The sequence below is a fragment of the Monodelphis domestica genome, chromosome 6 (genome assembly GCF_027887165.1).
Source record: "Monodelphis domestica isolate mMonDom1 chromosome 6, mMonDom1.pri, whole genome shotgun sequence".
In the NCBI taxonomy this organism is placed as follows: domain Eukaryota; kingdom Metazoa; phylum Chordata; class Mammalia; order Didelphimorphia; family Didelphidae; genus Monodelphis; species Monodelphis domestica.
Window position 1 is genome coordinate 231,732,101 of NC_077232.1, and position 144,179 is coordinate 231,876,279.

Below are 144,179 nucleotides of genomic sequence, written 5' to 3' on the forward strand. Positions count from 1 at the left end.
GTAGGATAAAAGATAGAATTTGACAAGAGCAAAAAAAAATGCCTTGATAAAAATGTTTAAGAAATTAGAGGAAGAAAAGCTAATTTGGCAGAAGGGGATATCCCTATGGAAGTCTTCATGGAAAAGGTGTTTCCTTTGGTATGGGTTTTGTTGTGTTGGATGGATAATGAAAAAGATGATAGATAGTGATACCTACTAGCTAGATGTGAGAGAGGGGGAAAGGAAGAGAGAGAGAGAGAGAGAGAAAGAGAGAGAGAGAGAGAGAGAGACAGAGAGAGAGAGAGGACAGAGACGAGACAGAGAGACATGAGAGACAGAGAGGACAGTGAGAGAGAGAGAGATGATGAGAGAGGAGAGATGAGAGAGAGAGAGAGAGGAGGAGTGAGAGAGAGAGAGGACGAGAGAGAGAGAGAGAGATGAGAGTGAAGAGAGAGAGAGAGGAGAAGAAGAGAGAGAGAGAGAGTAGACGAGAGAGAGAAGAGAGAGAGAGAGAGAGATGAGAGAGAGGAGAGAGAGAGAGAGAGAGAGAGAGAGAGAGGTAGAGAGGAGAGAGGAGGAGTGAGAGAGAGAGACGAGTAGAGAGAAGAGGAGAGAGAGTGAGAGAGAGGTAGAGAGAGAGAGAGAGACGAGTAGGAGAGAGAGGAGAGAGACGAGAGAGAGAGAGAGAGGACGAGAGAGAGAGGTAGGACAGAGACAGAGACAGAGTAGAGACAGAAAGAGAGAGAGAACAGAGAGAGATAGAGAGAGAGATGGGGGGGGGGTAGAAGGAATGCATTCACATTCCAAGGATGGAGAACATCTTGAATAGAAGAAGGGCATGGTTGGAGAGAACAACCCAGAAGTCCTTATTAGGTGTGTATGCCAAGAGTTGTGGGAGCAAAAAGGCAAGATGGAGTGGGGAGACCTTTGAATTCCAGACCTAATGTTAGGAAGGAGAAGAAATATAACCTTCATCTATATGACTTAATTGACCCTCTAAAGTCCCTTCTAGTTTCCAATCTGTGATCCTATGACATGTCTATGTAGGCAGAGCTGTTTAAATTGCTCTGGAACGATGAAAAATAAAGATGACTTACAAAATGAAATATACAGATGTATCCTTGTTATGTCCTAGCAGGGTACTGAAATAACTACAAGCAGTGTCTATTTTTTTCACTTACAGAGTAGTCTGAATCTGATTGTACCATACTTAGAGGGTCAACAAAGTTAAGCAGGAGATAGAGTGCCCTGCATGGAGTCAGGAAGACCTGTCCTCAGAGACCTCCTAACTATGTAACCCTGGGCAAGTTTGCATCAGTGTCCTCATTGGTAAAATGATCTGGAAAATGAAATGGCAAGCCATTCTAGTATCTTTTCCAAGAAAACCCCCAATGGAATCATGAAGAGTCAGCCATGATTGACATAACTGAACAACAACAACCATTACCACCATACTTGGAAAGAAATTAAAGTATAGGGAAGTAAATAGTGTTAAATCTGGAGTCAAGGAAAGGATGGGTTCAAATTCTATCTCTGATATCTTACCAGCTCATGTGATCCTTGACAAGTCCCTAAGCCTCAGTTTTTTCATCTGCAAAATGGATAACCATATATCCCAAGAGCTAATCCTACAAGGTTTTGTGAGGTTTAAATGAGAGGAAAGGTATAAAGTGCTTTGCTAACCTTAAAGTATTATATAAATGTCAGCTATTATTGTTATTATTATTGTTACAGTTGGCTATGTGTTAGAAAAAGAAATAGGGTTTTTGGACTTCTTGAATATATAATAAATACAAATATTTTTATTTGCATTTTTAAATTGTTTTTACTAATATCTTGTTTTTCTTCTTCATTCTCTCTCATTCCCACAATACAATCTTTTCATCAAGAACTATCACTTTTACCTTCATAATACCTTTTGATTATGCCCCTTATCTTCTCTGACACTTCCACTATTTTGATGCTGGCCTTTATCAGCTTTCACTGGGCTAAATAGTACATGGTGGTGTGAAGGGGTAGGGGAGTGTTGTAAGAAGACTGGAAAAGTAACAGAAGGCCATATTTCAAAAGACTTTGAATGCCAAACAGAGGATTTTTATATTTAATCACGGAGGTAATAAGGAGCCAAGATTAAATATAAAAAGCCTCTGTTTGTTTTCCAGTCTTCTTACAACTCTCCCCACCCCTTCACCCCACCATGTACGATTCAGCCTAGTAACACTGTCTTCCTTGCGGTTCCTTTTACAATACATTCTATTTCTAGACCCCTAGCATTTTCACTGGCTCTCCTCTATGCATGGAATGCTCTTCCTCCTTATCTCTGCTTCTTTCTAGTCCTAGCAAAAACCCTACTTTCTATTAGAAATATTTCCTGATTCCTTTTTATTCTAGTGACTTCCCTCTGTTGATTATCTCCAATATATTCTGTAGATAGCTTATTTATACCTAGCTATTTGTATGTTGTCTCTCTCATTAGACTTGAGGGCAGAGATTGTCTTTTAATTTCCTTTGGATCTTCAGCACGTCTTATAGTGTCTGGCTCATAGTAAACGACTTAATAAATCTTATTGACTGACTGATTAGAATTGGGGTCATAAATTTAGACTTAGGAGAGACCTGAGAATTCAGCAAATCCCTCATTTGACAGAAAAGGAAAAGGGAAGAAGGTATGTGACTCAAGGTCTTAGACGAGAGTTGCATAGGGTACTGAGCAAATATGGAGGAATCATGATCTGAATCTTTGGAGAGAGTAAACATGCCACTGAAATCATTGAGTTACTAGCTGGAAGGGACTTTAGGACTGACTTTGTTCATCTTCCTCATTTTATAATATAAAATGGCTCACAACCATTTAGTGAATTTCTCTAGCCTGGGGCCCATAATCCATTTAAAATATTTTGATACATAATCATTTATATAAAATAAAATCATCTTCCTTTGTAATCCTTTGGATTTTATCTTATGAGCAGTTCAGACAGTTTATTCAGTGGCCAAAGAGGGTCTATTACACAAAAGGTTAAAGACATTTACTATTGATTGAAGAGCCCCAAGGATTAAAAAACTGCTTGCCTTCTAGGAACCAGAAATAGAATGGGGGTAGGAGATGGGAAGGAGAATAAGAACATACTCAAGAAACATATTGATAAAAACACACATGTACACATATTACATACATGAAGTAACTTACAGTTTGAATCAGTAAACCTTCAACCACCATACAAAGGTTAGCTATTATTATTTTATACTTGGAGTAAAATAAAAACAAATGTAACAGGGATTCTCCAAATACTTATATCCTGAAGGAAACACAACTGAAGGCTTTGGGAACTTCTGGAAAGACTTGAGAGAAGGCAACAAAGGTGGAAAGCTTTCTGGAGAGTGAAAAGTGAATTCAGAAGTATAAGATACTGGCACTGGTATCAAGAAGGAGGCAAATGAGCATCAGATTCAATTCAACAAATAATTAGTCTAATAATAACTGATATTTATATAGTGTTTACTCTTTATCAGGTACTGTGCTAAGTGCTTTACAATCATTATCTCATTATCTCATAGTAATAGGTGCTATTATTATCCTTATTTTATAGGGAAGGAACAGAGACAAAAAAAGAATAGCTGATTTGCTCAGGATCATACAACCAGTAAAATATCTGAGGCTAGACTTGAACTCAGGTCCTCTTGACTCTTAAGCCCTACCTTCTAACCACAGAGGAGTACTCTGTGTATGGGGCACTATGGCAAGTGCTCTTAAAAGTGCAAAGATGAAAGAAACATTCTCCCTATCTTCAGAGAGCTTACAGACTAGTAGAGGTGGATCCTGTATGCATATTCATAACAAAAATAACAAAAGGCAGATTCTGAGTCAAAAGAAATATACAACATACTCCAAGGGATTCAAAGGATGGAGAGATTGCATCACAGTTCATACTTCTGTATCCTTTGAATTTTACAAAATGTGTTCCTCACAATAAATCCATAGTTATATATGGTCCTTTTGTAGATAAGGAAACTAATCCTCGGTTGAGTGATTTGCCCATGGCCACATGGCTAGTTAGTATCAGAGGATGGATTCAAACTTAGGTCTCTTAGGTTCATATTCCATGGTTTTTCAGGGAATCAGAAGAGGTCATCTTAAGATAAGTAGCTAATGAATGCTTTGGCTTGGTGAGATGGAATATGTGAGGTAAAGTAAGCCATTTCACTTTTCTTTGTCTCAGTATTGTGGCCATACAACTAAAAGAACCCAACTCAATAATAACAAAATACAACCAATACGTTTTTTGCCCATACCTTATAGGAAAAAATAGCTCTCATGCTAATCAGATATGTAGATGATACGGCAATATGATTTAAAAAATTCATTTTATTGATTCATTTTATCTCTAATCAGTCATTTCCCCCTTCTTCCTTTTAGAGGGAACACTTTTATTTCATAGAATAACAATCAAGCAAAACCAACTGATAGACCAATCATGTCCAATAGCATATGCATTATTTTTTCCCAGGAGTTTTTCATTTTTCTGCTGAAAGTGAAAAGGTATATATTTCATCATCAGTTTTTCAAGACTTTCATTGGTTTCCTGTTACTGAGTTCACTTCTTTTTGGTGATTTTTATTTAGATTAATGTAATCATATAGATTGTCTTCTTGGTTCTGTTGATTTTGCCCAGCATCAGTTTATATAAATCTTCCCATGTTCCTCTGAATTCTTCATATATATGATTTTAATGCACAAAAATTCCATTGCATTCACATACCACTGTTTTTCATCCATTATATATTTGGAATGCTCTTTCTTCAGCCTCTGCCTTGACTCATTGTCCTCTGGCAGTACCTATCTATCTATCTATCTGTCTGTCTGTCTGTCTGTCTGTCTGTATAGCTATCATATGCAGATAGTTGGTTCCATGTTTTCTCCTGCTTTTAGAATGTGACTTCCTTGAGGACAGGGCCCATGCTTTTGATTTCTTCATATCCCTGGGAGCTATCACAGTGCCTGTCACAAAGTTTTTAGTAGATGATTATTGATTAACCAACTGAATTGTCTCCTGCACCTTTGTTACTGGTTGACTTCCCTGGGATATATGCCCAGTAGTGAGATCATTCAATCAAAGAGCATGGACAGATAATTTAGTTATTGTGGTATATATTTCCAAACTAAAATCTAGAAGAGCTGAATTTTGTCCCAGGTTTACCAGCAATATACCAGTATGACTGTCTTCCTGTAGCTTCTCCAACATGATTAGTCCCATCATTTGCCATCTTTGCCAGTTTACATGTATGAGGTAAAATCTATGAATTGCTTTAATATATGTCTCTAATTATTGATTATTTGGAGCATTATTCATATGTTCATTTATAGTTTCAATTCTTTTTAAAAAATTATTAATATCTTCTGATTAAGTATCAATTGGGGAATGGCTCTAGGTGAGTTATATGTTTATGCAAATTTCTTCTTCTTGTTTATAGGCAGCTATTGGCACAGTAAATAGAATGTCAGGTATGGAGTCAGGATATTCATCTTCCTGAGTTCAAATCTGGCCTCAGTCAATTATTAGCTGTGTAACCCTGGGGAAGTCATTTAACTTTTCTTGCCTCTGTTTCCTCATCTGTCAAATGGGCAGGAGAAGGAAATGGTAAACCACTCCAGTATCATTGCCAAGAAAACTCCACAAGGGGTCATAAAAATTCAGATACAATTGAAATGACTGAAAACAAAAAGAAACACATAGAATCCTAGTGTTCAGAATAAGGGAGTTGATAGTTGCACCATATTCGGCTCTGTTCGGACAAAAGTGTGGAGTACTGTATGGAATTCTGAGAGCCAGCGTTTAGAAAGTACATTGACAAGCTGGAGCTCATTCAGAGACAGGCAATCAGGATGTTGAAGAAAGCATGACATATTAGAATTGATTGAAGGAAATGGAAGTGTTTAGCCTGGAGAAGAGACTTGGAGCGTGAGGGGAAGGTGTGGGGAGATATGATAGCTATTTCCAAATACTTGAAGGACAGTCATGTGGGAAAGCCATTATAATTATTTTGCTTGGCTCCAAAGAGGAGAATAAGAACAATGGATAGAAAGGCAAAGGCGCTGATTTAGCAATAATTAGCTTATGATTCCCAGCCCTAAATTGGAACAAGCTGCTTTGGAGGTAGTAAATTCCCATCACCAGAGGTCTTCAAGTGAAGGCTGAATGACCCCTTGTCAAAGATATTGCAGAGGAAATGTTTGCTCTGGTGTGGATTGGAATAGATGGTCTTTGAATCTCAAGCTCCAGGCAGCTCCGAGAATCTAGGAATCTCTAATCAGGTGAATTAACAGATCCCTTCCAGCTTTAAAACCTAATTCAATGATGGGTCATATTTAAGATTGGGATGATGGTGAGGGAGGATTGTTGCTCTTCAGTTGTTTCAGTCATGTCCAACTCTTCATGACTCCATTTGAGGTTTTCTTGTCAAAGATATTGCAGTAGTTTGCCATTTCCTTCTTCAGCTCATTTCATCTATGAGGGAACTGAGGCAGACAGGTTCATCTAGCTACTAATTGTCTGAGAACAGATTTGAATTCAGGTTTTCCTGATTCTAGGACTGGCACTCTATCTATTGGGCCACCTGGTTTTCCTGAGGTAGGGTATGGGGTAATATTGAATTTTGGTAACACTTAGGATTGGAATTGAGATGAGAGGCACATACTTGATATTAGAGTAGAATATGGTTAAGATATAGAACCTATATATGTGATGTGGAAGGATACAAAAGTCTCAAGTGATGGATTCAGCCCAGTTGTTACTTTAAAAGCAATTTTCAGTAATATTTTAATGACTCGTGATATATATTTTACAATTCAGCACTCAAATTTACTGGGGCTCAATTTATAGGTGTGCTTTTCTTTAAGAAAACAGAACATACAAAAATCAAACCAAATTTACAAAGAAAATAAATTAGAAAATCAATATTTCCTTAAATAGATCCTTCTCTCTAAGAGGTTGTTTTGTAGAGACAGCCAGGTGGTGCAGTGAAGAGAACTGGGTTTTGAATTAGAAAGACTCATCTACATTAGGTCTAATCCAGCTTTAGACACTCACTATGTGACTGTTGGAAAGTCACTTAACTCTATTTGCCTCAGTTTCCCCATCTATAGAATTAGATGAAAAAGAAAACGGCAAACTTCATGGTATCTTTGCTGAGAAAACTACCAGACACAACTGAAAATGACTGAACAACAAGTTGTGTGACAGTTTTGAAAGAATGCTGGTCTTGGAGCCAGGACAAATTTGGGTTCAAACCTATCCTTTGACATGTACTAGCTGTGTGACAATTGGCAAGTCACTTAACTTTTGTGGGCCTCAGTTTCCTCATATGTAAAATAAGGATAATAATTAACTATGGTGTCTACCTTAAAAGCTGGTGATGAGGATCAAATGTGCTATCTGTCCAGCACTTTGGTAACCTTCAAGTCCTAAGTAGATGCCAGCTAGAAAAAAAAAATATTCAAAATTCCCATCAATGGGGCTTACATTTTCCACAAAGGTTTACATGTACATCTTCAGAAAAAAATCTGAGTGATTTATTCAATAAAATACAGTTTATTATAAGTTGATGTGGCATAATTATAATATAATCAGAATTATGTGAAAATAGTAACAAAAAATAAAGCAAAGATGTGATTAAATTTAGAGACTTTAGGAATACAGGTGAATTATTGATGGCTTAAGTTATCCCAAGTATTATTTTCTTTCATTCCATTCTTTCATTCCCTTGGGCTCAGTGCCTGAGATATAATGTGCACTTAATAATTGAATAGTGACTAGTTGACTTTACTGAACACCAGTAAGTGTGTGAGACACCATTCAGAGTGGTATTTGGTCATTTCAAAGCAAACATCTTTAAACAATGTCAGTCTTGTACCATGGCAAATTCTTTAGACTAGGATCCTGCAGCTCTTTTAAGGTTGCCATTTTTAATTCAATAGGAATTTTGCAGGGTGGTTTTTGTCTCCAGGGTAATAGATTAATTACTCAGAGGTTTATGTGGACAGTGATTAGTATTTAGAAAAATTTAAGATGCTTTCATAGAAGACTCCTAAAATAATTCATTGTCCCTTTTTTGCACAGTGCCCTTGTCTCTATTCATAGCACAATTTAGCATTATGGGTACATAATTCTACAAAGCAGAATTTACTGAGGCAAATAGCCAACTTGCATGAGATCCTATCCCATGTTTCACTGGTACCTTCACTCTCCTAGTTGTGTTTCATTTTGACTCAATTCTAAGTATGTATGTAGGTATAGTTTTGTCCAAAGTGGCTGTGAAATTTTGGGTTAAATCAAAGTCTGCACTGGAAAAATGGCCAGAAAATGGATTGGGTATAAAAGCCCTATGGATTCAGGGCTTTCCAGATTCATTTGAATATTTTAGTCTGCCCTAAGACTTAGCCGATCTCAAAATGACCTAATCTCCTGGAGTCCTTTAAAATTGAAAATACTTTGTGGAACTGAGAGTTACCATCAACCAAAATGGACATTTCCTACTTGACCTGGTCATGATGACCATGTTTGAAGATAATTAGAAGTGCTTTGGGGGAGTAGGGACAAAGGTAGCTAGCTAGGTGGTACAATGGATCTGGAGACAAGAAGACATTGAGTTCAAATCCAGCCTCAGACACTTACTAGCTGTGTGACACTGGACAAGTCACTTTAACCCTATTTACCCATTTCCTTATCTATAAATTGAATTGGAAAAGGAAATGTTAAACCATTCCAGTATCTTTGCCAAGGAAACCTCAAATGGGGTAAAGAAGAGTTGGACATGATTGAAAAATGACTGAACAACCAACAATAAAATAAAGGAAAGGAAACGGTCAGTTATGTTCATAGGTGCATATGTTCATAGTTATTTGTGTTGAATTACCCTTGAATTTAAAATTCAAGTTCTTCTTGTAACTTTGTGATTAGTTCAAGTAGCTTGAAATAGTCAAAATATATGTACAACTAGGCTATCTAGTTCAGCCTATAGATGGCCAAGATTCCCCTCTTACCACATACCTTTAGAGTAGATTTCCAACTTCTGCTGGACACCTCAAATGAGGGAGAACCACTCCCTATGAAGGCTACCCATTCCACATTGGGAGAGCTCTAATTATCAGTGAGTTTTTCCATGTCTCCTCCCACATCAAGACTAAATTAGCCTCTCTTCCATTTCAACCTATTATTATTAGTTCTACCCTCTGGGACCAAGTAGCAAAAGACCATTCCCTTTTTCACACAAATCTCTAAGCTAAATAAACATTTCAGATTCTTCCAGCTGAGCCTTTCATGGCATGACCTGAAAAGCTTTTCACCATTTTGATTTTCCTCTTCTAGACACTTTCCATTTTTTTCAATATCCACCTTAACACATAGCTTTCATAACTGAATACAATCCTCCAGATGTGTTCTGAAGAGGGACATTTTCATTTTCCTAGTTCTGGAAAATCTGCCCCTCCATCGGGAGCCCAAGATCAAATGAGAAGTCTTTGGTTTCCATATCAAAGTGTTGATTCATATTAAATTTATGGTCAACTAACACTCTCAGATATTTTTCAGATGAACTTCTATTGACATTGTCTCCTCTAGATTATATTTGTTATTTTGGATTCTGATTCTGTTTTCCAGTATGCTGTTGTCATTGTTTAGTCATTTCAGTCATGTCTGACTCTTTGTGACTCCATTTGTTTTGTTTTGGTATTTTTTGGCAAAGATATTAGTGGTTTTCCATTTCCTCATTTTATAGATGAAGAAACTGAGACAAAATCGTATCTTGTCCAGGGTTGCACACCTAGCAAGTGTCTGAGGCCAGATTTGAATGTAGGAAGATAAATCTTGACTCAAGCGTGGTGTTCTATCCTCTGTGCCATCTAGCTGCCCCATCCAATATATTAGCAATCCCTAACAGCTTTGAGTCAAAATTCTCCGTTAGGTAGAACTTACAGTGGATAGAGTGCTGGACTTGGTGTGAAGAATACCTGAGTCCAAATATTGCCTCAGATACTTTATAGCAGTATGACCATGGAGAAGTAGCGTATGCTATCAGCTTCAGTTTTCTCTTCTGTAAAATGGATAGCACCTATCTCACAGGTTTATTGTAAGAACCAAATGAGATTGCATCTATAAAGTGCTTTGCAAATTTTAAAGCAATATAAAATGTTAGCTATTATACTCCCCTGTTTCATTAGTGAGGTAACTAAGAGGCACCATGGATTAAGCTCTGGACCTAGAGCCAAGAAGATCTGAGTTCAGATCTGACCTCAGACCCTGGCCAAGTCACTTAACCTCTGTCAACATCAGTTTCCTCAGCAACAAAATGGGAATAAGTACAGGATTATTAGTATTATTGTAAGGATTGAATGAAATAATATTTGTAAAAAGTGATTATCACAGTGCTTGGCACATAGTGGTTGTTCCCTCTCTTGTCTCTTCCCTCTCTTTAAATTACAAATTTGATGAGTGTTCCATCTATGCTTCTTTTTCAAATCACTGATTAAAAATGTTCCATAATATAGATGCCTATGTTTATTCCCTTCATTAAAGGCCTACTCTGGTGTCTCATTACAGTGTTCCAGTGAACTTGGGTTCTCAAAGACTATATCAATGACACAAAAACTCTCTCAAGTCCTTCCACGCTGGAAAAGTCTTTGTGCCTCAAGATGAATTATACATCTATTATGAAATGATTGGCCTGGTTGCTCATCCCCAGGATTTCTGCCATCAGACAATATCTTTTTGGAAGGTCACAGCAACTTGCATAACTATTTAAGAAAGTGTGGAAGAATTGTGTTACACCCTCACCAATGAAATAACAAATTTTAAACTATTAGAGTAATTTAAAAATCAAATACTTTTATATGTTTCAAAGTAAAAATCATCTCTGAATAGATTTCTTCATGGAATGACTGAACTATCAGAAGCATTGCTATTCAATCATTTTCCCCATTGTGTACTTCTAAAATTGATTTTTTGGAACCTGAGTATACATATATCTCTATTAAATTCATTTGGCTAGATATAACCAAATGATCTAACTATCATCTATCTATCTTTTATCTTTCTTTTTATCTATCTTCCTATCATCCACTTTTCTTTCTTTCTATTTATCTTTTTTATTTCTATTTTCCTACATATGTACATATCTATCTATCTGTCTGTCTGTCTGTCTGTCTGTCTGTCTAGATCTGACCCCAACATGCTATCTTGTTGAGACCTTTTTGGATCTTGGCCTTGTCACTTAGTGTATTAACTGTGTCTCCCAATTTTGTGTCATTTGCAACTCTAAAAAAAGTTTTCATTCTCCAAATCAATGACATAAAATGTTAAATAATATAGGGACAAATACATTTTCCCGTGCCTTAATTCTTCAGAAAAAAAATTCCACATGTCCTTCCATTATTCATGCTTTTAAAAAATTCCTCCCTTCCTATTTCATCATCAGAAACTCTGGGTTCCAAGTTTAAGATTCTCTGGCTGAGAGAGGAAGAACTTGGTGAGATGAAACAGAGCTGGAGGTGAAACTGTGTATAGATTTAGATATCTTCATGATCCTGCATCCTGACATTTATTTTGTCTCCATATGGATAGCTCTTTAACTTGGGAAAATGTGTGCTTCACTGAATTCATTAGAACTTTGTCCATTATGGAAGAAAAATGAACTTTAAAAAATAGCTGTTTTCAAAGCATTAAAACGCCCTTTATTCCCAATATCCAGGGAACACAAGAGACAGCATGGTAAAGTGGAGGGAAAGTTAGCCTTTCTATAGAGAAGTTCAGTGTTCAAGTCCCATGTCTGACACACACCCATGTAGGTGTGTGATGTTGGGGGAATCATTGAGCCTTAAAAAAAAAAACCCTTCCCTTCTGTCTTAGAATTAATACTACATATTGGCTCTAAGGCAGAAGATTGGGAAGGGCTGACCAATGGGAGCTGAGTGACTTGCCCAGAGTCACATATCTAGGAAATGTCTGAGGCCAGATTTGAATCTAGGACTTCCCATCTCTAGACCTGGCTCTCAATTCACTGAGCTACCCAGCTGCCCCTGCCTTTGAACCTCTTAATCCTCCAATGATGATACTGACCAGCATTGGTGGAGGGGGTTTCTGCATTGAGAGTAACCTATACCATTAATATCACAGATCTAGTCCCCAAAATAAATAAATCCAGACAACAAAGGTTGATTTGCCTTCATTCCAGTTGATTTGGTGGTTTGCTAGAGCTTTAAAAATATATTACAAAAAACTTTACTGAGATTACAGAAGTCCTTTGTCAAGATTAATTTCATTTTTTTTAAAGCTATGATTCTTTAACCTCATAACTCATGGCATAAAGACAACCCCCAGCCCACTTGATTTGGGAGGAGGAGGAAGATGTGTCTTCCAAGCTGAGTTCTCCTGAGGCATCTTATGGCTGGCCAGTGCCAGATGAAAAGTCTCTTTCTTGGATGGGCTCAGTTTATGGCACAGTCACGTGGCTCTTATACAAGGAGATAGAACCGTGTTGCTGCTGGCATTTGAAAATGCCCAGTGAGGCCCTTTTTTATTCATCTTTAGTTCTCTAGAAGTAAATTGTTAGAAGACAATCAAAGTTTTCCACTCAGGCTCAATGTTATCTGCTCCACTAAGTCTTGGAGTTTGGGGACTCCTGGAATTAGATCTGTTACACAAGAAGAGTGTTCCCTGTTCCATCAAATTTGGGAGATTTGCAAAGAAGTTGGGCCCCAAGTGAGTTTGGCATGTTTTATTGAGTAATTAAGGGATGATTTGGGGAATAGCCAACATGCACTTGTTGTGTCTTCCCCATTCTGGATTGTTACAGGACTTGTATAAACCTGGGTGATTTAAAAAGTAAACTTTTGTCTTCCACAGTTTATCTTCCACAATGCATACTTTGTCTCCCACTATATCCGCAGTGCCTGGCACATAGAAGAGCTAGGGACTGGACCTGGGATTTCACTAAAATGGTGAAGAAATTACCAATAAAGGTTGGCACTTTCTCAGGAACATAGTCTTAGAGTTGCCTTGGGCTCCAAGAGCTAAGTGACTTACTTCCCTGTTAGCCAATATGTGTCATAGACAAGATTTGACCTTAAGTCTTCTTGGCTATAAAGCCAGCTCTTTATCACCTACTCATGCTGCCTCGCACTTGCATACAGTTGGCACTTAATAAATGTTTCTGGATAAAATTATTGATATCTAGTGGAAGCTTAAAAAAAAGAATGCTATTCATGTGAGTTATTCGGTAATACAGTTGTGCATTCGTGACTTGCTATATCATTTCCTACCCTGGAATAACATCATCTCTTACTTAGCAAATCAAATTCTAGGGAGGAACCAGTCTTTTTTTTTATTATTTTTTTAAACTCTTACCTTCTGTCCTAGAATCAATACTGTGTATCAGTTCCAAGGCAGAAGAGTGGTAGGGGCTAGGCAATGGGGGTCAAGTGACTTACACAGGGTCACACAGCTGGGAAGTGTCTGAGGACAGATTTGAATCTAGGATCTCCCATCTCTTGGCTTGGCTCTCAATCCACTGAGCTACCCAGGTGACCCCAGAACCAGTCTTTTAAAAAAATAAGTACCTTCATGGAATTGCCCTCAAACAAGTGCTCAAATACAAACAAGTCTCTATCCAGTGTTTACTCTGAACAAGGATCAGTACTATGGAGGGAGCTGTTATATTTCAATGCTTCATGGGAGCTCAAATTTGACTAAAGGGATTGATACATTCAGTCTCTGGATAGACCTATCACTTGGCTTTGCTTTGGGATTCTCCCTAAATTATGGGCAAAAGGACCCATATAAAGGAGCACCCTGTGTGGAAGGATCTGGTAGGAACAATTTCCCTTTCAGTTGAATTAGGAGCATGAGAAAGTAATTGTCATTGACCTACACCCCATCTGATATTGCATGGAAAAGATTATTATATTATAGATGTGAATACCAGCTATTGGCCTTGCATATGAGCTTGACACAGGTTCAAACTGGCCTGGGAGGTACCACTTTGTAAGAAAACTTGGCAGAGAAGGGCCAAGGAGACAGAAACAGTCAGTCCAGATGTCAAGTCTGGTTGACAAAATGCCAAGACGTTTGCCCAGCTGGTTATAGTCTCCTGAGTTTCTTGGTGTGAAGGGCAAGTGGTTAAGAGTTGAATGACTTAGAGACCACTGAGGTGCTCTCTACTTTCAGGCAAAAAAAAAGTGTCTTAAAAATAATAGAAAATAAATTGTGTGGAAAAGAGTGTGTATATAATAATTTCATAAATGTTCCATGTATTGTTTATCTAGCCTTTTCTGTTAATGAAGCTATTATTCAAATACAAAGGGAGAGAAAGAAAAAACAACTTTCCTCTTTGGAGAAACACTGACTGGCTTTGTTTTGAGACCCAAGACACCAGATCTGTTATACAAACAGGAACAAGAGAAGGAACGCTAGGGCACAGCTGCTTGGCTGAACCAAATGGGCCACACTGGGCTGGCTTTTTAGCATGCACGCCACTCGGGACCAGGAGCCATTGTTGGGCAGTGGTTTGATTCCTGCCACCTTGCACAGAACATTGTAAACATCAACTGCTCTGATTGGAGCCGCTCTGAAGTTGGACTTGAAATCTGAAAGGAAAATAGAAAGAGACTCTCACTTAATGAACAGAGAAGGTTTGAGTTAGCATGGAGAAGGGAGTGGTTATACCTCTTGGGAAGTACAGTCCTTTCAGATAGAAAGAGCAATTCTGTGGACAAAACCCAATGAGCTAGCAGCAAATAAAAGGTTTGCTGGTTTGAATAATACCATTGTGCTGAGATGAATGGTTTTTTCACAATCCACAATCAATAGTACAATGGGATCTTAGATCCTCTACATCTCTGAGTTCATCATGGATGGGTGGAAGAAGGTGAACAAACATTTATTAGGCTTCCACTATTTGCCAGGCATTCAGAGATAATACCTCATTTGATCAATTGTGAGGTGACCAAGCTATGGCCCCATCATTAAATATTGTACCCCCATTTTAGATGCCCTTATTTTGTATATTATAAAAACTGCATAGGCAGCTAAGTGGCTCAGTGGCTAAAGTGTTGGCCTGGAGTTAGGAAGACTCATCTTCCTGAGTTTAAATCTGGTCTCACATACTTAACTAGCTCTGTCTCTGGACAAGTCACTTAACCCTGTTTGTTTCAGTTTCCTCATCTGGAAAATAAGCTGGAGAAGGAAATGGCAAGCCATTCTAGTATCTTTTCCAAGAAAACCCCAAATGGAGTCATGAAGAATTACACGTAACTAAAACACCTTAACAGCAACGACATAGGTTATTAGTTGTTAATCATTTTCCAATTAATATTTTTAATCAATAAAGTCTGAGATTCTTTCTATGCTCTTGGCATCTTATCATCCTTTTACTTGTAAATTGGGTTCTGAATTTGGATTCTTCAATGCTCTCATAATTATGTCTCCTACAGCATGGATAGACTCACTATATCCTTAATCCAATCTGGTCATTTTACCATTTTGTTTCCATTAGCACTATTTATAACTCCTGATTAAGCACTCTTAAGACCTGTAATGTAGGAGTCCAGCTGTGGTAGTTCCACTCTCCTGGATGGAAAAAACAGTTTTCAGTAATAACTTTTACAAATATTTTCCTTTTTGTTTTCTGTTCATAGTCCTCCTTCTGTTTTCATCCTTGAATCCTATTAGGTTGACCTGGCTTAGTTGGATATCTTGCAAGTCTGTGTTTAAATTGGTTTTACCCTCTGCTGCTTCCCTCTACTTTATGAGACAATACTGCTGCTAATCATCCATTATCTTCCTTCGTGAGATATTACAGCCAAGTTTATAGTCTAATCTGGGATTGCCTTTGACAGTCATCACCTCACTCTTTTTAATAAATAAGACAAATATTTGCTGGCGGAGGCATTTTCTAGCTCTTTTGGTTTCCTTTTTTATACCAATTAGTTTTTTTTTAATTTCTAAATGAAATTATTTTAATCAATATTGATATTATTTCTGTTATCTATTTCCTACTTTGGGCTTTAAATGCCAAGTTAAAATAACTTAGGGTTAATTCTTCTCAATTGAAAGCTATATCTTTTTCTCATTACTATTTTCACCTTGATAATTATAAATTCTGATGTTAGCTTTGAAGAGAAGATCTGTGAAGAGATAGATGACTCAGGCATAACTTCCCTGGCCATAATGTCTTTTTCCATCTGTTAAAATGTAGTCAATTTCATTTTTGTAATGTTTGGCACTTACTATATTCAGTGCCTACCAATTCTTTTTTGGGGAAGAAAATGCTTTTGCATAATCTATAAGTCTTAGCTCTCTACCATTACCATCTCCTGAACCAAATTTTCCTATGTGTTTCTCTACATCCTTACCTTTTCCCAACTTTGTATATAAATCACCAAATATCAGAGTGTATGTTAATTTGATGGTCCTACCAAATTCTTCATAGTATTTCTTTACCACTTCATCCTCAGCAACTCATGATGATGTGTAATCTGCAATTATTTTCATAATAGTCTTTTCCCCCAAATATTCATCAATAGTCTACAACATGTGATAACCAAATGTTCCATGAAATGATATTTCTCGTAGCTTTTGGGTGTACAGTTAAGTCTATTTGGTCAACTCCTTTCTTTTTATCTAAGGCATACCTATGAACAAACCTTCCATTTAACTGCAACTCTCTTCTTCAGGTTTAATTTATAGCAAGAATGTCAAATGTAAATGATTCAGCTCCTCCAGCAATGAATCTACTCACTGGAAAAGGATCTTATATTCATAGTACCAACAATCAAATTAGTTTGTTGGTTGTCTGAATACTATGATTCCTTTCTCTTTTTTTCCCTACAGATTCACTATCATCATTGTCAAAATGGAAGGGGGACACACAGTCTTGTGCTCATTTTCAGTTTTTCCCTGTTTCATGGGTTGTTGTGGTCAACAGTTTTATCACCAGGTAAGGAGGCTCCTGGTAATAGATCTCTCCATGATTAGTCAGATTGGTCATCAAAAACCTATTCGGTCTCTGACTAGTGCTTGACTAAAAGCTTTTCTAGCATATAAAAACCTGTTCCAGGTTACCCTCTATTGATGTAGCCTTTGAGAATTCAGGATCACCTCTATGCCATAAGGAAGTATAAGAGGAGACCTTTTTGTGGAATGATTTAAAAAAAATCTAAACCAAGAAAAGTGGTTAGTGCATTGGATAGATCTACTATGGCAGATTTTTGGAAAGATGCGGACAAGAATTTTCCAGTTTTAAGAGAAATTGTGATTTGTATGGATAGAAGGAGTGGTTGCTTTGATAATATCTATACTGTCTAAGTACGATATCTAAGGTTCCTCCTCCATAATTTCTCAGAAGTCAACTTCTCATTCTCCATCATATGAGTAGAAAAAAATTAAGCTACTAAAAAGAATTTTAAAAGATGTCCCCTTGCATTTGGGGATTCATGAAAACTATCATCCTAGTCAGTTAAATAGGAAGATTTTTTTTCCTTTTATTTTTCAACTTTTTTACTAACAAGCTTTTTAAACAAAATCAAACTATTCCTCCCACTACTCCTCACACCCATGAAGCAAATTTTAACAAATCAACACCAAAAAATAAATCCCTCGATACATATCCACATAGTCAGGAAAAAGTGATTACTATGTTAGTCATGTCTGAAGATGTGTCTTTTTCTGTATTTTAAATTCAACATTTCTCTCATCTCAGTCAGTTGATGAGTGACATGTTTCATCTTCATTGTTTTAGACTTCTAGTTTATCATTGCATTGATCAGAGTTGTAAAGTCTTGGGGTTTTTTCTCTATAATACAGTTATATAAATTGCTCTCCTAGTTCTGGTCTATTTGCTCTGAATAAGTTCATAAAGGTCTTGTCAGTTTCTTCTGAAATCATCCATTTCATTGTTTCTTATGGAACAACAATATTCCATTGAATTCATATATCACAACTTGTTTAGTCATCTCCAAATAAGAGGAGATCCATTAGTTTCTCATTTTGGCTACCATGAAACAAGTTACTGAGGATATTTTTGCACATGTAAATCTTTCCCCCCATTTTTGGAATTGTAGTGGTCTAGCTGTGTGAAAGGTTATGCAGAATTTGGTAACTTTCTGGGCATAGTTCCACATTGCTTTCCAGAATTCATAACTGGACTAATTCACAGCTCTCTCTACTAACAATATACTAATTAGTGAACGTGTTGTCCCACAGCTCCTCCAACATTTGTAATTTTCATCTTTTATTTTCTTTGCCAGTCTGATAGGTGTGGGGTAGGACCTTAAAGTAGCTTTAATTTTCATTTCTCTATTAGTGATTTGGAGCATTTTTTTTCATATGATGGCATATAGTTTGGAATTATTCATTTGAGAACTGCTTGCTCCTGTCTGTAAACCAGTTGCTTGTTGGGGAATGGTTACTTGTGTAACAAATTTGAATCCATTGCTTTTACAGGGCATCCTTAAAGTGTTAGTTTGTTTTAAGCATAATATATTCAGACATATCAATTCTATAATCTTACAAAAACAACATTCAAAAGATTATTAAAATTTTTAAATCTTGATAATCTTCCTCTTACAATTTAACATAAACACTTCCATGCTCCAATTCATTTTCTAACTCTGTAAAACAATTTATTGGCTAGTGCTTCATAACTAAATCCGAATCTTAAAATTATCTTAAGGTTTAAGTTTTGATGCATACAATTGTATGCAAAAAAAATAGTTTTGAGGTGACCTCACAGGAAAAAGTCTAGCAGAGGATGATTTAGTGACTGAGATAACCAAGCAAGATAACTTTCTTCTCTCAATCCACTGCTCTGATAAAGTGTCATCCAGAAATTGTTGTATGTTAAGATTAACATTTTAGATTAATTATTAAAAATTCAAAACCTAAATAAATATAAAGTAAATTTAAATAATTAAACTTTCAAATTTGTTTTATAAGTTTGTGGCATTTATTCTTCTGAAGTTATTAAAACTTAAAATAAGCCTAGACTGTGTTTGTTGGTGAAGATGTGGCATGCATACCAGGGCAGCATAGAGAGGGCTGCTCCATTCCCCCTTTCTACAGTGCCTGAGAACATTTTTTGCATGCCCTGCTCCTCTGTACAGCAGATCAATGAAACCATTTCCTTCTTACATTCTCTGGGGATAATGTGTGGGACTCACAGGCAGCTTAAAGGTGTAGTTTAGGCACACAATCTCTAAAAGTTTTGCCAATGCTGCCCTAAACCTTTGCGGTGATTTGCACAAGAAGGCTAATTATTTTTATGAATTTATCTTATAGCCCACATCTTTGCTTTACATACAATATCTTATTTGAGACAACTTATGTAAATCATTTCATAAACTTTAAAGCACTATGTATGTGTTAGCTGTTATTATTATTATTGATAAAACTATTATTTTAATTAATTTCATTATACTCTCTAGGGTTCTCATAGTAATGATGGTAGCTAATATTTACGTAAATATACCAGGCACTGTGATGAATACTTTAAAATTATTATTATACCATCATATCTCCTATGAAAAATTAGAATTTCATTGTTTCTTTGATTATACTTATTCTTTTTCTTTCTATAGCTAGTATTTCTAATGTTATATTAGTACTAGTTATAATTAATTGTCCTCCATGCTTTAGCCTTTAGCTTACTCTAAAAGTCTCTAATTTTTCTCCATTTTATTTTAATATATTTTTGAATATATTTTCATATACTTGAATTCCCCCCCCCAAAAAAAACCCTGAATTCCTAGTCTTATTTATCAATTCAGCATTTTCTTTCTCTTCTTTAATTTCCATAATTTCTACTTTTGAATTTAGTTGGGGGTTTGTGATTTGTTGTTATTCAAGGGGTTTTTTTTTCATTGCATGTCTTTATTTATACTTTCTTGAATGCATTTACTTGTTCTTTCTCTTTTTTATTGATGAAAGCATTTAGAAACATAACATTACCCAGACAACCTAAGTTCCATAAATTTTGGTGTGTTTTGTCTACTGTCATTTCTTTGATGAAAATTTCTATTTCTTTAATTTGTTCTTTTATTTATCAATTCTTTAGAATTATGTTATTTTGTCTCCAATTACTTTTGAATTCTTTCTTTTAGGGCCCTTTGTTAATATAATCTTACAGAATTATGATCAGTAAATGATGTGTTTGGTATTTCTAGTTTTCTACATTTTTTGGTATGGTCTTTATGATCCAATACAATCACTTATTGTAAAGATGCTATGTACAGCAGAGAAATATGTAAAATTCCTTTCTATTCCCATTCAGTAATCATCAGGAAATTATCATCTTTAATTTCTCTAATGTTTTATTCAGTTCTTTAACTTCTTTGTTTTTTGGTTAAATTTGTCTAGGTCAAAAAGGGGTACATTAAGATCCTCCCATTATAGTCTTAGTAGTTCCCTTTCAAATTTGATTAAAATTTTCTATGTATATTTAGAAAATATACTATTAGGTATGTACGTATATATATAATATGTGTATGTGCTGTTATAAGAAAAAGTTAAGTTATGTAGGAAAGTGTATAAGTTTGCAAAGTGGAGTGACATGAGCCCTGCAGGAAAGATTCTGGAACTTTGAAGGAATGGTTGGACTGGTTCTAAGGCTGTTAGCTCTCTCTGGAGGTATCTGGAGAGGGTGGCTGCTTTTCCTTAGTGGCTGATCCTATCCTTATTCCTGTCCTGCTTGCTGTCTGGTGTGCTGTATTTCATTGAAGCAGAAGTAGAACCTGATGATTCTGACCAACTGTCTACAGAGCTTGTGAGACCAGATCTAGGTCCTTTTGGATCTATAATCTTCCTTGAGCCATACTAAGCTTACACAGACCAGTTCCTTATACCATCTAAGGAGGGTTTTCATTGTAGCTTTACCAAGGACAGGGACTGGGTTTTTTTAGGAGTTGAGGAGAGGATTAGAGTAGAAAAACCACTCTATGAAGAATCTCCTTGAGGAGACATTAGACCCTTTGGGGCATTAATCTTTCTTTCCCATTTTACTGAGTGGTCTGTGTATGATCTCAGACCAGTCTCTGCCCTGGTCAGAGTGTCTGTTAGCCTTCTCAGCCCACAGTCAACCTACTGACATTGGCCCAATACAATCCCATCCCCAAAGCCCTCTCCTCTTTTTACAATGCATATATATAATGTGTATATGTAAGCATATATTATATACATATATGAAGTACTTATATTGATTTATTGTCATGATGCCTTTTAATATAATATAATTTCCCTCTTTATCTCATTTTATCTTTTCTATTATTTACCTTATCTTATTATTATTTATCTTATCTGTGATAATTACTGCTATCATTTGATTTTTTAAAAATTGCTACTTTCTTTCTACTTTTTAACATAGACTATTTCCCACATAATAGATTTTATTCCATTCCTTCATTTTAACTCTAAGAGAATCTTTTTTTTAAGTGTTTCTTACAAACCAAATATTGTTGGATTCATTTTCTAATCCACTCTTCTTTCCTTCCACTTTATCAATAAGCTCATTCCATTGACATTGACATTAATGACAATTGACTGTACATTTCGCTCCCTCCTGTCCTCTTATAAGTCTTCCTATATTTACCTTCACTTCCCTGTTTATTAATAAGAAAGTAGTAGATTTGTTTAACATTTGTCATCTTATAAACTCTGCTCCCACTGTTACAGCTCTTCTAGTATCCTTACCACAACCATGATCCCAAGTTTTTACTTTTTCTTTCCTTTAATCCTTCATCATCAATCATGATTGTTTTGTTTGACTATTCCCTTACCTATCCTGCCCTCCCTCTTATACTCTTCCTACCTTTCCCTTTAGCCTGGACCTTCCTACTTCTTTTAAGCTTAATGTATATGTATACTGATATCCATGTGTAGGTGAAGAGAAGAGTTTGTGTGTGTATGTGTGTGTGTGTAATTTTATTCAATATTGCTTTGCACAATTCAGATAAAAGATTAATTTATGATATGCTTGTTCCTCTTACTTCTTCTTTTATGGCTGCATACTCATCTTAGGTACCTCTTTTTTTGTAACAGTAATTTTCCTCTCCTTTTTCTTCCTTTCCTCCTTAGTATAGTCTGCTGTTCCTCCTATTGGTCTTCTCCTGAGACCGTCAAAACAAAACATAATCACCCATATAGTCCCTTTATCATTTTAACTTTTCTCTTTGTCCCTTAAAATATAATTGATTTCTTCTTATTATTATTGTCATTTTGTATAATTACAATTATATAATTATGTTATTGGTTTCTTATTCTCCCTATTAAAATGTGAACAATTCATCTTCATATATTCTCTTTCAATTGTAAAAACATATGTTCCTTTTTATTTTTCTCTTGTTACCTGTATTAAGTATTTCTAGCTCTATCTATTTAACTATTTAGCCATCTTAACCATCTGATCTTTTCACCAGAAATGTCTGGCATTCCCCCTTTCCCGATTTTTCCTCACTGTTGGATAATACTTAGCTTTATCATTTAGGTCATCCTTGGTTATAAACCTTTATCTCTTGCCTTTGGAGCATTATATTTGAGTTCCCCACTCTTTATGAGTAGAAGCTGCTAAGTCTTGTGCAATTCTTTCTTTTAATCTTTGGTATTTGAACTCTTTTTTGTTTCCTTGGAGAATTTTTTTCTTTTATCTGGAAGGTCAGGATTTTGGCTCTGATTTTCCTTGGAGGTTTCATTTTTTAAGTTTCTTTCTAGAAGTGAGCAATGGCTTCCTTCTAATTTTACTTTGTCCCCTGTTTCTAAGAATTATTGACAATTTTTATTCATAATTTCCTAAAATGTGGTGCCCAAATTATCTTTTTTTTAAAGAGACCTAATACTTGGATTGTTTCTCTATGGATTGTGTTCAGGGCATTTATTCAGTTGTTTCTGATATATTTCTTTGACTTTCTTCTCTTTAAAATTTTTTTTGGAGGGATTTGTTTTGATGTTTCCTTTGGATTGTTGAATCATCATTTTCTTTGTATTGTTGAATCATTATTTTCTATCCAGACCATTCTAATTTTGATGACATTCAGTTCTTTCATGGGAATTTCCACCATTTATTCGAAGACGCCACATTTCCTTGGTTATTTTTCCTCTCTCATTTTTCCATTCACTATCTCTTGTGTTACTTCCTAGAAGGACTCTCTGTGGCCAGGGTATTTTTTTTCTTTGAGACTTTACATAGACTTGTTATGGGGTTGCTAACCTCTTCAGGGTTTATTTCCTAGGAATCTCTCACACCAAGATATTTCTTTGTGATAAAGTTTGCCTTGATTTACCCATGGAGGGGCCTCTCCCTGGGTCAAACTCAGAAACTGAATGGTATATAGCAAGGGCCTGCTAGTTGGCCAGTCTAGACTCCTCCCTTAAAGTACTCTTGGCTCTTATATGGCACCAGTTTCTGCAACAGGTACTTTCTGAGGTCCTTCTCTGCTGGTACTGGGCTCAGAGCTTCTTGTCCACCATAGGCTTCAGGGCTGGCTCCAGCTAGATTATACCTATGTCCTTCTTTCAGCCTGGAACGTAGTTGCAGCCCCAAGTCAAAGGACTTGTAAAGTCCAGTAAAGACTGGACTCTACCTGGAAGGCTCTGAGGCTGCTGTTTCTGCTGGGCCAGGGTCCATGAGATGACTGTAAGCTTCTTGAAGGCAGAGAATGTCTTTTACCTCTTTTTGTACGTGATACACAGTAGGCACTTCATGAACTTTTGCTGAATTTCATCGAATTGTTGAGACCAGGCTGTTCTCAGGCTCTGTTTCTGGAAATGATTTCTTGAATCCTCTGCTCCCTCTGCCCTGAGGATGCTCCCTCTGGAGTTGGACTCAAACAAATAGACACAAATTTGAGTTGGGTCCCTGCCCAGCTTAAGCAGAATTCTGGACCCACCCAGAATGCCCCCAAATCTCTCAGCCACAGACCTCAGTCTCAGGCAGGATGCCAGAGCCTTGAACTGGGGCAGGAGACTTAGACCTCCCTGAAGGTTCAGGGCAGCTGCCTATCCCTGCCCTCTGAGGCTTGGCTCTCAGCCTGTCGTGAAGGACTCCTGGATTCCTGTATTGGGTGAACCTAGAGGTGATTCCCTCTATGCCCTCAAAGAGTAGTCCAGCTCTGAGCCCCAGGGGGTACCTTCAGAGGACAGGGCATCCATTGTCTCTTAGCACAGCATCATCTTCCCACAATCCCCTTATTTCCCTTCCTTCCCCATCCATCTGCTTCACAGTTTTCTGTGAACCAGGAAAGGCCAAAAGGAATGCTTGCCCCTGGGCCAGATGGTCTCTAACAATCCTCCTGCCCATCTCTTCAGTACTGGTGGTTCCCAAAGAGTAAATCATATGAATGCTCCCTGGTTAGGAATGGATGAGCCCTTAAGGGGCAGCAAATCCCACGTTGAGCAATTCCTACCCAAACCCAACTCCCAGTAGAGTTTCTGGAAATTCCTTTGGTTTCCTCTTTTCTTGACTCTAGATTTTGGTTACAAAAAGAGAGATAGTCTTGGAGTGAGGGGAGGGAGACTTCAGAACTCTGATTCATAAATAGCCTATCAGAACTAGAAGGGGTGACAGGGGTCATCTAGGCTACGGATGACATGATTCACTTCCCCTAGCCACTGTCCACCTATTGATCACTGGAGGAAAATCTCCTGTTTAGAGTGCTAACAGACAAATGAAAACGTGTCGATGCTCTAAAAACGGTGTGGTTCTTAGCACCTTCTGTCTACTTTTCTTACTGCTCTCCCATATCACTGCCAAGGCAGGAGGGGGTCCCTGAGGACAGGTCCTCATTTTACAGATAAGGAAACTAAGAGCCAAAGTAGCTCATCTCAGAGTACTGAGAAAGCAGTGTGGCTTAATGGAGAGACCACTAGATACAGTGTCAAATTTGAATCTTACTTTGGATATTTAGTCTCAATGCGACTTCAAATGAATCATTTTTACTTCTCTGTGCCTCAGTTAAAATGAGGGGTATTGACTAGATGGACTCTAAGTTTCTGTCCAGTTCAAAATCCTCAAATCCTAATAGGAGAGTTGAGATTAGAACCCAGGTCCCCTGAGAAACATTCTAGTGCTCCAGCATGCGCAGAGTACTGGACCAGGAGTAAGGAAGATCTGAGTCCAATTCCAACCTCAGATATTAACTAACTGTGTAACCCTGGTTAAGTCATTTGGCCTCAGCCTCCCTCAGTGTTCTTGTCTGTAAAATGGGGGCAGTGAGGTAGCTTAGTGGAAAGAAAGCCAGGCCTGGAGATGGGAGATTTGGGTTCAAATCTGGACTCGGGCACTTCCTACAGCTAGCACGATCCTGGACAGGTCCCCTAAGCCCCATTGCCTGGCCCTTACTGCTCTTCTGCTTGAGATCATTACATAGTATTGACTCTAAGAGGGAAAGGAAGGGCTTAAAAATGGCATCTATTTCACAAGATGGTTATGAGGCTCAAATTCTTATAAGCCTCTTTGTGCAGTGTATGTAGGAGCTTAATCAGTGTTTGTTCCCTTCCCTACCTTTCCCTACCTCTTCTCTGATTCACAGTGCATTGGCCTTCTGACTACTTTCTCTTTAATTCCGATTTTGAATACAAGATTGTAAAAAGTTATGTATGAAAACTCAGCCCCTTCCAAAATGAGCAACTTTATAGATTGGGGCTGTCACTGTTCCCTTCATTCGGTTTTCCAAGTGGGGCTTGTTGAATTTGCAGGGAAGCCACTAAATCTGGACCAATTCTCAAATCTGGAATTCTCCTGGGCAAGAGGAGGCCGTACCGATCAGAACCTGGGATTGACCAAAGGAAAGCTGTCTTTGCACACTCCTTTTCCTTTTTTTTCCCTTTTTTTCCTCCCCCCTCCCAAGTAATGCTTGACAGGCTCTGGAAGGCCTCAGACGTCTCAGGCTGTATCTCAGCAACAGCAGGGATGTCAGACTTCTAACCTAAGCAGCAGTCACGTAACAGGATTCCAGCGGGCTGGGCCTTTATCTCGAAGCCCAGTGAGATGGCCACGAAAGGCCAAGCTCTTCCATTTTCTCTGAAAAAGCTAGCCAGGGCATAAAGCTCTTCAGTCTTTCAGGAGAACTGAAGCAAGAACAATTGGAGCCAGAAACTTGGCTTGCAAGAGGTTCCAGAGGCTTGTTCTGCCTGGAAACATTTTTGCAATTAGTCCTTCTGGAGGAGAGTGGGGGAGAGTGAAGGATGGGAGGACTTGCTTCTGGCTGTGACTGATTGAAAGCTTTAAGTCTTGGGGGAAGATGACAGCTCTTCTTTTCCAGGACAAAGCCTCCCCAGTGAATTTAAGTTTAACCTGATTCAGCTTTGGCTATTTTGTTTTAAAAGCTTCTTTGGTTTGAGGCGAAAAGTCGTACTGCTGAAAGTGATGCTTTTAACATCTTCCTTCCCCTTCTCCAACCCTAAATTCCATCCTGTGAAGCATTTAGATGCAGTCTTTTGACCTATAACTATTTTGAATTCAAGATCTCTCTGTCTCTGTCTTTCTCTGTGTCTCTCTTCTCTGTGTCTCTCTTCTCTCTGGCTCTGTCTCTGTCTCTTTCTTTCTCTGTGTCTCTCTTCTCTCTGGCTCTGTTTCTCTGTCTCTGTCTCTGGCTCTCTCTGGCTCTCTTCTCTGGCTCTCTTCTCTCTGGCTCTGTCTCTGTCTGTGTCTGTGAGTGTCTCTGTCTCTGTCTGCCTGTCTATCTGTCTCTATCTCTCTTCCTCCTCTGTCTCCTCTCTGTATCTCCCCCTGTCTCTGACTTTCTCTTTCTCTCTCTGCCTTTCTTTGTCTCTGTCTCTTTCTGTGTCCTCTGGAGAAAGTAATATTCTTGACTAAAATCCCTGGGGTTGCCTAGAGGCGAGAGGGTTTAGATCTGGCCTCAGACACTTCCTAGATGTGTGAACCTGGGCAAGTCACATAACCCCTTTGCCTAGCCCTTACCACTCCTCTGTCTTGGAACCAACATGCACTATTAGCTCTAAGGTGGAAAGTAAGGGTTTTAAAAATAAAAGTCCCTGGGATCCAATGTCCTGTATCCCTAGGAAGTACATAGAGCATAGTAGAAAGAGTCCTGGAATTAGGGCAATCCATCCCCAGCAATAAGTATCTAGTGTCCAGCATGAGCTATGTACCAAGAGTTAAAAGTGGCTCCCTGGAGATGAGCACAGAAAAGACCCAAACCCTTCTCAGGATAATAATAAGAGCTTGTTTTTATGTAGTACTCTAGAATTTACCAAGTACTTCAGATCAGTTATTTTATTTAGTCCCCACAAAAATCCTGTCAAGTAGGTGCAATGATTATTCCCATTTTACAGATGAGGGAACTACCACCAAGGAACAAGCTACACAGACATATCTGTTGGGAAAGAGGCTTCATTTAAAAATGAGTGTTCACATCTGAAAACAAAGGGGTTAAACTGACCTCTGAGGTCTCTTATAGCTGGAAACTACATAATCTGATGGTTCCTGTCGCACTGTACTTCCAGTACAAGTTATGTCTAAAGGATGGTGGGAGAGGCCATACATAGGGCTGAAGCATTTGTTAAAGAAATGAGCAGGATTTAGCTTAGAAAAGGAAGATATGATGGGAAGCTTCAAAGGCAGACTTTAGCCTCTTTTGTTCCAGCATTTGGTAAAGTGTTTGATGTAAGAAGTGTCCTTATTCTCCTCAGGTAAATGGGCTTCTATGGGAGAACTCTTCCAGTTGAGCTTGGATAATCACATGTGAGCATGGATTCCCATTCAAGCATGGTGCAATTCAAGTTCCATTTGCTAATCAAAGCCCTGTATTGGACTTTGATGTTGTTCAGTGGTTTTTCATTCATGTCTAACTTTTCATGGTGGTTGCCATTTCCTTCTCCAGCTCATTTTACAGATGAGGAAACTGAGGCTAACAGGGTGAAATGATTTGCCAAGAGTTACACAACTACTGAGGTACCACCTCACACCTAGCAGATTGGCTAACATGACAGCAAAGGAAAGCAATGAATGCTGGAGGGGATGTGGCAAAGTCGGGACATTAATGCATTGCTGGTAGAGTTGTGAATTGATCCAACCATTCTGGAAGGCAATTTGGAACTATGCCCAAAGGGCGCTAAAAGACTGTCTGCCCTTTGATCCAGCCATAGCACTGCTGGGTTTGTACTCCAAAGAGATAATAAGTAAAAAGACTTGTACAAGAATATTCATAGCTGAACTCTTTGTGGTGGCCAAAAATTGGAAAATAAGGGGATACCCTTCAATTGGGGAATGGCTGAACAAATTGTGGTATATGTTGGTGATGGAATACTATTGTGCAAAAAGGAATAATAAAGGGGAGGAATTCCATGAAGACTGGAACAACCTCCAGGAAGTGATGCAGAGCGAGAGGAGCAGAACCAGAAGAACATTGTACACAGAGACTGATACACTGTGGTACAATTGAACGTAATGGACTTCTCCATTAGTGGCAAAGCAGTGATCCTGAACAACTCAGAGGGATCTATGAGAAAAACCACTATCCACATTCAGAGGAAAAACTGTGGGAGTAGAAACACAGAAGAAAAACAACTGCTTGAATACATGGGTCGAAGGGATATGGTTGGGTTTGTAGACAATAAAGGAACATCCTAGTGCAAACATCAACAACATGGAAATAGGTTGTGAGCAAGGTCACATGTAATACCCAGTGGAATTACATATTGGCTACGGGAATGGTGAAGGGAGGGGAGGGAGGGAAAGAATATGATTCTTGTAACCAAGGAATAATGTTCTAAATTGACTAAATGAAATTAAAAAATTATAAAAATATTTTTAAAAGAGTTATGCAGCTAGGAAATGTCTGAGGTCAGATTTGAACTTGGATCTTCTTGACTCCAGTTCTAGTGTTCTACCCTCTAAATCATTTAGCAGCCTCCTTCTCAACCATTTTTGTACATATTGAGTATTAGAAGTCACTCAATATTTCAATGTAAGTGACCATAGGTAGTAAATAAGAGACAGAATCTGAGCCCAATTCCTCTCATCCCATTCCCAAGGCTTTCCCCCCCTCTAGCACAGTATGTTGCTGTCTCTTTATGTAAAAAGCCAGTCAAGAAGTTGGATTCTGGTCCTTGCTCTATCGTCGGCTGGCTAACATGACCATATTTTCCATTTCTAAAGTGAGGGGATTGAACTAGCTGATCTCTAAGGCTCTGATAATTCCAATTATTTATTTAATCCAGTCATGTCTACAACCAATTTGTCTAGAGCATTGGACCTGGAGTGAGGAAGGGCTGAGTTCATATCCCTCCTCACTCACATATAAGATGTATGACTGCACAAATCACTTACCCTCTCTCATCTTGAGTTCCCTCATTCTTAAAATGGAGATAACAGCAACTCATAAGGTTGTGTGACTCTGGGCAAGTCACTTAGTCCCTATTTGACTCAGTTCCTCATCTGTAAAATGGGGACACAGTGGAGATGGAAATGGCAAACAACTCTAGGATCTTTTCCAAGAAAACTCCATGGACATGGGGTTGCATGGTCGGACAAGACTGAATCAGCAATGACCATCACCACAACACCATCACCACAACAAGGAGAGGTTAAAGACAAGTTGGGAACAACAGTGCCTAGGGCACTTTAAAAAAACCTTGTTTTCTAATTTAGTAACAACTCTAAGTCAGCAGGGCAATGACTAGCTAGGCAAACAGGGTTAAGTGACTTGCCCAAGGTCACACAACTAGGAAGGGTCTGAGACCATATTTGAACCCGGGTTCTCTTGTCTCCAGGCATGGTTCTCAATCCACTGAACTGCTTTGTAAACTTTAAAGCATTCTGCTGCACATGCTAACTACTATTATCGATAAAATCCTTTTTCAGGTAAAACCTGAGTATCCAAGTTATTCTGGCAATCTCTCAGTGGTAGTAGAAATAGTTGCTAACTAAGCCTTACTGAGCTCCCACTCGCTTCATGACATACTGAACTAGGGGCTAAGAGAGAACACTGAGCAGCGGGCTAGGAGGGGTGTTATAATATTTGTGTCTTCCATGTGTTATGCTACCCAAGAATTATGGTATATAATTATTTCCATGGAAGATAGTCCCTCTTCCGTGTATTCTAATACCCCTAACTGACGTTCATCAGACCTCCAGTTTGAGTGTTAATGGGAAGTGTGGCCGCCTGAGGAGTTTTCAAACACTGAACAAGAGCAGCTAATACATCCTTTGGAAGGGGGACATCAGAGCAAGCCTAGGAGGTCTGTGGTTATCGAATGTCAAGGAATTGGGAAAGAAAGAAAAAAGAGCAACTGATGATCCAACCAGCTTTCCTGCAGATGGGAAAGATAATTCCTGATGAACATTTTGTTTGTGTGGGGGGAGATGGAAGCCATTCAGATAAGGTCTGTGCTAACATCTGTTAGATCTTGCAAAATCTGGTTTGACAAAAGCAATCCAATCCAACCCAACCAACTTTCTAAAAAAGGATCTGCTCTGAAGTTGGAAAACATCGTGGTTTCTTCTGGTAAGGAATTCAGAATCTAATGGAGGTGGGAGATGGAGGGGAACGTAAGCAGAGAAGTGAGGCTACAAGGTCAGATTGGGATAAGGGGAAAATTGGGATCCAGTCAAAATACAAGGAATAGAAGATGGGTTGAGTCACCTTTAACGGCAAGGTGCAGCCTTTCAACTACTGAGGAAGCTGGTATCGGAGGTATACCTCAAAGGAAGAGAAGGACATCAATAGGCAGATACGTAGAGAGAAGCCAAACGTTTCAGGTATTGGGGTCTACCCAGAGCAAGGGCACAGAGGTGGGACATGGACAGGGCAACATGGGGGAATGATGAGTAGTCCAGCTTAGTGGAAGATATTGGGGTGAATGGTATCAACAAATGACATTTGTCCATCTCCCATCTAGAAGCTAATTGGGTACTAATTGTCTCTAGAAGCTGGGGTCAGAACTAGAGGGATTCCAGGTGTAGAGATGGGAGGTCCTGGGTTTTAATCTGGCCTTGGACACTTCCTAGATGTGTGATCCTGGCCAAGTCATTTAACCCCCATTGCCTAGCCCTTATTGCTCCTCTGCCTTGGAACTAATACACAGTTTTGATTCTAAGATGGATAGTAAGGGTTTAAAGAAGAAAAAAATTGTCTCATAAATGCAAGCTGCTATATAGTTGGGTTTTTTTAATAAAGAAAAGTAGGGGCACCTGGGTGGCTCAATGGATAGAGTTCCAGGCCTGGAGATGAGAGGTTTGGGGTTCAAACCTAACCTCAGACACTACCTGACTGTGTGACCCTGGGCGAGTCATTTAACCTCTATTGCCTAGCTATTACCTTTCTTCTGCCTTGTTACCAATACATAGTACCATTTCTAATATGGAAGATAAGAGTTTTAAAAAATGGAATTAGAGGGGCTCATGAAATTCTGGCCTGACCCAGCAGGTCTATCTCGGTCCTAGACTAACCAATAATTTGGAAGAGTCTGGTGAAACCAAATGGGTCAGTTGGGTCATTCCAATCTGCTTCAAGAGCACAGTGTTGCTCTTTTTTCTTTCTTGCCCAGTTCCTTGACTTTCAGTAACCTAGAGTTCATGGCCTTTTTTTTTTTAAGAAAAGACATTTTTGACAACTGCATTTCAGCATAATTGGCTTCCTGTACAGTCTTCAGTACTTTATTTCATACATTTAAAAACGTTACTCTGAAAAGGGTTCCATGGGCTTCCCCACACTACCAAAGGGTTCCATGACCCCCAAAAAGTGAAGATCCCTTGTATTAGAGACAGGGTGGTAATAGAGTGCTGGGTCCCTCCCATACTTCTTAGCAGTGTGACAGGGAGGTAAGTGGCTTAAGTTCCTCTCTGAGCATAGATTTCCTCCTTTGTAAAATGAGGCTGTTGGGGCAGTTGATGCCTGAGGTCACTTCCAGCTCCAAATCAACACTCCCATTTTTAATGTGACTGAACTGTCTAGCTGTGTCCAGGGTCATCAGAACATCTGCTCAAGGGCCGAGCCAGGCTTCTCTTTGGCACAAGCTAAGCTGGCCCCACCAGAGAGCTGGGCATTGGGAATAACAGTGGGAGGGGTTCCTCTCTCAGCCCCCTGGAGTGAATGTAGCAGGTTTGAGGCATACAGCTGTCAGCAGCCGTGGCTGATAAGCCTTCCCAGACATCAGATAGCTGTGAAATAACATTTTGATGAATTAAGTGTAAAATGAATCATGGACATGTGGAATACATTTTCCCCCCACCGTACTCGGGATTCAGAATTTACGAGGGAAAATATTTGGCCATACTTGCCAAACCCGAGAAGCATTTGAAAAAATCCAGCCCAAGATGGTGCGTGGAGACCTGCTGGGTTTGCTCAGGCTCCCTCATAAATAGTGGTCATGAAGAAATCCCTCCAGCCATCCTGGGAGAGCTACCCTATTCGTGTAAAGATGCTGCTGTGAGCTGAGTGGCCCGAGGATCTGGACGATCCCATTGGCTTACCAGGGCCATAGGCCAGGAAGATCCCTCTCATGTCCATGAGCTCATTGTCATAGCCATGCCATCCACGTTGCCAGCCTTCCCGCTTCCCTGTTCTGTTCATCCAGAAGGGGAGCTTTTCTCTTTCCTGAGGATCAAGCAAAGAAAACACAGACACATGTATGTCATGTGACCACAACTGGAACTAGTGATTCTCAGAGTGGACAAAAGCCCCAGAGGTCAACTGACCCAAAATTAACTGGAGGAGGGAGGGGGAAGTTAGGTGGCTCAGCAGATGGAGAGCCAAGCCCAGAGAAGGGAGTTCTTGGGTCCAAATCTGGCCCCAGACATTTCCTAGCTGTGTAACCGTAGGCAAGTCACTTCACCCTGTTGGTCTCAGTTTCCTCATCATCTGTAAAATGTGCTGGACAAGGAAATGGCAAATCAATGCAGTGTCTGTGCCCAGAAAACCCCAAATTGGGTTCAGGAGGAATTCAACATGAAAGAAAAGCAACTGAACAATAAAAAGCACTTTCTTTGTGCTAGGCACAAATACTGAGGGTGTCAAAGAAAGACAAAAGTCCCATCCCTGAGCTTAAGGAAGAACTACACTGGAATAAGGGAGACAAATCTACAACCCATGACGGGCATGCAAGATCTGTAGATATACACCCACAAAAATACACATGCATATACACATACATACACGTGTATATATGTAGTATGGATGGAAGGGAATCTCTGCTTATTCAACACCAGTGGCTCCACATTACCCCTCAGATCAAATACAGGATCTTCTAAATCTGGCATTTGAGGCCCTTCGTAGGCACTGAAGAACCTTTGCAGCCTTGCTACACATCACCCTCCCTTGTACACTCTGAGATTCAGCCAAACTGACCTTTTACTCCCATCTAACACTCTTCTCCCATTTATGTGCCCTTGCACAGGCTGTCCCCCTGGAATGGAATGAACCCCCCTTCACCTCTGACTTGGAATCCCGAGTTTCCTCAGCTCAAATACCTCCTCCCTCCCACCTGAGGTGTTTCCTGATTCTCCCCAGCTGCTAGTACTCCTACCACCTCATTACCCTGAATTCATGCTGTGTGTTGTTGTTGTTCAGTCATTTCAGTTGTGTCCGATCCCACTTAGGATTTTCTTGGCAAAGATACTGGAGTGGTTTGCCATTGCCTTCTCTGGCTCATTTGATAGATAAGGAAACTGAGGCAAACAGGGTTAGGTGACTTGCCCAGGGTCATCCAGCTAATAATTGTGTGAGGTCAGATTTGACACAAGATCCTCCTGCCTACCTCCAGATTGGCACTGTGCTACCTCACCTTTATGCTGTATGTATTTTGGATATATTTATATGGGCACATATTTTTCTTCCCTCATAGTATAAATTCCTTATGGACAGAGAACTCTTTTTTAGTTTTGTCTGTGTATTGCCCAGTCCAGGGATACCTCACAGTGTCTGGACACATGGTAGGTATATCATAAATGCTTCTCTGCTTGATTCACTAATTGGGACTATTGAAAAGGCAGCCTTTGTTTGAGTGCTTGAAATGATAGGAAGCTCACTACTTTCCCAGGCAACCTGTTCCATTCTTGAACATCTTTAGTTATAAGGTTTTTTCTTATACAGATCAAAATTCTATCTCCCAGTATCTTGGAATTGAACTTAGAGATCATCTTAGCCTAACCCTTTTAATTTAAAAATGAAGAAACAGAGGCCTGGCTAAGTGGAATGAATTGGCTGGAATCACAATGGTAGGACTGAAATTAGCATGTTCATAAACATCATATCTTGGCTCCCAGGCCAATGTTCTCTCCACTTCCTCATGTTGCCTTTCATTATTTTTATTTCTAGCCTCTGGAACCACAGAGGACAAGCCCACTTCCTCCTGTACCGGATAATTCTTCATATACTTGAAGATGGGTACCATGCCGGTCTCCTCTTCTTCAGGCCAAGCATCCTTTCAATAGGTCTTTCTTGTGATAGGGTTTGATACTTACTCATTGATGCTTAATGATCAGTGGAACAAAAGCATTTTAAGAAGTTATTGTACAGCCTATTGGTGCATTTCTAGCACATTCCACAGTAGACAGTTTCAATTTCACCAGTTCACATGAAGCCAAAGAGACTAATCTTGATGGATAAGTTGGGTACTGATGATCTACCATTTCTTGGTGTTGTCTGTTACCTAATGCCCAATACTGCCATTAGCACCCTCCTCTGGTTGAGTCAACCAATCAATCAACAAGCATTTTTAAGTACCTACTAGGTGCCAAGACTGGGCCATATAGTGTCAAGAAATAATCCCTGTTGAACTAATAAATAAGACTAGGGGCTGGTACCTTGAAGAAACAAATAAAATAGAAAAAGTACTGGTTAATCTAATAAAAAAAAGAAAGAGAATCAAATTAACAGTAACAAAGATGAAAAGGGTGATATTAGTTCAAAAAAAGAGGACAATAAGGTAATTATTAAGAACTATTTTGCCCAATTATATGGCAATAAATGAGACAATCTAGGTGAAATGGGTGAATATTTACAAAAAATATAAAATGCCTAGATTAACAAAAGAGGAAATATAATACTTAAACAATCCAATCTCAAAAAAAAAATTGAATAAGCCATCAAGGAACTTCCTAAGAAAAAATCCCCAGGGCCAGATGGATTCACAAGTAAATTCTATCAAGCATTTAAAGAACAACTAATCCCAATACTATACAAGTTATTTGACGAAATAAACAAAAAAGGAATTTTACCACATTCTTTTTATGACACGAATATGGTACTGATTCCCAAGCCAGGCAGACCAAAAATAAAGAAAACTACAGACCAATCTCCTTTATGAACATGAACATAAATAAAATACTAGCAAAAAGACTCCATCAAGTGATCATGAGGGTTATTGACTATGACCAGATAGGATTTATACAAGGAATGCAAGGATGGTTTAACATTAGGAAAACCATCCATATAAGTGACCATATCAACAACCAAACCAACAGGAATCACATGATTATCTCAATAGATACAGAAAAATCTTTGACAAAATACAACACCTATTCCTATTGAAAACACTAGAAAGTATAAGAATAGAAGGATCATTCCTGAAAATAATGAACAGAATATATTTAAAACTATCAGCAGGTATCTGCAATGGGGACGAATTAGAAGCCTTCCCAATAAGATCAGGAGTGAAACAAGGATGCCCATTATCACCTCTATTATTTAACATGGTACTAGAAACACTAGCTGTAGCAATTAGAGAAGAAAAAGAAATTGAAGGGATTATGGGCAACGGGGAGACAAAACTATCACTCTTTGTAGATGATATTATGATCTACTTAAAGAATTTTAGAGAATCAACTAAAAAGGTAGTGGAAATAATCAACAATTTTAGCAGAGTTGCGGGATACAAAATAAACCCACATAAGTCATCAGCATGTATATATATATATATATATATATATATATATATATATATATATATTTACCACAAAACTCAGCAGCAGGACTTAGAGAGAGAAATTCCATTTAAAATCACCCTAGACAATATAAAATATGTAAGAATCTATCTGCCGAGACAAACACAGGAACTATATGAAAACAACTACAAAACACTTCACACAATTAAAACTAGATCTAAATAATTGGGGAAACATTAATTGCTCCTTGGTAGGATGAGCTAATATAATAAAAATGACAATCCTACCCAAATTAATCTACTTATTCAGCACCATACCTATCAAAGTACAAAAACACATTTTTGTAGAATTAGAAAAAATTATAACAAAGTTCATTTGGAAGAACAAAAGATCAAGAATATCAAGGGAACTAATGAAAAAAATGTGAAGGATGGAGGCATAACAGTACCAGATCTTAAACTGTACTATAAAATAATAGTCATCAAAACAATATGGTACTGGCTTAGAGACAGAAGGGTGGATCAGTGGAATAGACTAGGGGTAAAAGACCTCAGCAAGCTAGTGTATGGCAAACCCAAAAATCCTAGCTTTGGGGACAAGAACTCACTATTTGATTAAAAAAACTATTGGGAAAATTGGAAAACAGTATGGGAAAAATTAGGTTTTGATCACCATTTTACACCCTTTAACAAGATAAATTCAAAATGGACAAATGGCTTAAATATAAAGAGTGAAATCATAAATAATTTAGGTGAACATGAAATAGTATACCTGACAGATCTTTGGGAAAGCAAGGAATTTAAGACCAAGCAAGAGACATTACAAAATATAAAATGAATTACTTTAATTATATCAAATTAAAAAGGTTTTATACAAACAAAACCAGTGCAACCAAAATTTGAAGGAAAACAACAAACTGGGAAAATACAAAACTCTCTGACAAAGGTTTAATTTCCCAAATATATAAAGAATTAAGTCAAATTTACAAAACAAGCAACAACAAGAAAAAACCAAGCCAGTACTCAATGGACAAATGGTCAAAGGACATGAAAAGGCAGTTTTCACATGAAGAAATAAAAACTATCAATAAGCACATGAAAAAGTGTTCTAAATCCCTCCTGATTAGAGAAATGCAAATTAAAACAACATTGAGGTATCACCTTACACCTAGCAGATTGTCCAATATGGCAGCAAAGGAAAGTGATAAATGTTGGAGGGGGGTGTGGCAAAATTGGGACACTAATACACTTAATCTAACCATTCTGGAGAGTACTTTGGATGTGCAAAGGGCATTAAAAGACTGTCTGACTTTTGATCCAGCCATACCACTACTGAATTTGTACCTCCAAAGAAATAATAAGGAAAATACTTGTACAAAAATATTTATAGCTACATTCTTTGTAATGGCAAAAATTTGGAAAATGAGGGGTGTTCCTTGATTGGGGAATGGCTGAATAATTGTGGTATATGTTGGTGATGGAATATTATTGTGCTGAAAGGAATGATGAAATGGAGGATTTCTATGTAAATTGGAAAGGCCTCCAGGAATTGATGCAGAGCAAAAGCAGCAGAACCAGGAGAACATTGTACACAGAGACTGATATACTGTGGCACAATAGAATGTAATAGACTTATCTACTAGCATCAATGCAATGATCCAGGACAATTCTGAGGGACTTATGAAAAAGAATGCTATCTTCATCCAGAGAAAGAATTGTGGGAACAGAAATGCAGAAGAAAAACATATAATTGATCACATAGTTTCATGGAGATATGATTGGGGTTTTGGAGTTAAAAGATCGCTCTACTGCAAATATGAATAGCATGGAAATGAGTTTTGAACAATGATACATGGATAACACAGTGGAATTGCCTGTCAGCTCTGGGAGGAGATAGGGAAAGGGAGGAGGAAATCATGAATCATGCAACCATGGAAAAATATTCTAAATAAAAATTGTTGAACTGGAAGAAATAGTCCTTTCCCACAAAGAGCTCATATTCTATTAGGAAAACAATGTGTACATTTTGAAAGAGAAATATATGTAATTATGATCAATTAACATTAATTTATAAATATTCATAATTTTGTAAAATTATAATTGTAAAAATGTAAATAAATGAACATAACATTAATTTTGAAAGAAAGGGTAGAAGGTGGCACTTAGGGTAGTTTGGAAGAAGACAAAGGATGCCAAGAGACAGAGCAGAAGCTGGAGTATACTAAAGGTATGGGAGAGAGCCAGTGCAAGGGAACAGAGACATCGAACATTGAGACAGACACTGCCAGACCAGATCTGAACATAGCTCTTCTCATGTCTAACTTTTCTAACTCAGGTGCATACTAACTGGGGTGTTTGGAATGACTTGAGTCACAGCCCAGAGCAAATATTGACATTTAAAAATACTTTCTACCTTTAGTCATGCTGCAAATGATGGAATCCCCAAATCTTAGAGTTGGAAGGGACCTTTAAGGCATTCTAGTCCAATATGTGCTTGGCAAGAATGCTCTGTTGGTCCTGCCCAAGTCACTGAAGAGGATCTCTCTTTGAAGCTCTGTTTTCTCTTCTCCAAAATGAGGGAGTTGGACTCGATGGTTTCTGAGGGCCTTTCTTCTTAAATTTAGAATACCAAGTTCCTACAGATGGTAATATAGCATCTTTTCAAAGACCTGAAATGAGGGGAAACCAAGCCCCAATGGTGCCAATCCTGCATTGTCCTCTCAGAATCTCCATTGCTACCCCAACCCTCAGCTCAATTCTATTATCTTTACTGTATTCCCTGCCTCCACTGAACCTAATCTAAACCAGTCTGTACATATCCCAGTCCCCATTGCATCTTCTGGCACCTCTTGATAGTCAGTCCAACTATCTACTTGTCCTCATCATAGTTATCAGAGAGGGAACCTGCACCTGGCTTCATGGATCACAATAGTGAGCAGGCCAAGACAGGCTACAGTAATACCAGTTATTAAATGAGCAGGTCATTGGAAACCTCAAGCCACCAAACCCCTCTGGGGAGCCAGGCAACTTGCCAACATTACCTTGGAGTGATCTTCAGGCCCCCTCAGACTCCCAACAATCTCCAGCTGCCACCAGCTGTTGGGTGAAACCTGCTCATCGCTTAGGACAGTGCGGTGGCAAGGATTGCAAGGGTGGAGCTGTGGCTCCTTGTTTAGCTGCCATGCTGTATTGCATGCTCATCCACTGACACTCTGTAAATCTCTCCCTTGCATTATTGCTTTTTCAAACCTCTCTGTTTCATTGAATTTCTGTTTCCTGAATTTCTATCAGCCTGTCCTCCCATCTCCAGCTGTCATTAATATCTGCCCAGTTTGATTCTGTATTATTACCTGGCAGCATTTCTATCTTCCTGTCATTTCTTCCTGTTCTCGATTTGTCTTCAGTGATGTTCACACACCACCTCCAGATTTAGTTTCATCAGCTAATTTAATGTGTTGTTTTTTCACTCCCTATGCTTATACAGCTACATTTGCTAATGTCCCAATCAGGGCATAGTAGCATTAACAGCAATAGTAATGGGGACAGCTAGATTGTGACTCAGGTCTAGAAAGAGGAGGTCCTGGGTTCAAATCTGACATCAGACACTTCCTAGTTGTGTGACCTTGGGCAAGTCATTTAACCCCCTTGCTTGTACTTTACCACTCTTCTGCCTTAGAACCAATACACAGTATTCATTCTAAGATGGAAAGAAAGAGTTTTTAAAAAGCTTTTATTATTTCTGAGCATGGAAGTAATATAACAAATTCAAAGGGTTAGGGCTAGGTGGGGAATCTGGGGAAATGGAAAGACCACTGGTTTGGGAGTCAGAAAATGTTAATTCAAGTTGAAATACTGCCATTAATTATCTGTGTGATCTTGGACAAGTCATCCTCTCTAAATCTCAAAATCCCCCCATCTATTCAGTGAAGGGATTGGACTCATTGACCTCTATGATCCCCCACTCTTTTGTATTTATGATTTTATGATTCTGAGTTCTGATAAAGCTGGACACACTGTCCAAGGACTTCAATAAATACAATTTCCCCCCACATAAACACCATTAGAGAAGGCAGTTGATGGAACAAGTCTACATACAGAGTTAGGTTATTTCAGAGAAATGGTTGAGCTTGGCAATGGTTTTCAGTGAATTCAAATTTTGAATGAGATTAATCAATCCACAAAATTCAACAAGGGCTTACTATGTTGCAGGCCCTTTTAGAAGCACTGGGGATGCAAATGTAATGGGAGCTTAGCCAAAGGTTGGGGGGGGGGACAGTCTTAGCAGCATGTCTAAGCAATGAGCCTGATTTTGGAAGTCCTCGATAATGTAGAAAGGAGGAGCCCTGCTCCAATTCAGAGCATAAACCAGACTGTTGCACGTCTGCTTAATAAATGATGAAGAAAAGTCTTTTAGTTGGGGGCTAAATTGAAACTGATTGTGCATATAAAAGGCACCAAACAACCAAATCCAGTTCTCTCTTCTCTGGTGGCAAGTGAGAAAAGAGCTACTGTAGGCCTCCTGCTGGATCAGGGTCCTTAGACTCTCCCCACCTGGACTGTTGCCATTTGGTCCATGAGTGGAGAGCCTTGCTGTTGCTTCAGCCACCGTTATGTCTATTCTTTCCTGTTCTTAAGCCAAAGATGATTGGAGCCATTTCCATGGCCTTGTGAGATTCAAAAGGTTGAGGGAACGAGCTGAGTTTGCTAGCATCCATGGCTGTTGTAGGTCTGAGGAGCAGCCTTCATCTACAGATCAATACTGGGGGAAAGACCCGATGTCCTACCAGCAAAGGAGCAAGTCATCCACTGGCAATGCTGCACTCGTCAATGAACACAATAGTAGGCATAGTGCTACAAAATGTAGAGGGGAGAGGTATTATAGTTTAGAAGGCCATTTTTTTAGAAACTTGGATTTTTACTATATTTTTTTAGTAAATATCCATTTGTCAAGCTAATCATAATTTGATTATGTTGAGGAAATATAAGCTGGCACTATTTAATTAATATTACAGCAACACACTACCATGGGAACTTGAGCTGATAACATTAGAAGAATCCCTGCAACCACTTATGGATATCCCTGAAATCCTGAAGGAAAGATGAAGCCTTCCAATGGTCTCCTGATTTATTAGTAAAGTAGGGATTGGCACAAGGGCTCTCAAATCTATCTATAGTGCACAAAGCACACACACACACACACACACACACACATACACACCTACCTTCAATGAGATTATTTGACAAATAAGAGAGACAACACATAATTAGGCACATAGAGTAGAAGGAAGATAGTCTCAGAAGGACATGCTCAAGGGGATTAGGAAAGCCTCCTAAACAAGTTATAATTGAATTGGGTCTTACAGGAAGCTCTTTTTGGAAAAAGTTGGAGCCAATAAGGAAAAACAATCCAGTTATGGGTGAAAACTGGTGCAAAGGGACAGAAATGGTAGGTGTGGTATCATATTTGAGGAACAGCAAGATGACCAATATTGCTAGACTGTAGGTCAATAGGACCTCATTTTATACAAACTCAACACATGACTTTGGGTATATGCAATTAGTAATTTTAAAAGGTCTAAAAATACATAAAATAAAGCATTTTAATTTCCTGATCAATCCATGCCATTTTCCCAAGCTACAGCATAAAGTCTGGCAGCAGTTTCACCCAACCACACTCATTCCCACTCCAAGAAGCAATAATGGGAGCCATTGCATCATTTTGAGCCAAACACTAGCTCCCCACATCAGTCTTTTTCTGGAATTCTTGCTTGTAATAAATCATGTCCACATCAGAGCAAAGATTCTCTTTATTTCATTAATTAATCAATTAATTATTTCTATCTAGTTATTAATATGGCCCAAAAGTGTAAGAGTAGTAATGCTGGTAGCTCTGATAAGCCTAAGAAAAGTCCTAAAATGCCTAATTATGTTCATATAAGAAATACTTATTAAATAACGGGGTTTACCATTATGCACAATTTTCACCTTCTGCAGAGGGACTTGGAATGTATTGGTCATATAAAATGAGATCCTACTGTATATGCAGAAGAAAGTAAAGTGTGAAAAGAATGTAAAGGTAGGAGAGTGTTCATTTTGTGAAGAGCCTTAAGGCTGAATAAATGTCTTTATAGTGGATCCTGTGGGTAATAGGGAGCTGCTAGTATTTATTGAGAGGGAGGGGGAATGATACAATGCTTTGAGAAAATTACTGTAGCAGCTGAATGGAGGACAGATTGGAGTAGGGAAAGATTTGAGGCAAAGGGTCAATTAGGCAGTTCTTACAATAGTGCAAGTAAAAGGTGATATAAGCCTCACTTAGGGTGGCAACTATGGAAGTGGAGAGAAGGTGACATATACTGGAGAGACTATAAAGGTACAGATGACAGGATTTGGTAACTGATTGAATAGGTGAGGGTGAACAAGAAAGAGGAGTTGAGGGTGGAGAGCATAGGTGACTAGGATAGGGAACTCAGAACCTCAGACTCCAAATAAAGTTCTCTATACACTACAGCAAGAAATGTGAAGCATTCAATCAAAGCAGTTGGAACAGTTGGGCATCTAGAAACAAATTCAACTCTCCCAGGACATCTTTTCTTCTCCCCTCATTTCTTCTTTCTATATTTCCTTCTAGCACAATCATTTCTACTCCTTTAAGATTCACTATTTTGAAACTATTCCTACTCTAGAGTCTAGTTAGTTTGAATCATTTTCTAGAACATTCATCTACAGAAAAGGCTCTTTATTTATTGGTTAGGAGCTACTGGTTGCCCCTTAAATCTTAAATTTCAACCATCCCAAAGCACAACTCCTTTGCTGCTCCTACAAAGAGGGTGAAATGGTTGAAGAGGTTCTTTGGGTACCATAATGATACCAGAGAGAAGCATCTTCTCTAAGGTAGGTAAGACAATGGAAGAGACATCAGGGCTGAATATGCCTGGAAGAACCCAGTTCTGACTAGAGATTTACAGATCTTATACTTCTGCAGCTTGGATGGAAGGACTTCCAGATTGGACTCATCAACCTTTCTAAATCAGGAATCAAACACACAGACTGAAAGATCTCATGCAGTCTGAATCAGATTAAAATGTAATTGAGAAATAGTTAACAAAATCAGTGAAAATACAAGAGAACATAGAGAACATTCATATGTGGTTTTCTAAAATCAATATGCAGCATTGGGGATCCCTGTTAAGTCCCGCTTCTTTTTGAGTTTGATGCTACTATTCCAAAGAGTAGGAATCTCAATATTAGTACAATGATGTGACAGAGATTTCCTTTTGATGAAAGAAAGTGAGGTTTGCCAATAAGATGCAATGGAGGGCAGATCTTCATTAGGAAAGCAATGAAAGTAGTCCCTGTTAGTGGAGTAGTTCATGTGGGTGTGTATAGGCTGACACATGTGAACAGGGAAAACTATAGATCTCATTAGTGACTCTGTGTGCTCTGTGTGTGTGTGTGTGTGTGTGTGTGTGTGTGTGTGTGTTGATGGGGAGGCAGGAGTCCCATTAATAAAGCAATGGCTTAATTTCTGTCTTTGGGGAAGGTATCTCTTACTAAAGAATCCCCCTAAACAATGGAGATAAATGTCGATGACCATATGGATATGGACAGCAAATAGCAAGGTATAATGGAAAACTCTGCAGTTGGATGAACTGAGTTCAAATTTTGCCTTTGACCTCTATTACCAGTGAGACTTTGGGGAAGTCACTTAAATCTCCTCAGTTTCATTTTGTCATCTCTTCCGTGAGATGGTATCTGAGGTTTCTTTTAGTTTTAGAACTGTGATCCTCTGCTTGTTTATGGGGACCAAATTAGAGATAATGATTCATTTTCTAACACATTCCTCTCCCTCCCTTACCCAATGAGTCTTCTTGATAACAAAGATTTAAAAAAAAACAGTTATGGTGCACATTCCTGGGAGAGATTATTATATTGGTTATATATATGATGGGAAAGCTAATTTGTAAACCATTCCTCTGACTTTTATTTGGGCTGGTTTTTTGTCTACTTTGTGGACATGCTATGGCTTGGGGATCTGTCCTTGATATTAAAAATAGGAGGAAGCAGACGAGGGATGGAAACTAATAGCTAGAAAAAGGACTGCAGAGTGAGTGAACTGGTCATTGGATGAGGAGCAATCAGTGGACAGGTTGGGTGCCTCCATGTTCTCTATACAATCATTGGACCCTACATATGAAGCTTGAAAGGACCATAGAGGGTATCTAGTCCTATGTCTTCATTTTTACAAATAAGGAAACTGAAGTACAAAGAAGGGATTTTCCCAAGACTACACAAGTGAGCAGAAAATAAAATGGTGAAGCCATCACTTGAACCTGGATCCTCACGGACCAAATCCATTACCCTTTCCTGTATCAATCTCTTAAGTAATCAGTTGACAAGTATCTTTTGAGTAGCCACTCTACACTAGGCCCTGGGAATACAAAATCAAAAATGAAATAGTCCCCCCCTCAAGGAGCCTATGTTCCATGGGGAGACAACATGGATAATGTAGCCACTATCGTGAAAAGATCTAGAAGAAGAGCCCTTAATGTGGAGTCTGTGAACTTATTTTTTAAAGTATGTGTTGAAAATTAAATTTCAATATAATTGTTTTACTTTGTAAGTCTGTGTATTTTATTTTATTTATTTCAATTATTCTGAGAAGGGATCCATAACACACACAAAAAAATGGTTAAGAACGCTTGGATTAGAGGAAGTTTCCTGACTTGTTGGGTGGGGACCAGTGGCTTGGGATGGGGTTGCAGCACCTATGGGCCTAGATCTAGTTCAATAAAGGGAGGACCCACATTAGGGAGAGCACAGATCAAAGGAAAGGAGAGAGGGTGGGGACAACCCTTGCCCAGAGGCACTCTCTTGTTCATTCTTCCAGTTGGCACCCCCTCCCCCACTTTCCCCAGGGTCGTTGGAATTGGCCAGCTCTCCAGGCATTTACTCACTACAGACTGCTGCATTTTTTGAATTTATTAGCACTTGTTTTTCTCACCCTTAACATTCCTTTGATGTTCCTCTCTGCATAAATCAGCAGATGGCTGCTACAGCAGTAGGAGAGAATGAGAGAGAGAAATAGAGAGAAACAGAGACAGAGACAGAAAGAGAGAGGCAGGGACAGAGACTGAGACTGAGACAGACAGAAAGAGAAAAAAAGAAACAAACAAAGACTCCTGTAGAGGCAGGGAGGCACAGAGGCTGCAGAAAACTTAAGTTTCAGATTTCCTAGACTTGGTACATAACTTAGGCTTGTGTGGCTTGTGAGTCTTCTGGCAGAAAACTAAGAAAGGAAAGAAATTATTGCCCTTATGAAGACACCATTATGTTCTATCTTTAGGAAATTTTTAGGAGCCTCCATCCAGGAGGAACTAAGATGTTACGTTTGCACAGAACACCAAACCTCTCCTCTTTGTCTAAATCTTGCCTTTTCCTCGTACCCAACATCCCCCAGGAAGCCTTCTCCATTTTCGAAGATTTGAAGTGCAGTAGCCAAAGGCAAACAACTCCTGTATCTTTGCCAAGAAAACTTTAAATGGGGTCATGAAGAGAGATATAACTGAAATGACCAAAGGACAACAATAAAAATAGAAGAGGCCCCAAAGGAAAAAGTAGGCAGAAATTAGGGAAAGGCAGATTAGGCTCCATATTTGGAAAATCTTTCTAGAAATCAGAACATTCAAAAATGAAATGTTAGTTCCCTGTTGCTGGTAGTTTTCATGTAACAGCTGATTGAACATTTGTCCATATGTTATAGGGGTGATTCTTTTTCAAGTGTGGATTATGATGGAGGCATCTGAGTTTCCTTCCATTTCTGGAGATTCTGACCAACCTTGGCCTTGGTTCTCTATCCCACCTTCAGACTCCTATAACTTGTTTATTTATACTGGTTCTTTAGCACTTGGTCTATGTTACCTTGGCTTGATTTCTATATCTCTCCCTGCTTATATCCTCCTTCTTTTCAATTATTGTGTACATATGGAGGTCTCCTAAATCTACATAACCACTGTCAATTTCCACATATCAAATTATTTGGGAAAATGGGATCATACCTTTAGAACTGGAAGGGTTCTATGAAGTCATCTAGATCAATTTCTCTTATTGTGCAGATGAGGAAATTGGGGCCAGAGTTCAAGTAACTTGCCAAAGGTCACTCAAGTGTAGCCTCAGGCTAGTCTAGTGATATTTGGTTCTAACATGGAACCTGCTGCATCCCTTTCCACAAGAGTGGGCGTAGCCATCTTCATTAGCAGTCTATATCTTTCAAAATGGTGGAACCAAGCCAGTCTCTCTGCCATCTTTCCAGCTAGACTCTCTTTCAGTGGCTCCTGTCTACTAAATCCACAGATGCCATAAACTGAACTGGTGTGAGAAGAGGGACTTACTTTTTTTCCTCCTTTGCTCCTTTTCACCCCAGTTCTGGGGAGTTGTTCAGTTCTGTTTTGTAATTTTTGTCCTCAATTTCAGGTACCAGAAGTGGTCAACAAAGACCTAGGGATCTGAGTCCTGGCGAATTTGAAACCAAGTTTGCTGGCAGGGTAGTACAGTGAGTGGATCAGACCAATATGGAAGCCCTGAAAAGTCAAAGATCTCAAGCCTGGGAGGGATTATGGATTTGGAACTGGTACTGTTCTTTATGGGAACTGAACTAAATTGTGAACCTAATTCCCCTTCCCTTTCCCTAAGACTGAGGTGGTAGCAGGGGAAGGAGGAGTATGCCTTTCACATGTTGAGGAAAGTTCTGTTTGTATTTGTGGTTATTCTTTGAATATATAATTATAAAAATTCCTCTATTACACATGGCATAGGCAGTTGAATCAGGAGTGGCACCAGATCTTCTGAAATCCAAACATAGAGTAGTTTTGCCATGGTATCATTTTGATTTTTGTGATTTTTTGAAAGCAAATCACCAATTCACAGTGATGAGCTAGCTGCCTCTGTTTTTTCATTTTGCAGGAAAAGTCAAACCACAGCTGCCTAGTTTGGACCTTAACTATCCCAAAGGGAAAGATTGTAATAGAAAGCCAGCATCAAATCCAGGCATACATGGATTGAAGTATCACCTCTAAACATACTAGCTGTGCAACTGTGGCCAAGAAACCTCTCAGTTCCTATGGGCAGCAACTTAAGACTAAAAGTGGCAAAAAAAAAAAATAGATACTACTCTATATTGGTAAAAGGGGGTTTCCTCCTCTAAGAGGTCTTAAAACCGATGAAATCACAAGTCTGGTCTTTATCCCTAGTTCTGGCCTATGTTAATATAAACAAAAGGACTCTTAGGAAGAGAATTATAGCTCGAGCACCAGTATCTGTTATAGAAGTTGAAGTAGAAAAATTCTATGAATTTGACAAAATCCTTCAAATTAAATCAATGTATGCTTTGAAATTCTGATTTTAGAGTGAAGGTAGGCACAAGAGAGGACAGTTTAGGCTAGAGAAATGAAAAGACCAAAAGCTTATAGATTAATCACTCAGAAGCTTCACAACTGTGCATCATGAATAGATTTTCAAGGAGTTTGAAAGGCACTGAACACTGTGGGCACAGAGACAAGATCACAAAGAAGGACACTGATTTTGGCTTGATGGAGTGGATAGTGAATGATATGAGAATAATTTCAGAATCAACTGTGTGCATTAGAGCAATAACTAAGTAGAGCAAAGGACAAAATCAATACCAGACTGGAAGAAGGGTTGAAGATGTGAGGAAAACTCATTAATAATTCAATGGATCTAAGATCCCGTCTAATCCAAAGATGCCTTTAATGATGTAGATTGGAAGTCATCCATTCTTGCCCATCCTGGTCCATTCTTGTGATATTTCCCCAAAAGTTTGCCTTACAGGGTTCTTCTAACACTCTAGAGACTTTTCTCAGGATCTCTTAATAAGCACAATACTAGTAAAGTACTTTATCTACCAGTTCATCTTTTCTTCCTTGATATCTTTAACATCTATCCTTCAGAATTCCCTGTTTTTGATTTGTGGCTTATTCACACCACATGCTTCTCCATTACCTTCTGTGTATTCCTTTTAGTTCCTTAGAGACAGTTGTCTTCCAAAATGCTGTCGTAAAACAATACAAACAAAATGTTATTATGGAAAAGCTTTCATCGTAAGCTTAAGGTCAGTAAAATGGGGTTGCAATTTCCCCAAACCTATCCAGATTTTTCTCTTCCTGCGCAATTCTGGTCCTAGCTCATTGCCCATCTGTGCTGACTAACCCAGATATAGGTATTTTTGGACAAACTCTTCAGGGTGTCCATTCAGATGCATACTGAAATATAGGCAATAGACATTCTACATCCATATGATCTTTTCTGCATAAATGAACAAGTCAAATTTCTTTGAGTGATTACAGATCTTTTCTACTGTATTTTCCAATATTCTGGGATTAATGCTATCAATACAATATCATCTACACAAAGGAGCCTCTAAAGGTATTCTCTACACACAGAGAATCCTTCCTCAATTTAGATTTTGTGCTGGATCTCCTCCACAACAGTGGCAAACACCTTTGTTGGCCATACAGGACTCTGTTTTCTCATGGCTTACCTGATGTTCATTACCAGAGAGTCATTTAGCAGTATTAATTATTATTACATCTTCCAATGAATCTCTGATGAGCTTGATGTATGGCTTGAAGACACTTTACTCCATGTATAAGGTACTACTTTGTTCTACCAAATCAAATGTTGTTGTTATTGTGGAGATTTTTTATAATCAGAAAACATAAAGAATAATGACTTCTTATGTTCTCTGTATCTTTCAGTTAACTGTTAAAAGGTAAAGATGCGGTCAACTACTGAACATTCCTTGTAGAAACTTGTCTATTCCTCACTAACATTCTCCTGAAGCAAGTCCTAGTCATGGATAGATGACTCAAAAGATAGATGAGAAAGTATGCATATAGGACGGTAGTCATTAATTTTCTTTCTCTTGGTCACCTTTCTGTAATATTAATAAGGTGTAAAATGTGTTTCCATGCTTTTGGTATCTTTTTCTCCTTTAGATACCTTGTATATCACTCAGTTTCTCAATGACCTCATAATTGTATTGCCTCCAGCACAGATCTCCTCTATATATACTTGGTCCAGTTCAGCTGGTTTTCTCATCTTTGTTGCCATTTCTATCTCCTATATAAAAACATCTGGGACTGTGATGTTTGGGTCCAAGTGTGATGGTTCCACTATCTAGATGGAGAAAACAGTTTATTAAAATGACTTTAGCAAATCCTCTCCATTTCCCTTCTGTTTGTAGTTTGACTTCCATTTTTAACCGTGACTGCCTTTGAGATGACTTTGCTTACTTGGATATCTTGCCAAATTTTCTTTAAATTGGCTTTATTTCCATTGCTTTTCTTGACTTTATGAGATGCTGCTGCTCATAATCATTTATTATCCTTCTACATAAGATTTTACAAATAAGTTTATATTCTATCACTATGTTTTCTTTGGCAGTTGCCTATGGATATTTGGCAAGTAAGTCAAATATTTGCTAACTAAGGAGATTTCTAGGCTCTTTGGATCTCCTGGTTGTGGCAATTAATTTACAATAGAGGAAGCCACTGTGTATAATTACAAAAGGTTCATCCTAACCTCATTTAAATATGCTGTTAACTTGGAAGAAAAGGAAATGGATAAAAGTTAAGAAGCAGATTCTTATTATTAATGTTTCTTAGAGAAATTTAAATGATGCAAAATAGCCACCATAATAAGGAGGCCTATAAAAGGATGCTATAAATTTCTCAGCCAGAAAATGGGTCTCCATGATTAGCAGAGACATAAAGAGCCAACTAGCTAGATCTAGCCAAATATGCAGAGCAAGTCTACACTGAAGGGGGCAAAAGTATAAAGCACATGAAAGTTGATTTTTCAAGGTATGGCAAAGAAGGGATACTTCCCTTGAGAAAATCATGGGTGAGGTTATTAACATAAGAATGAGATTGTGAAAAAGGAATTCACCTTCCTTTGTTTTCTTTGATGTAATCAATCAGTGACCTTTAATGTAATCAGTCAGAAACTTGAAGATCCTTTAGCATTGATTGCAAGTATAGACACATCCTCAAAGAAAGGAAGTTGAAATCAACAGGACAGGAAATTGATCCCACAAGCACTGACCCCCTGGGCAGTCCCAGGCAAATTAAGGAACTATGATTGGTTCCTGAGATATGACAAAGAACTAGTGGGTGGAGAAAAAAATGTTTATAAGGTGAGACCCAGCACAAAGTAGGAGATTCTGATCCACATTTGCTCTCTGGATGGGACTCAGATTTGGACTCAGAAACCGACTGAAGACTCTTGCTGAGAAAATTCTTACTCTGCACATTCTTGCTGAAGGAACTCTCCCCCCATCCTTCTCCATTCTTCTGACTGGAGATTGTACTCCTGTGTCTGGGGGGGAGGTGGGGAGGGGAGAAGTAAGCTGGATTTCATCAGAATGGCAATTAGGGTATTTGGCTAAACTGTTCCTAACCTCATTCCTACATTTCCATATCTTTACTATCTCTACTTTGCTGTAATAAAGCTACTAAAACTAGTAACAGACCCATAATTTAATTTTAATTATAATTGTAACAATTATAATTCGGCAACCACACCCCTTTTAAACTATTACAAGAGGGATAGGACATTTAATAACTACTGACCCATATGCCTTTCTCATTTCTATAAAATGATCTATGGAGGCATCCTTGATGAAAATTTGAGAAGGAAATAGGTAAGATTTCACAAATGATTTTCTGTAGAAGATCACAATTTTTCTGGTCACAAATTTGAGCATTATAGAAAAAAATTTTATTTAATATTTATTTAATATATGTATATACACACATATATAAATATTTTAAAAATCTAAACTGTTTAAATTTTAAAATTCCAGTTTAAGGTTGAACAATACTTGTTTATTAATTACACATCCTCCCTCTCCCAAAATACTTTTAACTTTTAAAGAATAAAATGTTACTTTAAAGAAAGTACTTGAATAAAGTGTTACTTTGGCATGTATTAAGATATATTAAAGTCATCTTAATAGATGCTACTTTTAAAATATCCTCTTATTAATATCAAGTAATGTATGAAACAAAGAGGAGCATACTTGAAAAGTATTTGCCCAGGGTCATGAATATCATACCCAGAGTCCAAGGGGAAGAAGGGTTTCTTATAGGATGTAAGGTTTTCCAGATTTTCCTGTTTGTGAACAGCCCTTTGCTGATTATAGCAATGTGTAAAATACTAGAGTCTAGGAGCCCTTAACCTAAAGTTCAAGAATGTTAATTTTTTTCTTTTATTATTATGAACTGGATAAGCATTAACAAACATGAACATTTCCACATTCAAAGAACAGAAAAAATAAGACCACATATGAAATTGTGAATTTCCATTACATTCCACTTTTAAAACATATATGTTTCTAATTTAACATGGTAGTTCCTACAGTGCTTTGCTTATCTGGGTCCCAGTCCACATTTTCCTTTACTCGCTTATATATATATATATATATATATATATATATATATATATATATATATATATTTACATATATATATACAACTGAGTTTCAATATAGTGTGTTTCTTTTGTAAGCCTATGTATATTTATATATATATATATATGTATATGTAATATATATATATGAATATTATTCTTAGAAGAGTTCCCATGGGTTTAACTAGACTGCCAGAGGGGTCTATGATAAAAAAAACTCAAACCAAATTAAAATATTAAAAAACCCTTGCTATATGATTTACCCTAATGAAATTCATGACCATTCAAAGGATATTGGTCTAACAATCCAAACAAACAAAAAGCAAATAGTTGTAGAATGCCTATTTTCTAAATTGTGGCATGCAGTTGCATGGGCATCTTTCTTGCAACGGGCCATTTCCATTATAGACATGTTCCCTCCTCCTGTTTGGCATCCTTGTTTGTTTGTTTTTTCCTAGAAAACTCCACATATGAAAATTTCTGCTACATGATATAGTGAAAGCCTTGCTAACCAATCCCTGGAGCCTTTCTGACTGTGGCATTGGAGACCAATCAAACATATCTAAATGAGATTCATCCTTTCTCATTGACACCACTTGACCCTCTATGTCCCTGAGCTGCCCTGAAGTGTGAGAAAAAGAAGCCAGCCATTCTCATACTAAACTAAAAGTAGATGGTGAGAGATTTGAATAATCTGGGTGCCAGGATTGTATGGTGACGTCTCATATGATCCCTGATGCCCTTCTTCTTCCTGGGTTCCCATCAAAGTTGGGATCTGGTAATACCTCTCCACTGTGGGCAAGATTCTAATAAATATTTTGTCTTTACTATCTCTTTCTTTGTCCACTCCCACTCCCAGAATGGTATCATGGAAAGAACATTGATTCTGGAGTCAAAGGACATGTGTTCACATCCCACTTGTGTTGTTTATGAGCTCTTGGTGGTAGCAAAAAAAAAAGGGAAATTGAAAGGGTGGCCATAAAATAGGGGAATGACTAAACAAGTTGTGGCATATGATGGCAATGGTAGGCTACTGCACCACGAGAGATGACAAACAGATTAATTTTGGAAAAACATGGAAAGACCTACATGAAATTATGGAGAGTGAAATGAGCAGAACCAAGAGAATATTGTATACAAAACAAATATTGTTTGAAGAATGACTTGTGTGTGTCCACCTCTAGAGAAAGAACTGATAAATAGAAATAAGTAAGATATAGTTTTACATATACAGATATCTTTTTTGTCAAATAACACCTTCCTTTTAGGGGGCAGGAAGGGAGGACTAACTGGAAATTTAAACATAATAAATAAAATAAATAAATTTTAATCTAAAAAGAGGAGGTTGTACTAGATCTCTTCTAATATCCCTTCTACTCTATAAATGTGATTCTATGGCCATTTTCTTACCTTTGGGTGTTTAGAATTAGTCTGATACCTTCTCTTATATGAACTAAAATTCACCTGCAATCAAGGCCTGTTTTGTTGTTGTCCAGTTGTTTTAAGTTATATTCACTTTTTGTGACCACATTAGGATTTTTTTTTAGCAAAGATACTGGAGTGATTTGTCATTTCCTTCTCCAGCTCATTTTATAAATGAGGAAACTGAGGCAAAGCAAGTTTAAAACCAGGGTTAAGTGACTTGCCCATGGTCACACACCTAGTGTCTGAGGATAGATTTGAACCCAGGAAGATGAATTTTCCTGACTACAGACCAGGTACTCTATCTATTGTGCCACCTAACTGCCCTAGGCCTAATATTAATTACCAATCTGTGAATTTCCCTGTCTCCAAACCATCTAAAACCAGCTAGGTTTGTGGTTCTAATAAGTTAATTCATCAATATACATATGAACTGATGGATGAAAAATGAACTGAGCCCAGAATGGAAAAGGAGGAGGAAATTAGACTAGTTAGCAAAAAAACAAAAAGCATCTATTTTTAATATTCTAGTTATATAGTGCCAAATCCTTGAATACTCGTGTCTGCAAAGCCCTGAGAATACAAATCAATAATCATTTATTAAGTGCCTTCTATGTGTCAGGCACTGTGCTAAGCAGATGATGCAGAGAGCAAAGAAGATGGTGGCATGTTAACAAAAATGACTTGTTATTACTAAGAAGTATCCTAAAAGATATAATTGAGGATGTATTTGACCAGGGAAAAAAAGTGTGTTAGTCATATCAGAAAAAGTAGATAGATCACCAGACTCTGATCCAAATATTTGTGACGTTAAGAATCAGAGAGGAAGCCTTCAGATGTGTGGGGTCCAGAGATGTAACAAGGAGTTGTGCTGAGAGAATAGGAGAGAGGCAGGGGGTAGAGTAGGGAACTTACCTAGAGTATAACTTTTGTGGACCAGGAGGAAGAGACATGCCTTGGGACACTGTGTGACCCCAGGAAGGTTTTCCCCTGCTGAAAGAGACTGACTGCTATTGGGGAGGTTGGGTTGATGGGCTAGAGCTGAGGTGTACCTGTTGGGTATGTTAATAGCCCGCTAAGTTATATGCTTGCCCCTATCTATCCTCTCTTCCATAGGAAGTCTTCTCAGGAGCTTCCTACACAGAGCCACCATTGAAAAAGTGGTTTGCTCCCAGTGTAGACCCTATGACCCAGGATAATAAGAAGTAGCATAAATCCAACCCCACCTCTTTTATGTCTTGCAATATGACCACTTGGATGTAGACAAGACATCTGTAGCCACCACCAGAACCTAGCAGGAGTCAACAGCTTCTCCTTTATCTTGGTTTCTTCTAATATTTTATGTCAGTGCCCATGGGCTGAGCCTGACATTTCATCTATCCTGTCATCTTTCCAAATAAACTTTTTTCAAAAGAAAATTTTAAAAAGCTCTGCTTGGAAGATTCTGGTGAGATTTATTGTCCCATTTCCCTCAAAATTTTCAGTTCAATAAATCCAATTTGAAAAACATGTATTTACTGATTTTTATTATTTGACAAGGGCAGCCAGGTGGCACAGTGAATAGAGTACTGAGCCTGAGTTTGAATCTAGCTTCAAAGACTTACTAGTTGTGCCACTCCAGGCAAGTCACTTAACTCTGTTTGCCTCAGTTTTCTCATCTGTAAAATGAGCTGGAGAAGGACATAGTAAACCACTCTAGTACCTCTGCCATGAAAAATCCAAAATGGATCACAGAGAGTTGGACCCAATGTTGATACGTTGAAAATGTTGAAAAACAACATTCATGCTATTATCTGGCACTGGAAGTGCAGAGACTATAATGAAAGGGTACCTACCTTCACAGAGCTTCATTCATTGATAAAGAGTGAATTTTGATCAATGATGCAAAAATATTGGTGATGCAAACTATATTTTTCAGAAGGGAATGCTAATCATTATGGAAAACTAGGCAGGGGTAAGCCAGGAGGTCTTCCCAGATGTGGCAATAGCCAGTGTCAAAGCATGAAAGCTAGAGAAGAAATGACACAGCTGCTCAGTAGCTAGCAGGCCAGGCTGGAATGGAGGTCCTGAATTTTTGACATGGCAACATGAATAGAAAAGAAGAGAAAGAAGAGCAAGTTGGTGCAGAAGAATATTATGAAATAAAGCTGAAAGGGAGCCAAATTGTGGAAGGTTTTAAAGAGCCAAGATGAAGGTGTTGTATCTTATCTTTAAGGGTAATAGAGAGCCACTGAAAAATTTTTAGGTTCAGGAAAGTCTTGGTCAGGCTCTATTTTTAAGACTATTAAATTAGCAGCTGTGTTTTATGACTCAGAAAATAATTCAGTGCCCCAACAAGAAAGTCACCCGAATTTAAATGTAATTAGACATTGCTTATGATACGCAAGGTCTGAGCTAGAACCTATAAATATAGAGATAGATGTGAGTTTTGTTTTCAAGGAGCTGACAATCTAATAATGCATGAGGAACAAACAGATTGAAGGATAAGTCAGATAAAGAATAATCTGGACAAAGTGGCATGAAGAAGGGATGGTCCTAGTTATGTGATGCTGGGCAAGTCACTTGACCCCCATTGTCTAGCCCTTACCACTCTTCTGCCTTAGACCCAATACACAGCATCAATTCTAAAATGAAGATTTTTTTAAAAAGAAATGGATTTTTACCATTTTTATCTCCTCCAATATGCAAGTCAACCTGGGTTCATCAATAACAAAGGGAACCAAATGTTAATTATTTTAAAGCTGGGGGGATGGATAGGGAGGAGGTATTAGGGGAGGAGAGTGGAAGGAGACTGGAATTGTGGAATTTCAACAGTTGGCCCCAACCAAACCACTATCAGCTGTCACTGACTCAGCTGTTTTTCTAATCATGTCAAAAGCAGGAAGCAATCAAGGCTAACCATGCTAATGCAAACCCAGAGAGACCATGCATTTAAGAGAGAGATTTAGCTATGGCGCAGATGTGAGCAATGGTCCAACAAAAGAGCTTCATCACATGGGCTGGCATGTCGGTTAAGTAGCAATATACAATATTCTTTTTCCATTTGTGGGGCTATTTTGCAAATAGGAATCTGAGAGATTAATAGACCTGGCACAGAGTAGCGAACAGGGATCTAGGAGAGAGTTTTCAATTCTCCACAGCCAAGAAACTATAATAAACAGTAGAGACATCAAAGAAAAAGTCTGAGCCAATAAGAAAAGACAGTGTGTTCAAGGTCTCTTTCTTGAGGTTTTTAGTAGAAAAATAAATAGTCTCAATAGTTCATTAAAGTAGGATCTCAAGGCATCATTTCCTTTACTAGACCCTAATAGTGGATGGAAATTAAGCTTTTATGGAAAAGGAAACAAAGAAAGTTCTACATAGTAGAGGTGATCAGGAGAAACCATCAGAAAAGGGAAGATTCTAAAAAGACAGAGAAATAACAGCTTTGATTCAAGTCCTTTTTAAAAAATTTTCCACTTATTTAAATTTTTTTAAAAGATCCTACTTTTCATCTTAGAATCAGTAATATATATATTATTTCATATGTAATGAAATTATATATATATATATATATATATTGATTTCAATGCAGGAGATAAGGGCTAATCAATGGAGGTAAGTCACTTGCTCAGGATTGCAAGGTTAGGAAGAGTCTGAGGTCACATTTGAACCCAGGACCTCCCATTTCTAGGCCTGGCTCTCAATCCACTGAGCCACCTAGCTGGTGGCTTAAAATGTTTTCTTTTTTAATAACATTTTATTTTCCTCAAATACATATAAAAATAATTAGCACTTAGAATGTTTTTCAGGTTTATCTTCTGTGTGGGATTTCAGCTACATTAACAATGACTACTTCTTGAACTCCTCTCCTGTCTTTTAGGAATAAAACACCATCAGGATTTTCCCTTTGCTGTCATTTCTTCCCAATCTTTACTTCCTTGGAGAAGAGGACAATGAAGAGGGAAGGAAAGGGGCAATGGCAAAGATCCCTTAGAGTGAGCCATCATTCCCAGCTCATGCTCTATCCACAGCTATGATTCAGCATCAACTAGGAAATAGGTCTCTAGTGGAGTGCTCCAAGGATCTGTGCTTGCTCCTGGTCTGATGAACATTTTTATCAATGAGTTTATCAATGTTTATCAATGATTCTTCTCAATGAGGCAGAAATAGCAAATTTTTAGATGACATATGTCTAGGTGGGATAGGAAACAGATTGAATGACAGAGTCAGGAGGAAGAAAGATGTTGCCCTGGGGAGGTGGGTGGCTCAGTGGATTGACAGCCAGACCCAGAGATGGGACATCCTCAGTTCATATCTGACCTCAGACACTTTCTAGCTGTGTGACCCTGGCCAAGCCATTTCATTCCTCATTGCCTAGTCTTTACCTCCTTTCTGCTAGCTACCCAAAACCACAGCAAATCTGGGTGAAATGGATCCATTCCAAAGGAGAGAATAGTGTTCCACTGGCCAGACTTGTCCTTGGATGTTAGAAAAGAGGTCCATCTCTTTATTTTAATTAATTGCTCTACTTAATGCAAGACCGCAATCACTTAAGGCTTTTTGTTGTTGTCTAATTACAGGTAAAAATTGACAATAACCACTGGAGTCCAATGTTCAAAATCACTAGTAATCAGGGATACAGATGTCGCCTCACACCTTCAAGTGGGTCAGGATGCTAAAAGATTGGAAAAGGAATTGTTAGGACTATGGAAAGATACACATTCAATCCATTGCTTGTGGCACACCGAATTGGTGTAACTCTTCTAGATACAGTAGGGACTTAGGTTAGAAGAGGTACCAAGTTATTCATAACCCAAGGACCCACTACTGAGATGATATGCCAAGATTAATGACAGCACCATTAGTTCAGTTCAAGAACGTCACTACTAGAATTATTTGTGAAAACAAACAACTGGAAAAATTATATTCCCTCAAATTGTGGAATGGCTTAAGAAATTATGGTAATTAATGGAATGGAATATTACTGTAGCATGAAGAATGATGTCTATGAGGAATTTGGAAAAACCTGGGAAAGACTTGTATGAAATGATGCGGAACAAAGTAAGAAATAGAGCCAAAAGAACAATATACACAATGTAAGTGAAATCGGCAACAGAAAGTGATGAAATACAATGGTCAGGGGAGTATATTATCCAAATTAAATTCTATTTTAATTTGATTTATTAATATTTAAATATTAGATATTATACATTATATATAATTGATACTAAAATAATTTAATTCTATTCATAATTAACTACATTCTAACAGAAAGATATTACACAGAAGAGTGGTGATCAAGAAATAGAATTTTAATCTAGATCAGGGGTTCTTAGCCATACTTTAGGGGAAAAAGGTTTTTTTTAAAATAACTACTTCAATATTATTGATGTCCTTTGTGATTGTATGTATTTTATTTTTAGGCATTTCAAAATTTCATTTTCTCTCATGAAGCTGCCAAAGGAGCCCATAAAAAAATTAATATCCTCTGCAGGGAACTCGTGTCCAAATAAAATACACCAACAACGTTTAAAAATCAATTATAGGTAAAACAGTCCATTTTCTGATTCGCCAACTGAACTAATGTGACAACACAGTATCATCAAATATACACTTTCACTTTTTAAATGTGAAAATTTGAAAATGGCTGATGATACTGAGGCAGCAGATATTTGTGTGTGGCTGGATGGGAAGAGCTTAATGACATACTTTTAAGTTACTGGAGAATTTTTACTATTTATCCTTAGCATACTGGCCATTACTTACCTGGGTGATGAACCATCCTTTATCAGCCACCAATGTCAGAGGAGACACAAACTTGCCATTCTTATAATGAAACCTGCTAGGAATTGCCTCTTTCTCATAAACGGTCATGTGTTCCACCAGCTTCAGTTTGTTAAACACCTGCCAAGGAAACCAAAGAATAGTGTTCTAAATTGTCCCTAGTTTGTAATGAGCAATTGAGGTCCTAAACCAGATAATCTTAATTTTAGCTGAATAATCACAATCTGGTGAATAGTGCAAAGGATAAATGAAAGAAGATGCCATTTGTGAAACACGTAAGAAAGTCACTTCTCCAACTGGGCACAGAAGGTGCAGTGGCACTGAGGGGGGCGACCCTTTCTCAACTGGAACATAAGTGCATTTGGAGGAGCCAATCCAAGACAGGAAAGAAGAAGGGTTTTTTCCATTTATTTGGACCAAGGTGCAGGTGATTTCTTTCTTCCTGATTCTAGGTGGGTGTGCACACATATACATATATGCATACATTATGGACATATATATGTGTATACATATACTCTGTGTGTATATATACAGAGAGAGGGAGAGAAAGAGGGAGAGAGACAGAGAGAGACAGAGACAGAGACAGAGAGACAGAGACAGAGAGAGACAGAGAGAGAGAGAGACAGAGAGAGAGACAGACAGAGAGAGAGAGAGAGAGAGAGAGAGAGAGTACCTGGTTTATATTTATTTTATATATAATGTATAAACCAGGGCTCCTTAATTCATTCAGTTAGTCTATACAAGAGGGTATCATCCATATAGTTGAAGACTTTAAATGATAAAACCTTCAGCTTTTTAAATATGCTGTTGATTAGAATATGCCTAGGTTATTAGGGGCTTTAAGCACCAAACATATGTTTTGCATTTCATCCTGGAGATAATAGGGAGCCATTGAACTTTATTTTATTTGTTATTATTATTATTTTATTCCAAATTTTACAAAACCAAATGAAACAAGCATTTCCATATATAATGAAAAAAGATAGTACACACAAGTGAAAACCACAAATCTCCTATAAATTTAGTGTATTTTTATATCTACATAATAATTCCTGCCCACAAGTGCCCCAGCCCCTCCTCCACTCTTCCTGTATCACAAAAGATAATCGTCAAGGTGACTGATGTGCACATATAAATTAAGTCTTCTATATTTCACCTTTCTGGAGGTAACATTCATAATTTTTTCTTTCAGCATTAATTCTGTGGTTCTGTATCATGTTTTCCTGGTTCTATTCATTTTACTGTTCATCATCTCTTATAGTTCTTTCCAAGTTTAAAAAAAAAATCAGACTATTCATAATTTCTTATGATGCTGTAGTATTCCATTACAAAATCTTATACCACAATTTGTTCAGCCATTTCCCAATTGATGGGCATCCTGGCATCTCCTGTTTGTTTGCCAATTCTTTGCCACCACAAAGAATGCTGCTAGAAATATTTTGGAACATATGGGTTCTTTTCCTTCTTCCCTGATCTCTTTGGGAAACAGACATTCCTGGGCTTAAGGGTATATGCACACTTTTATAACTCTTGGTAAAACTTCAAATTGCTCTCCAAAATGATTGAATGAGTTCACAGCTCCACCAACACTCCATTAGTGTCCCCATATTTCCATACCCCCTTCATTGGTCACTTTGTCCTTTTGTCATTTTAGCCATTCTGATGGGTGTGAGGTGATATCTCAGAGTAGTTTTGATTTGTGTTTCTCTAATCAGTAGTGATTCGGAGCATTTTTTCATATGCCTATATATGGCATTGGTTTCTTTATCCAAAAATTATCTATTCCTGGGTTTTGCCCATTTATCAATTGGGATATGGCTCTTATTCTTATAAATTTGACAGAGCTCTACTTATTTTAGACATGATATCTCTATCTGAGAGATGTCTATAAAATTTTTCCCTCAATATCCTGTTTTCCTGCTAAACTTGTCAGCAATTAATTTATTTGTACAAATTTTTTTTCAATTTAATGTACTGAGAATTATCCATTTTACATTTCATACTGCTCTCCATCTCTTGCTAACCATAAATTTGATAGGTGGTGTGTTCCCTATTCTTCTAATTTACTTTGGCATCTCCTTTTATGTTTAGATCATATATCCAGTCATTGATTTTATCAAGTGGCGGAGTGACATGGTTTAACTTTAGGAAAATTGCTTTAGTGACTGAATAAAGGACATACTGGAGTGGGGAGAGACCTAAGGCAGGAAGATCCACCAGGAGAGCATAGCAATAGTCTAGGCATGAGTTGATGAGGGCCTGTACCAATGTGATGACAATGTCAGAGAAGAGAAAGGAATTTATTTGAAAGATGTTACAAAGGCAAAATCAACAGGTCTTGGCAACAGATTGGATAGGGAGGGTTGAGGGACAGTGAGAGATGACTCTTGGGCTGTGATTCTGAGAACTGGGAGAGTGATGGTGCCCTGTAGAGTAATAGTGAAGACAGTGATATGGGCAATGCTAATTAGGGCTCATCCAAAGAATTGATTGATAGCTCAGATTGACTCCATTGCCAGCAAACAAGTTTTATTATAAGAGGATATAGTAACAGAATGGTTATGGATAATTAGCTGGCTAGTATAGGAAGGAAGGGAAGCAAGGTAAGTCAAAGGTGGGTAGGGGTTTTCAGGGATGCTTTTTATCTTGAGTAGTTGCTAAGGAAGGGATCATTTGTTTGGGCAGTTGTTTCCCTATCATTTCCAGGGAATTGACATCACTTTACTCAGGGTCTACTTTGGTCTGCATGACTTTACCTATGGTTCACTCTATTTGCCCACTACAGGGAGGGTGTGTGTGGGTGAAAATTGTAAAGTAAATGGGATTCTGCTATGTTAAGCACCTGGGATAACTTCAGGTTCCTTTTGCCTAATGCTGTGCAGATTCCAAAGGAAGACAGTGAGTGCAGAAATTGAGCATTGTTGGAAACTAGACCTGTGTGTAACTAGGAAATAGAAGCACCTTTACTTGTTGCCCAAAGATCCCCAGACAAGGACTTAGCTTATATCTTAAGATTGATGTGAAGAGTTTTCTCGTAATTGTGAATCTAAGCCACTCATATGTCTGCTCTGGAAGGTAGCCTCATTCTAACCAACTAGTTATCATTTCTACATTCTTTTGATTGTTCACAGCTACCTGGAAGGGTTTTGGAGACATTTCAGCCCACATCAATAGGAACAGAAGGGAGTTTAGCTGGGAGGGGGTGGTGGTGGTGGAATAATGAGATCCATTTTGGATATGTTGATTTCAAGATCTCTACTAAACATTCAGCTCAAGATGTCCAAAAGGAAGTTTGAGATTCGGAGTTGGAGATCAGCAGAGTTTAAGATCTGAGAATCAGCAGCAGAGAAATGATAATTAAATCTCTGGGTGCTGATGAGACCACCAAGTGAAATAGTAGAGGGAGAAGAGTAGAAGAACCCAGGATGGAACCTTGTGAGACCTCTATAGTTAGAGGGCATGATTTGGAGCAAGATCCAGCAAAGAAGACTGAGAAGGAATGATCAAATAACAAGGAGGAGAACCAAGAGAGAATGGTGCCTGGTATAATAAACATTTGTTGGCTGATTAAACGCCCACTAAATTTAAGGTTCTGCACTGTATATTGGTGATACAAATACAAAAATGAGATATTCCTTGCCCTCAGCGAGCTTATATTCTAATAGGATACAACACATATGGGGAAATGGTGACCAGAGAAGATAATTTTGGCCTGGGCAGGCACAGGAACTGTGAATAGAAGATCTCTGCCCAAGGTGGGGATAGGAAAGACACCAAACAAACTCATAGCATAGAGCTTCATACATAATAAACTGTTGGAAAATGTGCAGAAATTTTAATAAAACCCTTGCAAAAAGATTTCTATTTTTTAGCTGTTATCAAACTTCAACTTAAATGGAAATTTTTCTTTAAATAAAATGGGAGTTTTCAGTATACAATCTTTGGGTTTTCCCAGGCATGCAACCTAAAATTTGCTCTCATAGTCTCTTGAACTTGTAACTTTTTATGTGTAGAAGACAATACTTTTTGGCAAAGGAACCTGACTTGGTTTTGGATCAAGATTTCTTTACGGATATCTTTGTTTCTGTCATTTACTTTTCAGGGGTGTCATTAGATCCTTTTTAGGCTCTCTGGGTTTATAGTGGATTCTGGCCACTAGGCTTGAGGCTTTTTTACTTGTTGAAATGAAGTTCCCAAGATGTGCCAATAGTCTTTAAAGTTTTAAAGTGTGTTTTATGATAAGCAATGGTTTTGAGCAACTGCTTGACCCATTTCTAAGAGAAATTGACTTTATAGCAGGAGACAGAGGGGTTGATAGCTGAAGTCTCATCCTATTTGCTACAAAAGAGATGGAAGCCTTGTGTCTAAAGCAACACTGTGGCCCACAAGAAGAGAAGTGATCATGCATCTATCACTCTATCCCAGCCAGACCATGAAGATGAGGAAAAGGAGGAGAAGGGGGAGAAGAAAAAGGAGGAGGAGGAGGAGGAAGATTTGAACACAGGACTTCCTAATTCTGTTCCCATGCTCCACTGTTCCTATGTTCCACTGTGCAACCTAGATTCCTCTATGAGGATCAATGAGAAAAGTGAGGAATATTTAAATAAGAGAAGACTTGAAGGTGGATTGGGGAATGGACTGGTCGGCTATCATGTGGAGGAGGAATTAGGCTTTTTCTAATTGCCCTCCAGAAGGCAGAAAAAGAAGCAATGGGGGAAGTAACAGATAGATAAATTTTGATTTAATATGAGGAAAAGTTTCCTAATAACTAGAACTATCCCAGAGTGGAATATGTTATTATCTTGGAAGGTAGTATGTTACCCCTTAGTGGTGGGCTTCAAGCAAGGGGTAGATGACCATTTGCCAAGTGGGATAGATAAGATGGCCTTTATGGTACCTTCCAAATATGAGTTTTTAGAATTCTATGTGGTTATCTCCAAATATCCCATTGGTGGCTGCAATGACTAAAACAAAAACTAGTTGTTTTCCATTTGTTGTCCCTAGCCTGGCAGCTGCAGTGCATGAACAGGATAAGTGTGGGCAGCCAATGGAGCATTGGTCCATTATTATATAGATAAATGGTGAGTCCAGTACTGGAATGGATCTGTGATCACATTGTGTGATTGTATGAAAATTCCTCTGCAATGTGTGTTTTTACCAAAGGAGATCATATCTATGCATATCCATTCTGGATATTTTCCCATAAATCTGCCTTCCTTTCATTCTCTTGACAAGGCATAGAACCCAATAGACCAAACAGAATGTCTATCAGTTATTCTTTGATCTCATTATGGCACTAGTCCATTTTTTCTAGTCATAGTCCTCCAATGGCATCCTTTATACCACTTTCTATATGAGATCAAAAGATCCAAAAACACCTTTCCATGATGAGAGGACCATTATGCATCTGGTGACATAAAATCAATCATCCATGTAAGTTCGTTATTTATAATTATTTTTTAAACCAAATAGTCCCATCTAAAGTAAGTAGATTAATGAGAGAAGCAAAGCATTTCTAGAACTGTAGGTAGCAATTCCTACAAGAAGCAATGTGGGTGTCATATTTTTAATAGTGTCTAGTGCACCGAATCATAGGATCTCAAAATTGAAAGAGATCTCAGAAATTATTTGACCTTATGCATACCTGAATATGGATCCCTTCTACAATATCTTGACAAGTAGTCATCCAGGTACTATCTGAAGGCCTCCTTCAGGTGATAGACAGCTTAATACTACCTCCCAAAGCATCCCACTCTCTTTCTCTATAGTTCTAATGGTTAGGAAGTTTTTCTTCATATTGGATCAAAATTTGCCTCTATCCAACTTCTATCCATTGGTACTAGTTCTTTCCTCTCTGGTTCCAAGCCAAGCAAATCTAATGTCTTTTGCCTCACTACATTCACCTGCTTTGAAGTACTCCCCTTCCAGCTTGCCCAAATCTTTTCTTCTCTGAGCAGACTATTTCAACTTCCTATGGTGACCCCCACAAAATTGGATCCATTTGACTATTGCACACCAGGACTGAATAAAGAGGGAACTGGAATGCTGCTTCTTCCTTATCCAGATAGCAGTACACCTTCAAAACTAATCCCTGGGACATAACCTCAGCTGTGTCCCTCTGCTCCTCAACACATTACTATCATCAGAAATGATGACAGTTAAATAGTAAAAGAAAATCCCTCTGCAAGCCTTCCCCATGCCACCCATACAACATTTCTTGCCTCGGAATATTTCCCAGGTGCTGGCCAGAGGCTCACAACAGGACCCTGGTCCTTCATTTGTAGCAGATCCGTCAAGTTGATGTGTTCCTTCAGTTCAATCACTTTGTCCATCCAGAAAATGTCAGTCATTCCATGATCCGAGAAGAGAATGACATTTAGCTCATAATCCAGCCCCCATTCCTGTTGAGTTGATGGAGACAATGGTTATAATCAAAAGAGAAAACCCTTCTCCATTTTTTTGAAACTGTAAATTGAAAGAGAAAGAAACATCTTTCTCAAGTCTGACTTTAATGGTCTATTGATTTGCAGGAGACAAAGAATAAATCATCTCTTTTAAAAGGTTTTCTATGCTCTTAATTTGAAAATTCTGGGACATTCCCATGCACTTTCTCTAAAAACCAAACACACAAACAAATGACAACTTTCTATAAGGTCATCTGTTGAGTCATAGCTCAAAAGCATTCACTGTAGCACTCTGATGTGTAATGTGGAATACAGATCTAAGTTCACTTACTTTATTGTTATTTTAAACCCTTCCCTTTCATCTTAGCATCAATACTATGTATTGGTTCCAAGGAAGAACAGCGGTAAGAGCTAGGCAATGATGCTTAAGTGACTTGCTCAGGGTTATACAGCTAGGAAGTGCCTGAGGCCAGATTTGAACCCAGAAACTTCCTTCTCTAGGCCTGACTTTCAATCTACTGACTTTCAATCCAGCTGACCCTAGGGCCAATTACTTTAAACAGATGGTTCCCAAAGGATGGTTCAAGGACCCTCAGTAGTTCCTAAGATGCTTTCAGGAATTCTGAGAGGTCAAAAGTATTTTCATAATAATGCTAAGACCTTTTAATTTCCAAGTGGAAATTTAAATTCAATAGATATAATTCATATAAAATCTCTTTGGGGTACTCAATAATGTTTAAGAGTATAAAATGAACAAGACTAATATGGAAATATGCTTTACATAATTGTACATATATAACCTATATCAAATTGTTCGCCTTTTCAATGAGGGGGAAGAAGATAGAGGGAGGGGAAGAATTTAGAACTCAAACATTTTTTAAATAATGTTAAAAAGTTTTTACATATAATTGGAAAAAATTAAATATTTAAGAATTTTAAAAAATTTCCATGTGGTGTATTGTGGGCAGAGGGAGTATATAAAATGATCCTTCAAAAAGTCTGAGATGTCTTTCCTGATCCTCTTATCATCTATTAATTTTATATATATGTATATATGTGAGGAAGTCTACTGGGTGATGCATTGGAAAGAGTACTGAGCTTGTAGTCAGAAAGACTGATCTTCCTAAATTCAAATCTGTCCTCAGGCATCTACTAGCTGTGTGACCCTGGGCAAGTCATTTAACCCTGTTTTCCTCAATTCCTAATCTGTAAAATGAGCTGGAGAAGGAAATGGCAAACCAGTTCTGTATTTTTGCCAAGAAAACCCCAAATGAGGTCTTGAAGTGTTGGTCATGACTGAAAAACTATTAAACATATGTGCATGTAGATAGACAAACTGTCAAACAGATAGACACAGACAGACAGATGGATAGATAGATAGACAGATGGACAGATAGATAATCGATGGATGGATGGATGGGTGGATGGATGGATAAGTAGGTAGCTAGGTAGGTAGGAGTTTGTTCATAACTGTCTCCCTCATTAAACTATGAGCCCTTTGAGAACAAAGGTTTTCTTTTGCCATTTTTTTGTATCTCTAGTTCTTAGTACTGTGCCTGGTACATGGAAGGCACTTAATTCATGCCTATTGACTGACTGATTTAAACAATTTAGATTTTGTGCTTTTTTCTTTTCAAAAAACGTTGACATAGCTCAACAAACGAATGAAGCAGGATAGGCAAACATCATTTATAGTTGCAGAAATGAAGCCTATGTAGCGGGTTTAGGGGGGTTGCTCTAAGGTCACATAGCAACCAGTAAGTGATAGAGTTGTGGAACAGAAGGCATGTCTACTGACTAGGTTCTGGGAGCTTCCCACTACACTGGAATGACTAGCAGAATTCTGGAGAACTGGACCAAATCTCTCAGTGAAGAATAAGAATAATATAGCTCAAGTTCACATCAATATCATGACTATGACTGGATTTCAACAGCCTTTGGCTTCCTGGAGCTTCATCCATTGGATTAAAAACCCCCCATCAAAGCCCCAACTGAAAGAGAACATGTAACCCACCAGCATGCTGACTCTTGCTTTTGCCACTTTAACACTTACCATGTAGGGAGTTAATAATGAGAAAGACTATCTTGAAGGAGTGGGACAGTTAAGAAGATAAAAGAAAGAGTAAGGACAGAGAAAGTCAGGACAGCTGTCACACATTTTTCCTTGCTTTAGGTCACCTGGATCCACATGGTCATATGTAGTAGGACTGTATCCAGAGCTTCGAGGGCATTTTTTGTCTGATTCGATGAAGGACCATAATGATGTCCTTCCACATCAATGCGTTCATAATAGATAGCAGCCATATCTGTTTTGCCATTCCTGGAGTTCCAAAAGAAAAAGATATTCAATACATAAAGTCGATGACTTTATTGTCTATTCCTTGAGGATGGACTAGAGCATTAAAATATCCATTCAAGCTTTTGGTTGCCTTTTCCTGGTGTGAAGGGCATTGTGGGTCCTCAGTAGCTAAACTGATGGACCACAATCTCTGGCACAGTTTGTCAAACTGAAAATTTTCAAATATCCACCCAGTAGAAATTGTTAAAGGAGGAGAAATGTCTAACTGGTTAAAGTTGTAAGGAGTTAGCACCAGAAGAGTGGGTCACAGCAGTTTCCAAAGCTGTCTTCTGAGGCATGAAGAATGGAGATCTGCATTTGAGGAGGGAGAAAGGTGCTGACAGCAGTGAATCATAGATATTATAAAGTAAACACTCCTAAAATGTATCCTGTAGGATAAAGTTAAAAATTATGACTTCACTCATGATCAAACACACTACCCACCTCCAGACAGAGGGGTGATTGAGTCAGTGCATTGAGACAGATTTCTTTTTTTGGACATGGCCAATTTCAGAATTTGTTTTGTTTGACTACATATTTTGTAACAAATTTTGTTTTTCTTGCTTTCTTAATGGGGTTTGGGATGAGGAGTGAGAGGGAGGGAATGCACCCCTCCCCCAAATAAAATAAAACTGAATTTAAAAAAAGATACTAGATGGGTAGATCCTAGGAAAACAAGAATATGAAATTTAGAAATCCTGAATGAAGCTGTTTGGAGAAAAAGCATGTGGAATAGAAAATATGTGGAGATAGAAAGAGCTGTGGGTATAAAAACTCCATAGATGTGACCAGTGAGTTTTACTAACCACTGTGCATAGCCTCCTTGTCTAAATTACTCATAATTAGTGGATTCAAAAAATGCCTGGGAACTGTTTACCCTAGTTTAATGCATTTGTCTAGGGTTCCAATTTTCTTTGTCCCCCTGAGTATAAATCAATGTAAGACCCAATATTCAGGAGCCCTGTTAGTCTGCTCTCCAGGGATACAAATTAACACATGGCTGGACCTCATGGATGCCTTGGGAATGGGATCAGAATGAAGCTTTGATTGTATCACAGACTGACACATATTCTCTGTATTTTTTTTTAATCAATGAATCACAACTAGGTAAGTTCTCTACGAGCTTAAATTGAGTCCTTATTTCCTTAAGGCCAGAATTGGACCATTACACTAATCCTTATTTATATGTTTGCCTATTTACATATTTATATATTATTCATCTAAGAATCTGTGTACCTATATACATATCATTTATCTATATTTGTTTACTAACATCTGCATATTTCTCCTTGTTTCTTAATATCTGCCTATCTCTATATTTCTCCAAATCTAGACCTGAGATTTCACTAATATAGAGAACTCTCTCCACATATCTATGTATCTAGGCATCTATGTATCTATGTATATGAAATCTATCTATATTTGCTTATTAATGTCCACCTACCTATTGATTTATCTATCTATCCTTATTTCTTAATATCTGCCTATCTCTATATTAATATTATTATCTGCTTATTTCTCTCTACATATATATTAATATCTGCCTATCTCTATCTCTATTAAGATCATTGATTTCATTAATATAGAGAACTCTCTCCATCCAGGCAAATCAGCAACTCCTCTGTAGCTCAAATCAGAGAGTTACCTAAGGGCACTTAGAAGTTAAATAACTTGGTCCTGATCAAATAGCCAGCGTATTTGTTGAAGTGCTTCCCTCACAGACAACTGGTGAATCAAAGGATATAGGGCTAGACTTGGAGGCTGCAAAATCCAAGTTAAAATCTGGCCTCAGACACCTACAAACTGTTTGTCCCTGGTCAATTCAGTGACCTCTGGCTGCCTCAATTCTGTCAACTAGAAAATGGGGATAATACTAGCACCTACTTCCCAGGGTTGTTACAAAAAAACCAATGAGATAGTATTAGCAAAATGATTAGAACAATGCCTGACATATAGTAGGCACTTAATAAATGCTTATTTCCTTTCCCTCCCTCCTCATTCCATGTCCAGTTCTTTAGCCAATCTACCACCTATTTTCTTCCTGTTTCCTCCATTAAAAATAAGGAGATTGGAGTAGATGGCCTTTGAGGTCCCTTCTAACTGTGTGACCCCCCCGGATCCTATGAATTTCAAATGAAGGAGTGGGCTCTAAATGAGGGGATTGGGCTAGGCAACTTCCAAATCCCTTAAAACTCAACAACTATGATTATATGATCTTTGCAGTCCAGAAAACTTCAATATGCAAGCGATCACTTATAATTTACTTCATTCTTGGACTTCAAGTGGTAAAGGGGAGCGTCTCTGAATTACCTATCGGGAAGTTTTTTAATTGCATTGTTGGCTTCTTTTAAACTGGGTGCTCTAGAACTTTCTTTGTATTTATATGGAGAATAAACTGGGTATGAAAAAGAAGCAGACAGAGTCAGCACAGCCACTTTGTTCTCTGCTGGTCCCCACTGAACAAATGCTGGGGCAGTAGCATCTGGAGGGCATGTGATAGAGCCCAGTGGCTGCCTGGACCTGGGAAGCCACTGCCTCTCTCTAGTCCCAGGTTCTGATTTAGTTCTGGCTACACAGAGATCCTGCTGGAGGCAAGAGGCATCCACCTGCAGTTGGAATATTCAGACTAGCAATAAGGTGTCTCAACTCTGGCCAGAAACCAAGAGTTGATTCAGGAAAGAAGGCAGGGTAAGGGGAGGACCCCCTTACTTTAGCCATCTCCCCCTGAGAGCTATTTGCAGCTTCTCACCTGAAGGGCTACAACTGGAAACCAATGTGTGAGCCACCAGGAACCCTTGGGTTTTCCAGCAACCTTTCTAAAACTTTCTGTACCTGCCTGCTTCTGTTTCTTGCTCCTTCTGCCCCAGGGCAACTCTTGCTTCTCCATCCATTCTCCAACAAGATCCCTGCCTCCATCTTGCCCTTTGGCAGCTCCTCAAGTGCCCCTTGAATCACATCTTTTTACTCTTACTTGGGTTTCCACCCTCCTCCATCATTTTATTTATTTGTTCTGTGTTCTTGAATAGAACATGGATAGAGGTCAAAGTATTCTGGCCTTTTCCCTTCCTCCACATACTCTTCCATAAGGTATCATTAGGGTTCTCCCTATATAGGAAACAGACAGCCCAGATTCTCCAGGACTACTATCCTGATTTCAAAAGATTTTTATGAGCTGAAACAGAGCAAAACAAGCCGACCTAGACCAAAATACACTAATTATTACATTAGTGAAAATGAAAGGAAGGATAACATTTTTTAGAACTTCTGTTGGGTTGTTTTGTTTTTATGTCATTTCTATTTTCCACTACATTCTTCCCTTTCTCCCCATCCTGGAAAGCCATTCTTCGTAATAAAGAATAAGATAAAGGGGAAAAATTCAATGTATAGAAAAAATAACTTAAAAAATATATGGGAAAAGTCTGACATTATATAGTTTCATACCCAAGATCCCTTACTTTTACAAAGAATTGAGAAGTGTCTTCTCTCTCTTTGAGCCCTTAGCCATGGAAATTTCATAGCATTTCATTAAAGAATGATAGATAATCTGAATGCCAAGGAATTATAAAGTCCAAGGTAGCCCTGGAGAAGCATTTGAAAAAATGTCTCCATTTTTTCATAAGAGAGATGGAAGACCATGAGTGTGGAATGCTGTATACTCTATTAGAAAGCTACTACGTGAGTTAATTTTGCTTAATATTGATACTTGTTTAAAAAAAAAAGGAAGGTTCCTTTGGTGATAGAGGGAAGAAATCTCTGAAAATGAATTTGACATAAAAACAGAAAGTCTTAATGACACCCTTTAAAATTAAACCAAATTAGGTTTACATATTGTTTTGCCACAAATATCTTCTGATGACTCATCACAGCATGGAGGCAACCCTGGGTTCTGAAAGATTATTCTAGTAAAGTACAAGCTTTGAGAAGGCCCTACCGTATTGGAAGCCCTTTGAGTAGAGGATCTGGGAATGAGTAGCATGGCAATTATGTGGGAATGACATAGCAGAGATTTGCCATCAGAGGACAGAATAACACATCATGAATTCCTTGACCAAAGCAACTTATTAAAATGAATGCTAAGATAAGGTGGGATTTTGATTCTCATTAGTGAATAGTGGATTAGGATCCACACTGAAAAACTATATGTTCTTGAAGTGTTGAAGTGTGCTATTTAGTACTTCTAATAATAGTCATCTATGAAATTATTTACAAAGATTTTTCACCAGAGTTCCAAAGGAAGTTATGTCTAAAATGAAAACTTGCCTGCCATGGTCTAGATCAATAGCAAATTCCTAGAAAGAACAGGTGTCAGTGTGCCAATCTTAAACCAATTAATCTTTGATCAGTCACTCAATCAGTATTTTTGCTAGGCAGTAGGGAATCCAAAGACAAAATTGAATAATTTCTGTCTTCTGGGAGATTAACATTGTAGAAGAGAAACCTATTTATCAATCAACTTGCATTTATTAAGCTCTTAATGTGTACCAAGCACTGGTCTTGCTGTTCCTCAAATAAGACATTTCATTGGCTGGCCTCAAGCTTGGAATGTTCTCCCTTCTCATTTCTGCTTCTTAGCTTCAATGACTTCCTTCAAATCCCAGTCAAAATCCTGCCTTATACTTGATTTTCTTTCATTCTGATGTCTTCCTTCTATTGGTTATTTCCAATTTTATATACACACATATATGAATATGAATATATGTTGTCCTTCACTTGTTTTGGTTATGTATGACTTTGTGATACCATTTAGGTTTTCTTAGCAAAGATACTAGAATGGTTTGTCATTTCCATCTCCAGTTCATTTTATAGATGAAGAAACTGAGGCAAACAGGGTTAAATGACTTGTCCAAGGTCACAACAGCAAGTATCTGAAGCTGGATTAGAACTCAGGAAGATGAGTCTCTGATTCAAGCACAGTGCTCTACCCACTGCAGATATCTCATTTGTACATTGATGTTTTCATGTTGTGTTTTCTATTAGGCTGTAAGCAACTTGAGAGCGGGGACTATAATTTTTGCCTTTTTCTGTATCCCTAATACCTGGCATATAGTAGACATTTGATAAATTCTATTGACTGACTAACTGTGTAATATCTTGGGATAAAGACAAAAATTAAGTTTTAAAAACCCTAAGTCCTGCTCTCAAGAAGCATCTATTTCAGCAGGGGAAACAAGATGTAATTATATAAATATATACAAAATGAAAATCCAAAATAGCTTACCCTTTTTGAGTCACCATAGCTGAAAGTAGCTTGGAAATGGCCCTAGGGGAGGGAGAGGGAAGAGAATGGAAGCAGAAATACCCTATTTCATATAGGCACTAACTTTGACTTTGCACTTGTATCATCTTATTCTTCTCTAGGAGTAATTTGAACAATTGCTCTAGCACTAAACATTTATTAAGGACTTACTATGTGCCAGGCATTAAGGTTACAAAGATAAAAATGGCACATTCTCATCAAAAAGATACTAGATCTAATAAGTCTGTTTTCTCTTGGGGAAGAGTGGTCAGAGGTGGGGCCAGTAGAGAAATTTAAGTGACCTTCTGTTCTCAGACCTTATGGATTGTGATTTGAAATGGATGTGTTTACTTAGAAAAACTAAAGACTTTGTTTCTCCAAATCATCATAGATTAGAAATGAAAACAAGGGGGAATGACATCTTAACTGCTTGCAGAGGCTACTGCAGCATCCCATGGGGGTGGGGGGGTGGGAAGGGTTTCCCATGCCCTTGTGTATCTGTGGCTCAAGGCCAGATCCACACAAGGAAGCCAACAGATTTTAGGGTGGGGAAGATTACATGATGGAAGCAAAATAGCCTGACAGCTAAATGATTCATTTCACAACTACCCAATTTCTTCTTGAGAAGGAAAGCTCCTACATTTGTTTAGAACATTAAAAACCCTTTGGAAGAGACAAAGTTCCTATTTTTTCTGAAACCAACTCTGGGAAAAACTGAATGTGAAATGAGGATCACAGGATTTCAGGCTGGAAGAAACCACAAAGTTTTACCCCCTCCCTTTATCAGAAGAGGAAACTAGGTGGCTCAGGAGATAGAGAGCTAGGCTTGGAGATGGGAGTTCCTGCATTCAAATCTGACCTCTTGGATATGTCCTTGCTGGATGATCTTGGGTAAGGCACTTGACCCCCATTGCCTAGCCCTTACTACTCTTCTGCCTTTGAACCAATATTTAGTATTGATTCTAAGACAGAATATAAGGGTTTTTTTTTAATCTAATTGATATTAACTGGTTAAATGATGCTGGTAGGTTAAATAATGGGAGCTATCTAAAATATAAGGGATATTCGAACTGTACCTGGTGATTGATATGGGAGAAGACTTATCAGAATGGGATCTTGAGCTGATACCATTAGAGAAAGATACTCCACCCCCCTAGGCCTGGAATAGTCCTAGAATCTTTAGAGGCAAATATAGCTCTGCCCTGGGGGACCTGACTCACCATTGTATGAGCATAGGTTGGCATGAGGCTCACAGGATTTTTAGATAGGATACTATACTTACTATATCTTGCTCTTTATATATGGAAATGAATTCCTGCAAATGATCAAAAATTTTAATTTGGCAACATCTGTCTGTAAATTCAAAAATTCTCCATTTCCATTTTCCATGTCATTTAATTTATTTGAGCTTCAATTTCTTTATCCATATAATGGATATATAGTCCATATACAAACATATACATATAGACATTACTATAAATATCTACCTATATATGTATATACATATTACTTGGACTACCTATCTTCTAGGGTTCAGAGCTAGAACTGGAAAGAATCACCTTCTAGATAATCTAATTCAACCTCTACATTTTACAAAAAAAAAAAAAAAGGAAACCAAAGACTAAGGAGGTTAATTGATTTGCCCCAGGTCACATGGATAGGCAGGATTTAAACACAGGCTATTGTGAGGAAAGGACCTTACACATGTGATTTATGATTATAATGATATTATAAATGCCTCTAGGACAAGCCTTCTAGTGATATTATGCTGTTTTATTTCATGTTCGGGGTGAGCTAGGTGATAAATGGATCATAAGGGTATAACGTAAGGCACGGTGTAGAGAAAAGAGCATTTGATTTGAAATATCAGAGGACTTGGGTTCAAATCCCAGTTTTGTTAGATAGTGCCTATTGTATCTTTGGTTGTCATTCCTTTTCTCTGGATCCCAGTTTTCTCATCTGTAAAAAGGAAGCAATTGTACTAGCTGACCTCAAAAGTCCTTTTCAGCTCTAAATCTCTGATGCTCTGAAAGACTGATTTCCATTTAAGTAAACTTGTTCATCATTACATTATTAATGAAAACTACTTGGCCCCTCTCTGAGAAGCATTGTGTCACTGCCCCCCCCCCAATCAACAAGCTGCAATAGACATTATTCAGGTGTTGGTCACAGATGATATTATCATTATTCTCACTTTCTAATGTGTCAGTGACTAATTCTAACTCCTTTTGGGTCTCTAGAGAACTGAGATCAAGTGATTATAGAGTCCCACAAGTTACTGATTATGTGGTCTAAACTCAGCCGGTGTGTGTCATGTATGAGGTTTCCAGACATAATAGCAAACTTCTGAATGTCTTTGTCACTTAGTAGCTCTATGACCTTGGGCAAGGCACTTACCACTGGACGTGAGGTTGCCCATCTGTCTGAGATACCTTCTAGTTCATATGAGCTAATGCTACCTTCATACAAGAGACTTCCCTTTTCTTACTGGAATTGGCTACGAGAAGGGAAAAGCTTCTCGACCTTGTTCCCTTGGTCCTTCCACCTCAGTCATCAGGCAAATAAAAATTAAAGGCATCATCTCTCCTGGAGTCATAAAGACATGAGCTCAAGTCTTCCTTCAGATATTTAATAGCTGTGTGTCTGCACAAGCCACTTAATCTCTCAGTCTTAGTTTCCTTATCTGAATAGAGGATAACATTAGCATCTGCCTCACAGTGTTAGTGTGAGGCTCAAATGAAATAACATACGAAAGGTATTTTGCAAACATAAAACTGCTAAATTAGCATGAGCTGTAATTCTTTATACCTAGAGCTGTCCAGTACTGAAATGGGTTGCCTTGGAAAATAGTGGGTTCTTCTTCACTGGAGGTCATTCAGCAGGGACTGGATGACCATTGAAGGATGTAGCAAAAGCAAGGATCCATTATCAGATGTGAGTTGGATTGATTGACCTCTGAGGTTCCTTCACACTCCTATAATTCTGTAATAGAACTGAGAGGGACCTTAGAAATCATCCATGCCCTGTCTTTTTTGTCTTTCCTCTTTTGTGAAGGACTAATATTGTTTGATGTCTCATCACAGGATTCTCTGACTAGGAGTTGTGAATGAATGTGGGGAAAGTCCAGTTTGGTGTCACCATTTGCTACATTGCTCCAATTGCTCCAAATAGATTTAAATCCCATCTTTTATAGAAGTGCTTTTCCAATCCCTCTTAATGTTAGTGCCTTCCTTCCCTTAATTATTTTCTATAAATCCTGCAGATAGCTTATTTATTTATTGGTTTTCTTATTGTCTTACCCCTGAGAACCAGGACTGTGTTTGCCTCTTTTGTGTTTCTAACACTTGGGACAATATCTAGCACATAGTAGTAGGTGCTTAATAGATGTTGATTGATTGATTTCACAAGCAATGCCATCTTACATAACAGAGACCACTGTGACATTGATAAACTCCATAAAGTCCTACTAGGAGAATTCTGTAGATTTTACTGTGATACTATTACTCTGGGCATCTTAGCACATACAAATCACAGTCATTAATCCTCTACCCACCCAGGCAATGGTCACAGGTTCATTGGGCAGCTTTGTGAAATGATGCTGGCATTGAAAGTTGCCCCAAATCTGAGAAATCGGTGGCCCTCAGAAGATGTCTTTCTAAAATTTTCTCTTTGACCATTCCCCCATTCACCAGGCAATCTGCAGGGCCTGGGGGGCTCTCAGAGTTGAGCAGATAAAGTCATAGTCACCAGGTGTTCTCCACATGAACTTGGATCATGTCACAGCTTGGCTCATTTGTAACTGAAAGGCAGCAGCTGGAAAGATGGGTACAAATGCCTGCAGATGTGTTACTGGTTATTTATAGCATCAAGGCCCAGGAGATCAGCTGGGAACAAGTGTGGCCATCATGAACTCCTTTGATGCTTCTAGCCTGGCTTCCCAGGCTCCTGTTGGAAAAGAAGGTTGCCATTCTAGTTGATATAGGGAGATCCATGCCCATCCTATCCATTAGCAAGTTTGCTATCAATTTGGATTACTTTACCAAATGACTCTTGGCCCTTAACAACACTGTAGCTGAATTATCATGTCCTTTCTCTGATTATGCTTTATCATAAGTCTCTTAAGTGCCTTGAAAAGCCACACAATACAGTGGAAAGAGCATTGGGTTTGGACTCAGAGGGCCCAGGTTTGAATTCTGACTGGCAGTTTCCACCTATGTGACCTTGAACAGGCCACTTCACCTCCAAGGGCTTCTGTTTTCTTGTCTATAAAATGAGGGAGTTATATTGCATGACCTCTGAGGTCCATTCCAATTCCAAGACTATGATACTTGGAAATAATATAATGAAATATTTAGTAGCATATCCATATCTCGAGAAAGAATTATGGGAGTAGAAATTCAGAAGAAAAACATATGCTTCATTACTTGGTTATATGGCTAACAGGATTTGAGGTTTTGATTTTAAAAGATTGCTCTATCTCAAAAATGAACAATATAGAAATACATTTTGAGTGATAATATATGTATAATTCAGTGAAATTGCTTATCAGCTCTGGGATGGGGGAGGGAAGAGGGGAGGGAGACAACATGAATCATGTAACCATGGGAAAATATTTTAAATTTAAAAAATTAGTAACATGTTCTAGAACAGCAAAAGCAGTGCAGAGCATAGCAAACCTATAATGTAGTTGCCCATAAACTGGTGAAGAATTGAACAAGATGTAATATATGAAGGTATTTTTTTTGAAAATTTTATTTAATTAGATGATTTAGAATATTTTTCCATGGTTACAAGACTCGTGTTCTTTCCTTCCCCTCCTCCCACCCCTTTCCCATATCTGATGCGTAATTCCACTGGTTTTAACATGTGTCATTGATCAAGACCTATTTCCATGTTGTTGATGTTTGCACTAGGATGTTCATTTAGAATCTACATCTCCAATCATATCCCCCTTGACCCATGTGATCAAGCAGTTGTTTTTCTTCTGTGTTTCTACTTCCACAGTTCTTCCTCTGGATGTGGATAGTGTTCTTTCTTATGAATCCTTCATAATTGTCCTGGATCACTGCATTGCCATTAATGGAGCAGTCCATTACATTCGATTGTACCACAATGTATCAGTCTCTGTGTACAATGTTCTCCTGGTTCTGCTCCTTTCACTCTGCATCAATTCCTGGAGGTTGTTCCAGTTCCCATGGAATTTCTACAGTTCATTATTCCTTTGAGCACAATAGTATTCCATCACCAACATATACCACAACTTGTTCAGCCATTCCCCAATTGAAGGGCATCCCCTCATTTTCCAGTTTTTGCTACCACAAAGAGCGATGAACATTTTTATACACTTCTTTTCCCTTATTATCTCTTTGGGGTACAAACCCAGCAGTGCTATGGCTGGATCAACTGGAAGACAGTCTTTTAGTGCCTTTTGGGCAATATATAAAGGTATTATGAATTCCTGAGTACATATGAACAAGATAATTCCAGGAAAACACAGGAAGGCTTGTAGGAACCAGTACAAAGGGAAGTGAGAACTAAAAGCATAATTCATACAATGTACAATAAACACAGTTTTGAAAGACAACTGAACTCCATTTATTGTAATAGCAACTTCTGGTCCCAACGACCTGATGATGAAACGCTGCTCTCACTTCTGCAGGGAGAATAAGGATCATGGATATCAAATGAGGGAAACAATACCAGATGAGGTCACTGTGTTGGTTAGTTTCACTTCAGTGTTTTTCTTTGTTTAAAAGAAGTTCAATGCTTGGATAGAAGGGGAGTGATTCAGGGTAAAAACAAAAGGCAACAATAACACTGTTTTTAAAAATGGAGGGGGTGGGGAGGGGGCTACTAGGTGGCTCAGAGGATTGAGAACCAGACCTAGAGACAGGAGGTTCTGAATTCAAATTTGACCTCAGACACTTCCTAGTTGAGTGACCCTGGGCAAATCACTTAACTGCCATAGCCTAGCCCTCACCACTTTTCTGCTTTGGAACCAATACACAGTATCGATTCTAAGAACAAAGGTAATTTTTTAAAATATTTTCTTAAAACGAGGGAAAAAACATAAATTGGGAAGAAGGAAGAGAAGACTTGGGAAGTTTGTCCTTTCACTTCCTCTTCGTTTCTTTCCTTCATTCCTTCACTCCTTCCTTCTATTCCTTTTCTTCCTTTCTTCATTCCTTCCTTCTTTCCTTTTCTCCTCTCTTCCTCCTTCCTTTCTTCTTTCTCTCTTTTCTTCTCTCCTTCTTTTCTTCCCTCCCTCCATCTCTCATTCTATCTTTCCTTCCCTTCCTCCCTCCTCTATTCTATCCTTCCTTTCCTTCCCTCCCTCCCTCATTTTATACTTCCTTTCTTTCCCTCCCCCCAGTTTATCCTTCCTTTCCTTCCCTCCTTCATTCTATCCTTCATTTCCTTGCCTCTTCCCTCCTCTTTGCTTGTTACTTTCCCTGTGCATTTTCATTGCTCTCCTTCCCTTTCCTAACCCTATCTCATTCTTTCTATATGTGTCTAGAGCAGGTAGACAGAGTCCTCTTCCTTCCCCAGACTCTTATTCCTCCTCCCTTGGAGAAGGAGAGGAGGGGCAAAGGGATGTGAAAACAGGCAAAGGCTCCTCTCTGACCTGTGTGAAGAATCTCTTCATAGTCTTTCGTTTCCTTTTATTGGCATTAGCAGCTGCTGAAGCTCTGGGGCCCTGGATGAATGAGCTTTTGATAGGTTTTTCAGGATTCTGGAGCTTGACAAAAGCACAGCTTGGGGGACCCATATTTCCATAGCACCATCATTCTTTGACCAGACCTTTTGTGAAGCTGTATGTCTGCTGGGACAAGACTTGAAGCCAACTGCTTGGCTCATTTCCAGCCGGCTTAGCCAGCCAGACCTGGCAGCAGTGAAGTATATGATGACAGCCTCCCTCCTCCATCCCCCTGCACCAATAACATGCTGATTGATGCTCCTTTCTCCAGGACAACCCGGGCTGTGGACCCAAGGCGCTGGCTCAGAAATTCTGGGACTGGGAGCCTGTTGTGGATGTTGAGAAATGGTCTGCAGAGCCCAAGCAGCAGGAGGCCTTGTTCATAAATGCTCATTTTTCAGTGCTCTCATGAACTACTTTTCCATTGGTCTGAGAAGTCCTTAGTAAGTGGGAGTGAGAGGCAGCGAGGTTGGCGGCAGAGATGGTCTAGTCTTGGGGAAGGAAGGCTCTCCTGGGATCAGGACACTTGGAGAAGACTGAGGCTTGCAATGCTGTGTGACCAAGGGCAAGGCATTTCACCTGATTGAGCTAAAGCCCTACTGCTGCCCCCAGCTTGTAAAATGATCGTGCTAATGCCTGGAGTACCAACCCCACAGGCCCCAGGGAAAGACAACTTGATGATTCCCCTTTATTTGCTAGTGTGAAAATGAATTCAACCAAAATTCTAGAATGTCTTGTGAAAGAGATGATTGACAAAATCTAGGAAAAGGCATGGCCATTCCAGAGATCCTGAGCAGCTCACGCCATGTCAGACTCACCGCATTTTGTTCTTTGACCAAGTTAGTAGGCTGGTAAGTCAAAGGAGTCACATACACACGTACATGATCATATATAAATATATATGCATATTCTCTCGGCATACTGTTGTTCAGTCATTTTCAATTATGTCCAACTCTTTGAGACACCATTTGAGGTATTCTTTACAAAGATACTGGGATGATTTGCCATCTCTTTCTCTAGTTCATTTTACAAATGAGGAAACTGAGGCAAATAGAGAAAAGTGACCTGCCCAGGGTCATACAGCTAGTCTGAAGTCAAATCTGAACCCAGAAAGAAGAATCTTCCTGACTTCAGAATGATACTTTATCCCCTGAGCCAGCTAGGTGCCCCTGGGTTTGCTACAGATGTGAAATTCTTGGCTATATTTTAGGTAACTTACATATATGTGTATAAAATGTGTATATATGTATATATTCATTTTATAGACATGCATCTATATGTATGATTATATGCAAATATATGTGCATACACACAGTCCTCCTTTCTCAGAGAGGTGAAACACCATGAATGCAGAATGAGGTGTTCATTACTAGGCAAGGCCCCTGTGTTAGTGAGTCTCACTTAAATGTTTACAGATAGATCAATGGGGGAGAGAGAGACAGACAGACAGAGACAGACAGACAGACAGACAGACAGAGTCAGAGACAGAGACAGAGAGAGAGAGACAGAGAGGGAGAGAGACAGAGAGAGAGGGAGACAGAGACAGAGAGAGACAAAGAGAGAGACAGAAAGAAACAGAGAGAGAGACAGAGATAGAGTCAGAGACAGAGACAGACAGAGACAGAGAGGGAGAGAGAGACAGAGAGCCAAAGAGAGAGAGAGAGAGAGAGAGAGAGAGAGAGAGAGAGAGAGAGAGAGAGAGAGAGAGAGAGAGAGAGAGAGAGAGAGAGAGAGAGAGAGAATGTGTGTGTGTATAGTTTACCTTAAGTTTAGTAAAGGATTTTACAGATAGTTTACCTAATGATCTTCACCTCTGTAGCTCTGTCTCTTGTTCTTCTGACTTGGCTTCTAGCCAGTGTTAAGGTAATCAGACTCATAATCACATCAAAACTGATAGAGGGTCAGTCCCAAACACACACATAGATGCACAATAGAGGCTGAGACTTGTGTATGTAAATAAGTAGATGCAGGAAGGTTTGTCGATCTGTCTCCTTTTTGCCTAGAGTTTGGCAAAGGATTGCACATATATAGTTAACCTCGAGGGCTTGGGAACAACTTACCTGGCTAAGCTACATAACTATAGTCATGCCACTGGCCAGTTGATGGTTGTATTCCTTGCCATTGGGGCAGTTACTAGGGCTGAGAAAATGAATGAGCAGTAAGGAATTTATTAATCGCTTATTCTTTGCCAGACTCAATGCTGGCACAGAGTGGGGAAAATCCCCACCTGAGAGAAAAGCAGGATCCAAACCAGGTTTGGAGTAAGTAAAAGCCAGACTTTGTTGAAAGATGACAAGATTTTGACTGAAGAGTGCAAGGGCAGTCAGAGGCCACCAGTCAATTCACAGTCGCCTACAATGGGTCACAGTTAGGCGCTACATGCTCAGGATACAGATACAAAGGATTAAATAATGTTTCTGGGCAAAGACCTTACATTCTAAGGGAAAAGGAGTGTTAGGTAAACATGACAAATACATATATCAGTTCATACAGAATAAATAAAAAGAGACTAAATACAAAGTAATTGAATAGTGGTGGATTCCACCCTGGAACCACCCTTGAACAAAAGTTCATATCTTGCCCAGAAATAGGCTTGTGCCTCATCACTGGGGAGCTAGCTCCAATTTATATCATTGGAGGGTACTTCTCCCTTTTCCAGGTCCCCTTCATGTATTGTCTTCCTTAATTATAATGCAAGCTTTTTGAGGTCTTACATTTGTATCTTCAGTAATTAGCACAATTGTACTTGTTCATTATTTAATTCCTTTTCCTTTTTCCTTGTTAAATTCCCTAGAATAGGTTAGTATTAGTTAGATTAAGATAATTGAGTGTAGGTTGTTTGTTATTTTGTAATTCAGGTAATTGGTAATTATTTTAGATTGTGCACAAATGCAAAAAAAAGTGTTTTCAACCTAATTTATGCTTTGTGCAAAGGGGGGAATGTAGTAAGCAAAGGAAGATCATAAAAAAATTTTGCAGAATGAACTGCATTTGATTGACAGGGACATGTGACAGAATCACATGAAAGCCTGGGTCGAGATTCTAAGGTACCAACTGAAAAAAAAAAAGTCTCCTGGAGGAGACTTTGGAGACAGCTGGAATTTCCATCTTTTCTACAAGGTTTCTGGCCCTTTGTAAGATACCAGCTTTTGTGGAGAAAAAAATGTTTTTACTGGCTGCTGGCAGCTGGACAGATGACCAAAGAAGAACCACTTCTCTGCTGGACCTACTTTGGACATTTACTCTGGGATCCTGGCTCATTTACAGGACTCTGTATTGTGAGGTTCTGTTTGGGGGGAAAACTTAACTTATTTAGCCTAGGTGAGATAGCCATTAGGATATTATTAAGGGGATTTAGATTGGGAATAAGATTAAGTACTTCCTTCTCCCTTGTTACCCTCCTTCCTCTCCCTCTCCCATCAATAAACTAAAAGTATTTATATGTTTTCCCTCCTGTCTCCTTCCCCTTTACAATCCCACCATAACACAATCCTGGTAAATGTTTAATAAATGCTCTATTATCTATCTATCTATCAATCATCTATCAATCATTCTATTTCCCTACTTATCATCTAAAATTTCCCTGATCACTTTGATATCCCTAACAACAACATATATATATACCCCCATACATATATACATACACGCATATGTGTGTATATATATATATATTTACATATATATATATATATATAGAGAGAGAGAGAGAGAGAGAGAGAGAGAGAATTTAAGTTTAGCAAAGAATTTCACCAAATCTCTTCTGCTCTCCCCATGGACAGGATGGAGGGATAGATGTGGACTAGATGTTAGTACAGGATCAAGATAGTTCAGGATTGAGAACTAGTTGGATAGATAGACCTAAAGAACAGTCTTAATGGCTCATTGTCACTGTGGAAGGCAGTCCCCGGGATTCCATCCATGCTATCTAATAGTGTAATCAATAACTTAGATATTGTCATAGAGGGTACACTAATCAACTTTTTAGATAATGTAAAGTTTAGTGGGGTAACTAATTCACTGGATGACAGCATTGGGATCCCAAAAGATCTTGACAGACTAGAACACTCAGCTGAATCTAATATGATGAGATTCGATGACAATAACCACAAGGTTTGAAAGAAGGGTTTTTTTTAAAAAATCACCTTCATGAGTATAAGATAAGACAACAATTCAACTAAAAAAAGAATTGGGGGAGATATATATGGCATGTTCAATATAAGTCAACAATGTGATTAATATATGACAGCCAAGAAAGTTAATGGATGAAATCTGATGCTATATTATATAATTATAGTATATTATATATCATTATATCGTTAAATATTATAAATGTAATTATATCTTTTATATATTTATATAGTATATTGCATGTATTTATGTGTGGGTATATATAACCCCCCATATACATATGAATATATATATATATATATATATACAGACACACTAATATAGTTAGAGGGTCCTGAGATACCCTGGTCTGAGTTTACACACTTAGAATACTGTGATCACTTTTGTATCCCATATTTTATGAATGACATCATTGGTTAGCTACAGTATGGTAGCAAGGATATGCTGGATCTGGTTTGTGAGATCTAATTGTTAAATTCTGGGCATTTACATGTCAGAAACTTTAGGATGCTACAAATCACGGACTGGTTTATTGTTTTGTTGACAGTCTAGACTTTAAAAAGTGATGGAGAAAATATTAATAATGCAAATGAGACTAAAATGTGTGTCCTGTATATATTTGGGGATGGGATGGGGAGCTGGTTGTTAAACATTTCCAAGCATACTCCTGAGAGAAAAATCTTGAATACAAATCACAGAAGGCCAGGCTGTTTAGCCTGGAGAAAAGAAGACTTGAACAGAGGTTGAAATGCATGATAGCTGTCTTTAAGTGTATGCAAGACTAGTTTGCAGAAGAAAAATGGAGATTTATTCAGTCGGACCCAATGACAGAACAAGGAACAATGATCAGGAGTTAACAAAGATATTCATTTCGGTTCAATAGAATCCTATTAAGGAGAGTTATTATTTACCATCCAAGGTCATACAGCTATGAAATCTAGTTAATGTGACAGAATCATCTCCACTAATGTGTTAAAGGAGAAGATTGCTCCTCCCTTCCCAAGTACCATATGTCTGCAGCAGGCAGGAGGGGAAAAATATGCTTTGACAAGCAGAACTCCATGGTGCCTCTCAAATTACATCGCTCCTGCATAAAATAATAAATGTAATAACAACTCATTTCTATGAACACCTTTCTTACAATAAACCTATGAGTTTGGGAATATGTACTTATTCTTATCCATATCCACACAAATCCATCCAGAGGTGAAGTGACTTGCCCAGAGTCTCATAGCTGGAAAGGGGGCAGAATTGGACTTAGAATTGCATTCTCCTGACTGCCAGTCCAGTACTCTTGCCATCCTTTGTTTTGAGGGGCCAGGATAGTACTGGACTTATTTGAAAGCAAATGGCTAGAGCCACCTGTCTGGGTGTCATAGATCCAGAACCAAACATGTCTTTCAGCATTATTTAGGTCAGCACTCATATTTTATAAATGAGGAGACTGAGGCACATAGCTTCAGTGATGGACAAGTGGCAAAATCAGGATTCAAACCCACTTTTGACTCTCATAATACTTCCCCTTCTCTCTGGGGCATCGATTGCCAAGACAGAGCTCTCGTCCATTGCCCTAGCATCCTAGAATATGGAGAGGATAGAATCCTAGAACCCCAGAAATGGAGAGAGCTTTGGCCATCATCTAGACTGACCCTTTTACTTGACAAATGAGGATCCTAGGATGTGAGCCTCATTCTTAGAGAGGCTGTGACATTCTATACTAGCCCCAAAGGCTCAATGATGAGACAACAGCACTGAGCCTATCCTTCACCATCCTTGTGAAGAGGAGAGAGTTCTTGTTGTCAGCAGCTTGGACAGAACAGCTGTGAGAGGCAGGGTAGGCTGTGCCCCACAGAGTGACACACCAGAACAGGGAACAGCTGTTGAAGGAAGCCAAGGGCGGAACTCAGCCAGTAACCTGGGGGCAGCTGTTTCCAATCACTTCCTGGTGGCATTGATGGAAAGCAGACCTAGAGAGCACAGCACTGGAACATTCCCAGACACCAGGATCTTGATCTTTATTAGACTGGCCAGCTCAGCCTGTGAGAGCTGCAGCAAGCTTGAAGAGGCTAATGATGTACAGCATACATGCAACAAGCCTGGTAACCTGAGAACTCTCTCACTTCAGCTCAGCAAGCTCTTATTAAGCACCCACTGCATGCGAGGGTCACAGAAGCATTGGAAGGAACCCTTGAAGCTCAGGGTAGGCAGGTGACACAGGGTATTGAGAGAAGATGGGAGGTCCTGCGTTCAAATCCAGTCTCAGACACTTCCCAACTGGGTGACCCTGGGCAAGTCACTTAACCCCCAATACCCAATCCTTACTGCTTTTCTGCCTTGGAACCAATATACATTGTTGATGCTAAGATGGAAGGTAAGGATTTTAAAACAAAAAAGAAGTGTGGCCCTATGACTGCTCTGTAGTCAAATGTCTCAGAGAAGTCACTAACTGTTCCTGTCTCTCTGGTTCTGCATCAGGAGAAACAAAAATAAGCCACAGATGCTTATCTTAAGGAAGACACAAATGATAACAGCACAAAATAGAATATGAGTAGTAGGCAGAAGTGGAAAGAAAGCAGGGCCAGCGTGAGAGGCAGTGTAGTGTGAGAGCTCTGGCTTGGAGTCAGAGGATGCTGTTTTAAGCCCTACCTCCGAGGCTTACTAATCGTATTGGGAGTCCTTTTGCCTGTCCCTCTCCAACTGATGCTTCTTCTCATTACGCCGCCATGGGGTAAGTGCTGGCATGAGTTGCTGTGGCCAGAATTATCTCTCTGGTGACCCATCCTCTGGGGATGAAGCTTTTTTAATTCAGCCAGGCTGAGCCTCAGATGATGGGCACGTGCTCTGGCACCAGTACTTGTAGCCGAAGCCTTCCACATCTGTAGAACCTACCTGAGCTTTTGCTCCTCTGGAAGGCAGAGCCTTCAGGATCCTCTATCCATATACATACTGCCAAAAGGCATCAAAGTAGGACTTTAGTGGATGGACTCAAAAAGCATTTTTAACGCCAAACTCACTGAGCTCCACCTCCTAGACCCTGGGGAGACTTTGCAAGGGAAAGAGAGTTGCATGTTCTGGGTCCTGTGCTTTGGAGTTGGAATATCTCTAAGGAAACCTCTTGTTCCCACTTTGGTCCTGCCTGTGACAGTACTCTAATAATTTCCCAACCATCCTGGCAGGGTTAGAAGAGGCACTTGTAGGCATGGGAACGAAATTAACTGTGAAGAATCCCAGCTTCCCATTCCTTTCTAGAACATATCCTAATAAATAAAAGATGGAATGACTGAGGAAGCAAAGACTTGATCTTCTAAGCACATCCATCTATTAAGCGATACATGCCAATTGCCCAACAAATTGGACCAAGTCTCTTCCTCAGCTTAGGGCTGGACCGTGAATACAGGGGAAGACAGACTTTGAAGCATGAAAAACAATTAATCAAATAAGACTAATTGATTAGAAGGAAACAATACAATACTGAGTAAGCTGATTTCTAATTGGATGGAAGATGAAGGACTTTCAAGTAGGGGGGAGAGAATAATTCAGGAAAAGAGGCGTCCCCACCCTCCCCATGTATCTGTACGCAATCAAAGGAACATGACCCAATAATTGGTTGATCAGGATGGGGCCATTTTCCAGAGAAGACATATGGGTTGCTTGAGAGGTACAGTTCTGAGAAAAACTCCTCATATCAATCTTGGGATCTGACAGTGTTTCTGGTCAGCATAACCCAGGTCTCTTCATCTACCCAAATCTTCACTCTTATGCTGAGCTTGCTTCAAGGTCGGTGCTGAAAATAAGGAAGGGCCATGGTACAACCTAGAATTGGGGGCACTTACTTTAAAGAGATAATAGCATCATGGACCGCATTGGCGAAATCGGTATCCGTTGGGACATTTTTATATTCTAGACAGTAAGAAGGTCTGACACCAAGGATTTCAACCTCACAGCCTGAAAAGAAGAAAAAAGAGAAAAGAGAAAGCATGATTACTTTTTAAACTCTGTGTGAGTCAGCTATATGAACATTTAGCAAGGCTATGACTATTGTGAAAATGAAAACCACATTAATTTTCTCAAAATGAGGAGGCAGCCTAGTATTATGGAAAGAACATTAGGCTAGAATAGAGGGGACCCAAATTCAAGCCTTGATTCTGCCATCAATTCCTCCTATGACTGTTTTTAGATAATAACTAGCATTTAGGAACCGAATTTGTAATGTCATTTTTTATTGTTGACTGTTTTCTTCCTCTTGTTCAGTCACAGACCCTTTGTGACTCCATTTGGAGTTTTCTTGGCAAAGATACTAGAGTAGTTTATCATTTCCTTCTCCAGCTCATTTTACAGATGAGGAAACTGAGGCAAATAGGATTAAGTGATTTACCCAGAGTCACACAGCTATTCAGTGCTTGAACCCTGATTTAAATTCACAATGAGCCTTTCTGACATCAGAGTACTCTATTCACTGGACCCTTAGCAACTTTCTAGCTCCAGGAGTGGAGTGGAGTAGAGTGAGTGAGTGTGTGTGTGTGTGTGTGTGTGTGTGTGTGTGTGTATGTCTGTAAAAAAAAGGAATTTAGGGGGCAGTTGGGTAGCTCAGTGGATTGAGAGCCAGGCCCAAAGAAGGAAGGTCCTGGGATCAAATCTGGCCTCAAGACACTTCCTAGCTGTGTGACCCTGGGCAAGTCACTTGACCCCCATTGCCTAGCCCTTACCACTCTTCTGCCTTGGAACAGATACACAGTATTTTCATAAGAATTTAATAATTCCTCCCACTCCAACCTCTCCAAGAATGATTGGTGAAGATTATGGAGGTCATGATGGCTCCTGTGACTAGCCTGAGAAAGCAGGTTTCTATTGTTAACAAGGGAAGGCTTTTTTTATACAGCTCCAGAATGCTTTAGCTTTTTGGTTTGCCATCTCACACTGTTGATTCATACAGAGCTAGCTTGTAATCTATAAAAGCTCTCAGATCTTTTTCATAGAAACTTCAGTCCAAACACATCTTCTCTATCTTGATCTTGTAAAGCTGATTTTTTTAAACACAAATTTAAATCTTTGGATTTCTCTCATGTTTGTTTTAGCTCGTTAGATTCAGGTCAGTTCTTTTCTGAGAGGGGTGGGGGACCTGGCTTTTTAATCCAGCATATTTGCTACCTCTTCCTCACTTTATGTCATTTGCAGATTTAATAGGGCTACCTCAAAGTAATTGATCAAAATGTTAAATAGCTCTTAGCCAAGCATAGTCCTGGGGCACTCCTCTGGAGATTTCCTTCCAAGTTGAGGCTGAGCCTTTTAAAACTATGCTTTGATTTTGGCCATTATAGCCTTTCCCAAATCCATCTACTTATACTACCATCTAGCTGGAATCTCTCCATCTTCTCTGGAAATATAGCATGAGAAACTTTATCAAATGTTTTCGTAATCTCTAGGTAAACTCTCCCTCCAACTTGTGCCTGGATCTGCCAGTTTAGTAACCTTGTCAAAGGATTATCTGGCATGATCTTGGCTTGATGAAGCCAAGTTGGTTAATAATAATAGCTAGCTAAATGTGTACAGTCCCTACATGTGCCAGGACTGTGCTATGTGCTTTTTACAAATATTATCTCATTTGATCCTCACAACAACCCTGCCAGGTAGGTGCTATTATTATCCCCATGTTACAGTGGAGGAAACTCAGGTTCAATTACAAACTCAAGCACCTAGCAAGCATATGAACTTGGGTCTTCCTGACTAACCAAGCCCAGGGCTCTATCCATTATACTACTTAGCTGGTTCTTTCTAATCTTTACTTCCTTTTCCAGATGTTCACAATTTCCACACAAGTACTATAGCCTAGGAATTTCCCAGTAATTAAAGTCAAGATTATGGGTCTATATTTCACTGATTCTATTTTCTTCCCTTAAAAAAAATCACAACAAATATTTATTTGCTCTTCCTGTTTCCAATTTTTGTCAGTTGGTTTTCTTCTCTCTCCTTTATCAAATTTGCTAATTGTTAATTTTATTAGTCTTTTTTAAAACAGCTTTTTGTTTTTCTTACTTAATTGTTGTTTTGTTTTGCTGATTTATGCTTTTGTTTTAATCATCTCCTTTGTGCTTGCTTTTGTCATATTAATTTGTTTATTTTCTAATGATTTGAATTACAAACAACTCATTTTCTTATATTCTGTCCTGTTAATATCACATTAAGTGATGTAAAGTTGCATCTAAGTATTGCCTTGGCTACATCCCATAGATTTGGATAGATTTTAAAATATTTTCATTATCTTTAATATAACTTATTATTGTTTCAATAATAGGTTCTTTTACATACACATTATTCAACAAGTCATTTTTGTAGTTTTCATATAATCCTATATCTTTTTTATCATATTTTCCTTGTTGATAACAGTTTTACTGCATTATGACCTGTAAATATTAATGACAGCCTTAATGAATTTATCCAACATTTCATTAAGCCCTGCAACATGTTCTGTCTTTGTGACTAATTCATGTGTATTTGAAAAGAAAGTATATTCCTTACTTTTTCCTTTCAGTTCTTTCCATGTGTCAAATCCAATTTCTTTAGTTCTCTGTTTTGGTTTATAACATTTTTCTTGTTTATCTTTCTGTATAAGATCATAGTCAATTAATGGAGTATTGATATCTGCCCTTATTGTTGAATTTTTTTTTACTTTCCTCTTTATATATTTGAATTTTTTTTACTTTCCTCTTTATATATTTTAATATTATATATACATAATTTCCTCTTTATATATTATTGTTGATTTTTATCTAATTCATAACTCAGTTAACTTTTCTTTGGACATCCCTGCCACAAAAGTTCCACAACTGTTTAATTATCCAATTCTGCAAGATGATTTTTTAAAACACCTAAAATCCAATATGTTTTGAGCATGTATTTAAATTATCACATCATTTCTGTTGTGCTCTTTATGAGAAATAATTATTGTTTAATAGTTTCTTTGACATTTGTTCCAAATGAGCCAAAATAGCAGTACTCAGAATTAGCACAGTATTATTTTTAAAAAAGTCTTAACTCCATAGTATTCTAGATATTACAAAATACTCAGATGGAGCCCTCAGTTCAAGTTCTAGCTATGGGGCCTTGGGCAAATTGTTTAATCTCTTGTGGCCTTGGTTTTCTTCTCTCTTTGTTGGACAATTGACATATACTGCTTAATAAATTGAAATGTTTGGAAGCTTGAACCTTTATTTCCTCAGACATTTCATCTCTCACCCACCACATCAGCTAATATGATTACCAAGAAAGGATACAGAGAGAAAAGAAGAGGACTCGAGTCAGAGGCTTGGTGGGCAGATACCAGTGGAAAGGAGACAGATGATTGATTAGGCATTTTCACCCTTGATGTTCAAGGGATATCTGGGCCAAATCTAATAATATGATCTAGCAAAAGGAAGTGAGAAAGAATGGTCAGACCATTATACTCAGAATAGAACTGTACCAGGAAAACCCAGGAAAGAGGAAATATCCAGGATGGGAAGATGATCTGCGGTGTCAAATACCTTAGAAGTCAAGAAAGGTGAGGCCTGACTCTAAGCCATCTTTTTTAACAATTGATATTGTTGGTGACCTTGGAGAGACAAATTTCAGTTGAAGGGTGATATTTGAAGCCAGTCTATAAAAGGTTAGGAAGTGAGTGGGGAGAGAAGAAAGGGAGTTGATGAATATAGATAGCTTAAAAAGTTGTTTTTTTCCAAAGAATTTGTCTGTGAAAGAGAAGAGAAATGTAGGATGATAGTTTGAGATGATGCCAGAGTGAATTAAAGGTTGTTTTTTATAATGATTAGAGAAAACTTGAAATGTTTGTAGGCAGCAGCAGAAAAGTCAAGAGATATAGGAAGAGACTGGCGATTGGAGAGAGGGGTTGGCTCAGGGGGCAAATTGCCAGGATATATGGCAAGGAATCAAAGGCATAAGTATTGGGGCTGGTTTTGATAAAGATAAGGGCCATGTCTTCATCAGAGTCTGGAGCAAAGGAAGGGATGATGGAGAATAATGTTGAGGAGGTCTGAGTAATAAAATAGGGGAGGAAAGAAGCTCATGATTGATGGCCCTTCTTTCCTAGATAAGGGAGGAGAGGTCCACATCTGCCAAGATGGAAGAAGGAATTAATATAGGAGACTTGAGAAGAGAAGGCTTGAAACAGAGATTTAGGGAAGAAGTGGTAAGGATTATAGTGAGCTCAGATATTGCAAGTTTATAGGTGATGGGTGGCATTTGCTTTCTGACCTTTCAACAATCCCAGTAGAAGTAGAAAAGGCCAATGATGGGGTTGAAAAGTCATGAGGGGTAACGTGCTAAGGGATCAAGGGATTTGAGAGCTGAGGATAGCATTGTTGGACTGGCCAACTCTAGGGCAAGACTAGGAAGGGAGGAAAAGGAGATTAATGAGATAATGTATGTAAAATTCTTTGGAAACTCTAAAGCCAAAAATAAATGTGAGAAATTTGTATTGTTAGCCATGAACTTTGTTATTTGGAAAGACTTACAGGGAGAAAATCCATCCCTAACTCAGACTCATTTCTAACTCATCTTTACAGCAATTTTGACATGAAGCACAAATGGAAAGATAGAAATAATACTTATCATTGTCCTTTTTGTTGAGTTGAGTATATGATGTTATCCTTCCTTTATTTGTGGTAATGAAATTAATTTGTCATTTAAAAAAGCAGCAGCTCAGAATAGAACAGAGGCTAAGTGCTAAGGGACAAAGAGAGGCAGCTAGGGATAGAAATGGAAAAATCCCTGAACTCAGGTCTTCTACCAACCAACTTTCTCTTTCTGAGTCTCAGTTCTCTAATCCATGAAATCAACAGATTTAATTAAATGCTCTTCTACATTCTTTCTTCTTCTGACATTCTAGGATTCTGATTTTGTTGTGTTGTGTTGACTGATAGAGCAAGTAATAGAGAGAGAAAGGAAAGAGATTTCACAGAAACTTTTTTTTTAAACCCTTACCTTCCGTCTTGGAGTCAATACTGTGTATTGGCTCCAAGGCAGAAGAGTGGTAAGGGCTAGGCAATGGGGGTCAAGTGACTTGCCCAGGGTCACACAGCTGGGAAGTGGCTGAAGCCAGATTTGAACCTAGGACCTCCTGTCTCTAGGACTGGTTCTCAATCCACTGTGCTACCCAGCTGCCCCCTCACAGAAACTTTTTGAGGGTTTTCTCACCAATTTCGTGGTCAGCCATAAACTGTGGCATTTAAAAGAGTGGGTGCCATAAACTGTAATAATTAAAATGGTTGAGGGTCACAAACTGTAGTGAGTAAAATAGTGGAAGATATAAATTGCAGTAGATATAAGAGTGGGTGAGTAAATTGTGACCGCAGGAAATATGTTTTCACTACAGTGTCTTGTTTTTAAATCAAATATTTAAGGTGGTCCCCAGGGAAATATTCCCAATTATGAATATACCCAAGTCAACTGGGTTTTATAGAGATTTTTAATTAATAATACAATGAGGAATCAAAGAAAAAGAGAGAAAGAGTAAGAAAGGAATAAGTATGAAGGGCCTTAAGCCAATATGGCCTAGACCTGAGTCTTAAGAGAGAGAGATGAGTCAGTCTTTTATCACTCACCACAAGATTTGTCCAAGCAAGGATTCTAGTGACACCAGGCCAGCATCATCTCAGCTGCCTTCACCAGTTCAATCAATCTGAATCTCCCCAAGAGAGTCTCGAGAGAGACCCTTCAAGGCAGCCTTTCCCAGCTGACTGTATCAGAATGAGTCCCCTTGAGCTCCTATCTGAGCTTCTATTTAAAGGGCAATTTCTCCTATGTCACCTCCCCTAAGTCCTTACATCTACCATTCACAGTAGATGTTTTCCAAAGGACTGGCCATTCTTAATTCATATCTTGCTCTCACCTTTTCTGGGTAGACTAAAACTTCTGAGTAAATCACATCAGGAAAGCTCTGAGTAAGTTTTCACCTCTTTGCTCCTTGTAAGTTCACAAGTTGCCTGACATAGGTACTTAGCACCCCTTTCTAAAAATAGGCATGGCTTAAGTATGGGTTTAAGTACTTTTCATTGTTCTGCAAGGAGTTTTCTCCCCTAAAGCAGTCTTAAGTATGGGTGAAGTAGAGGTCTTCCCATTTCTGATCTAAATAGAGTTCTCACATTTTTAAATGGGGAATTTTCCCAATAGGGAATTGTCCCAATGAAAACTTCCCCAATGGGGAATTTTTTAACATTCACAAGTCTGAGAAATTTCAAGACTCACAGTATGTGTGGGTGTCTGTCATCAGTTGTAGATTTTTTCTGGAGCAGTAAAAATCAATCAATAAAAAAACATGTAGGGTATTGGAGGACATAGATTCTAATATGTGGTCTTATGGGTTTCAGGGTAGTACAGTAGATAGAATACCTGCCTGACATCTGAAAGACTCCTCTTCCTAAATTTAAATCTGGCCTCAGAATCTAGAGTGATACGGGATAAGTCACTCACCTCTGCCTCATTTTCCTCTCTGTAAAATGAACTGGAGAAGAAAATGGCAAAATTCTCAAGTGTCCACCACAAAACCTCCAATGGGGTCATGAAGAGTAGCACATGACTGAAAATGACTGAACAAAATATGGTCTTACCATTAGAACTCATGAATTCCTTTCTGAGCTCCCTATCCTAGACTTACTCTAGAGCCTTGGACACATCATTCAGCTTCTAAGACTAATGTAGACATATGCACAACAAAATAGACATCAGTTTATGAAATTGAGTCCGGTGAGGCCAATTTAATGGGAATTATCTTCATGAGTGGCAAAAGTAGAGACTTCTAGGTCCCTGTGCCAGGTAAACAGGAGAAGAATTCAGCTGTCTGGCTTTTATAGACTTGGAGTTCAGCATCTCACACATTATCTTGGAGTAAGGTTTTAGACTCGGAGGGGAGTTATTCCTTCTCTTTTCCCTTGAAGAGACAGTTCAGGGTCTCAGCAATTAGAGTGGTCAAGAAAACGAGTTCATATCCAAACTCAGTCATCAGTTACTAGTCGTGTGAGCTTGGACAAGTTGCTTTAACCTCTCTCTGCCTCTGTTTCCCCATCTCTATCTCCCAGGCTTATTCTGAGGATCAGACAAAATAATATGTGCAAAGTGCTTGGCAAACTTTAAAATGGTAGATGAACTCTTTCTCCTTTTTCTCTTCTTCTTATTACTATTATTACATACTTCCTTTTGGGTAATACTAGAAACAGCCTAGCTCCATCTACCTAAATTTCAAGGCTGGGAAAAGCAATCTTCAGACAACCTAAGGAATTCCTCTATAGACTGCCATGGAGAGGTAGTGAGCTCCCTATTACTGGGAGTCTTTAAGTTGGAAGACATTAGTTGCAGACATTGTAAACCAGATTCCCATTTAGGAATGGATTGTATCAGACCAATATGATTGTTTATAGGGGCAGCTCGGTGGCCCAGTACATAGCATTTCAGATCTAGAATTAGGAAGATTAATTTTTTTTTTAGTTTAAATCTTGCCTCAGATATTTGCTATATGACTTGAGCAAGTTACTTAACCCTATTTTCCTCAGTTTCCTTATTTGTAAAAAGAACTGGAAAAGGAAATTACAAACCATTCTGGGTATCTTTGCCAAAAAAAAAACCCAAATGGGATCGTGAAGAGTCAGACACAAGCGGAAAACAACTGAACAGCATTAAAGATTGCTTGCCACTCTGAGATTCTCTCATTCTCTGATCATGGCATCTTACAGTTCATCTATTTAGTGCAATTCTATTATTTTACAAGTGAGATCTAGCTGAGGGCAGAATAGTGTAGTTGCAGAGATGTCAAATCTGTAACTTAGGTCTCAAGCTTTCATAAAATTCCCAATTTAAACTGAGATTAAAATGTAATTGTGCGGCAGGTAAATGGCTCAGTAGACATATACATATAGGCTCAACTCTGACCTCAAACACTTCCTACCAATGTAACCCTGGACAAGTCCCTTAACCCCAATTCCCTAGTTCTTACTGATCTTCTATCTTGGAACCAATACCTAGTACTGATTCTAAGACAGAAGGTAAGTTTTTTTTTTTAATACAATTGGGAAATTTTAATGAAATAAATAAAATTATAGTACAACATAGATAATGTTAATTGATGGTTTTCTAACTCAATATGCACTCCATAGGAATCTGTTTCTATTTGAGCTTGGCATCTCTGTGGAATGAACACTTGGAGTTAGGAGAGCTGGTTTGGAATTCTAGCTCTGATATTTATTAGTTATGGAATTATGAGCAAATCACTGGATTTCTCTGTGCCTCAGTTTCCCTGAATATAAAATATGGATATATAATTTATATTAACCGCTTCATTGAGCTGGGCAGTTCTTAGGAAACCTTAATCACTGTGTAAGTGTGAGTTGTTATTAGATCCATTATCAGAGTCAGAATCTGAACCAGAGCCCAAAACTCTTGTCTCTCCATACAGAACTCTCCCACATTTTGATGACTCCTTGATACTCCAAGCTGGGTGGCAGGAAAACTGCATCTATGGACCACTAAATGGAGCCCACAAAATGGAATTTCTCCAGGCAAGCTTCCTGAGCATAGATCTCTCTTTCCAAGGCTCATTGGTGTCTTCCTTGCCAACTTTGACACCTTATGCAATCCTAAACCCCCTGAGCTGCATTTTTTGCAATAGGAGACAGGTGTGCAACTGTTGAATGCATTTCTCAAGAGAGCTTATTAAACCAGTTCAAGCCAATTAACTCTCCTAGAAAACATGTCACCTTTCTCAGGAAAACACATCTGTGGCCTAGGAACTTGTGGGAACAGGCCCTCTGGGAAAATATGGCCTTAGATTAGGGAGGAATGAACATTCTCCAGGACTGGAGTCAATCCATAGGACCAGGAGGCATTTCTCAGATGTTCCTGCTGGTGTTTGACTTGGAATGGGGAGCTGAGGGGAACCAGCTGCCCCTGAGAAATAAGAATAACTATAATAACTTACCTTTTTAAATCACTTTAAAGTATACAAAGAACTTTCCTCACAAGAGCCCTGTGAAATAAAGTATATTGTTCCCTTTGTTTTACAGATGAGAAAACTGAGGCTCATTCATGGCCGTTAAGCATATTCATGTTATTAAATGTCTTACTGGGAACTCAAGTCCAGGTCTTCCCACCCCAAGACCATAACAGTCCCCACCATACCAGTTGTATTCAGTCATTTCAGTCATGTCTGACACTTTGTGACCTAGTTTGGGCTTTTCTTGGCTGGGATATTGGAGTGGACTGCCATTTCCTTCTCCAGATCATTTTACAGATGAGGAAACTGAGGCCAACAGGGTTAAGTGACTTGTCCAGGGTCACACATATAGTAATTGTCTGAGACCAGATTTGAGTTTAGGAATATGTGTCTTCCTTACTCCAGGTCAGGTACTCTAAGCACTATGGTACCACCTAGCTTCCCTACCACCCCAGATTGACTGTCTCAATATTTAAATGTGGGGGAGGGCACCATTGTCAAACTTTGTTCAAGCCACACAAATACTTTGTTCCAATTCTGACTGGAAGGGCATGTCTGTGTGTGAATGAGTGTGTTTGTTCGTTTAAGATCTTAGATTTAGAGTTGGCAGGGACTTTAGTGGCCACAGTCCTGTTGAAAAAAAAAATTCTGTCCTTTCAGGTTTTTAGCCTAATTAATGAGGCAAACTCAGGCTAGGTTCCCATCAGCAAGGGGCGGGCCCAGGCAGCTCATTTCCTCCCCAAATACTTGACACTTTGCACAGGTTGGCCAGGTATGTTACTTGACGTGCCTCTGTGGCAAAACCTAGGGAATCTGAAGATATAGACTGAGTGATACTTCCCTACAATACTGATTAACCAGCAGAGCTGGGAACACAAAGGGGCACTGAGGCAATTTATCTTTTAATATCCCTTTATTATACAAATGAGGAAACAGAGGCACAGAGAGGTAAAATGATTTGCCCAGGGTCACACAGTGAGTAAGTGACTAAACCTGGATTTGAACCCAGGTCTTGTGGATTCCAAGTCTAATGCACAGTTTATGATCACCTAAGGCAAGGATTATTAAACCCCTTAAAGGGTCTGTGGGTAGATTTCAAGGGCGAAAAAAATTATATCTTAGTTTTCACTATTGGTTTCCTTTGAAATAGCATTTATTTTATTTTCTGACTGTAGGGGGGAAAAGTTATTCTGAGAAGAGGTCCATAGGCTTCATCAAACTGTCAAAGGGGTCCATAATACACAAAATTTTAGGAACTCCTAACCTATAGTGATATTTAGTTCAAAGTGTGATATGAAAAATTTTTTTCATGTTAAGTCAAATAGAATTTTTATATGCAATATTCAAAATCTCTCTCTCTCTCTCTCTCTCTCTCTCTCTCTCTCTCTCTCTCTCTCTCTCTCTCTCTCTCTCCTTCCCCCTTCCACTTTCCCTCCCTTCCCCTCTCCTGTATATCTCTCTATTTCTCTCTCCCTCCTTCTCTCCTCTATTTCTCTGCTCTTGCCTATCTTTTCCTCTTTCTCCATCTTTCCTCCTTTCTCCTCCTTCCCTTTCTTCTCTCCTCTCTCTGTCCCTGTTTTCTTCCTCTGCCTTTCTTGTCTCTGTTCTCTTCCTCCTCTCACCATGGATCATGGGATTTTTAGAGCTGGATGGTCCTCTAGAAAGCCTTCCACAATGCTGTGTTCCTAAGTCCTCCAGATTCTAGAGAGTCAAGCCAATTCCTCCTGGGACAAGGTTGAAGGGAGACCACCAAAAATGGTTTGGACAGAAAGTATCTCAATCATCTGTGCAGATACGCAAAGCTCAGCTGAGAATAACTCACCTGGAATAAAAAGGACCTAGTGGGAAACACAGACCTATGAGTGGCAGCAGAACCCAGTCCAAGCTTGTTGTCTGCACCTATCAGGCAGGGTGGCACAGGGAGATTGCAGGGTGTGTGAGGCGATGCCAGCCAGCTGGTTTTGTACAGGGAATAAATAGCTCTGGTACATGGAGCCAGATGGCATTCCTCATGCCAGAAAGTCAGCTTAAAGTTAACCAAAGTAAAGGTGTGCTGCTGCTCATGGGGCCCATTGGGTGAAGCAGCAGAGTGCATCCCTCACTATAGGAGAATCACCCCCAGAACATGTCCTTTTCATGGTAGATTGACTGTATATAAGCTCTATTACACAATTCAGAACTGGGACATCATTTCATTGTCATTGTGTTCTGGGGATCAAATCATGGCATTGACACTTGCTGGTAGAATGGAAGCTCCTTGATGGCAGGAACTGTTTTTATTTCATTCCTGCCTTAGTATCCCCACAGTCTAAGATGGGATCTAGCAGACACACCTTGGGTCTTAAAACAATACAGTATATTGGTTCCAAAACAGAAGTTGGTAAGGGCTAGGCAAGGGAGGTTAAATGACTTGTCCAGGGTCACATAAGTGTGTGAGGCCAAAATTGAACCCAGGTCTTCCTGTCTCTAGAGAGGCTCTCTATCCACTGAGCCACCTAGCTGCCCACAGGCACTTATCAAAAATGTTCCATAGCCCTTCAAGTTCTACATCAATAGAAGTTGTTATTATCTGCACTCCCTACAAAAGAGCTGTTTCCTTGGTCTAGTGGTGTTTTTATTTTCCTCTTTTGATATCTGGCACCGAAGTGAGAATTCAATAGGCATTTGTTGACTAACTAAACACCCAAACTTGGGAAAGTGACATCTAGCCATGAAGAGCATCATAAAATGAGCATCTCTTAGGGGATGATGGAATTTGAGTTGGAAGATTACCCAGAGGTCACTTAATCCATTTGCCTTATTTTATAGAGATAGAGACCCAGAAGAGTCAATCAACAAGCTCAAAGTCACATTGACAATTAGGATCAGTCTTGGCATCTGCACCCAGACCACTGATTCCAAAGCAGAGATACTTTCTATCCTACTATCCTGCCTCTCAGAAGACTTGGGTTAGAATGCTAGTTCTAAGGAATTGAGTAGAAGGTCAGTGGAGCCATAGTGGATCTGGCCATGGTCAGGGAATGAATGGAGCTGTGTGATGATAGGCAAGTTGCCTAATTTCTTTGGATCTCCCCTGTAATATGAGAATATTTATATCCCAACTGAAGGATACAAGGTGGTACAGTGGATGGAGAACTGGGCTTGAAATCAAGAACACTCATTTGCCTCAGGTCACATCTGGCCTCAGATACTTACTGTGTGACCCTAGGCAAATCACTTAACTGTGTTTGCCTCAGTTTCTTCAGCTGTAAAATGAGCTGGAGACTGGAAATGGAAAACCACCCAGTATCTGTGCCAAGAAAATCTCAAATGAGATAGGACACCACTGAAATGACAACCACCATCCCAACAGAGTTACTTTTCAGTGAGATCACTTAAGACTTTAAGAATCACACAAGTTATTATTATCCAAATATTTGGGCCAGCGAAGGTGGTCCAGACTTGGGGCCTGAGGCTGTGGATGGCAGCTGCAGAGGGCTAAAAGCTCTGAGGGGGCTCCCCTTTCAGCTAACCACAGAGTAGCAGCAAGGCTTTCAGCAGTAACCGCAACTCCAGCTTGCCAGCCCAGATCAACTTTGCTGAAACCAATCAAGCCCAATTAGCAGATCCTCTGAGCTGTCAAGCTCCCATTTCTGACTTGGGGGCCTGGACCCACACAAAAGGCAAATGACTGATGTGGGACTCACCCCACTCATTCCCTATATCATGTGGAGCCCTGAACTTCTGACATGCCATGTCTGCTCTGTGTCAAATGGCGCTCTCTATGGGGATTAAACAAATTCCCAAGCAGGCCTGCAGTCAGTCAGTCAGTCACCACAGAAGCAGCTCCAATGACTGGGCCACTCTGAAGGGGAGGAAAAGAAATGGCTGGAACCCCAAGGAGTAGTGGGGGTAAAACTTGATATTGTATTCAAAGGCCCTCCTAAACAATGATTTCTCTTGAGTTCATCCTACCACAAAGTCCCAAAGTCCTCTGAGTGAGAGGGCAAGTGGTGCCTCCTGGAGCCAGCCATAAGAGTAATTGATAGCAAGATGGAGGACTTCCAGTCTTAAAATTCCAACTGGTTACTTGGGAGAGGTAACATGTTGCCATTATTAGCCATTAACACCTTGGCTCAAATTAATTGATCAGATTAGTCCTAGGAGGCTCCTTTTGAATGAGACACAGGACAGGGAAGTATTGAGAAAAGGTAAAGGTAGGGTTTATAAGACATCAAGAACTCAAGCCAAGGATAGCAGTAGGAGCAAGATAGGGATGGACTTTGGTCCATTAAAATTCCAACTGGTTACTTGGGATGGGTAACATGGTCATTATTAGCCATTAATGCCTCAGCTCAAATTAGCTGACCAGATTAGCCCTGGTTATGGAATGAGACACAGGACAGGTAAAGGTTAGGGGAAAGGAAGGGTAGAGTTTGCAAGATGTTAGGGCATTGAGCCAAAAGATGACAGTAGAAGCAATTGGTGTGAGAGTGGAGCAGTGCAAATGGGTCTGCCCATTGGGAATGAGCTCTGGTGGTTTCATCTACAATAATATTGCCTGTGAGCATCTCTACATCACCTGGACTAGGGAGGAGGAAGGACAAATCTTCATAGAGGCTCCTAGGGACTTTTTGGATCTATTCCTCAAGTCTCTCAGTAATCTCTGTGATGAGCTATTCACATAGATCCTTACAACTTAGGTCTGTCAATATGAACATCATGGTTGAGAAGTGGCCCCAGAGGTGAGAGACTCTTTACTTTGGGGGAGCACTGATCTCCCTGGACACCTTGTTAGTGGTCCCTTGAAACCTCCTGCCTCCCCTATGCCTGAAATGTGTATAATTGCCCTCTAAACCTATATTAGGGTGGACTTTTTTATTCCAATTATTTATTTTCTTGCCCAGGAGTTGTGGGGGTATTTCAATCAAGCACTGAAATTGGAGTTAGGTTGAATTGCCTCTTATGCTACCTCAGACACTAACTAGCTGTGTGACCCTAAGAAAATTGCTTTCCTTCTTCCTTCCTTCCTTCCTTCCTTCCTTCCTTCCTTCCTTCCTTCCTTCCTTCCTTCCTTCCTTCCTTCCTTCCTTCCTCCTCTCCTTTCCTCCCTCTTTTCTTCTTTTCCTTCTTTTTTCTTTCTTTTTTCCTTCTTTCTTCCTTTTTTCCTCTCAGTGGGTAGAGGGAATTGGTAGGGAGACAAAAAATGAATGCAATCTAAATCTATGCTCACTTATCCTCACTGGGCCTCAGTTTCTCCCTCTTAAAATGATGGGCTTAAAGTCAATAGTCTTGAAAGCTCCTTACAGCTCTGAATTTATGGTTCTAAGTGCCTCTTTCTATTAGACTATGTTTCATCTTGCGGAGGCAGTCTTTATCGTTTGCCAGGAGCTAAGGAGGTAAAATTTCAGGATGAAAATGAAAAATGAAATGGAAAAGCAAAAGCAAAAGACTTTATACCTTGCTTTCCTGAATCTCCAGAAACTGAGCATCTTAGAAATATGACCAGGGTTAGATAACCCCAGAGCAGGGAATCTGCTTTGTAGTTTCCGAGGAGGAGTAGATCTGGGGGAGTAACAGTGGCCTGGTGCCCAACTGGGCTTTCTAGCCAGTCTTGGCATGATGAGCATCTACTGGGCTGGATTTGTGGAAGCAGCCTGATCCCATGGGCTACAGTCATGTTAGTCAGCACGTTTCCTGGCCAGCTTCCCCCATTCCTGGAAACAGAGTCACAGGCCAAGAATGAAGGCCCAGAAGCTGCCAGGGGAGGGAACAGAAGCATCTGCTACCCACTGAAGTTCAAATGAAAGAGACATTCATTGGACTATAAGATTTAAAGCTAGAAAAGATTTTAGAGATCATCCAATCCATCCCCTTCATTTTACAGATGAGGAAACCGAAAAGAGAGGATATTATTTATTCAAGATCACATAGCTAGAAGGAAGTAGAACTGACATTTGAACCTTAATCTTCTGGCTCCAAACCAAGGACTTGGTCCACTCCAACCACACTTCATTTCTCTGATTAAACCTATGTGGCTGAACTATAGATTTGTCTAGAGATGAGCTATTTGTCCCCTTCAGTCTAGTCTATGGAGCTGTGTCTTATCTATGGCAAAAAAAAAAACAAAAACAAAAACAAAGAAGCCAGAAAAAGGCAGAATAGATCCTTTCCTGGTTGAAGAATTATTAGCCAAAGGGAAATGATCCAAGGGCATGGATTTGTTCTAGAAATTCAAGGTACACTGTTCATAGTAGGCACTAAGAATGCTTGTCTAATCAGAAGGAATTAAACTGACTGATTTACTTGATTTTCTTTCTGGATATCCTAATTTCTTTGTACTTCACAATAAATGGGAGAAGGATGGTTAGATAGTGAAAAATATGTATGATTTTTTTTATATAAACCTTTACCTTCCATCTTAGAATCAATACTGTGCAGTTGTTCCAAGGCAGAAGAGTGGTAAGGGCCAGGCAATGGCGGTTAAGTGACTTGCCCAGGGTCACACAGCTGGAAAGTGTCTGAGACCAGACTTGAACCTAGGACCTCCCATCTCTAGTCCTGGCTCTCAATCCATTGAGTTACTCAGCTGTCCCCTTGATTTTTTTAAAGCACTACAAGCTGAGGATGTCACTCTGCAATATTGATGTATGTCCATTCTTAACTAAAAAATCAGGGGAAAAAATGGAAAAAATGGGGAAAAAAACAAATGCCCAACCTTTGACTGGGTTGAGATCATCCTTACATTTATACCATATCAGAATTAGTTGAAGGAACTTGGCATTTTTTTAAACCCTTACTTTTTGTCCTAGTAACTCTTAAGACAAAAGAACAGTAAGGGCTAGGCAAATGCGGTTAAGTGACTTGCCCAGGGTCACACAACTAAGAAGTGTCTGAGACCAGATTTGAATCTCCCAACTCTAACTGCCCCCAGAATGGAGTGTGTTTTGTCTCACAACAGGGTGAATATGATAGCTACCTTCATTACTGTGAAGACCTGTGTTCAAATCCTACCCTCAGACATTGACTTAACTGTGTGACCTGGGGCAAATTATTTAACTTCTCTCAGACTCAGTTTCCTCTTCTGCAAAAATACCTCTTTCCTAAGATTGTTGTGAGGGTCAAATGTGTTGGCATATGAAAAGTGATTTGCCAACTTCAAAGTATTATATAAATGCTAGCTAGGCACTCTTTTCATTTGACATTTCCAAATATTGACATATTTGGCATGACTTTTATCACGATAGAACTTACTTGTGGACTTGTCCTTGTCCTCTAGACCCATAAGATTCCTGAACACAAGCTTCTGCTTTTTTTTGCCACTATTTGGCAAATGATGTCATTTTCATCTTTGGATCTCTAGCATCAAGTACAACACACTACACACGGTAGGTACACAGTACCCAGTAGACATACTGTACACAGTAGGCACATAGTATATAGTAGACACGTTGCACACAGTAGGCACACTACACCTGGTAAACATACAACACAGTAGGTACACTGTATGCATTGCACACAGTAGGTACACTATACATAGTAGATACACTGTACATAGTAGTCATATTGTACACATTAGATATATTGAACCTAGTAGACACACTGCACACAACAGGCACACTACACACAGTGGACACATTGCATACAGGTACACTGTATGCAGAAGCACACTGTACATTGTAGACATACTGTGTACAGGAGACACAGTGCACACAGTAGACACACCATACCCAGTAGACACATTGTACGCAGTAGACACAACGCACATGGTAGACACACCATACCCAGTAGACACATTGTATGCAGTAGACACAGTGTACCCAGTAGACACATTGTATGCAGTAGACACAGTGTACCCAGTAGACACATTGTATGCAGTAGACACAGTGTACCCAGTAGACACATTGTATGCAGTAAACACAGCACACATAGTAGACACACTGTACCCAGTAGACACATTGTACACAGTAGGCACAATGCACATAGTAGACACCCACGTACCCAGTAGACACATTGTATGCAGTAGACACAGTGTACCCAGTAGACACATTGTATGCAGTAGACACAGTGTACCCAGTAGACACATTGTATGCAGTAGACACAGTGTACCCAGTAGACACATTGTATGCAGTAGACACAGTGTACCCAGTAGACACATTGTATGCAGTAAACACAGCACACATAGTAGACACACTGTACCCAGTAGACACATTGTACACAGTAGGCACAATGCACATAGTAGACACACTGTACCCAGTAGACACATTGTACGCAGTAGACACATTGCATTCAGGCACACTGTATGCAGCGGACACATTGCACAAAGTAGTTACATTGTACATAGCAGACACATTGCACACAATAGGTACACTGTTTATAGTAGGTGCTAAGAATGCTTATCTAATTGGATGGAATTAAATTGCTTGCTTTGTCTGATTTTCTTTTTGCCTGTCCTAATTTATTTACACTTCACAAATAAAAACTGGGAGAAACATGGTTAGATTGTGAAAATTATTTTTTAAAGGATTACAAGCTTAATATGAGTCAATTCCTGAGGCATCACTTCTAGGAATTTACTAATAATGCTGCTGATAATGACTAGCATTTATATCGTGTTTACTATGTGCCAGGCACTATATTAAGTGCTTTACAATTATTATCTCGTTTGAGCCTCACAGCAATCCTAGGAGATAGGTGCAATTATTGTCCCCATTTTAGAGATGTGGAAACTGAGGCAAACATAGGTTAGGGGACTTGCCTATGGTCATACAGCTAGTGAGGTCTGAGGTCAGATTTGAACTCAGTTCTTCCTGACTCTAGAGATCTGGCATTCTGTCCACTCAACTCCTCATCCACCCCCTACATGTGGAGATGATTTGTCCCACTCTACTCTGTATTCTTGTTAGACCTTATCTGGATTATGGGGTTCAGTTCTGAATCCCATGGTCAAAAAAGGACCCAGCTAAGTGGAAGAGTGTCCAAAGAAGGGCAATTAGGATGGTGAAGGGCCTTGAGTTTATACTTCATGAGAAGGAACTGAGCAGGTTTTGCTTAGAGAAATGAATGGGGCAGATATGACAGGTGCCTTCAAGTATTTAAACTTGAATTGGTTGGCGTGTGGAAGAAAAACTACATTTGTTCTATTTGGCTCACCAAGGCCAAACGAAGAGTAATGGGTGGAAATTACAAAGCAGCAGATTCAGGCTTGGTGTCAGGAAAAAACATCTTCATAATTGAAGCTGTCCAAAAAGTCTAATGAGCTTCCTCAGGGGTGCAGGAGTCCTTCAAGCAGAGACAGGAAGGCCTCTTGTCTAGTGAACTCCAGTGGCTATTTCTTTGGTATATGGACTGGATGAGATGGCCTCTCTGGTCCTTTCCAACTTTCAAAGCCTGGGGTTTCTTTTAGGGCATGTGCTTTTCAGGGGCTGAGGAGAGGAGGCAGCAGGGAAGCTCCTGATTATTTCCTCCATCCCAGTGGCACCAGTTGGGGAGGTGCTGTTTACAATATTAGATTTCTGCCAGGGTGGGCCAGACTGGGTTGGGGGCTCAAGCCCTCTTCTCCAGGGAGCCCTCTGTCAGACTGCTGCTTTGTCTACCTGATAGGAAAGCTTGAACTGCTGCCATTTCTAAATTGCGTTTCTAAATATTGACTTAATGGAGGGACCCAGAGTGTCATAACACAACTTACTGGGGCCATGAAAATGTTCCAGGCCTGCAAAATGTCCTGGGGGGAGTGGGGGAAGGAAGAGGAGAATCTGAAAAGTATCTGAGGAGAGGGGGGCGGGAAATGATCTAGTGGTATTTAAGAGAGATGCCCCAGCCTGATTTTCCAAGACAGCTAGCTGCCTGATTTTCTTTCTGCCTTGCCTCATTTATTGGGCATGTTCAGAAGAAATGTTCAGAAAAAGATCTGAGGGGTTGAAAGGACTCTCACTATGAGTCAGTGCCCCCAAATGTTCATGCAACATCATTGGGCTCCATTAAGAGAAAAATCAAAATAACAGCCAACATTTATATAGCACCTACTCTAAGGCAGGCACCGTGCTAAGCACTTCACAATTCTTATCTCATTTGATCCTCACAACAACCCTGAGAGGTAGGTAATAATAATAATAATAATAATAATAATAATAATAATAATAGCAGCAATTATAGAGTGCTTACTATGGGCCAGACACCATGGCAAGTGCCCTGCATTTATTATCTCGTTTGATCTTCAAACAATTCTTTGAGGCAGGTAATAATGATAATAATAAGAGTTAACATTCATATAGTGCTTACGATGTTATGTGCCAGCCAGGGTGCTAAGCACTTCACAATTTTATCTCGTTTAATCCCCACAACAACTCTGTGAGGTCTCTAGGAGCTGAATGATCAGCCTCTGCATTATTGGCTGAGGAAGGAGACAGCAGTGTATGGCCATTAATCACTCAACTGCAGACCAGGAAGAAAGAAAGATATTGGTGATGTCTTGGTAGAGCCCTCGTGCATTCTCTCCACAACTGCATAGGCTATATTGAACCAGCCTTGATTGACCCTCTGAGCAAGAAGAAGATTAAGGGACTTATCCAAGGTCATCCTGCAAAGCTGACCTTACATGGACCTGCAGAGGAAGACCTCTGAAGATTTCTAAGGAAGAGAATGCCTCTGCATCCTGTATAGTGTACGACCATTCCTCTTCTACTGTCTGAATGAAAAACTCATGGAAGGGGAAGGATAGAGAAAGTCTTTTCCTTACTCCTAACACCCATTGCCTGAGCCAAAGGGGTGAACTGAGAAGATACCATAGAGATTCTGCTGTTTAGAGTGGAGCTCTTTGGGAAGACTTCAGGGGAGTGTCATAACCAATGTCCATTCTGGCATCTCTCCTACCCAGTAGACACTTGGAATAATTGGAGGCTACATTGAAGCCCTGCAAATTATTCTGTCCTTGGCCTCACCAGACTGTCATAGCTTCCCTCTGACTTTCCTAATGATGCCATGATCTCACGTCATGCCTTACCATTTTGTGTTCCCATAAGTATGATTTAATCCATTCTTTGGAATCATTTAATGAGCAGAGCAGACATGCTCCCCATTTTGAATAACAAGATGCAGGGCATAGCATAGGAGAAAAAACACTGGAATTGAAACCAAAGATATGGGTTTGAATCCCAGCTCTGCCAAATATTCACCCTATGACCTTGGAGAAATCATTTACCTGTATTGGCCTCAGTATCCTCATCTTTAAATGACAGAGTTAGGCTAGGCAATGTCTAATGACTTTTCTGGTTCTAAATTCTAAAATAAAATTTATCCTATGAACATAATGAAGATTAAGAGACTTATACAAGGTCATCCTGATAGGAAGTGGCAGAACAGGGATTAAAATTCAGATCATTTGAATCCAAATTGCCTGGCTTTAGGTTATTTGGCAATCATAACATTGTTTCTCCTCCATCAAAGAAATGAAGAGGGATGATACAGTGGAAAGAGTGATGATCTTAGAACCAGAAGTCCTGAGTTCAAGTCTCAGATCTATTATTAATTAGACATATTTCCATGGGTAAGTTGAGGCGCAGCATCCTCATCTGTACAAAAGGACTTAATGCTTGTAACAACTCACAAAGTTGTTGTGAATAATAATGGTTGGCATTTAGATAGCACTCAAACATATGCAAAATACATGTTGTTTTTTTTTTTAATTTGCACCTCACTCCTCACTATTATTAACCTCATGTTATAAATGAGGAAACTGAGGCTGAGAGAGGCAAAGTGACTTTCCCAGAGTCACACAGTTCATAGATATGTGAAGAAAGATTTGGACTCCTTAGTCTAATATCCTATCCACCCCATCATGTTTCTGTCTTTGCGTACATTGACCATACTATTACTTGGTCTTCCTGTAGGACTTTGACTTTTGAGGTTCTGCTTTCATGATTTGTGAATTGGTCCCCAAGGAATTTTGTCATGTGGTGAGATAAGAGGATTTTAAGACACTAACCTGGCCAGTAATACATGGATACCTTCCGTCTTGCCTTGGTCATAGTGATCCACAATGGCTCTGATCCATTCCACCAGAGGGGCATCAAGCTGTCCTTGTTGACCCCAATGTCGAACGATTTGTTTGTTTTGGGATCCCACATGTAGTTCCCAATCATCTGATGAACCTCACAGTGGCGACCTGTGTTTAAAAAATATACAGTGCCATGAGTTTCTCATCCATTCAGAGTTGGAAAGGCCATTAGCATTTTGTCTGTTTAGTGCTCCATCCCCATTCATTTCCCCTCCTGAATGGCCCCACCTAAAAACCAACCAAATGGTTAATCAGTTTCAATACAGAGATGGCCAACATGTGGCTCAAGTTTGGGTCACTCTGAATGAAAGGCACAATGCCAAATGGGAGGCTATTTTAAGTCCAACAGGGAACAGAGTGTCCAAAAATTCACCACTGAACACAGATTAAGGTCTAAATAGGAAATGAAATCGTCTGGGGGTTTTATTATTTCTCGGTACTCCGCCATCCCCCTATTGTCACCCCCCCCCATCCATGGCTTCTAAAAGAGACAAATAAAGGTCTTGCCAAATCTATCTTCTTTTTCTCAGAAGGGCTGCCTTTTTCACACCAGATAATGTGAGAAACTGTGATAAAGCTGTTAGTTGAAAAGAAATAGATCAAATTTTTAAAAACAAAGCAAAAAGGGGAAGCTAGGTGACTCAGTGGATGGAGAGTCAGGGCTAGAGATGTGAACTCCTGGGTTCAAATCTGGCTTCAGACACTTCCTAGCTGTGTGACTCTGGCTAAGTCACTTAACCCCCATTGCCAAGACCTTACCACTCTTCTGCCTTGGAACTAATACCTAGTATTGACTTTAAGACAGAAGGTAAAGTTTAAAAAAAAAAAAAGCAAGAGTAATGAGTCAGAAAGATGGAATCCAGTACCAAAAAGAATGTTGGTTCTTCAGGACCTTAACTGGGTCCCAGTAGAGAAGCCAGAAGTAACAAGTACCCACCAATAGGGCACATAGACTCTCAAGACATTCTTAAATATTTAATTTGGGGATAAACCCATCACGTCTTCCAAGGAAGAATAATACAAACATTGGCAAGGCCCTCAGACACAGCTTCCGTTCTGGGCAGAGTCATTTGGCACTAAGTACAAACTCCGATTATGTTTAATCAAAGTTTTTCTTTCATTTTTTTTCCATTTATTTTCTTTCTATTTTTGAGGGGGTAGGAGGGAGAGGGAACAGCAGTCTGGTGGGCATGAAGACCATAAAAGAAAAGCAGTCTCTTTCATCTAAAAAATTTGAATAGTTTTGAAACATTCCTTTGAAGCTATGGACCATAGTAGATAGAATGCTGAACTTAGCGTCCAGAGATCTGTATTTGAATCCTGGACTTGCCAACTGGTGCCCATGTGACTCTCATGTTAACCTTTCTGGGTATTTTTCTGCTTCATTGTACTAATTTTGGTTTTTGAGTTAGGAATTCCTGGGTTCAAGTCCCACCTCTCACACTAGTTAGCTGCTCATGGATATGTTATTTAACATCCTTCAGTCTCAGTTTCCTTATCTGTAAAATGGTACCTTGAGAGATCAGGGAACTCCATTGGCTTTCAATGACTATAAATACCTGCAAGGTGATCGACCATCTTGTTGGAGTAGCTAGCTTCCATTTCCCATGGTCTAGAAAAATAATGTGACACCAACTCTCTTCTGCTTAATACCTCTTGGACTTTGATAATAAACCAAAATAACAGCAGAGAACTGCATTCTGAAGGAATGAAGAAAAATCTATATTCTTTTTTTTTTTACACCCTTACCTTCCATCTTGAAATCAATACTGTATATTGGTTCCAAGGCAGAAGAGTGGTAAAGGCTGGGCAATGGGGGTCAAGTGACTTGCCCAGGGTCACACAGCTGGGAAGTGTTTGAGGCCAGATTTGAACCTAGGACCTCCCATCTCTAGGCCTGGCTCTCAATCCACTAAGTCACCCAGCTGCCCCCAGAAAAATATATATTCTTGTAAAGTCTCCCCTCTGTGCGAGCAGTTGGTAGTAATTGTGGGAGGAGGACATTGTGTAGGGAGACATGTCCCTGCCTAGGGCTTAAAAGGAGGATATTGAAATTAAATCTTCTAAAAAGAAGGGAGATTTCCAGACATGTACAAGCTTTGGGAGTTGTCTATCAAGTTCGAAAGTGACGTCAGGAGCCAAAGTGATCTTCCTAAAGTACCAATCTCACCATGTAACCCTTATACTCAAGCAACGATAGTGGCTTTGTCCTTATAATCTCCAGGATAACAGTCTGGTCCCTTCCTACTTTTTTCCATTCTCCCCACACTTTACTCCCTTCCACAAATTCTATGATCCATCAACCCTAGCCTTCTTGCTGTTACTTACCAAAGACAGATACATCATCTCCCAACTCCATGTCCTTTCATTAGCTGTCCTCCATCGTTAGAATACTCTCCCTTCTTCTGACTTCCTCTGGTTCCCTCTCCTACTCATCCCAAATCTCACCTTCTCCAAGAAGCCTTTCCCTGAGCCCCACACCCACCTCTTGCTAGACCCTTCTCTCTAAGATTGTCTCCAATGTGTCCTGTTGTCTTGCCTGTTGTCTCCCCCCATTAGAAGGGAGAAGCAGCTCCATGAGGACAGAAGCTGTTTGGGCTTTCCTTTTTGACACAGTGCCTGACACATAGAAATCGTTAATAAATGTTTGGCTTGACTTGTCTCGTGAGTAATCCCCAATTTGAGAGTTTACAAAGAAAAAAGGGGAAAAAAGAAGCTCATTCTCATTGTTCCCGTAAAGCATCTTACTTCCAGAATAAAGCCAGCAAGTCACAGAGGACCTATTCCAAGACCTACCATGGATGGCTGAAACCACTGATATACGTAAACACCTGAGATCCCATACATACCGGGACTAAAATAATAAAATAAATAAATGAATGAATGAATAAATGAATGAATGAATGAATGAATAAACAAACAAATAAATAAACAAGTAAATGAAATATAATAATTAAATAAATAAATAATAGGTAAATAAAAATAATATAATAGAATGTAATTGATAAACACACAGTAAGACATTGGCAACATTAAATACAGAAATGATAAGGTACACTGTACATTATATAGTATTGCACGGACAACATGCCAATCGTCCAGGCCCAGCCTCCACAGGTACAGCAACCTTCATTAAATTCTACTGCCTGAAGGACATAGCTGCTTCTCTCTGATAAGTTTCTCAGTGATCCCTCTCCCCTCCTAAGTTCTCATCCCCAAGCAGAAGTCAGTCTGAGAGTTCAGTGGCCCATGAATCAGATAAGTTGTACTAGATAAAAGCTGGCCTTTCAGTCTCTCATCACTGTCCACTCTATACTGGTGGGGACTCTGTGGGAAACCCTAGCAACTAGACCCCAGGTCCTCTCCCTGTCTTCATGCTCTGATTCCCAGGAGGCACAAAGGGGTCTAGAGCCAGCACCAGGGCACTGAGAGTTTCTGGCCTTTGTACTTGCCCATGCTCACTCATTCCTGTCAGGTCACTCCTGAAAGTGCCAATGGCTCTCATCTTTCAAATTCCTGCTGACCAGCTCCCTTGCCATCTAAGCCATCTGTTGAATAGCTCCAATTTATCCAGGATGTATCTTGTAATTCAACATAGTTGTTTTCTTCCCAGCTCCCCAATAACTGTGCATGCCTTGAGCCTAAGGATTGTTTTTCGCCTTTCTTTGTTTACTCATCATATAACACATAGTAGCACTGTATACATAAAACAAATGTAGCCAAAATTGGAAAAATAAGTTAAAAGGGGGGAGGGATTATAGAAAATTTCTCAAATAGAGATCACATCTAAAATATAAAAAATCTTTGTCAAATTTATAAGAATAAGAGCCACCCTCCAACTGGTAAATGGGCAAAAGATTTGAATGGACATTTTTTTGGATGAAGAAATCAAAGCCCTGCATAGATATATTAAAAATGCTTGAATAATTACTGATTAGAGAAATGCAAATCAAAACAACTCTCAGATATTATCTCACACCCATCAGATTAGCAAAAAGGATACTCAGTACTATTCTACCTTGGGACAGCTTAGGTGGCCCAGTGAATAGAATGCCTGGCCTGGAGTCAGGAAGACTTGAGTTTAAATCTGGCCTTAGACATTTATCAGCTGTATGTCCCTGGGCAAGGCACTTAACTCTTATTTACCTGACTTTCCTCATCTGTAAAATGAGCTGAAGAAGGAAATGGCAAACCATTCCAATATCTTTGTCCCTCCCCCAAAAAAATCCCAAACGGTCATGAATGATCAGACATGACCAAAACCAACTAACAACTCTTTTCTAGCACATTACCATTCCCACAATGCTCAGGCTCTCAGAACAACATATACCAAGGTTCTGGCTACTTCTGGATTCTTTTGAAATGCAGCTCCCTTCCCTTCCCAGCTCCCAAGGAATTGCAGAGCTCCTCTTCCCCTGGCAGCAGCTCTCAAAATGCAGAAGGGGCTCCTCTGAGTTTCTCTTCTCTTCCACCAGTCGCCACTATGGATCTCCTACCTGGCACTGCTCATCCTCAGCCTCAGATTATACATTTCCACTCCTGTCAGAGCCATAACTAGCATTTTCCATTCCTGGGCCAGGATTCATAAAAGACAAACCTGGCATGAAGCTTAAAAGGTGCCCTCAGATCCATTTTTAAGACAAAACAAGTTGGAGGAGAGAATCAGAGACTCTGGAACACCATAAGGCTTCTCAACTGGGGTTAGGGGTATGACAACCTGAACTACATACATCTAGTACCTACTCATTTAAGAAAACTATTCTTTTCTTTTTAACTTTTTAATCCCAAATCATTTTATTTCCCCCCCCCCCATCAAAATTACGTGATTCTTGCTGTCTTCCCTCCTGGAGTTCACAAGCAATCCCTCTGGGTTCTACATGGATTATCTCTGAAAACTATTCTGGCTCCCTCCGAGCCAGGCTCCCAGAGGGAGTGCAAGTGATGGGCCAAACCACAGCTATGCTGCCCCCAATATTTGGCCAGGAATGATCGTCCTGGGAACACGACTGAGAAGGACAGAGATATGGATCCATATGTCCCCATTTCCCTTTCTCTGGCGACCATGAAGCAATCAATGCAAGAATGAAAACTCATTTGATAAGCTCTCGCTAAATATCAAAGACTGCATGAAGTGTGCTGGGGACACAAATTTTTTTGTGCTGGGGATTTTGGGGGGGGAGGGACAAAGATATTGAAATGGTTTGCCATTTCCTTCTTCAGCTCATTTTATAGATGAGGAAACTCGGGTAAATAAGAGGATATATGTAGGAGACAACAGCTAGTGCATCTCTGTCCTCTTTCTCCTCCTCCTTCAGCTTTGGGCTCTCTTTTTTTCTATTTCTCATTTTAATTTGTATTCTTGTCAGGAACTGGCCCTCGTGGCTTGATTTAACTGTTGAATATTAAATTTCATGGAACAACAATTCTTCAGGAAAGAACGTACACAGATCACTAGATCTCCTGGTGTTCGAATTTCTTGACGGGTGAGATTTGCGCACACGCACAGGCACACGCACATTATGACATGGTTATACTAACATTGGTCATGTCAGGGCAGTTCGTTCAGACACCTCATCAAACACAGATTCTGATTACCACTTGGGACTCTTTAATTACATGGTGTATAAAACTTTAGCATGGTGTCATTGACACATCCCAGTCTAAATGCTAACAGGCCATTGGAGTTCTATCATCCTTGCCATAGAATTGCTGAGCTGAAAAGGACTTTCTTTTATCCCTTCGTTTTACAAATGAGCAAAGTGAGACCAAGTGGGGGTAAAGTGACTCATTCAGAGTGATACCATTCACTAAGTAGGGGCAGACCAGGGAGTCAGAAGACTGTTGTTGAGTTGTTTCAATCATGACTCTTGGTGAACCCATTTGGGGTTTTCTTGGAAAGATTACTTGAGAAATTTGCCATTTCCTTCTCTAGCTCATTTCATAGACAAGAAAACTGAGGCCAACAGTGTCAAGTGACTTGCCCAAGCTCATATAGCTAGTGTCTGAAACCAAATTTGAACCCAGGTCTTCCTGACTCCAAGCTTGGAGCTCTATTCACTCAACTATCTAGCTACTCCACCAAAAGATTATATAGTATCACTATATGGTGCTCAAAGACCATCTAGTCTAAATTCCTTCTCTGTCTCATTGGCTGGATCTTCATCCAGATTATGTATGGTTAACATGGGGGGGGGGGGCGGGATTCCCCAAGACTCCATTCAGAAACCTCTTCTCCTCTCCCTCTTATTTCACTTTAGAATTTCAACAGCTCTTATGGTTTCAATTATCATCTCTTTCTTGGATCTATTTGTCCAGCCCTAACCTCTCTCCCTATCTCCAGTCTTGTATCTCCAACTGCCTATTAGATATATCAAACTGGAGGTCCCAAAGGCATACTAAAGTCAACCTATACAAAACTGAACTCATTAGTTCCCCTTACCCCCAAATCTTCCCCTCTTTCTAAATTCCCTATTACTGTGGAAGATATCACCACCTTACTCAAAATGTCATGTCTCTCATGCCTTTGAAAAGGGATTTAGGACTAACATTGCACTAGAACTTTGGAGATCTAGCTTCTCAAAGCCTTCCCACCAGCATACCAACGCCCTCCCATGCCCTATCAGTTTCCTTTCTTCTAGAGCATAAAACTAATGGAAGATTTTGCTAACTTCCAGGTAAGACAACTCAGCTGCCAGGTTTTAATTGACCTGTTAGCATGCTTGTAAAATGCAGATACTCAGCTTGCTATAGAATGAAATCACAGCAATGCATCAGTTTTTGAGAAGGAATATACAAGGAGTGCCTGTACATACAAACAAATGTCTAAATTCCTAGGTGGGATCTCAAGGTCACCATGTTTATTCCCTACTGAGCTCTTGCATCATTTTTCTGCTCTAATGCCATTTTATATGTGTTCATTTTTTGGCAGTTCATGCTAAAGTCTGTGAGGCACCCGAACAGCTGGTTGAAAGTGAATAATACAAACAAAATCTAGGGACCTTGACACACTCAAGTCCCACTTCTTAACTTAGCCCTAGGGATATAAAAATAAAGAAAAAGAAACCCAGCTAACAAGTGGGGCTCTACAGAGTCCAAATCAGATTGAGGAAAGGAAGAAATCAATAAAGTTTTGGAAGTCATTGTTACTCTGTACTTTGCCTGTGAGTCAGTGGCATGGAACACAAAACCTGTTTACTGAAGCAACGATCAGTGCCATCCTTCTCCTAGATCACCGAAACACTAAAATCATTGAAAGAGGAGGTTTGTGGCCAGAACTTTGAACTAGTAGTACTGACCTATGCGGATGGTGATACAGAGTCAGTGTGGGAAGAATGGCGACACCTCCTAACTCTATCTCCTAGATGGGGAGACAGAGACTTCAGATCAAACTCTTTGCTGGGGGAGATAGAGATCCCAAGTTTCCTCTCTCTGAAACTGAGGAATGGCCTTATATACTCTGTGTAAGTCTGTCCAGTTAGGTACAGCCAAGCCAAGGGAAGGAGTTTCCATGGCCTAGAGGTTCTATCTGCACTGGAACCCTGTCGTAGGGCTCATGGCTGACCTAAAACCCCAAACTCCAGGGAAGAGGTAGGGAGAGAAATTTAAGAGATATTTACTACAGTGCTGGTGAGTTCACTACTAGGAGTAGAAATAAGTCTTCTAGCCCTACCCTAGGTTGGTTTCATGGATAGAACTCTGGCTCACCCCACCCTCCCTACCCACTAGGCATAGCTCTTGGTCATTGTAACATACCACCGCTACAAAAACCAACTTTAGACTCAAAAAGGTGATGAGGCAAGCTATCTCACTAATGCCTTTTGTTCTTCAGCAGAGATTTTTTTTGTCCTGACTCCACCTACATTGACTTTTCCAGTTTCAAAACAATGCAATGAACTCTCTTTTGTTCCTTTTGTTGGTCCCCTGAAATTTAGTTAACCCATGAACTAGTTGACCTGATAAGACTTCCTGGTTATTCTCTTGGCTTGGGACTTGCATCATGCCCTCGTTCTCTAGAAGGGTTCTCTCCTTTGGTCATTGGTAGTTGCCTCTAGTGATGGACAAAAAAATAATCAATAATCAACATAGTATGAAAATGGCTAAAATGAATTGACCACATTATTCTCCATTAAGTCTGAAGATATAGGCACAAGCTAAGCCCTTTATTTGTCCCTTCTCTGTGTCTGAACAAGACTTTCAATTCTTTGGGATTGTAAGTTTATATTTTTACCAAATATTTTCACCTTTTCATCCATTCCCTCCTTCCTTCACTCAAACATTTATTAAGACACTATTATAGGCTGGTCATCACCAGGCTGAAAAGGAGACATAAGATGTTCATCTATCTAAAACCAGAAGGAACTTTAGAGAACATCTAGTTCAAAGCCATCATTTTACAATAGGAAACTGAGGTTGAGAGGTTAAGTGACTTGCCTAAGATCACACAGATAATATGTGGCAAAGGTGTGATTTGAACTAAGGTCTAATGATTCCAAGTTTAGTGATCTTTCTGATGTTCTCCAAGAAACCATCCCTCATTGATGCTCTCAATCTGTTATATCATTCCTTCCCCCTCTATATCTCTCAACATACAAACATTCCCTGAGAATTAGGGTTGTTTCCCTTAGCTATTTGAGTCCTATTGCTTTGAAATATTATTTCATGCATCTGTTTTGCCTCCTCCAGTAAATCCCCAGCTCCAGGAATTCTCCTTCCTTTTTCTTTTGTCTCCTCTTCCAGCCTGGTACTTAGCAGCCTACAATAGCCCCTTAATAGATACTTGCAGAATGCATGAAGATGAATAGCCTAAAATCTTTGATGAAAACATAAATTCAGATCTGAGCAATCCAAGGACACAAATCAAAGGCTAGGTTTGCATCACCATGGATACATTCCAAATATTCAGGCTTCTATTCATCATGGCTTCTGAAGACAGCCTTGTGAGTGGCAGAGCCTTTTGACTTTCATATGGACAACTGGACACATCAAAACTTTCCATGAGATCATAGACATAGAGACTGAAGGGACCACAGAGACTTCCTAATCAAAACTTCTCATTTTACAGAGGAGGAAATTGAGGCCCATTGTCAAATTAGGGCTTACCCAAAGTTGCAAAGGTAGTTGCAGAACTAGACAGCTGAATAGAGTGCTGAGTCTGGAGTCATGAAAACCTGGATTCAAATCCAACATCAGATATTTACCAGCTATGTGACCCTGGGTAAGTCACTTATCTGTTTGCCTCAGTTTGCCCTCTATAAAATGAAGACAGTAACCATCCCTGCTGTTTTATTTTATTCTACCATCCTTTGTTTTTGGATTCTTCAGAGTTCAGATTGCTCTTAAGTGATCTTTTAACTGATCAGATTGTGATTATTGTCCATATTATTCTCTTTGCGCTGCTTATTTTAGGGTATCAGTTCATCTACAGCTTCTCTTCCTTCTCTAAATTCCTCATATTCTTATCATTTTACAGAAGAGGTCACTGAGGCACCAGGAATGAACTGACTTTTTCAAGGTCAATGCAGGTAGCAAACAAATGGCATGTAGGTAAGCTGAATTAATTCTTTCAGGATACTATTTAGGTTGGTGAATTCATAATCTACTACACAGAAGATAGAGGATCCCTGAGGGCAGAGGCTATTTTATTTTTTTACTGTGCATGCCAAGCACCTACTAGTGCTGGGCACATAATAGGTGTTTAATAAATGCCTTTTGGTTGAGTGGCTGCCCATTAGTGAAAGAGGATTGTAGAACCAGAAAATATGAGAGCTGAAAAGGACCTCAGCACACGTGAGAATTGGAAAGAACGTCTGAACATCGAATGTTGGAAATGGAAGGAAATAGCACCCAATCCAATTCAATTACCATCTGTTTAGAACCTAATAAGCACAAGGCGTTGTCCTGGGTACAAAATATTCCTGACCATCAGGGATCTTACATTTAGAGATGGCATGGAACCTTGGGTTTTCCTTGGACACCCCAAACTCCAGAAGTGTTTCAGATCAAACATAAAGCAGGAAAATTCCTTTCCTTCCTTGCATTCTTGTTAATGATGAGGAAAAGGTGACCCTGGACATCAGAGAGCCACAATAAGGAAAGACTCCTGAGAGAAATATTCCCCTTGGATTCTCCCCTAGATTTTGAGATGGACCTAGATCTACATCTCCTGGTTATGCTCTAATACCATCGTGCTGTATCTAGACCATCTACTTGTCCCTGAACTATTCCAGATCACCCCCTGTGTCTTCAGGACACAGGCACATGACAAATGATCCCCACTTCATTCCATCCCCTCATCCCTGGTCACATAGCCCCTGTTATTTAAAAGGTATAAAAAGCCCAGGACACATCTCCTCTAGGAGGCAGTGATCCACTTGCAGGCTGTCTTCCCAGCCATTTCAACATGAATTGCAACTGAATAAAGCTCTCTTTTTATTTTTAAGCTAAGTTTTGGAGTCTTGCATTCTTGCAGAAGGTACCTGTCCTGAACCTGGAGTCCACCTCAATCAAGTTCTCCCACAACATGGGGAGTAGATAGGAGTAAGGGATGGGGAGAAAAAAATCACTGGCATTGGAGTGTCAGCTAATTCCGGCTCTGCTCCTTACAAAGACGTGTGACTTCACAATTCACTTACTTCAAGCCCCTGTTTTCCTCATCCATGAAATAAGAGAGTTGGCCTTAAGCAATGACTAAGATTGCTGATGATCTCGATTCCAGCATCCTTTGAATACTAGAGATCATAAAGCAAGGTAATCTAAGGAGGAAAAGAATTCTGACAAAAAGAATATTCAAGAATGGTGTGCCAGGGGCTACTCTGAGCTGAGCCTTGAAAGAACTTTAGGGGTATCAATGGCTGAGATTTGGGAGTGGGTGCGATATTCTAAGCAGCTCATATGAATGCAAAGAGAAAGGAGAGGGCATGTTCTTTGGGGAGCAGCATTAAACACTGGCAATGGAAAGGACTTCAGATAATTTAGTCCACTGTCCTCGTTTTATGGACCCAGCGAGGGAAACTGGTTCATCCAAGGACACGTGGTTTTAGGGGCAGAGCTGGGGCTGACACTCAGGGCTTCTGACTCCCAGCCCATTGGTTTTCCCAGCATGCCTACATCGGTTCTAAAAGAGTTAAAGCAGTTTCCCAAAATATCCAGTTTCTCTCCAGGGTGTTCCATGGACAGGGGTGAGGACTCTCGCACTAGCTAAATGTCAGATGATGCTGATGGTAGCAAGGGTCTGTTTCATAGATTGCCTCTGCTGACATTTTGGCTCTCCAAATGACTCAAGGAGCTGATCTGCTGGGTTAACAGAAGCAGTGCTCTAATAAAATGTGGAAGAGTAAATTGCAGGGAAAGTTCATAATTTACACATCTTAAAAAGTCACTTCTGATGTATGTGCTAGACTCTTGCATGCTTGGAGTCTGTGAGTCACAGATATCGCTAGGACCAAGAAAACAGGCTTTGATTATAGTGTGAAGTGGAGTGATTGCAAAGAAAAGAGCTGCAAAATGGCAAAAGTGGAGATGGTATTGACTGGAGCAATTCCTGTACATGACAGGGAGCCAGGATGGACTTGGCTCCTCTGTTCTGTGCACTGGACTAATGAGGCAATTACTTTAGAATTTAGGGAGATTTCGGGAAAAGGGAAATGGCTACAAGACATTTTGGCCCTTAATTGGGAAAAACACTGAAGTTCCAAAGGCATTTGATTTTTAGGCTTTGTATTTAGAAAGAGCTGATATCATTCATCCTCACCCCTGTGCAAAGAAGCAAAAGGATACACATGATTAACCCCGGCCAAGGCTGAGTCACTTTCAAAGCAGCCACAGCTTTTCTCTTCTCAAAAGATGAGAAGTAGTGAGCTCCAGGAGTTCCAGAGCTTCCCCTCTAACATCTTCGCCCATCAAAGCAGGGAATTGACACAGAACTCTCTGACTCTGCTCTTCCCAACAGGAGAAGTTGCAAGTCTTTTCTAAGAGAGCTAGTTTAACCTATTAAGAACCAGGCAGGAGTAGAAGGATGGGGAGGGGAGGAATGAATGACTTTTGTACCCTGAGGAAAATCAGTGAGAATAAACCTGTCTCCTGGATATCTCCAGCTGAGTGTCCCACAAGTGTGGTTTAAAGTTGGAAAGACCTAGGTTCAAATTCTGCCCAACTAGCTGTGTAACTTTAGGCAAATTACTTCCTGTAATCTTGCTGGGTCTTAATTTCCTCATCTATTAAGTGGGCTAAATGACCTTTAAAGTCCCTTTCTCCTAGAAATTCATGACGCTACAACCAGTATCTTTCAAATAAAACTCCTAAGAGGAAGGAAGCCTATTTCATGATCTGTTCTCAGACGCCATTGCCATTTTATTCATTAAAATTTTAGTGACTATCATTTGTCCATTTTTTAAAAACCTTCCCTCTTAGAATCAATGCTGTGTATGCTTCCAAGGCAAAAGAGCAGTAAGGATTAGGCAGTGGGGGTTAAATGACTTGTCCAGGGTCACACAAGTAGGAATTGTCTGAGGTCCTATTTGAATCCAAGACTTCCCAACTCGAGGCTTGACACTAAATCTGCTAAACCACCTCATTTTTATTTTTAAAAATAACTTTTTACTATCATATTACTTATTTGTATATACTTTTAATTATTATATTATTAGAAATGACAATTTGATGTTATTTATCCTATTAGGTGAGCTACTTAAAGAACCAGGTTTTAGTATCTCTTTGTATTCCCATTATTAGCCCAATCACTCCCTGAATGCTTATTATCTGACTGACCTCTCTTTTTCTTTGGAGAGAGCTCCATGTCAGTCCAGGTACCCAGGCTCACAACACTGAAGCCTCCTTGGGCCTTCTCCCTCCTTCATCTTCTCCTCCCATCCAATCAGTTGCCCGCTCTTGCCAGTTCTATAGCCGGAACATCATTCACATCCATCCCAGTCTCCTTATCTTGCTCCAGATACCTGGATGGTCCAAGCCCTCATCACCACTCATGCTGACGATTCCAATAGCCTTCTAGCTGGCCTCCCAGATTCCAGTCTCTGCTCTCTCTAATCCATCCTCCCAGAGGCCAAAAGATCATACTGTGTTAGTAGTCTCAAGCATCCGGCCTCCCCAGCACATTTGCCTCCGCTCTAAGGGATACAGCAGTTGCCCCAAATAGCCAGTTTATCCCCGGCTTCCTAAAGCATAAGTCTTGGGCAGCCCAATGGCTGGGGGATTAAGAGCTTTACTGCACATAGGATGGAGGCTCCTGGAGGGCAAGGCTGTTTGATTTGGGGCTTCACATGCCCAGCACCTAGCACGGTGCCTGGCATACAGTAGCTGCTTAATCAATGCCTTTTGGGTGAGTGACTGACCATTAGTGTACAAATGCTAGAGCTGTAAAGGACCTTAGCACCTGCGAGAAATGCAAAGAACATCGAATGCTTGAAATGGAAGGAAATTTAGTACAATCCAATTATCATCTGTTTAATACCCTGTGAGCACAAGGCATTTTATAGAGGGTAAACTGAGGCAAACAGATTATGTGACTTTCCCAGGGTCACAAAGTCAGTAAATATCTGAGACTGGATTTGAACCCAGTTTTTCATGACTCTAAACTCAGTACTCTAACCAGCTGATTAGCTCTGCCACTACCTCTGCGACCTTGGGTAAGCCCCAGGGGGTCTCAATTTCCTCCTCTCTCAAATGAGGAATTTTGACTAGGAAGTCTCTGTGGTCCCTTCAGTCTCTAGGTCTGTGATCCCATGGAAAGCTTTGATATGTCCATTTGTTCAGGAAAACAAAAGGCTCTGCCACTCACAAGGCTGTCTTCAAGAACTGTAATGAATGAAAGCCTGAATCTTCGGGATGTATCCTTTTGTCATCAAATTGTAACTAAGACATAAAGTAGGGTTAAAAAAAAAAAGCAGAAGTCTGATCATGTTACTCCTCAGCTCAATGACTTTCAGAGGCTCCCCACTGGCTCTCTACAGAATCTTCTCTTGTTCAATAGTTTTCATCATGTTAAATTCTTTGTGAACCCATTTAGGGTTTTCTTGACAAAGACACTGGCGTGGTTGGTCATTTCCTCCAGCTCATTTGACAGATGAGGAAACTGGGGCAAACAGGGTGAAGTGATTTGCCCAGGGCTAATAAGTATCTAAGGCCAGGTTTGAACTCATGAAGATGAGTCTTACCAGTTTCAAATCCAGTGGGTTCTATCCACTGTTCCAACCAGCTGCTACCCACTCATCCTTGGAAAATGACTTCAGTTTACCTTTTTTCCTCTCCAGCTTTATTCCACATTACTTCCTTTTATATCTGCCCAGTCACCCAAGTCTATTTGCCCAAGGCCAGCATTCTGACTTTTGCCTACATGCTTTTTTTGAACAGACTGTCTTTAATGTCTCAAATGCTATCCCTCCATATCTCAGCCTTTTAGGAAAGGAGTCTGGATGGTATAATAGGGATAGCACTCCAGAGGAATTTAAGAGATCTGGATTCAAATCCTGACTTTTTCACTAATTCTTTGACTTCAGACAAGTCATACCATCTCTCTTGACTTCAGTCTCCTCATCAGTAAATTAAAGGAGATGGAAGAGATTATGGGTAAAGAGCTAAAAAGAGATTCATTCAGCCCCTTTATTTTAAAGAAGTAGAAACTGAGGCTCAGGGAGGTTCAATGATTTTCCAAGACTCACATAATAAATAGCAGTAATGAAATTTGAATCTAGGACCTCTGCTTATTTCACTAATCTGCACTTGGAACTCTAATATGCTATGATTCCAAGAGAACTTGACCCTGATATGATAGCACTGAACAGTCTCAGAATGATAATAAATAATCATACTGGCTAGCAAGCATCTTTCTAAGAGCCTTAAGTTTTGCAAATCAGTTAACATGTGTTATTTCATTTAATCCTCACTAAAAACCTAGGAAGTAGATTTGATTATTATTCCCATTTCACAAAAAAAGGAAACTGAGGCTAAATTAAATGACTTACTTACCTCAGGTCACATAGCTCATCATTATCTGAGGCAAGATTTGAACTCAGGTCCTCCTACCTCTAGGTTCAACCCTCTCCCCACAGTGCCATCTTTGTTGCTCCAACTTATCATAACCCCATTTGGGGTTTTCTTAGCAAAGATACTGGAGTGGTTTGCTATTTCCTTCTCAAGATCATTTTACAGATGAGGAAACCAAGGCAAATATGGTGAAGTGATTTGCCCAGAGTCACATAGCTAGTAAGTGTCTGAGTTTCGACTTGAACTCAGAAAGGTCATTCTTTCTGATTCCAGGTCCAGCACTCTATCCACTGAGCCATCTAGCTGCCCCATCTAGCTGCCTGTGTAGTGAGTAGTATGACTACAAGGTCATGATACTGATCCAATAAGCCACTGAGTCAAAATGGTGCAGTCTTTCTAGCTTTCCTTTTCCAGCCTTGTTTCCCACCTCTCCCTATTAAGACACACTACTTTATTAGGCTTCTGTTGCCACCTCTCTTTGGCTCATGCTGTCGATTGTCTTCAGGGGTTCTAAGTACATGTCCAGGGTGTGGAGACACTAATCATTAGTCTCAAGGACCAAGAAAATAAAGAATAATCTTCCACTTCAATGAAGCCCAAGACAGGATTTTAGGGAGCTACTAGTCCCCAATAAGGCCATCATCAACATAACTAAAATGAAGAATGACTGCTTCAGACAGAAGGAACCGATTTGATGATCAGTGATGGAAATTGGCTTCATCATATAGGAAAACCGAAGGGCAGAGTCCATGTCGGTGTTATCTTTGTATTTCTCTCACAGCTATTTCTGTTAGTCTGGTATGTCCAAGTGACTTCATGGAGAATTTCCTGGGAGCTCTAAGTTTTAGTACTCAAACCCACATCTTCTTGGCTTCAGACTCACTTTCTACTCACTGTACCATGCTTGCTTGTATTAATGTGAGTCCTTAATAAAGGGTCCAGTAAATGAATCAGGAGCTGGGAGGTACATTGGATAGGGTACCATACCTGGAAGCAGGAAACCTGAGTTCGAATCTGGCCTCAGACACTTATTAGCTGTGTGACCCTAGGAAAATCACTTTACCCTATTTTCCTCAGTTTTCCCATATGTCAAATGAGCTGGAGAAGGAATCTTCGTTAAGTATCTTTGCCAAGAAAACTGCAAATGGGGTCCTGAAGAACAACAAATGAATGAATGACATATAGATTCATCAATGTCAAGTAACAATCCCAACAACTATCCCTAACATTTTTAAGTGTCTGTTGTATGTAATATATCGTACTGTGTTATTAAGGAAATATGAAGTTTTACTAGACAAGGCTGCTACCCTCAGAGGTGACAGTCCAGTCCCATTCAAATATCTATGTAAAGCATCACCCTGGTCTTAGTGTATCATTAGGGTTTCCCATGCAGAAGTTTAGCATTTTTCATGTATTATTTGTTTAAAGACGGCACACTGGGCTTCGAATCAGGAAAACTTCTTACTGAGTTCAAATGTAGGCTTAGACACTGACTAGCTATGTGACCCTGAACAAGTCATTTAACCCTCTTTGCCTCAGTTTCCTCATCTGTAAAATGAACTGAAAAAGGAAATGGCAGACCACTCCAGTATCTTAACCAAGAAAACACCAAATGGGGTCATGAAGAGTCAGACAAGAGTGAATAATGACAGAACAAGAAATCATTTGCTTATGCATCATTTCTCACTTAGCACTCTCAGTCGCTTTAAAGACATTTCCCCCAACCTGCCTCAGTTTGGCCTGAGGAGGCTATTGCATTTGCACCCAAGTGAACCTGGAGATTCGGTTTGTTTGTTTTTTTGTTTTGTTTTTTCCTTTGGAATCAATGATGTGGGTGATAATTGTGAGAACTCTCTGAGAAGTTTGGACCTCTGAGAAATAGTCTTCATCTCAGAAAAGAAAATGGCAAGCTTGTTTGGCTGGCACTGCCCTCTGCTGGATACTAAAATCATCTTCTACCTTATTCAGTATCCTGTTCATTCGTCAGAAAGGCTTGATCTTAGAGGATATTAGAGCCAGAAGACTCCTTAGAGGTCCTTTCATTCCGCTCCTCCGCTTTATCGATGAGGGACTTCCGGTTCCCCCAAAGAAGTGACTGGCCTAAAGTCACAAAGCAAAGTAGGGTGAGGAGCCTGGCTTTTTGTATCATGGACCTCTTTAGGAGCTTCTCTCAGAATAATATTTTTAATGTATAAAATCCAAATCCCCAGGTTAGAAAGATGCCTCTTAGACTGAAAGAGAGCTATCAAATTTTGCTTTTAAAAACATGGTCACAGACCCCGGGTTGAACCTCCTGGGCTAGAAACCTGGGTTCTCTGAGTCCTACCCCAAAGCTCCTCTAACTCTTGCCCAGAAGGCCAGGTTGCCAGATGCCTCGTTCATTCTCTTTATTTCATTAAATGCTGACAAAGGCTTTCAGGATTGGCCAGTGTAGATGCCAGTGAGTGAGGAAGGAAATGGGGCACGTGAAATGAGATTCCCTGTGCCTTTAACGTCTATAGATCTAGATTTGAACACATAAGAGACCTGAGGTCTATTCCAACCCACTCATTTTACAGATAAGGGAACTGAGGACTAGCAAATGAATGTAAAATATACTACAGGTATCCTTCCACACTGTGGCTTTCCCCATCGTGGATTTGATATATTTCTCTTGGTACTAGAAATTAATTGGGAATTCTGGGGGAGTTTTGTAGAGGCTGCAGATGATACATGAAGGCCAGCAGATAACATAGAAGTTTAGAAATTCAGCAATGCCTAAAATATATGAATAGCATTGTATAATATCAACATATTTTATCTTTTAATACCATAAATATACATGATTTCTTTTATTGTAAATACTCCATAAAAGAAAAAAATCAGACTTCTTGTCTGGCATGAAGAGAGGGTCAAAAAATTTACATGGATTTTCTAGGTCATGGGGGTGCTGCACCCCTAACCCCAGAAACGTGTATATGCTATTATATATTCATACACATTGGGCATTTACTATGAGAGAGAATTGTGCTAAGTGCTAAGGACACAGAGGGAAGAGCAAGGTTCCATAGGTAATAACTGATTTTTTTAGAGCTCAATTCTCCCCAAATTCTTACCTTCCAGTATTGACCCATGTTTTTTGTTTTGTTTTAACTCTCAAATTCTGCCTCTGATTTGCTGTTTAATTTTTGTTCCTTGTTTTAGAGTTTTCCAGCTCCAGCTTTTCATTCCTTCTCCCTCCTCAGTACATAGTCATTCTTTTGTTCAGTGTCCTTGGAGTCATGGTAAAGGTTTTGTGGGAGGATCTGCTTTTGTCTAAGGTCAAGAAACCACCCACATAGGAACACGGTAAAAGAATACAGCCACAGAGAGCTGAGCACGTGTGCCCAGATGAGTCACTTTATCACCTGCCAACCCTCAGGAAATGATGTCTGTTCTCAGTGTTCTTGTCTTCCTTTCTTGGATTAGCTTTCTATTTGACCCTTGACCATTCTACCACCAGGTACCCCTCATCTGCAAGAAGTCCCTGTCTATTCAGGGTACCTTCCTATGACTTGGTATAGTGGTACCACCAATGATCCTGGAGTCTGAGGACTTGGGTTCTTGAGGATTTTGTCTCTGATGCCCCATTACCTGTGCACAGACCTTGGGTAAGTCACTCAACCTCTATGGGCTTCAAGTCCCTCATCTGTAAAATGAGGTAGTTGAGGTAGATGATCTCTGTGGTGCCTCCTACATCTTGTTTAATGATCCTATGAACCTATGGGTATTTCTCACCAGGACATTCATGCTCTAGTCCTTACCTATTTTAGAAATGGAAAATGTCAGCTCTGGAAGAACCCTAACAAGTCATTTAGCATAAATAAGTAAACCAAAGCATAGAAAAATGGAAAGATTTGCCTACGATCATGTAGCTATTGAGTGACAAAAATGATAGCTCATATTTACATTACTCTTTAAGGCTTTCATTTTATATATCTTATTAATTCCTCATAACAACCAAAACAGGAAGGTACTATTATTGCTCCCTAATTTTTTACAGAGGAGAAACTCAGCCAGGTTGAGCGTCTTGCCAAGAATCAAATAGCTAAGAAGTATTTGAGATGATTGGAATCTAGAGCTTCCTGACTGCAGCCCATCACTCTACTTTGTTGTTCAGTCATTCATTCCTATCCAAAACTTTGTGACCCCACAGATGATTTCTTGGCAAAAATACTGGAGTGATTTGCCATTTCTTTCTAGTGGATTAAGACAAACAGAGATTAAGTGGCTTGCCCAGGGTCACCCAACTAGTCAGTATCTGGGGATGGATTTTAATTTGAGTCATCCTGACTCTAGGAATAGTGCTCCATCCACTGAGCCATTTGGCTGCCCCATTCTACTACCTCTATAGGATGCTAGAGCTCAGTTCTCCTAACTTCTTATCCAGTATTCTTTCCATTCTTCTTTATGCCTTCTCTTGTGATCTGTTTTTCCCCAACTTAATCTGACAAACTCAGGGTATCAATGGCCAATAATAATGATCTCTTCAATGAGATCCATAAAGAATCAGAAGAGATCCACCAAACAGTCCATACAAGGTGAGGGAAACACCTATTGTATTTTTAAAGCCTCCTGTTTAGACTATGATATGCCGTAGGATGGCCATTCCATTAAGTTAGCCCTGAGACACCTAAATCCTGGGAAGACATAAAAGAGGGTTAATAAATCTGGCCAAGAATTAAAGAGGAGTAAGAGGATGAGATGGATCATCTTTGTAAATTGTGCAGTGTTTTTAACTAATCTAAGTTGTTCTAAGACATAAAATCCACATTTTTAAAAAAGTCTTATTGTCTTTCTTAGAAGCAATACTGAGTGTTGGTTCCAAAGCAGAAGAGTGGAAGGTCTAGGTCAAGTGACTTCCTTGGGATCACACAGCTAGGAATTGTAAAAGGCCAGATTTGAACGTAGGATCTCCTATCAGCAGGACTGGATCTCTTTCTACTGAGACATTTGGCACCCCTGAAACAATCCTTTGATGGAAATGTTCTCCATTATATTCTATATGAGAAATAAATCTCTTAACTAATTCTTTTTTTTAACCCTTACCTTTTACTTTAATATCAATTCTAAGACAGAAAAGCAGTCATTGCCAGGCAATCAGGAGTAAGTGACTTGCCCAGGGTCACACAGCTAGGAAGTACCTGAGGCTAGATTTGAACCTGAGTTCTCCAGGACTGGCACTCTATGCACTGAACCACATAGCTGCCCCAACTGATTCATTTTTAATCCATTGGAAAGATGAGTGTGCTTGACCAAGAAAAGGAAAATCATATGGACTGACACTAGGAAATATTAGTAGATGTGTCTCACTCCTTAAGACCCTGGGGCATAAATAGGCTGGATTTCCCATTTTCTTTCATTTGTGGAATTGTTTCTTCAAATAAAAAAAAAAGGAGAGGATATAAAGTTTTGGGTTGGAAGGTTTGGAATGACTTCATCTGCTGGAGCCTGCCCCTCAAAGGTTACCTCAGATCTATTCTGGGGGAATCAAGTATGTGTCTATTTACATTTTCTCTCACTCCTTAGAATGTAAATTGCTTGAGGACAGCGACTATTTTTTGTCTTTCTTGGCATCTCTCAGGGTTAGCACAGTGCCTTAACATTAATTTTGTCCTTACAGAATGCTTCTTCATGTATTGATTAATACTCAGACAGATACGGGATCTTAATGAGTGTTGTATTCCCTCCAGTGATGCACATTGCAATTCATGCACACTTGTTCATCCTGGGTGACTCATTCATATGTTCCCACCAGGGAGGGCAAACTGGTTCTCTTGAGAGATACCATCCATCCAAGCTTAAACAAGTTAACAGAGAACTTGGATTTCTAAGCTATGAATCCAAACTCTTTTCTTCTAAAAAGGATGAGATTTTTCTTGCAATATATTCCCTGATTTTAATATTGTGAAGTTTCATGGGAAATTTACAGATGAAAGGCAAAAGAGGCTATTTAAACTGATTTACTTCCTTTATTTTTCTGAAATTTTCCTTTCTCTTATGCAGAAATCTAGAAACGATGTTGCCTCTTTTTCCAGAGCTTTGATCCTTTCTAGACTATCTTCCTTTCCAAAAGTTTCCCAAGTAGAATGGATGATTATAAAACTACATAGGAAATGTTCCCTTTCACTTGTACAAAAATATTTATAGCCACACCCTTTATGGTGGCAAATAATTGGAAAATTAGGGAATTTCCTTTGATTGGGGGATGGCTGGACAAATTGTGGTATCTGTTGGTGATGGAATACGATTGTACTAAAAGGAATAATAAAGTGGAGGAATTCCATGGAGACTGGAACAACCTCCAGGAATTAATGCAGAATGAGAGGAGCAGAACCAGGAGAACAATGTACACGGATTGATTACTGAGATTGATATACTATGGTATAATCGAAAGTAATGGACTATTCCATTAGCAGCAATGCAATGATGTAGGACAATTCTGAGGAATTTATGAAAAAGAACACTATCCACATTCAGAGGAAGAACTAAGGAAATAGAAACACAGAAGAAAACAATTGCTTGATTATATGGGTTGATGGGGATATGATTGGGGATGCAGACTCTAAACGATCACCCTGGTGCAAATATCAATAATATGGAAATGGGTCTTGATCAATTACACATGTAAAACCCAATGGAATTGCATTTCGGCTATTGGAGGGGGTGGTGGAAAGGGAATGGAAAGAACATGAATCATGTAACCATGGAAAAATTGTCTAAATTAATTAATTAAATAAAATCTCAAAAAAAAAAAGAAAGAAAATTTTCCCTTTGCTTTGGAATATAGGTAGAGTGAAGGGAGACCTAAGATTTATAAGAGAGATGTGATACCAGAATGGATTTTTCTGCTTCAATGAATACACTGTGGGGATTCATTGTGGGCAGCAAAGTGGGCCTGAAGTCAGGAAGACTCATGAGTGCAAATCTGGCCTCAGACAGAGGCTATCTATATGACTCTGGGAAAGTCACTACACCTCCTTTGACTTGGTTTCCTCATCAATAAAATGAGTTGAGAAGGAAATGGAGAACAAGATGAAGAAGAAAAAAGACACTCTAGAACACTCGGGTCAAGATGGTTCCAGATTAGAAGCAGGGCTCTACCTCTCCTCTTCACCAATCGAGACAGAGTGCCTCACAATAAAAACCAAAATCAAATGATTGAAGGAGTTCCACAGCAGGGCACAGCACAGAAGGTAGGCAAAAGTTAGGGCATTTCCATGCTAAAAGGGGGTGAAATTTCCCCCACCAAGGAATGAGCTAATCTCCCCTCCCCCACTTCACCTACCTTTCCAGAGTCTGAGTGAGCATGGGACAAATTTCTAAATTCTAGGAGGGATGCTGACTGAGGTCAACACAGACTTACCCCTAAGAGAAACTAGACTCCAAACACTGGGAGACTGAGGAAATGTTGAGATGGGCTGCAGAACTTGGGGAAAGGGGGAGGCTCACAGCAAAACACCACAGAGAACAAAAAAAAAGACCTCAGGCTAAAATCTCTCCAGTTCTCAATACAGAGACTTCCCTACACTCCACACACAGACCTCTTCCCAAGCAATCTTTAAGTTATCAGGGCCTGGACCTGCCACTAAAAGCAGCTGGACACTGCTGAGGACTGGGAAAAATATCATCACTGCAAAAACCTCTCCAGAGGCCAATACAAAGATCCCCAAATTCCTCATTTAGACATCTGACCAGGAAGGAACAAGGCAATTGCCACCAACTCCCAGGAACTAAAATCCAGAAATACAAAAACAAATAAACAAACAAAAAAACAAGAAGAAAATATTGACCCATTATAATTTTTATACAGTGTGGAAAGGAAACAAGACTGACAGTTTGTGGGGGAAAGGCCCACTGGGAGTGGCAGTGGGGTCTTGTGACTAGCACTTCCTTCTGGCCATGTGGGGCTAGCTTCCGGGTGTTGGAGGAGAGAGGAGCTTGTTCAGCCCAGTCTGGAGTGGCATGCTCCTCTTGGTTCAGCTGGACGATTCAGGCCCAGTCGCTTCTGAAGGTTAGACCTGTTCTTGTTTGCTTTCTATCTACTGCTAAGATTCTGAACTATACAAAACTGGACTGATATAGAGGAGACAGAAGTGGGAAAACCCTCTGCCAGCCTCTAGGGCCTGGCCCTATACTCTGAAGCTAAGGAAAAACTCCAATTCCAACTGTATTATTAACTTCATATTATTTGAATTCGCAGTTAGATAAGTGGACTATCTTTTCTGGTTATAGAGGGAGCTGAAAATCAGTTCAGTCATCAAGGCAATAAAAGACCTTGTTGGACCCCTGCTGTTTCCTCTCAGCAGGGGGCATCTCCCTCCCTTGCCTCACCAAGCAGTGTTCCCTCTCTCCCCTTAACTCCTCCTTACCCTCATACAAACCTCCCTTATTATCCCCAATTTTTCCAATCCAATTTCCCTTCCCAATAAATATTACAACAGAAAATCCCAGACTAAAGAAGAGACAGCAGAAGATGACCAACTATTAAACACACCTAAACCTTCAAAAAAAAAAAAGGAAATTGGACACAAGTTCCTGAAGACTTTAAATCTGAGATTGTCAAAAAAATGCAAGAGATGTGGCAAGAAAAGTGGGAAATAGTCCAAAAAGAAAATAATAGTTTAAAAGACAGGATCTCCCGCTTGGAAAATGAAGCCCAGAAATCAAATGAAATAATAAGTAAATTAAAGACCAGAAACGACTGCTGGAAGTCATGAAAAGCAGGATAGATCAAACCGAAAAGGAAAAACAAAAGATCTTAGCTGAAAACCAGTCATTAAAAACTAGAATTAGGCAAGTCGAAGTCAATGATCTCACAAGACAGCAAGAATTAAAAAAGCAAAGTCAAAAGAATTAGATTAGAAGATTAGAAGTCATCACAAAATATCTCATTAAGAGAGTGGTTGACCTTGAAAATAGATATTGGAGAAACAATTTGAATCATAGGTAGCCCTACCTGAAAACCTGGAAACAAACAGAAACCTTGACACCATACTACAAGAAATTACCCAAGAAAACTGCCCTGAGGTTCTGCAACAAGAGGGCAAAATAGACCTTGAAGGAGTCCATAGATCACCCACTACACTAAATCCTCAAAAGACAACCCCGAGGAATGTAATTGCCAAATTCAAGAGCTTCCAAACTAATGATAAAATATTAAAAGAAGCCAGAAAGAGGCAATTTAGATAGAAAGGAGCACTAATCAAGATTACACATGATCTGGCAGCCTCCACACTAAAAGACCACAAGGCTTGAAATATGATATTCATAAAGGCAAGAGAATTGGGTCTAAAACCAAGGATCACCTACCCATCAAAATTGATTATATACTTCCAGGGAAAAGTATGAGTATTCAACAAAATAGAAAACTTCCAAATATTTGTAAAGAAAAGACAAGAACTAAAAAGAAAATTTGACATCAAAATAAAAAACCAAGAGAAACATGAAAAGATAAATAAGAAAGAGAGGAGTCTTATTATTTTTTTTGTTCTCTAGGGGCCTCAATAAGGTCACATATTCCTATATGGAAAAATGTTATTTGTAACTGTCAAAAATTGTACTCACTACTCTAGCAGTTAGAAGAATTGTCCATATGTAGAGGTTGGGTACTAAGTGGTTTAAAATTATATATAAAAAATGAGAAGAAAGGGGGGAGGGGAGAATGGCACCAAGAGAAACTTGAAGGAATAAGAAAATTAGGATAATCTCTACTACACAAAAAGGCACATGGGAGTGGGAGGGGAAGAATACAACTATAAGAAGAAGAAGAGAGTGCTAAAAGGTAATACTCGACCTTACTCTCAGTGGAATCAATTCCAAGAGGGAAGAGCATCTAGATCCATTGGAGTATCGAACTCTATCTTACCCTATAAGGAAGTTGAGAGAGGAAAACTAAGGATAGGAGTGGGGAAGGTAGTTTAAAAAGGGGAGGGAAATAGAGGGGAAAGGGAATATAATAGACCATAAAAAATTAAAAGGGGAATAAAAAGGGAGGGGGCAGAAAGGGAGGATGAGGAGGGAAGCAATACAAGAGAGGGGGAGAGTGTGTGGGGTACCTTAAAAATACCCCCCAAAATGAGAGAGGAATGAGAAGGGGGGGTGAAGAAAGGAAAGTAAAATAAGGGTGAAGATTAGGGGGACTGATTAAAAACAGAACACCATTGTAGAAGGAAATAATGAAAGAGGAAAGGGCAGGACAAGGAGAGAAAATCAAAATGTTGGGGAATACACAAGTAGTCAAAACTTTGAATTGTGAATAGGATGGACTCACCTGTAAAGCAGAAGCAAATAGCAGAGTGGATTAGAAGCCAAAATCTCAATTCTACCATATGTTGTCGACAAGAAACACACCTGAGGAAGGTAGATACCCATAGGGTAAAAGTAAGCAAATGGAGTAAATTCTATAGGACATCAACTGAGAAAAAGAAGGCAGGAGTTACAATCATGATATCTGAAATATCCAAAGTAAAAATAGATCTAGTTAAAAGAGATAGGGAAGGTAATTACATCCTGATAAAAGGCAGCATAGACAATGAGGAAATACCAGTACTCAACATGTATGCACCAAATGGCATAGCATCAAATTTCTAAAGGAGAAGCTAGTGGAGGTCAAAAATAAAATAGATAGAAAACTTTTACTAGTGGAAGACCTGAACTTTCCTCTATCAGAACTAGATAAATCAAACCAAAAAATAAATAAGAAAGAGGTAAGAGAAGTGAATGAAATCTTAGAAAAATTAGAGTTAGTAGATATGTGTAGAGAAAATAAAGAGGGACAAAAAGGAACACACCTTCTTTTCAGCAGCACATGGTACATTCACAAAGACTGACCATGTACTAGGGCATAAAAACATTGCAAAGAAGTGCAAAAAAGCAGAAATAATAAATGCGATATTTTCAGATCACAATTCAATTAAAATAATAATTAGTGAGAGAGGGGCAGAGTCAAGCCGGTGGCCTAGAAGCAGCAGAAGTTCAGACCTCTGAATACCCTTCCTTACCTATCACAAACTGAATGCTTCTAGGGGACTGAAAATCAAACCTAACAACAAGAGAGATGCAAGAAACCCTCCTGCTATACTCAATTCAAAAGGTAAGCCCCCCCCAAAAAAAAGATGGAATCTGAGAACACTTGGGTTTAGGGGGAAGGCAGAAGGAAGGTCCCAGGACCTCTCCTCACCCCACCTAGAGCTCTAAGACTCCAACAGAAGCAGAAACCTCTGGGCAGGCAAAGGAGCTGGTCTGGAGGATGTACCTTGTGGGCAGGGCTGGCCCAGGCTTAGAGCATTGAATATAGGTGGTGGGGAAGAAGCTGGAGAGGGAGCATAGAGCAGGCAACCTGGTCAGAGCTGCAGAGACCCTCCATATTGCTCCAGCCTTCCAGGAGGTTTTGGCCTCAGAGCACACCCAGTCCAACCCAGCTGAACATAATCCCATCAAAAGTCTTCAGAGTTCAGGGAAGCCCAAGCTGCACCACCCCTGCCCCACAGACTGCTGGACTTTAATCCAATAAAAAGCCTCCAGAGGACAGGGAAGCTCAAACTCCAACACCCATCACCCAAAGACTGCACAGAGAGATCTCCTGACAAAGCTCCAAGAGTAGAGACTGACAGAAAGCCCCCAAACCAAAAAAAAAAAAATGAGAGGAGCAAGAGCATAGACAAATATGGGAAGCAAAGAAGGGGGTAAATATGAGCAAACAACAGAAAAAGAAGAAATACATTACAATAGACAGTGTCTACAGGCAACAATCTAAGAGGAAATGGAACAGAGGAGGAGGAGGCAAGCAATAAAAGAGAAATCCCAGAGAATTGGATACAGGCTTTGGAAGAACTCAAAATGCAATTCAAAACACAATTAAGAGAGGCTGAAGACAATTGGGAAAAGAATTTAAAAACTAAGATAAGTCATCTGGAAACAGAAAATAGTGTCTTGAAAGCCAAAATAAACCAGCTTGAAAATGAGGCAAAGGAGATGGAAGATGAGGCAGAGAAGATGAAAGATGAGGCAAAGGAAATAAGAGATGAGGTAAAGAGAATGAAAAATGACCCCCAAAGAAAATCAGACCAGAATGATAAGGATAACCAAAAAGCCAGGGATGAAATCCAGTCTTTAAGAACCAGAATACAACAACTAGAATTAAGTGACTTCAGAAGGCAGTAGGACACTATTAAACAAAACCAAAAGAATGAAAAATTTGAGGAAAATATGAAGCATCTCATTCACAAAACAGAGGATTTAGAAAATCATTCGAGTAGAGACAATTTAAGAATCATTGGTTTACCAAAAGCCAATGACAAAAGAAAAATCCTGGACATGATACTACAGGAAATTATTCAAGAAAACTGCCCCGATGTTCTAGAAGAAGAGGGAAAAGTAGAGATTGAAACAATCCACAGATCACCTCCTGTACTTAATCCCCAACTGACAACACCCAGGAATGTTATAGCCAAATTCAAGAACTACCAGACCAAAGAAAAGATATTACAAGCTGCCAAGAAGAAGTCATTCAGATACCATGGAACCACAGTGAGGATAATGCAGGATCTGGCTACATCCATATTGTACACAGAGACTGATACCCTGTGGTAAAATCGAATGTAATGGACTTCTCCATTAGTGGCAATGCAGTGATCTTGGACAACTTGGAGGCATCTATGAGAAAAGCCACTATCCACATTCAGAGGAAATACAGTGGGAGTAGAAACACTGAAGAAAAACAATTGCTTCAATACATGGATCGAAGGGATATGGTTGGGAATGTAGACTCTTAATGAACATCCTAGTGCAAACATCAACAACATGGAAATAGGTTCTGATCAAGGATACAAATAATACCCAGTGAAATTGCACGTTGGCTGTGGGAAGGGTGGATGGAGGGGAGGGAGGGAAATAATGTGATTATAGTAACCAAAGAATAATGTTCTAAATTGACTAAATAAACTAATTCAAATGTGAAAAAAATAAAATATCAATTAGTAAGGATTTATGGAGAGGCAAATCAAAAAGTAATTAGAAATCAAATATGATTCTTCAAAATCAGTTAAAAAACAAATCATAGAAACAATTAATAATTTCATTAAAGAAAATTACAATGATGAGACATCCTTTCAGAATCTATGGGATGCAGCCAAAGTAGTACTTAGGAGGAAAATTTATAGCCTTGAGTTCATATATTAACAAATTAGAGAGGGCAGAACGCAATGAATTGGGCATGCAAATTAAAAAACTAAAAAGTGAACAAATTAAAAATCTCCAAATGAAAACTAAATTAGAGGTCCTAAAAATTAAAGGAGAAATTAACAAAATTTAATGTAAAAGAACTACTGAATTAATATATGACTAGAAGCTGGTGCTTTGAACAAAGACAAAAAAAAATAGACAAAGTAGTTGTTAATCTAATAAAAAAAAAGGAAAGAAGAAAGCCAAATTGAGAGTATCCAAGATGAAAAGGGAGACCTCACCTCTAATGAAGAGGAAATTAAGGCAATCATTAAAAACTATATTGCCCAATTATCTGGCAATAAATATGGAAATTTAGCTGATATGGATGAATAGATTAACAGAAGAAGAAATAGAATACTTAAATAACCCCACATCAGAAAAAGAAATTGAATAAGCCATCAAAGAACTCCATAAGAAAAAAATCCCTAGGGCCTGATGGATTCATAAGTGAATTCTATCAAACATTTACAGAACAAGCAATCCCAAATCTATACAAATTATTTGATATAACAAAGAAGGAGTTCAGCCAAATTCATTTTATGACACAAATATGGTACTGATTCCAAAGCCAGGTGGATCAAAAACAGAGAAAGAAAACTACAGACCAATCTCCTTAATGAACATAGAGCAAAAATCTTAAATAGAATACGAGCAAATAGACTCCAGCGAGTAATCATGAATGTTATTCATTATGATCAGGTAGGATTTATACTAAGAATGCAAGGATGGTTCAATATTAGGAAAACCATTCACATAATTGACCATAGCAACAAGCAAATCAACAAAAATCACATGATTATCTCAATAGATGCAGAAAAAGCATTTGACAAAGTACCACATTCATTCCTATTGAAAACACTAGAAAACATAGGTTTAGAAGGGCCTTTCCTAAAAATAATAAACAGCATAAATTTGAAATCATCATCCAGCATAATCTGCAATGGGGATAAACTAGAAGACTTCCCAATAAGATCAGGAGTGAAACAAGGATGCCCATTATCACCTTCATTGTTTAACATTGTACTAGAAACACTAGCTGTAGTAATTAGAGAAGGAAAAGAATTTGAAGGTATTAAAATAAGTAATGAGGAGACCAAGCTATCACTCTTTGCAGATGATATGATGGTTTACTTAAAGAATCCTAGAGAATCAACTAAGAAGCTAGTAGAAATAATCAACAACTTTAGCAAAGTTGCAGGATACAAAATAAACCCACCCAAAACATTAGCATTTCTATATACTTCCAGATGATCCCAGCAACAAGATTTAGAAAGAGAAATTCCTTTTAAAATCACTATAGACAATATGAAATGCTTAGGAATGTATCTGCCAAGATAAATATAGGAACTATATTAACACAACTACAAAACACTTTCCACACAATTAAAACTAGATCTAAATAATTGGAAAAACATTAATTGCTCATGGGTAGGATGAGCTAACATAATAAAAATGATAATCCTACCCAAACTAATTTACTTATTTAGTGTCCTACCCATCAAACTACCAAAGAACTTTTTTTACAGAATTAGAAAAAAAAATAACAATTTATTTGGAAGAACAAAAAATCAAGAATATCAAGGGAAATAATGAAAAAAATGTGAAGAAAGGTGGCCTAGCAGTACCAGATTTTAAATTGTACTATGAAGCAGTGATCATCAAAACCATGTGGTACTGGTTGAGACAGAGGGAGGATCAGTGGAATAGAGTTGGGGTAAATGACCTGAGTAAGACAATCTATGGGAGAGATTAGGTTTAGATCAACATCTCACACCCTACAGCAAGATAAACTCAGAATGAGTGACTGACTTGAACATAAAGAAGGAAACTATAAGTAAATTAGGTGAACACAGAATAGTATACTTGTCAGATCATTGGGAAAGGAAAGATTTTAAGACCAAGCAAGAGTTAGAAAAAATTACAAAATGCAAAATAAATAATTTTGATTACATTACATTTAAAAAGTTTTGTACAAGCAAAACCAATGCTATCAAATTAGAAGGGAAGCAACACATTGAGAAACAATCTTTATAACAAAAACCTCTGGCAAAGATCTAATCACTCAAATTTATGAGGAGCTAAATCAGTTGTACAAAAAATCAAGCCATTCTCCAATTGATAAATGGGCAAGGGACATGAATAGGCAGTTTTCAGATAAAGAAATCAAAACTATTAATAAGCACATGAAGAAGTGTTCTAAATCTCTTATAATCAGAGAGATGCAAATCAAAACAACTCTGAGGTATCACCTCACATCTAGCAGATTGACTAACATGACAGCAAAGGAAAGTAATAAATGTTGGAGGGGATGTGGCAAAGTAGGGACATTAATGCATTGCTGGTGGAGTTGTGAATTAATCCAACCATTCTGGAAGTCAATTAGGAACTATGCCCAAAGGGCACTAAAAGACTGCCTACCCTTTGATCCAGCCATACCACTGCTGGGTTTGTACCCCAAAGAGATTATTATCTGACTTGTATAAGAATATTCATAGCTGTACTGTTTGGAGTGGCAAAAAATGGAAAATGAGGGGATACCCTTCGATTGGGGAATGACTTGACAAATTGTGGTATCTGTTGGTGATGGAATACTATTGTGCTCAAAGGAATAATAAACTGGAGGAATTCCATGCGAACTGGAACAACCTCCAGCGTGAAAGGACCAGAACCAGGAAGACGTTGTACACAGAGACTGATACACTGTGGTAAAATTAAATGTAATGGACTTCTCTACTAGTAGCAATGCAATGATCCAGAACAATTCAGAGGGATATATGAGAAGGAAAGCTATCCACATCCAGAGGAAGAACCGTGGGAAAAGAAACACAGAAGAAAAATTGCTTGATCACATGGATCAATGTGGCTATGACTGGGAAAGTAGATGCTAAAAGATCACCCTAGTGCAAACATCAACAACATGGAAATAGGTCTTGAACAATGACTCATGTTAAACCCAGTGGAATTACGGGTCAGATATGGGAAGGGGTGGGGGAAGGGGAGGAAAAGGACATGAGTCTTGTAACCATGGAAAAATATTCTAAATCATCTAATTAATTTTCAAAAAAAAAACAATAAAATAATAAAAAATAAAAATATATTCAGGATTCAAAAAAAAAAGCCACTCTAGTATTTTTGCCAAGAAAATCTCCAAATGGAGCCATAAAGAGTCAAATACAACTGAAATGACTGAAAAACAAAATTCATTATCAGCTTTGCTCATGGTACTTGCCCAACTGATACCACAGAGTTGAAATAATGATACTAATAATGATGGTGTTGATGATGATGTTGAGATACTGAAGTTTATTTGATTCCTCAGTACACCTCAGTGAAGTAGGTCTGAGATCCTCCCTCATTGGGACCAGTGTGCTTTAAATCTTCAAGGCAGATTGTTAAAAAACAGGAAACAGATTTATTCTGGAACAGCAAAGAAGTTGGAAGGGAGAATTAAGGAAAAGGATTCCCTAGCTCTAATGAAATTCTCACTAGCCTCCCCCTTCTACACTCCCTCACAGCAGTTTCTTCTGTTATCTTTTTGTTCCCTAAACCCTGGTCTAACGCTTGCTAGATTCCCCAAAATTCACTACCTACACCTGACTAATTAATCCTCCCAGGTTGGTTTATAGGATGAAACAGGTATTCAAGATATAGTCAGGATTGAAATCTCAGTGGTTGAGTAGAGCCCACCTGGGCCTGACCGGAGTTGAGTCAGACCCTCACCAATACTCTTTGAGACAGGCTAGATGTTCACAGATCTCCTTCAGGACAATCTTCTTAGCAGACAGGACTTCCCAGCATACAGGAACACTTTTAAATTTACTTCAAAGTAGGTTTTCTTTAAGCAGGAACACACAGAGAAAAGGTATCTTGATTCTCCTCAGCTCTAGGGGACAGGAAGTCAAAACCTCCAGTTCACTCAAGAGAGGAAGTCAAGAACCCTGAGCAACAGTTGGTGTCCCCTAAAATACTCTCTCTGAGTTCCAGAATCCAGAATCATTTAGTTACTGGAATGTGCCTAGCTCTCCTCTTGCAAAACTCTCTCTCTTACTTATTTCAACCCATTTCTCCTCTTTCCTTCTAACAGAGTGTAAGCTCCTCAAAGGCAAAAGATGCTTCATTTTTATCTCAAGTCCATAGCACAGTGCCTCATATTTGCTGCTAAGGTGCTTTTAAAAGTATTTCTTGATTGATTGATTAAAATGTTCTCAAAGAAAACTTACTGAGAAAGCACAGAGTGCCTAAAAGAAAGCATGGTATCTGGAGTCAGAGAACTTGAGTTCCAATCTAGCTATTATTTATTTATCTATGACCTACCTACTATCTATCAGCTATTCTATATATTATCTGTCTACCTATTTATAGGACCAGTTTGATCAACTCTAAAATGAGGAGTTTGAACTTGGATGCCCCTTCCAACTTGAGATCTATGTTATTATTTTAAAAGCTAATGGGCTATTATGCAACTATGAAAACACTCTCACACTCAAACATATAAAATGAGAGGAAGATATCAACAGTATAGCCTCCCTATCTAGGTCTTAAAAGTTATGGGAAGCTATATGACCCTGGGCAAGTCATAACCCCTATTGCCTCGCCCTTACGACTCTTCTTCCTTGGAGCCAATATATAATATTGATTCTGTATTTAAAGATAAGGTAAGGATTTAAAAAAGAGTGATGGAGTGTACTTAGTAGGGTGACATAGGCATAGAGGGACTCAATAAATATCTGTCCATTTGTAAATTTTAATTCATTTTAATTCATTTAATTTAATAATTCAATGAATTAATAATAAATAATTTAATTTGTAAATATTAATGCTGAAAAAAGGAATAGTATTAGAATAGGTAAGACCTAGATTGGCTAGAAAAGTTCTTTAGATACTAACATATGTTGACAAATCCTGTTTGGGCTGGCCTGAGTCAGGACCTGGGTTCAAACTGCATTCTTTTTATTCATGAGCCTATGTTCCTATGACATAGAGTTAAGCAAAGAATGAGAATTTCACAGAATTAAACCCTTTCTGGGGGTTATATGTCAGTAAGACAAGTTAGTACAGGGAATTCTATGGGAAGAGTTTAAGATATGAAGCCAAATCAGGCCTGAACTATCTTTGAGGACAGTAATAGGCTTAGGGCCCACAGAAAAAGACTTTATACACTTTTATGGATTGAAGGGGAATAGCAAGACTTGAATTGGGATGGAAGTAATAAAAAAATGATCAAGGATGATAAACCCAAAGAGAATGGTATACTGGTAAATATTTAACTACTAGCTCTCTGGAAAGAAAAATATATGCATGTACAGTTTTAATTAATTTTTTCTTTTTTTATTATTTCTCATTTGAATTCGTTAATATTTTCTTGATCATTTTCTTAAGTCTAGACAATCAACAAAATAATAAATCAAGCCCTAACTTATAACTTATAATATTTGCCCATTTCTGAGATGTGAATGTTCTTACTGAAAATTTTAACAATCAGCCCTTGAGAACAGGTATGAGCCAGTTTCATATATCTTTGATTGGTAGTGCAACTGGTAGGGGCTGCTTAATGCTTAAAAATTGAGCTGAGCTAATGAGAGAAAAGGAGACAGAAAGAGAAGGAAAGAATAGATAAGTAAAGAAATGATAGATAATAGATAGATTGATAGTAGATAGATAATAGATGAATGATAGAAATTGAAATTGAAGATACTGGGCAATGACAAATGGATCTGCAGAAAAAAAGCAAGGAGGTCAGAATTTGGAACACCAATCATCAGGGGAGGGGAGACTGTTTTCAATGGAACCTTGAAGTTAGCAGTTAAGCAGCTTCATCTGGCTGAGAATTCATTCCTTCTCTGGCTGTTTGACCAGAAAGTGGAAGACAGACCCCTTCATCTCCTCTCTATCTATTGCCTTCTACATAGACTGTGAGCTGAAGAGAAATTTGGTTTAATCCAAAAGAAACTTGTCAGCAGTGCTGTTAATATCTACCCCTAGGGGAAGATAATTCTATTTCTGAATTGAACATATTTCAAATCTTCAATCAACAAGATAACTTAGAAATTAGGGAGAACCTAATTTCCCTCTTCCCTTCCCCTAACCTCTTCTTACCCCTTCTCCCTAAAGAATATAATTCCCTTTAATTAAAGGACTGATTGTGGGATTTGATTATTAGGGGGAAAATATTCAAACCTTACCACCTGAGAGAAAATTTTTCATCCAGACAGTTAGGGAAGGAACAGGAAGTAGTGTAGGGGAGGGGCTCAAGAATATTAAGTCTCTCATTTGTCTTGCTTCCTGGTGCAACTTTTATAAAATTCCCACCACTATATTTCACCAAGTTTCATTATCTACTACAAAATGATAAGCAGATGTAAACTGGATAATTGATAGGTAGATAAATAGATAATAGAGAACTAGAGGATACATAAAAGATAAATATAGACATAATGGTAGGTAGATATATGATAGATAGTAGATAACAAAGATGGAGAGATGGATAGAGAGATAATAGGTCAGTAGATCAATAATAGAGAGATTGATGGTATAATATATATGATAGATAAATAAATGACAGCTAGATAATAGAGAGATAGGTAGGTAAAGAAATAGATGATAGATAGATAGATAGATAGATAGATAGATAGATAGATAGATAGATAGATAGATAGATAGATGGATGGATGGATGCATAGGTAAGTGGGTAGGTAGGTAAGTAGGTAGGTAGTTTAATTGCTTACTATGTACCAGATGCTGTGCTAAGTGTTAGAGATATAAATATGAACAAGCAAGACATTCTAATGGAGGTAGACAACCCATGAAGGAAAGTTGAAAAGAAAGAAGAGATACAGTTGTTAAGAAGATGGAAAAGTCCAGAGAGTCCAGAATAAAATCAGGAGAGAAATAAGCTTGGATATCCTGGGCACCTCCTAAAATGTCCAGAATCTTACCAGTCAGAGGTGAGGACTACAGGGGTGGAGGCATCTCCAGGATGAGAAAGCTACTGTTGAGGTGGTGAAAAAGTCTAGACAGTCAGGAGTGGAGCCAGGAGAGAAAACCACAGCAAACTCAGCATTAAAACAGAATGTTTCTAAGTATAGGTGACAATGATTGTGCTTATAATCTGTCTCTGGTGGCTCTTTGCTACGATGGGCACTTTGGAGAATTGTAGGATCATTTATCTAGAGGCAGCAGGGGCCTGAGAGGCCATTTATGTTTGCCACCATTTTCCAGTTTAAGGAATTAAGTCTTAAGGAGATTTAATTATTTGCCCAATGTTACACAAGAAGTAAACATCAGAAGTAAGATTTGAACCCAGTAGCTCTGTATATTTCAGGAGTAGGAAAAGAGGAAAGATTATCCCAGAGACTGACTGAAGGGAAAAACCTACCAGCCCATAACTGGGTAAGATGCTGAGAAATACTAAGCCTTCTCTGGAGGCCACATCAGAGGGGACCACATTATTGTCTGGGGAATAATTTGAGCTAGTAATCAACTGTGATTCTGTGATTCTGATTTTCCCTTCTTCTAGGGGAATTATGATCAAGTTAAAAACATTCGAATGATCATCAGTATAGGATAGTTGGTGAGGCTCTGTGGAAGGCAATGTG

The 144,179-nt window shown here is 39.1% G+C and overlaps 1 protein-coding gene across 1 annotated transcript; it reads right to left on the bottom strand.

Annotated features, from left to right (window-relative positions):
* Window positions 1-11,678: 11,678 nt before the first annotated feature.
* Window positions 11,679-108,474, bottom strand: ENPP6 (ectonucleotide pyrophosphatase/phosphodiesterase 6). The gene is made up of 7 exons (XM_056802954.1): window positions 108,271-108,474; window positions 87,166-87,277; window positions 67,112-67,253; window positions 64,751-64,930; window positions 58,512-58,649; window positions 32,446-32,569; window positions 11,679-14,611 (listed from the first exon to the last, which is right to left on the bottom strand). The coding sequence occupies exons 1-7, from the start codon at window positions 108,425-108,427 to the stop codon at window positions 14,406-14,408; spliced, it is 1,059 nt and encodes a 352-aa protein (XP_056658932.1). The 5' UTR covers window positions 108,428-108,474; the 3' UTR covers window positions 11,679-14,405.
* Window positions 108,475-144,179: the final 35,705 nt, after the last annotated feature.

Coding starts and splice junctions, on each gene's coding strand:
- ENPP6 (XM_056802954.1), bottom strand. CDS start 108,427: ATGATTGGGAACTACATGTGGGATCCCAAAACAAACAAATCGTTCGAC. Junction 87,278..108,270: donor ATCCATGTATTACTGGCCAG/GTTAGTGTCTTA, acceptor TCTTCTTTTCAG/GCTGTGAGGTTGAAATCCTT. Junction 58,650..64,750: donor CACCTGGGAAATATTCCGAG/GCAAGAAATGTT, acceptor TTTCCTTGGCAG/GTGTTTAACAAACTGAAGCT.